This window comes from Lepisosteus platostomus, chromosome 16, assembly GCF_059453375.1.
Source record: "Lepisosteus platostomus isolate fLepPlt1 chromosome 16, fLepPlt1.hap1, whole genome shotgun sequence".
Lineage (NCBI taxonomy): Eukaryota > Metazoa > Chordata > Actinopteri > Semionotiformes > Lepisosteidae > Lepisosteus > Lepisosteus platostomus.
The window spans coordinates 7,383,133-7,527,311 of NC_142626.1; the positions used below are offsets into that span (position 1 = coordinate 7,383,133).

At 41.1% G+C, this 144,179-nt stretch overlaps 1 protein-coding gene and 1 long non-coding RNA gene across 2 annotated transcripts; one reads left to right on the forward strand and one right to left on the reverse strand.

Moving 5' to 3' along the window:
* The first annotated feature begins 21,478 nt into the window (after positions 1–21,478).
* On the forward strand, positions 21,479–69,535 carry LOC148646788 (uncharacterized). Its single transcript, XR_015927526.1, has 3 exons — positions 21,479–21,578; positions 68,466–68,883; positions 69,447–69,535. It is a non-coding gene; the product is annotated as an uncharacterized LOC148646788 (long non-coding RNA).
* Positions 69,536–84,386: 14,851 nt separating this feature from the next.
* Positions 84,387–100,366, reverse strand: LOC148646789 (protein N-terminal asparagine amidohydrolase-like). The gene is made up of 10 exons (XM_088608579.1): positions 100,194–100,366; positions 99,229–99,331; positions 98,127–98,192; positions 92,581–92,683; positions 92,049–92,122; positions 91,459–91,512; positions 91,291–91,344; positions 89,215–89,318; positions 85,997–86,116; positions 84,387–84,733 (listed from the first exon to the last, which is right to left on the reverse strand). The coding sequence occupies exons 1-10, from the start codon at positions 100,275–100,277 to the stop codon at positions 84,551–84,553; spliced, it is 945 nt and encodes a 314-aa protein (XP_088464705.1). The 5' UTR covers positions 100,278–100,366; the 3' UTR covers positions 84,387–84,550.
* Between the last annotated feature and the right edge of the window lie 43,813 nt (positions 100,367–144,179).

Below are 144,179 nucleotides of genomic sequence, written 5' to 3' on the forward strand. Positions count from 1 at the left end.
AACTTACACAGAATGGCAAAAACCCGCCAAGGCATATAAGTACCATAAAGCAGTAAAACCCAAACGAACGCTGTGCGCGACACAACACTAAGCATCAGATTTAACCCCCCTCTCCCCTGGCGTCTCTTACCTGGTTGGACGAGTCTCTGTTCTTCCTGGGGAGGAGTGAAGAGGCCTGCCATCCATGGTGAGGGTGTCCGTGCTCTGTACGAAGGCGGGCTGGTGAAGTAGTGGAGCCTGGATGAGTCCAGCCTGGGTGCCTTTGTGCTCTTCACACCCTTCCAACTGACAGATTATCACCAGGACCTGCTCGTGCCCTTTCAGAGAGTCTGCTTCACGGGGGAACATACCACCCTGCCCCACGCGGGGATTGAGATGTCCAGGAAGTCCGCTGTGAGGGCGGCCCGGCGTGTGAACGACAAAGTATCTGCTGAATCCATTCATCAAGTAAAGATGGAGCTTTCAAAAAGCCTGCAGGGCCTCTGGACTCTTCTTTCCAAAGCACAGTGATCTCTACAGACTGGAGTGCTGTAAGCCCAGGCAGAGCCCCTCCAGAGGTCAGTCTCACTGACAGTCATTCTCACATTTCCCTGGGCATGAAAATAAATCAGAGCAGTGGCTCTCAGCTTTGGGGCTGCAGGAACACAGTCTGCTGGTTTTCATTCCACCTGAACTCCTCCAGTGCGTGTTCATAACATTATTGATATTCTTGCTTGTTCAGACTTTTATCAAACTTCAGCTGTGCAGCATCAGCACACAGATCTTTAGGTGGCCTGTCCTCAACTTGCCGGCTGTTGATTCTGATTAAACAGCTCTTACTTGATGGTGAATTGTAAATTAACAGAAGGGTGGGAGTGATGTGGTATCAGACATGCCTATAGCAGGACTGACCCTATATCTGACCCGCTAATTTTAATGTGGGACACTATTAGAAAAGCACCCACAATTGGAATGACATTATTGAACATGCCCACTTTGGAGCCAGATAAGGTATGAGACACACCAAAAAGAGGATTTTAATTCCGCAGGTCCAATTGGTTACGTCAGGTGCCACAGCGAAACTCTGAAAGAGGTACAGATCTGTAACCTATTACAAATCTCTGTAATGAAAAATGACCTTTTTGGAATTTTGATACAAATCTGTACAAAAACCTCTCTCAGCTCTCCAGGAGCTGATCTGGCTCATAAACCACCAACTGTAGAGCTGCTTCAAATGGACTGCTAATGTGCTGGAGTGCAATAATTACATTCCTGTTACAACACGTACTGTATGTACATTACAACATACAGTACTTTCTATACATGCAACTTTTCAGATACACATAGAGCACATCAAAGGAGCACTGAATTGGAAATTGTCTCTAAAGCGCCGGCTACAGAACATTATTTTTGCTGTGAAAGAAAGAATAGCAGTCATCCAATATTACAGCTGACGTGTTCTCTCTAATTTTGGAGTCTGAAATCAGGATTCAAGTGAAATGGATGGATTGGTGAAATATGGTCATGGTAAAAATGATATACACTATGCAACAGTCTCCAAGTAGTAACCAGAATCCCTTATTTCATATCAGTTTAAGAGCACCATTGCTGTTGGTCAGAATGAGTATCTTACATCACTTAACACTGTTTTCCAGCTTTCATCACCTCACTATCTCATTTCAGTCTTTTAGTTATGTTGAGTCTCAGCAGACGCACATCAAATTGAGACTGTTGAGTGTTAAAGTATGTTTCTCTGTTCTTTTTTACACCTGTACGTGCAGCACAGATACTCTTAAAAAATACCTGGACTGTTTCCTGTCACTCAAATAACTTTCTTTCCATCATGCCTGGACAGTCTAGTTTCAACCTTGAAATTGCCTACTGTGAGCAGCTCCAGCTTAATGATCATTTCCAGGGTCTGCACACAAACCTGGGAGACACATGGAGTTGTCTTCTGCAGATAAAGAATGAAGCATCTAGTTTTATGTAAAGAATCTGCCAAATGCACAAATGTAATAATAAAACTCTTACATTTAAAATTGCATTTTTGTCAATTTCTTGTAGTAGGAGTGTTGTTCTAAGTGCATTGGCTAAACCACAATGGGGACATTTACAGTACATCAAGTTTATTTGTCATTCCAGCCAAATACAAGTATACAGAGGAGCAAGATATCGTTCTCCAGGTCTACAGTGTGAATACAGACTAGAAACTGACAAGAAAATGCTACAGACAATGTTTACAATGTTGACATAGACATTTCTAACAGGGTACAGGGTACATAAAGTGCAATGTGCATTGTGCAATTTACTGTATATGTAAAAACTAATTTTGTAAGACGCCGCTGCAGCAAATTTCTTTAAAAATATACTGAATTCCTGTTTTTTGGAGAATCTGTGGTGGGTTGGGACTGCTCATGAAAAGGAGAAAAAAACACAGTGAAAGAACACAGGGACAGAAATTCCCTCTCAGCTCCTACAGAATGACAAGTAACAAATTCTGAGACAAACAACAGCTTGTTTTTGAACTGCAATCCTATAGTGCACAGAAATAAAAATTTAGATTAAATCATCAGCATCAAAACAGTTGCATCAGATATGATCTAGCCACTAGTACCCTCCTAACAGTGTAAAACTGGTTGTAAGATGTTCACATTTTGTATAATAATTATGATTTAACTCAAACTCCAGTTTGCGGATGATACAACAGTCATCGGACTGATCACAGATGGTGGTCTGCGTACAGGGAGGAGGTTGAAACCCTGGCAGCATGGTGCCAGGAGAACAACTTCTCTCTGAACATCAGAAAGACTAAGGAGATGATTGTGGACTATAGGAAACACCAGGGAGGAGATCACACACCTATCTATATCAATGGGACTGCAGTGGAAAGGGTCAGCAGTTTTATGTTCCTGGGAGTTAACATCTCAGAGGACTTAACCTGGACCCACCACACCAACACCATGGTCAAAACAGCACGGCAGTGCCTATTCTTTCTCCGTAGGCTAAATAAGTTTGGCATGCCGTCACATATCCAGGCCAACTTCTACAGGTGTACTATTGAGAGCATCCTGACTGGTTGCATCACTGCCTGGTATGGGAACTGCTCCGCCCAGGATCGCAAAGTACTGCAGAGGGTGGTAAAGTCAGTGTAGCTCATTACCAAACATCCAGTTAGATATCTTAAGAAGGCCAGGTCTATTCTCAAGGACCCCAGTCATCCCAGTCACAAACTGTTTTCTCTCCTACCATCTGGTAAACGGTACCGAGGCATTCGGTCAAAGTCCAACAGATTACAGAACAGCTTCTACCTCCAGGGAATAAAACTGCTAAACACCAAACCTGCAGCTCCTTTAGCAAATCACCTGTAATGGCTACATGGATATTTTTCATTGTATTCAGCATACTGCACTACTTGTATATATTGCATACACCATGGACACATAGCAGCTCTATTAATATTAAGTTTTATTCAATTTCTATTACATTATTATCTATTATTATGTAACCTTATTTCCGTAACCATAATTTTGTGATTTTTGTGATTCTTGTGATTTTTGTGAGCTCGCAGAAAAGACATTTCATTGCCAGCAACTACTGCTGCACGCTGTATTGTTGTGCATTTCATAAATAAACTTTGATTTGATTTCAATAACTTTGTCATGTACTGTAAGTTGCATTGTAGTGTTGTAATGTTGTAAATAATTGCATCTAGATGAAGGCAGTGTGCAAGAATGCTACTAATACTTTAGTTGATGCACAACATGGATGTCTGTGGATATTACTTCATGGAAATCTTAAATATGTGTGGCACATCAGGACTTTTTCTGTTCATGTATTCTGTTCATGCATGATTAAAAACTACATGCTGTGAAGGAGACATTTCCCATTCTATTTAAAGAGACCCTTTAAAAAATAAAAAAACTTTAAAATTATTTCATAAATGTAAAATTAATTAATGGTACTCAAAATTCAAAAGTATTGTAAATGTTTGTCTCTTGTCTTCATCTCTTTATGTCAGATCCAGCCATCAAAATACAGTATATTATTGCAGCTATAGGTGACAAGAAGCTAGATAGTCCAGATCCTGTGATTTAAGCATTCATAAAATTCACCTTGGTTCACCTCAGTTAATCAAGTTCAAGATCAGATTCTGTTTTCAATTTCTGAACTTGTGATATTTAATTGAAACTTAATGGATTAATTAATTTTCAATTAAACATCAAATTGGTTTCCACAGAGCTGTTCAATTACAATTACTGGGTTCAGATTAATGTACAAGTTTTCTTGAGGGAATATGCATGTGATTAATACAGAATACAACAGCAGTAGTATAAATTAGAAATATAACAACTGTAATGTTCAGTAGAATTCAGACAGCAGCAGAGAGCAAAAGCCCAGCAGAGGCAGTGCTGTGAGTTCAGTGCAGCAACAGTGGGGTATGAGTGGGGGGTGGAGGGTTAAAGGGTGGAGTTTAGGAGTACAATGGCTGTGGCAAATATTTATTTTAATACTGTAAATACTTCCATTTTAAAATAAAATTCAACAAAATTTAATCAACATTAACATTCCACTGTCCAATTACAATAAACATGTCCAAGAATATATAGAGAAATATCTAGAAGCCTTCAACAGGTTACTGTTTCCCTGGGGTATAAAAAGGAGGCAACATACAGGAAACACTCATTGCATTATCACAGTGAAGAGCAGAGAGCTTCTTCAACACTGCAGGGAGATGCTAGTTAATGCCACAGGGTGAGGAAATGGCTGTAAAAAATATCTACTTGTGACAGATAGCCTAAATACCTGTGGATCATGCTGCCTCAGCAAATTAAAACTTGCAACTGTAGAATAATTATAGTGCAAGGATTTTTTATTAAAGCAAAACTTTCCTCTGGAGGCTCTTCAACACCCAACACCAACCTCCACCTTGAATTCCCTGTAAATAACAAAACCACTTCATCACCCTCCAGCAAGTGGAAAGAACAGCCCCTCAGTGTAGCTCCCTCTGTTGTCAACTGGAGGCTACAAGTCCCTGCTCTCTTCTATAGGGAGCTGCTGTCCCCTGGAGGCTGAGAGCAGGCTGTGTGAGAAATTCCTCCTCCTGGGTTGAGATCGTGAGGAGAGCAGGGTTGTAATGATAATGCTCTCCCCACAGTCCCCATCAGAGGGAGATGTTGTACAGAGTGAGACGATGTGATCTCTCCCTGGCCCTCACCTACTGGGGTCTCCTGTTGCTCAATGTATCTTTTAAATTCAGTCAGGGATCAGACAGAAAGCCCCTCTCTCTCATCTTTCTAAAAAAATGTGACTAATGAATGATGCAGAACAGAGGAAAACTATCCATCCATTTTCAAGTCCTACCTCTGCTCACTGCTCAGATCACAATGTCAGGTCTGGCACAGGATTTATATACAGGAGAATAAAGTGCTTTGCATACCAGAGCTACACTATTTTAATTAACAACTACAACAGCTGCTCTTCTCCATTTTCTACAGACACAGAAAGACAATTTGCATAGAAGAGACACTTTGCATTGGCAGCACATGCTTCAGTGCTCTGGGAGTGTTTATAGCCCTGTGAGTTTAACACTTCATGACTGAGAGCTGCCCTTCATGGCAACAGAACCCACAGCAACAATGACCTTCAGCACCATCTTCATCTGGACTCTTCTCATCTTTGTTCAGGGTATAATTTAATACTTGGCTAGTTGTTGTCTTAAACATATTTTTAATTTGTGATGGAAGATATGGCTATTAACATATTATGTACAAGCTTTACAGAAATGTAAAAATAGCTAAAATAAATTAAAGCATTCTAGTTCTTGAATTCCTGCTTTTCCTTTGTTTTTTCTTGTTTTCAGAATCCAGTGGAGAGATTACTGTGACTCAGACTCCAGCAGTGAAATCTGTTCTCTCTGGACAGACAGTCATTGTGAATTGTAAGACCAGTCCTGCAGTACATGGTAATGTATACCTAGCCTGGTACCAACAGAAAGCTGTAGAAGCTCCTAAACTCCTGATCTATCTTGCAACTACCCGTCAGAGTGGGATCCCAGAACGTTTCAGTGGCAGTGGATCTGGGACTGACTTCACTCTGACCATCACTGGAGTCCAGGCTGAAGATGCAGCAGATTATTACTGTCAGAGTTTACATTACCCCAACAGTAACTGGGTGTTCACACAGTGTTACACAGCCGTACAAAAACCTCCCTCAGCAGCACTGTACAGTGACTGCATTGCTGCAGCTGAGACCTACAGTACTGCAGGTGGACTTACATGTTGATTTTAGTACTATAAGAGATCTTTTCACAAAGTTATAGTATTACAGTTACAGTACACCCAGGGAATTGAATCCAGTGCCCCAGCGCTGCCAGGCAGCAATGCCAGAACTCAAGAAATCATTGCTACAAACTGTATTTTTAATCACACTGCTAACAGAATGACATATGAGCTCAATACCAGATTGTAGTGTTTTTGGGGGATTTTTTTTTTATATTTCTTTAAAGTTTTTATCCTCCTCTGTTTAAAGTTGAATACTTCAAAGATACATTGTAAGTGTAAGATTATATCTCTTGGTACTAATGAAACACCACTGGTCTGTTTTAAAGATAGTTGGATTTGGAAAGTTTTTATTTCTTAAACTTTAGAAGAAACTAAAGAAATTCTCCTGCAGTTTAATCAGCTCAGGAACACTGTGATGTCTGGGTCTGGCTGCTAGTACAATGTACCAGTTGTCTCTCCTGTCCTCGCGGGGGCGCTGTGGAGTTGGCTAGTTCTGGTTGCTGTGGAAACGCAGTCACACAGGAAGCTGGCTTCACCTGTGGATCACCACGTCCTCCCCGTCTCCTGGTGAAGCAGGCTGTTTAAGGTCTGACTGAGCTCTGTTTAGGGCTCCAGTATAGAGCTTCAGCTCTGAGCCACTGCCTTGTTCCTGGCTGTGTCTGTGTTTCTCCTTGTACTATCGACCCGATTTGTGTCAACTCTGGCTTTGCATTTTCCTTGAGTTTCACTTAACTGTGTACCTGGACCTCTCTAGTCCTAAACCATCAGATGTTTCCTTGTTCCTTTGATGTGTCTCTCCAGCTCAGAGCTGCAATTGTTTCCTGACTTCAGTTCTGGTCTGTGCTTTGACTGTTTGCTGCTCCTGCCTGCTGCTCACCAGCTGCCCTGTTCCAGCTCTAGGGTTCATCTTATCACTTCAGGCCACTTGTCACGATTGTAATCCCTCCCCCTTAAGGGCGCTCCGGCTCTTTCACATTTTAGTTGATCTTGTGCACCTGCTCCCTGTTCCAGCCCTTCCCTACAAAAGCCAGACACTCACTCTGTTCCTGGCTCTGCATTGGAACACGTAGCCTGGTGGCCCACCTACCACCAAGTTGCCCTATGTCCGCGGCTTGAGGGTATAGGCCTCCTATCGGCGTCCTGAACCAGCCGAGTCCAGGACTTGGAGCGCCTGGTCCTGTTAATCATTTTTATTCCCTGTCCTTCCACCAGATCCTGTTCCGGCTTTTTTGTTTTCATCTCCACCTGGATTTCACGGCTTTTGGACTTTTGGTCTTTGCCCCGGTTTTCTCCCTATGGACTTCCTCGGATTTGTTCGCTTGGACCACAACCCCCCCCCCCCCCCCCCCGAGCACCAGTGCACACTCGTCACGCCCCCCTGTTTGTCTACCAGCCCAGTTCCTTGTCTCCTCCCTGCGTTTGTTTCACTCACTTCCAAATTCTGCTGTCTGCATAGGGTCCTGAAAAACGCTTCATAACACCACTGTTACAGTTCCACCTTAAACAGCCTCATTACACCCATAAGTCTTGTTTCTCTTTGCGTGGATTCCATGTCATAGTTATGGGACCCTCATACAAGTCAGATTTAACCCCCCGCTGCCCCTGCGCAAGAGAGAGGGCCTGCGGAGTGTCCACTACGACAGCTGGACTGAACTCTTCCTGGTCTTCAAGGAACGGTTCTAGGAGAAGGAAGGGATCCGCGGACAAGTCTGTCATGGATTGCCTGTCGATCTTTATTTACTACCCGAGCGAAGCACTCGAGAGCGGGGAAAGGCTGGTCTGGCATCTCACAGCTGGTCGGACGAGTCCCTGTTCTTCCTGGGGAGGAGCGACGAGGCCTGCCAGGAGATGGTGCTGAGCGACTGGGCCGCCATCCATGGCGAGGGCACCTGCGCTCTGTACGAAGGTGGGCTGGTGAAGAAGTGGAGCCTGGATGAGTCCAGCCCGGGTGTCTTTTCACTCTTCACACCCTTCCAGCTGACGGATTATCACCAGGACCTGCTTGTGCCCTTTCAGAGAGTCTGCTTCACGGGGGAGCATACTGCCCTGCCCATGTGTTACGTCCCAGTGTGTGGTCCATGTGTGTTTTGTTGCTATGTTCCACACTTCCTGACCTTGATTGTTCTCCCTCCCCCTTTGGTCCATCATTACACCATTGTTTCCGTATGACGTCATCAACATTCAGCTTCTCGGCCTATCAGAGTGCAGCTTATTTAGTATATAACTTGGAGGTTTTCTGAATGAATGGGCCTTTTGTTTGACTTAGGTCCCGCTTTGTTTTGGTTTTGCTTCGGCTTCGTTTCGCCTCGTGTATGTGTGTGTTTTCGTATAGCTTCGGCTTTTGTTGGTTTGTATTCGTCTCTTTGTACTTTCGTTTGTTTGTGTGTTTATCCTGTATTTATCCATTACCTTGTCCAGACATATCGTATCAACCTCTGTGTTCTTTTTTACTGTGTTATTTGTGTCTACTCTCGTTTGTATTCGTAGTTCACTTGTGTATTTGTGTGAACTTTTGTGTATAGGGTTAGTTTGGGTTGTCGGGTACATTCTACACACGTAGTTGATTTTTGTATTAGTCTCATTAGTTTAGTATGGGTGGTTTTGGGTAGTCAGTGAAGGTTAGCTAGGGTGATTGAAGATGCCAAAGACCAAGTGTTTTGGGTTTTCTTTTGTAGTTAGGTCAGCTTTCCCTCACTTTCTTAGCCAGCTCCATTTTGTTTGTTATTTTCTTTCCTTTGGCACCACTCTAGTTCCCTCTCCCTGTGTGTTATTGTGTCCTATTACGTACCTGTCACTTATTCACCTTAAAATAAATCACTTTTGCACCAACACTTGTTGTCACGCTTCCTAAGTCCCTTACCGGAACCCACCTGTATCCAAAAACTATCCTAAATGTTACACCCCTTTACCCCTAGACACTTGGGGTTGTAACACCATGTGTGGATCGAGACGTGCAGGAAGTCCGCCATGAGGGAGGTCTGGCGTGAGAACGACAAAGCAGCTGCTGAAGCCGTTGCTCATGTGAATCCCCCATTCCAGCTGAAAAACTTCAACTATTATTATTGCCAACTTGCTTCATACATATTGTAAGTTTTGCACCTAAGAACTGGTATGTCTTCCAATATGTTATCACTATTGCACCTTACTCCTCAGATCGTACTCTTGTATATGGTCTGAAATTGTCTATTGTTTTTGTACATTAGCACTGTACTGCAAAATGTGAAATGCACTGTGTCTTATATATAACTGTGATGTCTACATGTTTCTGCACATCTGAACTGTAATGTGAGCACATAGTGTGATTGTGTTTTTGTGTCTCCCCATCTCTTGTATACTGTCCAATGTAAATATTTCAGTAATGTTAATGCTCCTGTGTGCTTTTGGTGTGAGCAGGTTCCAAAAGTGCTAAGGCAAATTCCTGTACCTGATACGTACTGGCAAATAAAAATGATTCTGATTCTGGAGCCTTCTTCAGGTGTGACAATGTACTGTAGATATGTTCATGGAAATCTACAAATATTATAGAGAGGGGCTGAAGACATGCTATTACTAGGCTATTGAATTCTCAAATGCTGTAGTAGTCATTTATAGAGATTGGAGGAGCTACAGTATGTCTCTTTTTTCTATTTTAATATGATTATATCTTGCTTGAAACCAGGGTGATTATTTATTTTAATGTCAGGACAACAATGGAGCATGTTTATCTCCTGGAGATGCTTCAAGGGGAACATCATGGAAAAAAATAAAATAAAACAGGAACTCAACTGGTGCTAAGAAGATCATTTAATCTAAGGATTTAAGAGGGGCATAAACTTCATTTTGAATCACGATGGATAGGAATGATTTTTCAGGCTGCATTTCCAGGTGACAAGACAAGTACTGTATGTATAGAGTAAGTCTGTATTCGTAATGAAGAGGTTCCAATACATGTATTATCATTGAAAACAAAATCACTTTCATGCCAAACTTTAAACGCGTGTTTGTCGCAGTTTCTGTGACAAGTAGAAATGACATGGCTTTCCAAATGCACAGTATGTTATTCTTGTTGTAAAACAATACCTGCAGGGATCATGAACCAGGTTAGATTGTGCTCAGAGTGATACTGTTAATACAAAACAGTAAAGAAAACTAATATTGAGTTGAGCTCTGAATGTCTGAAGCACATTGAGAACCCAGAAATCCTCTGCAGACACCTCCCACATTCAGCCTTTCCCTGTGAGTGTGAAGGGATTTTACAGCTCAGAACCGGGGCTCGTGAACTCAGAGAAGGGTTGTGTAGCTGCACAGGCCCATATTCTCCAACAATTCTCTACTTACAAGAAAACACATATGTTCACTCAGAGATAATAATCTTGCCAGACCTTGGCAGCATATCACTCTTATTGAGGGTTGGTTTCAAAGATACCCTCTCAACTGTAATCTTAAAGTATAATTATTGTACTGCAAGTTTTTTTTTATTGTTATGAGCTGCAGATTCAAATGCTGTTCTTATTTCAATACTTTCAGTGCATCATATACAGAAACTGATGAAACAGAGTGAAACTGGTGAACATCCCGAAACAAAGAAGAGGTGTGAGGCAGCAAGATAGGTTCACAGGTAAGGTATCTCAGTATCAGGCAGACTGGATTCTTAGGAGAGGCTGTATTGATAGGATGAAACAATCTGTTGGACACGCAGGGTGAAATGAAAGAGCAGCACTGTTCTCACTCACTGAGACAAGTGTCACATAAGAGGAGCAGAGCACTGTTTTTTTTGGGGAAAGAGACTCTCAATTCAGTGTTCAGTGCTGCCCTCTAGTGTCAGTAATATGGCAATTACACTGAGACAAGAGTCACATCAGCAAGAAGAGCAGCAGCGTTTGCTAGCAGAGACGGAGACTCTCAATTCAGTTTTCAGTGCTGCCCTCTGTTGACTAATAATACAGTAATCCCTGTGCAGCCCTCTTACAAAAAAATCATCATTATACAGAACAGTACAAGTGTAAGCAATTATAATAATTATTAAAAGCTTTTAGACTACAGTATGCTGACATCAAATGAATTTGAATTTGGATTTACACAGCAAAATGCAGGAAAAGTGCATTTTGATGGGACACAGTATTTGTGCATGTGTACAGAGACAGGGTGATGCCAAACAAAAACTTTTTGAAAAAGACAAATTCCAGGACGGCACACAACCCGTATTACAGCTTGCACACGGCTGGCGTTCCGTTTACTGTTTCCAGCGATAACACTTGGCATAAGTCTTACTATCAAGTCAAGTGAATGTATTGCGTTCAATGTTTAAAGAGGAGGCAATGTACAACCTATGTACGGGACATGTTTCTGCAGCTTCACATCAAGAAGAACATACTGAAAGTTTGGAAAGCCGTGACGTCTCTTCTCACAGAAACGGTGAAAACGATAAGCGTTTAACCTGGGAATGCTTACTTACGGAAGCGCATTGCTGCCACTAAAGAAAACAAAATCCTCGATAAGGAATTTTCTCGTACAAGATAGTAATTCTCGCGTACTCTATGTGATCATGCGACAGCACGATCGCCATATACTGTAATACCTCTATCGCTCCGTGCGGACTTACAGTTTTAAGCAGTGGAGCTGATTGCACGTGTAACTGTTCATAACGGAGCCATCATTGCTTTGATCTCTAAATCCCACACACCTGGTCCTAATGCTTATATTGATTCTGTTCATATTTGCTCACAATTGCAAGACTTCATTATGACTAAACCCCAGCCGGAAGTAAATCCGTACTAATTCTGTAGCGCCTGACATTGACACGATCATTAAACCGAAAGTGCCAGCCAAGCTCTAAGCGGTAGCTTTTATATGCGTTCAGTGAACAACACCACAGGTTGTGTATACACTGAAGTAATCATTGCTATCTTGTAATCTCGTAGAAAGGGCGATTATTTTACCCTTGGTGGCAGCAATGCGCTTCCGTATTTACTGACACGACGTTGTACTTCATGTATACAAAAGACAGAACACGTGTTACTTTATTTTTTTTCCCCGAAAAGAGGAGAGTGGAAATATTCTGCTGTTGTTTAAGTCAATGCTACTTTGCAGGGGACTAGGACAGCCACTGGCCAGTGCCGCTGACCATTCTGAACGGGTGTACACCCTAGATAGGCTGTCGGAGTCCCTGTAAATAGTTATCCCGGTTTTCCGGGCCCTTCTATATCTGTACCCACTTATCACTCTATACCACGTACTGTACGCGAAATGACCCCAGTGTGTTCTACCCTGTTTCTCTCTTTATTCCCTTTCTCTGTTGCTGGTGCTGAGCCGGACGCACGTCCAACTATAAAGCGCTGTGGTTTTAAATGAGCCCGAGTTCCTGTCTCCAACCTCGCTGACCCCGTCTCGTTACAATATGCAGTACAGTGCAATTTACAGTATTGTAACGCAACGGGGGCTCAGGTGGGCGCCCTTGCCGCATTAGGTCGGCCCCCCACCGTCGGGGCCTCGAACCCGGGACTCCCGCATCACTCAGCAGGGACCCAGCCCGGTGAGCTAAAGAGAGATCTCTCCACAGCCCACGGGCTGTGGTCCTGCTATTACTGGGAAGGGCGGTGAGGTCACCTGCTCTGGTAAGCCGGCTCTTACACAGTACCTGTCGGCCGTAAGCGTTACAGTATTAATATAGTAGGCACCATTGTCCACAAATTAACTTGTGTAAACGCAATACATGCCTCTTATATATGAGATACTTTTCTGCAATGCTATCTTGTATAAATGAGATATTTTATAATAATAAGCCTCCGTACGCTTCCGTGCTCCACTGTCGGCATTTCTGTTGTATTTTACTTTGTCTTTGTGCAATCACAATATTTTCCTGCTAATTGAACAAGAAATCCAATGACACATATTACTTTTAAAGTAAATCTTTATTTCTTTATCTAAATGCAAAACTGTAAAGGTTTATTTATCCCAGAACTCCCTGTGGATTGTAATGTATGTGATGTGAGTCTTAGTTGTGTAAAATAAGGTACTGTATATACTGCATCTGAAATACAAGTGAACAGACTGAAGACTCTCCTTCAATTCTCCTACCATTTCCTGCCACTGCTGGTAACTCTGCTGAGTCACTTCCAGCACAAAGAATAGCAGTTGGTTACCTCAGCTTCAAAACTTCATTAATCTTAATACAGCCTGGAAGAGTCATACACAATCTGAAGTGCTCCAATTTTTTTCCAAGAATAATAGCTTTTTTCTACCCAGTGAGTGCAGTAAAATATTATCGCTACAGTACTGTACTGTATGTGTAATTACAGCAAGTAAAATACTTGGTAGGATGTCTAAGTCCTCATTTTACATTACTAATACCTCAGTTTCCTGGGAAAGCAGAGATATTATAATTTCCATATTCTATTAAATAAAAACACTTTCTGAAAGATCACGTACTGTATGTATCCACAGTATTTTGAACATTTTTCTGCTTTGTGTTCATCTTTCACTCTTTGCCACAAATTATCCTAGATTAGTTCCTCTGACTTCAGCACATCTCTTTTGTTCTGCTGTGATCGGTACAGACAGATTCAACAGACAGGCTGTAAGTAATCTTTTTCATAGAGATTATTCCCAAACTACCACAAGATCCATCTGTCACAAGATACTGTACAAACATTAAGTAGTTACATTCCTTAGAGAAAGCATAAAGACAATTAGAGCATTACAAGCTGACAGGAACAAGGAAAAACGCATTGATTAAAAAAATACCCTGCTAACTAAATAACGCTGATATAATAAAAAAGCTGCAACTTTGTATAAAATCATTGTTGCTGAATTATGATTTATAATGTAATTGGCTATAAAAAAATATCTGCTTCAACCTACTGTAAATACCTGCGGTGTCAATGTTGTCAATAGGGACATGTGAGAATAACTGCTCGGACCCTGTGCGGTGATGAGAGAGTAGTTTGAATGAGTTTGGCGTCCAAATCCCAGGAGCGAAAGGAAGAATACGAGGTCTGGGTAGGAAGGCTGGGTCGGGTTTCCAGAGTGTCAGGTAAACAGTATCCAAATCCAAAAGACGCTAGACAGAGACGAAGTCGAAGCCAGAAATTGAACAGGGTCGGGTATCCAGAAGTCAGGTCAGAAAGGTATCCAAATCCAAAAGACACAAGACGGAGACGAAGTCGAAGCCAAAGATTGAACGGGGCCGGATATCCAGAAGTCAGGTCAGAAAGGTATGTGCACAAGAGAAAGTCAAAAGTAGAGCTCAACAGTGAGCGGGGACTGAGAGGAGTGAGAGGGTATAAATAGGAAAAGGTGTGAGAAGTGATAATAGCTTAACTAGTGCGCAGGTGTTGACGGGGAGAGGTGCACGCGGGAATACGGTTTGTGACATGCGGATCATGCGGCCTTGGCACATTAAAATTGCAATTGCAGAATAATTACAGTGCAAGGAGTTTTTAATAAAGCAAAACTTTCCTCTGGAGGCTCTTCAAAACCCAACACCAACCTCCATCTTGAATTTTCTGTATATAACGAAACCACTTCAGTGTGAAAGTGTGAATTCTACCCTCCAGCAAGTGGAAAGTACAGCCCCCTCAGCGTAGCCTCCCTTTGCTGTCGACTGAAGGCTACAAGTCCCTGCTCTCTTCTACAGGGAGCTGCTGTCCCCTGGAGGCTGAGAGCAGGCTGTGTGAGAAATTCATCCTCCCGGGTTGAGATCGTGAGGAGAGCAGGGTTGTAATGATAATGCTCTCCCCACAGTCCCCAGCAGAGGGAGATGTTGTAAAGAGTGAGATGATGTGATCTCTCCCTGGCCCTCACCTACTGGGGTCTCCTGTTGCTCAATGTCTCTCTTAAATTCAGTCAGGGATCAAACAGAAAGCCCCTCTATCTCATATTTCAAAAAAAATGTGACTAATGAATGATGCAGAACAGAGGAAAACTATCCGTCTATTTTCAAGTCCTACCTCTGCTCACTGCTCAGATCACAATGGCCGCTCTGGCACAGGATTTATATACAGGAGAAGAAAGTGCTTTGCATACCACAGCCACACTGTTTTAATTAACAACTACAGCAGCTGCTCTTCTCCATTTTCTACAGACACAGAAAGACAATTTGCATAGAAGAGACACTTTGCATTGGCACCACATGCTTCAGTGCTCTAGGAGTGTTTATAGTCCTGTGAGTTTAACACTTCATGACTGAGAGCTGCCCTTCATGGCAACAGAACCCACAGCAACAATGACCTTCATCACCATCTTCATCTGGACTCTTCTCATCTTTGTTCAAGGTATAATTTAATACTTGGTTAGTTGTTGTCTTAAACATATTTTTATTTGTGATGGAAGATATGGCTATTAACATATTATGTTCAAGTTTTACAGAAATGTAAAAATAGCTAAAATAAATTAAAGCATTCTAGTTCTTGAATTCCTGCATTTCCTGTGTTTTATCTTGTTTTCAGAATCCAGTGGACAGATTACTGTGACTCAGACTCCAGCAGTGAAAACTGTTCTCCCTGGACAGACAGTCACTGTGAGCTGTAAAACCAGTCCTGCAGTATATGGTAATAACCACCTAGCCTGGTACCAACAGAAAGCTGGAGAAGCTCCTAAACTCCTGATCTATTATGCATCTTCCCGTTATACTGGGATCCCAGAGCGTTTCACTGGCAGTGGATCTGGGACTGACTTCACTCTGACCATCACAGGAGTCCAAGCTGAAGATGCAGCAGATTATTACTGTCAGAGTTTACACTACCCCAACAGTAACTGGGTGTTCACACAGTGTTACACAGCCGTACAAAAACCTCCCTCAGCAGCAATGTACAGTGACTGCACTGCTGCAGCTGAGACCTACAGCACTGCAGGTGCACTTACATGTTTATTTTAGTACTCTAAGAGATCTTTTCACAAAGTTACAGTATTCAAAGAACTGTGATTAATTTTTTCTCATTTGAATCAGTTTGACTGTGCGGCAGGAGAGAGAGATATTGATTATATCTGCCATCTCTGATATTCAAGGGGTTTTATTTTCCTGCACCTGTTGTGTTTGAAATACAAAACATAAATACAGGAAGAGAAAGAAAAACAAAAGTAACACATATATCCAGAATACAATATGATGCTTCATTACTTGAATTAATCACAAAGGGTGCAAAAGGCAGGATACACTCTGGATGTGAAGCCAGTCCATTGCAGGGCAGACAGACAAAAACACACCCACTCACAGTGGGGTCAATTTCCTCAGTAGGCAGTGATTCTACCAGCATGTCTTCGGACTGTGGGAGGAGACCAGTGCACCTGGACAAATCCCACCAAACACAGGGAGAACATGCAAACTCCACACAGTTAGCACCCGGGGAATTGAATCCAGTGCCCCAGTGCTGCCAGGCAGCAATGCCAGAACTCAAGAAATCATTCCTACAAACTGTATTTTTAATCACACTGCTCACAGAATGACACGTGAGCTCAATACCAGACTGTAGAGCTTTTTTTTTTTTTTGGAAAAAAACGTTTTGAAAAACCCTATTTTTTATATTTCTTTAAAGTCTTTATCCTCCTCTGTTTACAGTTGAATACTTCAAAGATACATTGTAAGTGTAAGATTATATCTCCTGGTAGTAATGAAACACCACTGGTCTGTTTTAGAGTTAGTTGGATTGGGATAGTTTTTATTTCTTAAACTTTAGAAGAAACTAAAGAAATCTGCAGTTTTATCAGCTCAGGAACACTGTGGTGTCTGGGTCTGGCTGTTAGTACAGTGTACCAGTTTTCTCTGCTGACCTCGCGGGGGCGCTGTGGAGCTGGCAGTTCTATCAGTCAGCTGGCTGCCATAGTAATGCAGTCAGACAGGAAGCATCACCTGTGGATCAGCACATTCTCCCCGTCTCCTGGTGAAGCAAGCTGTTTAAGTTCAGAGTGAGCTCTGCTCTGGGCTGTGGTATAGAGCTTCATCTCTGAGCCACTGCCTTGTTCCTGGCTGTATCTGAGTTTCTCCTTGGACTATCGACCAAATTTGTCTCAATTTGAGCTTTGCACTTTCCTTGAGTTTCACTCTGCTGTGTACCTGAACTGCTTCTCAAGACCTTGACTTTCAGATATTTTCTTGTTCCTTTGATGTGTCTCTCCAGCTCCAAGCTGCGATTGTTTCCTAACTTCAGTTCTGGACTGTGCTTTGCCTGTTTGCTGCTCCTGCCTGCTGCTCACCAGCTGACCTGTTCCAGCTCTAGGGTTCATCTTATGACCTACAGACCACTGTTACAGTTCCATCTTTAACAGCCTCATTGCACCCGTGGGTCTTGTTTCTCTGTGCCTGGATTCCATGTCATAGTTATGGGACCCTCATATAAATCAGATTTAACCCTCCTCTCTCCCTGCACAAGGAAGAGACCCTGCGGAGTGTCCACTATGACAGCTGGACTGAACTCTTCCTGCTCTTCAAGGAGCGGTCTGGGAAAAGGATGGGATCCGTGGGGGTAGTCCATCACAGACCGTCGTCGCGGTTTATTTACTACGTTAGCGAAGCACTTGAGAGCGGGGTCGAGCTGGTCTGGCGTCTCACACCTGGTTGGACGAGTCCCTGTTCTTCCTGGGGAGGAGCAACGAGGCCTGCCAGGAGCTGGTGCTGAGTGACCTGGCCGCCATCCACAGCAAGGGTGTCCACGCTCTGTACGAAGGTGGGCTGGTGAAGAATTGGAGCCTAGATGAGTCCAGCCTGGCTGCCTTTGTGCTCTTCACACCCTTCCAACTGATGGATTATCACCAGGACCTGCTCATGCCCTTTCAGAGAGTCTGCTTATTGGGGGAACACACCGCCCTTCTCCATGCGGGGATTAAGATGTCTAGGAAGTCTGCTGTGAGGGCAGCCCGGCATGTGAATGACAAAGCATCTGCTGAAGCCGTTCCATTTATAAAGACGGAGCTTTAAAAAAACCTGCAGGGCCTCTGGGCTCTTCTTTCAAAAGCACAGTGATCTCTAAAGGCTGGAGGTCTGTATGCCCAGGCAGAGCCCCTCCAGAGGTCAGAGTCTCACTGAGAGTCATTCTCACATTTCCCTGGGCATGGAAATAAATCAGAACAGTGGCTCCCAGCCCTGGGGCTACAGAAACACAGTCTGCTTGTTTTCATTCGAGCTGAGTTCTGCTCCTTCAATGTATTTTCATAACTTCATTGATATTCTTGCTTGTTTACACTTTTATCACACTTCAGTTGTGCAGCATCTGCACACGGATCTTTACACAACCTGTTTTCGTCAGCTTTTAATTCTGATTGAACAGTTCCTACTGTTCCTACATGTACAGATCTGAAACCAATTACAAATCCGATGATCTCCAGTATGTATAATTTTTAATATGTAGTTCAGGTGGGTAGCTGCGTCAGGATGCGTAGGCTGCAAAGGAACAAGTAATAGGTTTATTCCATGCTGAAAAAAAGAAGAAAGAGAACACAACATTTCGGCCGTGGAGCCTTCTTCAAGTGTGACACCTGAAGAAGACTCTGTGGCCGAAACGTTGTGTTCTCTTTCTTCTTTTTTTCAGCGTGGAATAAACCTATTACTTGTTAATTTTTAATATGATTGTATTTAGTAAGAAACCAGGATGATACTCTATTTTGCTGCCAGGACCCACAAAGAGCCTGTTCTGTACTGGATTTGAGGAGCTTCAGGGGGATTGCAGTGTTTGGAAAAATAACCTCTTTAAAAGCAGGAAACACAACTGGTGCTACAAGGGAATGTTTGGCTCTCTGACGGTTTTCAGGTTTTGCACAAGGTCAGTGAGTTCTGGAGATGGAAAATTATATTGGCTTAGAAAAGTACTGTACATTCAATGTACTTTTCTCTTTCATAGTTTTCGCAATTTCTTTTTCACAGAAAAGTAAAATCACTTTGGTGCCACCAGAGGGCAAACTCCCCCAGAGTCGATCCCTGAAGTCAGAGATGTTCTGTTCAATGTGCTGCTCCCCAGCCCAACATACTGTACAAAGTGCAGGAATTGAGGAGGGACTTAATCATCGGTGTCACTGAACATTAAGAAGAAGTTAACTGATGTCTTATAATGGCAACTTACATTTTAAGCTTTAATCCTACAGTCCTGCTACAGTATGTCTGAACACACAGAGCCATGTGCTACTTTAACCAGACTCTCCACACTCCACTCCATTCCAGTTGTGTTGAGTGGAATAAGGGCTCAGCTGATTGTGTCTCATCCTCTGCTCCTTATAGGCATACCTTAAAGAACCCACTTAAAACATGCTGGTCACAGTTGTCTGTTTGGATACAGCCTCAAGGAAGATAGGTGGGATAAACTTGATTTGTCCCAGCTACAACCCTTAACTGAATACAGGTTTGTCTGGATATTCAGAATGCTGACAAAAAGAGTCCAACTCCCTTTCATCAATTTAGTTTCATCAATTAAAAATTAACAATTGGTTTGCAAAATCTACTGTAAGATATATACAGTTGTAGGAAGAATATCTCAGGCAGAATTCTTTACTTTAGTGACTCACTGTCTGGGTCTTACAGTACATCTTGGAGAAAAGTTAAGCCCTTATCTGGGCTGTTGCAGTCACGTGCTTGGTAAAGTCCAATTTGCCAAGTTAGTCGGAGATAGAAGTGAAGCCAGTGAGTTTACCAATGAAATGAGTTGGTGGCTATATTTTAAGGTACGAAATCACAGCTGAGGATTGATTAGGATGTTATCAGGTCCATCAGTGAATGATCATGCTGAGGGTGTCTGAATGTCTTTGGCAGAAGGGCAATAGCAAACTGAGGGAGCCAGGTTGCACCAAATATCAATAGGGTATTTCAGAATGGTAATAATAGTATTGATCTAGCGGATACTTTTTTTTTTCTCTTCAGGCAGTATTTGCACAGCTTCTCGTTCAGCTGCTCCGCTTCCTACTGCAGTTTCCATTCTTATTCACTGAGCAACCAGACAGCTCCTGCTCAGCAGCTCCATTGTCTGTCTTACCCCAGAGTGTCACTGCTCTGCCACCTGCCTGTTCCCTCAACTATCAGCCTGCTTTCAGCACAGTATCACCCTGTCTTCCTCATCTCTCACCTGCGTTCCCACCTAACAGCTCCTGCTACCGATTTCCAGGTGTTACAAAGCATCTTTCAGGACCCTATGCAGACAACACAATCCGGAAGGGAGTGAACAGACACGGGGAGGAGACGAGGAACTGGGCTGGTAGATCAACAGGGGGGGCGTGAAGAAGATGCTCCAGGGGGCGTGGTCCAGGCGAACTGTGCAAAAAGGGAGTCCAAAGGTAAGTCCAGTGCAGGCAAAAGCCCAGAGCCGGGTGATCAATCCAAGACGAACGAGACAAAGTTAAAAGCCGGTGCGGGATCCGGCGAGGGGTTGTAGACAGATGAGACAAAGTTAAAACCAGAGCGGGATCCGGCGAAGGGTCAGGGGGAATAAGGGGGAACAGGACCAGGCGCTCCAGATCTCAGACTCGGCTGGTTCGGGACACCTAGGGGGCGAATGTCACCTGAGCCGTGGATGTAGGGCGAGTTGGTGGTCGGCAAGCCTCCGGGCGTATGTCTTCCAGAGCAGAGCCCGGAACCGAGTGAGCGCCTGGCTTTTGCAGGGAGGCTGGAACGGGAAGCAGGTGCATAAAATCAACTAAAATGTGAACGAGCCGGAGCGCCCTTAAGGGGGAGGGATTACAATTGTGATACCAGGACCGAGATTGCAATTTAACATATTGCATACCTACAGGCTCTACGGACTAGAGTAGAATCCAGTTACTTACAACCCATAAATCTGGGGTTCTTCATGTGATTCAATGGCAGGGGGTCTGGAACAGCCTTTACACTGAAAATCACTGGAGTCCAGGCTGAAGATGCAGGAGATTATTACTGTGGGAAGACTGGATTATACTCTGTCCTGCAGAGATGTTGACTCATTAAAAAAGAGTGTGTATGAAGATTCAGAATTAAGATTAAATGACAGAAACAGAAGAAAGCATTTTATAAAAAGATTAGGTATCAAGTGTGGTTAAGGTCAGGTAGTGTGAATTGGGTAGATGACTCTACGGATTAGAGAAGAATCCATATTGCATACAGCTCATCTGTCAGGGTTTCCTGATTGATTCACTGGTGGTGAGTCTGGACCAGTCTTTACACTGATAATCACTGTAGACCAGGCTGTTCTCTCAGCTCAGGCCTTTTCTGTCTGTGACAGGATTTGTATACAGGAAGGAACTTTGCATACCTGGGCCGCCTCACTGCTCTAAACACTTTAAGACTCACAGTGTGGATCAGTCACTGTTCAGCCCTTTCAGAGTCACTGACACACAGGACAATGATGCCACTGATTCTACTGCTGGGGACACTGGGACTCTTCGCTCAAGGTGAGGATTAAAACCAATACTTCTCTAATTCTATTATTTTTATTTTGTTTTCATTAATACTTCTTAAAGAAAATACTTCTCTAATTTTATTATATTTATTTTATTAACATTAATTTCACAACATTAACCTTTAAAAGTTAAAGTTTAAAGAACTGAATAAATTTAGAATACATCTAAACTTTAAAGAACTTCAATAGAAGTGTAGCAAATGTGTTTTCAGAGGCAAATATATTTACAAATTTGTAAAAAGAAGTGTGTATTATAATTAATTATTGGCTTGGTGTTGACTTTAATATATTTTATGATTTGTGGACTATATAGCTGTTAGCATATTATGTAAACAAGCTTTACAAAAAAGAGTAAAATAGCTAAAAGAAATTAAATCCCTGTGTTTTGTCTTGTTTACAGAATCCAGTGGACAGGTTACTGTGACTCAGACTCCAGCAGCGAAATCTGTTCTCTCTGGACAGACAGTCACTGTGAGCTGTAAGACCAGTCCTGCAGTGTATGGTAATAACCGCCTAGCCTGGTACCAACAGAAAGCTGGAGAAGCTCCTAAACTCCTGATTTATTATGCAACTACCCGTTATACTGGGATCCCAGAGCGTTTCAGTGGCAGTGGATCTGGGACTGACTTCACTCTGACCATCACAGGAGTCCAAGCTGAAGATGTAGCAGATTATTACTGTCAGAGTAACCACTACATCAACAGTAAAGATCTGTCCACACAGTGTTTCACAGTCATACAAAAACCTCCTTCAGCAGGACTGCACAGCGACTGTACTGTTGCAGCTGGGACCTACTGCAGGTGCACTTAAAAGTTTATTTTGCTTTTACAAAAGATCATTTAATTCAGTCATACTATTAAAATAACTGTGATTATTCTATTTCTCATTTAAATAATTTTAAGAGTGAAGATGTGGGGCAGATAGATACACAAACACAAACACTCACACCAAGGTCCATAGCAGCTGGGGCACTGTGGAGTTGGATAGTTTTACCAGTCTGGCCAGTTGCTGTGGAAATGCAGTCAGATAGGCAGCTGGGTTCACCTGTGGATAACCATGTCTTGCTGAACTTTAGTCTTTAAAAACAAAGTTTGTACACCGTTTGATTTCCTGGTTCTGGCCCAAGGTAGACAGGTGAGAGAACTTGGTTTGTCCCAGCTACAACTTATTTTTGAATATATTCGGACATCCAACATGTCGACAAAAGAAAGAGTCCAACTGTCTTAGACAGCAAACATAGACAGCAAACATAACAGTTGGTTCATGAACACAAGATTTCTTCTGTTGCAGAAAGAATATCTTGGACACAATTCTGTACATCACAGCTGGTGATTGGCTGAGATGCTGTCAGGTTAGGTTCTGGTACCACCCTAGAGTTCTCCCATTGATGGATCTTCCTCTAGGTGATGAACAGTGACCTTGGACCTTATGATCATGTCTAGATGACTCTCTGCTAGACATCCAGCCACCTTTGGCAAACATCCATCATGGAGAGTACTGGGTCATCACTGTCCTGAGAAAGACAAACTCATCTCCCTCACTTCCCCACACACAAAAAGCACCAGGTCACTCTGTGGCTGAGATCACAGCATGAGAGCCATATGGAGCTAAAGACAGGGGCCTCTTCAGCTACATTCCTGTGCCCTTTCTGCTTGCTCAAGGCACACAAAGATTATTAGAAAAGTGTTAGAATGCTTCTGGTACTCCTCTTTCAATGTAAAAAGAACATGATGATCAACAGGAGACAAATTAAACAGGTATTACGATAAAAATTAAAATATTAAAATCATCAGACTGTGCTGTCAGAAACATTGTTTGAGGAGATTACAAAGTAAGATGGACCTTTTATTAAAAATAATTACTATGACTTCAGATGCGAGACACTGGTATTTATAGAATATCTGGTGAGTGGAAGGGTATTCAGAAACTAGTATTTTGTAGCAAAAACAAAAACAAAAATAAAAAGTTAATAAAAGTTTGGTAGTAAGGGATTTTCCAATAGAATCTGCTAATTAACTGTCAGAAAAATATTATTTAACTGGTTGAGACTGACATAATCGACAAGGTTGACAACAACACTTTATAGCTGATATATATATATTATGAGATATGATATAATTAGAGTTAATGTATGTGATATATATTAACTCTGATGTTACTACGTCTTATCTTGGTAGTCCTGAGTGAATGATCAAACTTTTCTATCAGCAGATCATTTCACAAATATATTCTATTAAGACTGATAGTTTATTATACATGTTTTTGGTGTTGCATCAATAAGTTGTACACCATGTATGTTATGCTGCAGCCACTATTAAGCCCTGCAGTGAAATGACAGGTTGAGCCCCAAGCGCAGGACTGCAGGGATCTTTGGGAGATCAGAGAGATGAGATGGAGGTGAGGCAGAGAGCAGGAAGCAGAGAGCAAGAGATGAGTGGGCTGACTGGGCTGGGAGCGAGTGAAGGCTGCAGTCTGCAGACTGGAAACTGTCTGTGCAGAAGGTGGGGAGACCAGTGCAAGAGGAGCTGTGTGGAAAGTAGACAGCAGGGTCACTGGGGAGAGATTGGCGAGAATAAACAGAGGAATAGCAGGTTCTGTAGCAAGGCCAGTGGAGGACTGTGCTGGCAAGAGGACCTCCAGGGTAAGGTCAGTCTCTGCTGGATCAGTGCTTTCAGAATGTTTACAGAAAAAGCTTGTTTTAATTAGAGATAGGCCTGCCTTAAATACCCCACTTAGAACATTCTGGTCACAGTTGTCTGTCTGGGTACAGCCACAAGGAAGACAGGTGGGATAAACTTGGTTTGCCCCAGGTACAGTGCTTAACTGAATGTGTTTAGATATTCTGAATGCAACTTTATTCAGAGTCCAACTTTCACAGTTCCAATGATCAGTTAAAATTAACAATTGGTTCATGAAAAAGAAGATTTAGTTTGTTGCAGTAAGAATTTATTGGGCAGAATTCAGTTCTTCACCGACTCACTCTTTGGGTCTGGCATGTTGGAAAAAAGGTAAACCCTGATTTGGACTGCTTGCAGTCACCTGGTGGGTAAAGTCAGAATTGCCAAGTTAGTTGGAGAGAGAAGAGGAGCAAGTGAGTTTACCAATGAAATGAGCTGGATGCTAACTGTTAAGATACAAAATCACAGCTGAGGATTGATTAGGATGTTATCAGGTCCATCACTGAATGATCATGCTGAGGGTGTCTTGGGCAGAAGGGCAATAGCAAACTGAGCGGACCCAGGATGTAATAGAGCTCTAATGTCAGAGTACTGATCTAGCGGTATATGCACTACATATTATATACACATAACAACAGACCCAACCCTTGCAGATTGCACCTGTTCTCCCATATCAGCTTTTCTAACTGTCTGTGATAGGATTTGCTTACAGGAAGGAGCTAGTAATGCAACAGAAATAAAATAAAATAGTAGAAAGTAACCAAACACTTGCATATTGCACCTGTTCTCCTAGCTCAGGCCTTTTCTAACTGTCTGTGACAGGATTTGTATACAGGAAGAAGCTTTGCATACCTGTGCCGCCTCACTGCTCCAAACACTTTAAGACTCACAGTGTGGATCAGTCACTGTTCAGCCCTTTCAGAGTCACTGACACACACAGGACAATGATGCCACTGATTCTAGTGCTGGGGACACTGGGGCTCTTTGCTCAAGGTCAGGATTAAAGAAAATACTTCTCTAATTTTATTATATTTATTTTATTAACATTAATTTACCTTTAAAAGTTAAAGTTTAAAGATTGAATAAATTTAGAATAAGTAAAAAATATTAACAACATTTTTAACATTAATTTCCCAATATTAACCTAATATTAACCTCAGTTTTAAAGATCTTAGAATAAAATTAGAACAAACCTCAAATTTAAAGAACATCAATAGAAATGTAGCAAATGTATTTTCTAGGGCAAATATATATAATACAAATGTTTGTAAAAAGTATTGGTTCTCTATTTTAATTTTATTAACATTAATTTTACAATATTAACAAAAGTGTGAAAGAATAAATTTAGAATAAATCTACAATTTAAAGAACTTCAATAGAAATGTTACCAATGTGTATATAATAATAATAATTGCTTACACTTATGTAGCACTTTTCTAGACACTCCACTCAAAGCGCTTTACAGGTAATGGGGACTCCCCTCCACCACCACCAGTGTGCAACCGCACCTGGATGACGCGATGGCAGCCATAGTGAGCCAGAACACTCACCACACATCAGCTATTAGTGGGGAGGAGAGCAGAGTAAATTTAGCCAATTCGGGGATTATTAGGAAGCCATGACTGGTAAGGGCCAATGGGAAATTTAGCCAGGACCCCTACTCTTCGAGAAACGCCCTGGGATTTTTAATGACCACAGAGAGTCAGCACCTCAGTTTTACATCTCAGCCATAGGACGGCGCCAGTTTACAGTCTAGTGTCCCCATCACTATACTGGGGCATTAGGACTGACATGGACCACAGTGTGAGCGCCCCCTGCTGGCCCCACTAACACCTCTTCCAGAAGCAACCTTAGTTTTTCCCAGGAGGTCTCCTATCCAGGTACTGACCAGGCTCATACCTGCTTAGCTTCAGTGGGTTGCCAGTTGTGAGTTGCAGGCTGATATGGCTGCTGGAGTATATATTTATATATTTATAAAAAGCATGTATTAATAATTCTTGTTGCTTTTTCACTTCCAGTGTCCAGTGGGCAGATTGTTCTGACTCAGTCTCCAGCTCAGTCTGTTCTCCCAGGAAGCTCTGTCTCCATCAGCTGTAGAGCCAGTCAGCAACTACCTGCACTTGTACCTGCAGAAACCTGGTCAGGCTCCACAGCTCCTGGTTTATGTTGCAACAAACTGTCAGTCTGGGGTTCCTGATCAATTCACAGGCACTGGTTCTGGAACAGCCTTTACACATATAATCACTGGAGTCCAGGCTTACGATGCAGGAGATTATTACAGTGGTCAGAATGACTATAGTTATCCATTCACACTGTGATACAAGTCTGTACAAAAACCTCACTCAGCTCCACAGGAGCTGCTCTGGCTCATCAACAGCAACCACTGAGGACTGAGGCTGAGAACAACTGCAGAACTGCTACAATCACACTGAACAGAGCTGGGTTTGTACATCATTTATAAACGTTGTGTAATAAATACACAGAAATAATGTTTAGATGTATTTAGGTATTAAGCTTAATAGGCTATGAAAGTGAAAATTACAAATAAAATAATGTTAATTAACATTATAGATAATAAATATAATAAAATCAATAAAAAATGTTTTGTTTGGAAACCACACCTCCGGCACACTAACTCTGAACACTAAGGTCCCCCAGGGGTGTGTGCTAAGTCCATTGCTCTACTCCCTCTATACCCACGACTGTAAGGCCAAACACAACACCAACTCCATCGTCAAGTTCGCCGATGACACCACAGCTGTAGGTCTGATCACAGACAATGATGAGAGGGCCTACAGGGAGGAGGTCAATCTCCTTACAACGTGGTGTGATGACAACAACCTCACCCTCAATGTCAGCAATACCAAGGAGCTGATCGTTGATTTCAGGAAACTGCAAACCGGACATGCCCCTATCCACATCAACGGGACTGAAGTGGAGAGGGTCAGTAACTTTAAATTCCTTGGCATCCATATCACTGAGGACCTCACATGGTCTCTCAACTCTACCTGTCAGATCAAAAAAGCTCAACAGCGCCTGTACTTCCTAAGACGGTTGAAGGCTAAGATATGTCCCCAGATCCTCACTAGCTTTTACAGATGCACTACAGAAAGCACACTGACAGACTGCATCACAGTGTGGTATGGCAACTGCAGTACTGCTGACCGCAAAGCCCTACAGCGGGTGGTGAAAACTGCCTAGTCCATCACTGGGGTTGCCCTCCCATCTATACAGGACTTTTATGACAGATGGTGCTTGAGGAAAGCTCTAAGCATCATCAAAGACCCCACACACCCCAGCTACAGACTTTATGATCTGCTACCATCTGGAAAACGGTACCGGAGCATTCGGGCTTGGACTACCAGACTCGGAGACAGTTTTTACCTCCGCACTATCAAACTGTTAAACTCCCAGCCTCTCTCACTCTCATCTATGATCTGAACCTCACAGTGCCTTCTCTCTTACCAAAAACCCAAACACACATTGAAAATCTACCTCTACCATACATGTCAAAAGCTCACTCCCCATAATTTCTATCCCTTTATTTCATTCTGTTGATGCATATTTTTGCACATAACCTGTTACCTTTTTGCTGTTTTGCACATTGCCTGTTGTTGTTTTTTTGCACATTGCCTGTTGTTGTTTTTGCACATTGCCTGTTTTTGTTTTTGCACATTGCCTGTTGTTGTTTTTTGCACACTGCCTGTTGTCTCTGTCTTTCTTTTGTTATACAATTGTTTTGTTGTTGTTGTTGTTTTTGTTTTTGTTTTTTTCTTTGTACTACTTATGTCCGAGAGCTAGCTAAATAACATTTCGTTATACCATATACCTGTATATGAGTATAATGACAATAAACTTGAACTTGAACTTGAACTTGAATAATAAACATCACAGAAACCACTAAATGACGGATATTCAATGGGATGTTTAAGTAAAGGCAATCGATGGTAGATCAGTCAGGCTGTGAGTTCGGCCGGTTCGGAAAGTCCCCCTGGCTCAGGCCGTCTCTCGCAGGACAGAACCCTGCGTGGTGTCGGGCAGCTGGATAGATGAGTCTGTTTCATACCGGCAAGGAAGAAGCAGCGTCAGGCAGGACACCAATGATGACGAAGACCAGTTTTCGCCGCGGGCACGGAGCCCCTGGATTGGAGCACGCTGCTCAGAGAGGCGCCTTCAATGCGAACGACTGTCTCCGAGGCGGTTCCCCCTGGAAAGTGAGTCATGTTGCTCATGGTGTTGAACACGGAAACAGAGTGAAGTCACAGAGGGTGCTTCTCGCTAGTTGCGACTTGCTTTCCCAAAAGTTAAAAACCACAGCACTCGATTCGCTCACGAACTAAGGACTCGAGTGTTGATCAATGATTTCTAGTGGAACTTGATGGACGAGTCTGTTTTAAAATGGCGAAGAAGGAACAGCAGCCAGCAAAAGGCGTGTCGGATTATCTTCAATAACAGAACGTATAATCATCACCTTTTCTAGTAGGAGTATTTTTTTCTTTGCTGTACAGATGCAGCCATTCAAAGTGCGCGGTACAGACACGTACCGCAGGTAATTGGCTGCGGTATCGCGTATCATGACGCAAGATGACGCGGTACGTGATTGGTTGACCGACAGGGGCACTCGTGGTCCGTTGGTCTGTCGTAGAAAGACTTACTGTAAACGTCTTTACTGTGCCCGTTGTAGATATTGAATTTTACCACTGAAGGGAAATCTTAGTAGCTGAGCATAAAAAGAATAGGAGCATACTGTAACGCGTGTGAAGGCTATAAACGATATTAATTTTGGAACATAAACATACAGTATATAGCTGGTCTTGGTACTTTAAAGAAAAAAAATACACACCAGTATTCCATTTCTCCCTAAACATTTTAAGCTTCGAAGTCTTTAACTAACGTGATACCGGAGTTAACAAGCATAATTCAATTCAAGGTGTTTTATTTGCATGACAGATGGGTACAAGCAGTGTTGGGTATGTATATTATAACGCCTACGGCCGACAGGCACTGTGTAAGAGCCGGCGTACCAGAGCAGCGCACCGAGGGAGCGTCTGCATTTATAACTTAGTTTTTAAAATTAGTCAAGCAATATGAAGCATCTCCTTTTACTTTTAAGTCCCTTAAATACATTGAGCACAGCTTTCTCACCACTTAAGATTGCTTTTGATACCATCCTTACACAAAGCAGAAGGGAAATCTTCTGCCCCTTATGCAAAACCAAACCCTCCTCCCATCCCAGTTTACCCTCTTTATCATCCTCAAAATCTACCACGATTTTCAACTTAAAGCATTACTGCTTACTGGGTTTTTGAGGGGGTGGTGTCTTTCGCTGGAAATCTCGCCTGCTTCCACTACTCAACCCCCTCTCTGCCGGAGTGCTGGCTGTGACGAATTAAACCGGTTTCACAGGTATTCAAAGTAGGAAGTACAGTGTTAAGTGGTAGCTGGGCTACTCCCTCAATAGAATCGCTTTAACATGCTAATGTGTTGGTTTAACAGTACGCTGGGCAAACGTTCCGAGGTCAAATTCTTCCAGCACAGGGGTACCTTTAAAGCGGAGACGACGGCACCGAAATTTTTTGGCGCGCCTTCTCTTTAAAGCCCTGGCCAAATATGAAGACAGTACGTACAGTTATAATTCAAACGGAATTAAAAACTACACATCCCAGTTACCATGGTGGTGCTTGTGATCATTGCGTTTAACCAACGAAACAGGGCGAAAAATCAGTCACATGACTTTGGGGCAGAGTTTCGAAAGCTTAACCTATCAGCAACAAAGCGAAATTTACACGATAGGCTACCTCAAACTGTCAGTTACACGACTGTGTATGTCGCTTAAGCCACTCCTATTTGGCATTTTAGTTATGGAGGCGAGAAGACGCCCCCCCCCCTCTGGGTGTCTGATTTGCCGACATCTTTAACTGTTCAGTGTCCGATCCGGAGTAGATACGCGTACGAAATAAAGCTAATCCCAACTACAAAACATATTTTTGTGGTAAGAGGGCGCAAAACATCAGTATTTACTGCTATTAATTACTGTACGATTTATAGTTGAAATCTGAGCCTAGATATAAAGTTAGATATAAAGTTAAAATCTCGACAAAGCAATGTAGGAAATACAGAGAAAATAAATCCTTTCTGACATCTAAAATCAGTTTCGATCAAGGTCTCTAAAACGAAAAAGAAAAAGAGGATTTTCGGAGGGCAATTACACTGTGTTTATATAGAATAACTGATTTATAATCTAATTCACTATCTTTTGTTTCTTGTCCTACAAACTGTTATTATTGATCACCGAATTATTGTACTTGACATGACTTCACTCAGCCTTTCCTGAACGTCTATGACAGGCAGAGAGAGTGTTGTTTCTGGTGCGATCTTTTGCAGCTGACATTTCACTGTTTTAAACGAACAAGAAATTAGATTGCTCATAAATCACTTATTCTATATAAATACAGCGTAATTGCCCTCCGAAAATCCTCTTTTTCTTGTTTGTTTTAGAGACCTTGATTGAAACTGATTATATAATTATACGAATTACACAATTATAATTATATCTTATTAATTTCTTGAGATACGCGATTCTTTTAATACAGTCTTTGCTGTGCTCTTGAGGATCCTTGTGATATTTCGAGCTCTGGTTGAATGATAAGTGTCGCAGTTTAAATCATTTTCGTAGTTAGAAATTATGGAACGCTCTGTTAAAAGCAAGGGAGTTTTTATGTCCGTTGCAGTTCTTTTGCAACATGAATATAATTATACCATTATTAATTTCTTGAAATACGCGATTCCATATTATATTCCCTTTTAATCAAATTCTAAAAGTATGCTTGTTGACTCCGGTATCACGTTAGTTAAAGACTTCGATGCTTAAAATGTTTAGGGAGAAATGGAATACTGGTGTGTATGTTTTCTTTAAAGTACCGAGACCAGCCATATACTGTATGTTTAAGTTCCAAAATTAATATCGTTTATGGACTTCACACGCGTTGCAGTATGCTCCTATTCTTTTTATGCTCAGGCACTAAGATTTCCCTTCTGCTTTATGTAAGGATGGTATCAAAAGCAATCTTAAGTGGTGAGAAAGCTGTGCTCAATGTATTTAAGGGACTTAAAAGTAAAAGGAGATGCTTCATATTGCTTGACTAATTTTAAAAACTAAGTTATAAATGCAGACGCTCCCTCGGTGCGCTGCTCTGGTGCGCCGGCTCTTACACAGTGCCTGTCGGCCGTAGGCGTTATAATATACATACCCAACACTGCTTGTACCCATCTGTCATGCAAATAAAACACCTTGAACTGAATTGAATTGAGGGGGGGAATACTAAAGCCAATACTGGCTCAATACCCTCAATGGGCTTTGACGTGCAAATGCGTTGGTTTAACAGTCCGGGTGTGGCAAGCTTCCAATGTCAACTCGACTCGATTGGAAGACAATGAACGTATTTTAGCCCTAAATTAATTAATGGCAAACATGGTTTACATAAAATACATTTTTCCAAGAAAGTTTATAATAATACGATCTATAGTTGAAATCTGAGCCTACTGTAAATATAAAGGAAAAGCATTTTCAGAGAGCAATCACGCTGTGTTTATGTAGAAAAAGCGATTAGGTTTATGAGCAATCTAATTACCTATTTGCTTAAAACGCTTTATAAAATAAAGTTTATGTAGAGATGAATGATCAGTGTCGCAGTTTAAATAATTTTTGTAGGAGGGCTTGGACAGATTCCAAGTGCATTTTTGCAATTTACGTTGCATTGTCCAATGTTCTGTTGTAATACAGGCTAGAATACAGTTACAGTAGTCTAAGCTTTATCAGCCTATTTAAAATAATTTTTTTGAATCCCCGGCGGAACACACTCCATAGGAATCAGCGCTTTTATACAGTATATCGCCTTTAAACACATATATTTAAACACGCGTTTACGATTTAAATCAAAACGCGATTCAAATCAATATAAATGTATATTTTGTAACGCATAGGTGACTATTCATTGTTATTAAAAAGACTTAAATTCGATCATGTCGTGATATTTAGAAATATAAATTTGTTTGGTGCGAGTGAGGTTTTATTTAATCTCTGACCAAGGGAAACGTTTCATTTTTTCAAAGAAATGTTTGTTAAAAAATAAAATCATAGTTCCCTGGGATTCAATCACAGACCATGTGACATGGGAGTCAGGAAACTAACACACAGCGCCACCGGATTTAATAACGCAAAAAAAACACTATAAAATAATGTGACTAGGCACAGAAAAAGTTTACAGCACAGTACAATAATAAATGCTGACCATGACTTTAGAAGCATAAATTACCTTACACTCAATTTAAACACAAGCTGTCTTTCTGTATGAACCTCTAAGCTGGTTCATACAGAAAATGTAGAAATGTATGTTTATGTTCCAAAAATAATATCGTTTATGGCCTTCACACGCGTTACAGTATGCTCCTATTCTTTTTATGCTCAGCTACTAAGATTTCCCTTCAGTGGTAAAATTAGATATGAATATTCAATACTTAAAAGGGCACAGTTAAGACATTAAATAAACATATATTTACTGTATACAGTACAGTTTGCATACGGTAATATGTTTATGTTCCTAAATCAATCTCTTTTATGAGCATGTGAAAGGCATGGTGAATCACTGTACTTTGCATGATTGGAAACAAATGCGTGATTGCGAAATGCAGTGGTGTTACTTTTACAAAGACGGTCAATGAAAAAAAGAATGTTGACCAGGGCAATACTTTGAGTTTACACTTACAGCTTGTCCAAGGTCATTCATTATTAATACTATTAGTAATATCTTCGTTAAAGACTGATGGCCACAGCTCAAACATGAGAGGTTGAGCTTTATTAGCTCCACCTTGCGGAAATTCGGGATACTATTATTTTGCTTGTCGTATTATAGGAGAATTTACGGTAACTAGCGGTATTTACCGGTAACTGGCGGTATTTACCGGTAGCTTGCGGTAGACTGCGTACAGCGTACCGGAAAATAATGCGGCATCGCTCGCGCATTTTGAATGGCTGCATCTGTAAGTGCGTCGCACACGCCAGAGCTTGAGAAATTAGAACACATGTATACAGCGAACAAATAGAGACCAAAAACTCCAACTCACTGGAAAAATAGAAAACAAAGTATCAGGCACCTGTAAAACAATAACTCCTCAAACATAAAACTTAAAAATATATCAAAGAAAATTTGAAGACTGTTTCCTAGTGACGGAGGCGTCATGACTGACAGATGTCAGTTTTTCAGGGTGGGAACATGAGGTCACAGACTCGGATCGGGAAACATGGGATCTCCACACATGTGCACTCACATACCATTTACACAAACTCCTGTCCTTCCCCTCAAGTCACAGGAGTTAGCAATGTCCTTGACATTTCCTAACTCTCCCAGACAAGTTCCAACTATCCCAGCATGCTCTCCAAGAGCTGACATCACCAGCCCCACTGCTTGTCTGCTCAGTGCCCAACACTGCCAGATGAGGGCACTACAGACATATTCTTCAGATTTCGGATCGTTACTGTACTGTGATCCTTTTTGAGTTGTATTCATTTCCTCCCTTTCTAGCAACTGAAAGTTTCAATATCCAGTAAATATTGCTGCAATTGAACCCGTGCGTTCCCCAGTTTCCACTGAAGGTGTTGTGTGATTCCTACTCTCCCGGGTGTAATTCCTCTGTCTCTCTATATTTACTGTATATCTTTGTGTATTGTACATTATTCTTTCTGGTGTGACAATAATGGACGTGCTCTAGTTGAAGTAGCAGTACTGCAAATAAGATATGGAGTTAACCCGTGGTGAGCACACAGCTCCGAGCTAAACTAGTGTGCTACTTTAAAAACCAATTGCAACAAACTTGACCGCTGAAATTAGTCCACAGCACAGTACTAAACTTGTTGCAACAAATCCAAAATAACACCTGTTGCCCTCTAGGGGTTATTGAAATAAGGGACTAAATTAAAACATCTCTTCATGTGGTTTGAGCAGTAATAGTACTTAGCAGCATACTAAGTGGAACACTGGATCACATTAGAGCAAAAACATGAATATACTGTAGAACTTTCCTGGCTGACATTGGACAGGATTGATACTTCTTCTTAATTCTTAATATTTAAAAAAAAATTAAATCATGTTTACCAAACAATGTTTTCCCTGGTCACTATTAGTTTGAAAGGATATTTCCCATAGTGGCATTCTTTTCTCCTCAAAAACAGTATGCGGTTGGGTGAATATTACAATGCTCTGCCAGAATTACATAAACACATACTGGAAATCTGTCTATTACAATTAAACAATACTGGCTTCCTTTACAGCAAGGAAATGGCACTTTGAATCCAATTGGAATTTATTCATATGGACCCTAAACCATGTCCATTGTCCCTTTTTTGACCCCAATAGGCTTTGAGTTATGTTTTGAACATATTAAACACTGTCGACATAATGCATTAATGCATCCATATCTTTATCAATAGATGGATACCATACAAATCCAAATGTATTTCTTATTAAACAACAAAAATATTAATATATTTCAGTTGGACTGGTAATTGTTCTTACTTTGCAAAAGAGTAATTGAGTAGTAATACATCTAAAATTATTTGATTTCAATTTGAGTGTTTTTAAAGTAAACCTAGAGAGCAATATGTGTGATTGAATGTTTCTAATGTAATCAGTTTAGAGGTGTAAATTATAAGACAATACTAAGTGTTCCCTCACCTTTACACAATTGGTGAATCACAAAATGGTGGAATTAAATCCATTTTAAGAAAAAGATAATTGGCAGAGAAGGAGGTTTTAGTGGTCCAGTAACAAAAGCTCTGAAACTCAGAGCTGGGGACTGGGGTGATGCCCATTACAAATCTCAGTCAGCTTCTTAAGAGAAGGACTTCATGGAGTTCTGTCTCCTCTGAGCTCTGGCAGACAACTAAGTAAATGGGCATAGAGTAAGTTCAAACACATGTATTGCTATTGTCTGAGCACCCAGAGCCAAGTGCTGCTTTAACCAGACTCTCCACAGTCCACTCCATTCCAGCTGTGTTGAGTGGAATAAGGGCTCAGGTGATTGTGTCTCATCCTCTGCTCCTTATAAAGCTGCTCTCTGTCTAGTCCTGCTGTCCTGGGATAGCAGTTAATGTGTTTATGCTCAAGTGCAAGTAGACAAGTGTGATTCGAACCGACAGATGAAGTTTTCAGAGGCTGAACCCACAAGTGCTTTTTTATTTAAAATCCAGCTGAAATGTGCATCATGTAAAGGCACAAACAGTACTTTAGAGTCTGCTGGGTCAGGTCCTGTTGTAAATAACTGCAACCAGAATCTGAGTAGGACGGAACTTTAAAGATCACTTCGAAGTGTTTCTCAAACTGAAACATCTTGATAAACTGATTTTCATCTGTTCTGATACCCACAACCTGGTGAATCTGATTTGCACCCAACAGCATTTTCGTATGGGTGCAATCCTTTTTCATCAATTTATACACACAGCGTGCAAAATATTAATGCAAAGCTATTACTTATTCTCTGTGTAATTTAAATCAATGAGGTTTGATTTTTTCTTTGAATTATTTTACTGTATAGAACGGATTTACATCTGCTTCATGCAGTACCGTATGTATTCCTGACCACCATCACAAATTCTGAGACTTTCGTCATTTACTGTAGGACTTTACAAAAGGGTTTGAAATGTCATTTAAGATGTCCTTGGCATTCAGCTGCCCTGGGTGTTGTAAGAACTGCCTAGACCCTATGCAGGTACAAGTACCAACAGACTAGGAACTAGAGTAATAACCAGAAGACTATACTGAACGCACAGACAAAGTCCAATGACAGGCCAAATTCAGAAACCAGGAAGGCAATCTGAGGGACAAATAGGAGAAAAGGTATTGAAATGTAAACACAGAGGCACCAGGAGAAAACTACTGTGTGAAAGAAAAAAAAAAGGACAATGAGCTGAAACCGGACAAGGGTTAGGAACAAGCCTGAATATTATGAATATTATTTTCACATACACTCGTGCATGCGCACCAACTAACACACTGCTGGCCATGACATAGAGGAGCAGGGATGTTACTTTTCATGATGTGTGCATCTACTGTACTCCCTACTAGTATTCCATAGTGTTGTCGGGTTACAGAGACTGGAATTATGGATAATCTAGGTCTCTATGACTTCTGGAATGCTTACATTCACACATTTGTGATATTATGAAATGATATGTAGTTGTGTTATTTTATTGTTCGCAAACATTTATTTTGCAAAAGCATGAGATAGCACAGTAATACTTCTCCAAAGTGTCAACAAGCATGGAAGGTCACAGATATCTACACATCGTGATTTTGAGCCACTGATAGAATATGTCTCCTTCCTTTTTCTCTTACAAGCAATTGATTTTTGTTGCTTTTTACCACTTTATTCAAATGCATCCATTTGCTCAGACACCTAACAAATCATGTTCAGATTGGTGATAATTCACTTAAATCATACTGTAACGACCGCAGGCTTCGGTACAGAAAGGAGCAGGCGTAGGACTCTGGGAATGGGGTTGAACAACACATTTATCAAGCAGATCCGGAGAAAGGTACACACACAGGGACAGGGGTTACAGCGCTGCAGCTACACTAACACACACACACAAAGGGAAGAGACTGTCTTCCAGCCTCCTTCCTACTATATACAGTCCCATAGTCCCGCCCCCAGGTGCTGGTCTCAGCCTGCCTAAAACGCCCTGCGTGGCGCTACAATACACACATTTCTATGGTAAATGCATTTCTTCACAAAATTATTCTTTACTATGCACACCTTATATACATAATAAAGAAATATTAATTTAATGGTCTTGGGGAAAAAAGTACTAGGAATATACAGCATGAGACGTTACTCATATCATATCATCTTAGGATACACAGGACGTCTTTGTTAAGACATGTAGGAGTTTTGTGAATTTACTGGGCCAATTTATTAATTGTAATAGTAACTTACATTGTGGTTCTTTTGGCTATTAGGAATCAATCATCAGAATAATCACTGATACACACACACAGGTTCAAATACAAAACATATATTTATTAATACATAGAATTGTGCATGTAAAACATATAACAGTCTGCCTGGATACAGATGGCAGATCTTATTGTGAGGGTTACCAAGATACCGAAGATATCACAATCACAAAGATATACAAAAGAAGGAAATCCAGCAGAAATCGAGAGCACTGCTGGTACCAGGACCATTGTTGGGGTGCTGTAGTGGGGAGCCAGGCACTACCAAAAAATGTTCCTTGGGCTCAACCATATTTTTACTGGCCAGGAGTTTATGCAGATCTTCCTTTTCCCCGCCCATTAATAAAGATATCTTGTACTGCACTTGTATCAGCATTTAATAAATTAACATTAACAGGTTAAAAATAAGTCTTAGTTTCTCCTCCAGATTGCTGCAGCCTCTTCATTGGAGACTCTGGTCTGTTTTCTGACACTACATTAGCTCCAGAGACACTGTGGGGCCACTGCTTTAAGAGCTCAGGGAGCTGTTGGCCTTTTGAGGAGAAATGGTGTAAATAAAGGTGTCTCGGTAAACAAACAGGATCAGTTTATAATGTACTAAAATAGTAGGAATTTGACCCATTTTAATAAAAACATAACTGGCAGAGAAGGAGGCTTCAGTGGTCCAGTAATAAAAGCTCTGAAACTCAGAGCTGGGGACTGGGGTGATGCCCCTTAAAAATCTCAATCAGCGATTAAGATTGAAGAGAAAGCAGGAGACACAGAAGTTCCCTGGGATTTGCGCTGGGAATCAATGGTATTGAAAATCTGTGATATCAAAAAAAAGAACAATGTCACAGTTACTTTAATAATAAACTTCACAGAAACCGCTAAATGACGGATATTCAATGGAACGTTTATTTAAAGGCAATCGATGGTAGATCAGTCAGGCTGTGAGCTCGGCAGGTTCGGAAAGTCCACCTGGCTCAGGCCGTCTCTCGCAGGATAGAACCCTGCGTGGTGTCGGGCAGCTGGATGGACGAGTCTGTTTTAAACTGGCAAGGAAGGAGCAGCCTCAGGCAGGACACCAATGTTTCCGAGGCGGTTCCCCCTGGAAAGTGAGTCGTTGCTCATAGTGTTGAACACGGAAACAGAGTAATGTCACAGAGGGAACGGGCGGCTACTTCTGTTTGCGCTTCTCGCTAATTGAGTGTTTGCACTCGCTTTCGGAAAAGTTTAGAAACCACCGCACTCGATTCGCTCTTGAACCAAGGACCCGAGCAGCGATCATTGTTTTTCAGTTCAATTCGTTTGGAATTTAGTATCTTTTTCGTATGTTCTTCGTAGATTAATGGAACACTCTTTAGTATTTTTTTATTAACGGGATGCTCATTGTTTTTTATTTTTTTCTTTATGGAGGAATTTTGTGCGCATTTGTAGTTGAAAAGACATATTCTTCTGATTTTTTTTCCCGGAAGGATTTGGGATCACTTACTGTACTATGATTCTGTTTCAGGTGGTGATGAAGAAGGTTTGTTGTGTTCATTTACTCCGTTTCTCGCACTTGGGAAGTTGAAATCTCAAATAAATATTGATGTGATCGAACACAAGTGTTGAGGACTTTGTTACTGAAGGTATTCTGTGTTTCCTACTCTCCCGGGTGTAATTCCCCTTTCTCTCCATAATTACAGTGTATCTTTGAGTTTTCAGAGAAAACGAAAGCTTGTAGACTGTGCTCCCACTGGCGCGGGTAACGCATTTCATTCCTCTCTTCCTCTCGCTGTCTTGGCCTGCCCCTGGATTCAAAAGAGTCCCGCTTACTCCCTCAGTAGGATTGTCCTTTAGTCTGATCTACACGAATACTTCTGAACTAAGGCGTGCAACTAGGGGCCATAGCTAAACGATCAGATTTGAAAAACCAAGAGGCTGTAAAATATGTCAGTTTTCAAGTGTTATCCCCAACATCTTCAATCGACTGTGTTAAAATGCGTGAGGAATGACGTGTCCTGATGTATATCGTGTTCTGGAGACCAAACACAGTGGGTTTCAATGTCATTGTATCCACCACAGTTATTTAACACTGGTAAAGCGTGGTCTGACAGACTCAACAAAAGAGAAGGCGCACCAGACTTTTAATTACATTTCACATGTGTTAGACCAGTCCACCATTCATTGCGATTTCACACACCCACCGAAGAGCAATCCCATTCTGTAACTCTGACCTGGGCACACAACACCCCAGGGTCGCTGAAGGCTCTCACACACCACAAGCCTGAGCTTAAATAAGAACGGTTTCATTGTGCAGTTGGAAATATGTCCTTTAGCATTTTAATGCAATGTTTGGTGGAGTCGTTCTTGGAGCAGTTCATGGAATTCCCATTCACCTTTCTCCACCCTCGTATCTTGTAGCACAACCTCTAAAACCAGCGCTCAGCGACACCTCAATTGCACTATAAATTGCACCACCTGTAATATATTTGCAGATATTGAGGCATTCACTTGGTGACTGTCCCTTTTATGATGTGACTGTGAGAAAACTCCTGTTGATGCCTAATAAAATAACAGAAATATGTCTCAGTCAACTATTCAGGTTGGAATAAAATCCAGAAGACACTGTGCCGTTCAGGAACTGAGTGTGAGGCCCTTGCTTTAAGAGCTCAGGGAGCTGTTGGCCTTTTGAGGAGAAATGGTGTAAATAAAGGTGTCTCGCTAAACAGAATCAGTTTGTAGTGTACTGAAATACGTGGAATTCAATCCATTTGAATAAAAAACATAACTGACAGAGAATTGGGCATCAGCGGGCCTGTAATTAAAGTTCCAAAACTCAGAGCTTGTACAGGGATGATGCCCGTTAGAAATCTCAAACAGCGATTCAGACTGAAGAGATACCAGGAGACACAGAAGTTCCCTGGGATCTGTGCTGGGAATTGTTAGTATTGAAAATTATTGACTTCTATAAAAAAGAACAATTTTACAGTTACTTCAATAGTTAATTTTAATAATAACCTCCGGCACACTAACTCTGAACATTGGGGTCCCCCAGGGGTGTGTGCTTAGTCCATTGCTCTACTCCCTCTATACCCACGACTGTAAGGCAAAACACAACACCAACTCCATCATCAAGTTTGCCGATGACACCACAGTTGTAGGTCTGATCACAGACAATGATGAGAGGGCCTACAAGGAGGAGGTCAATCTCCTTACAACGTGGTGGGATGACAACAACCTAACCCTCAACATCAGCAAAACCAAGGAGCTGATCGTTGATTTCAGGAAACAGAAAACCGGACATGCCCCTATCCACATCAACGGGACTGAAGTGGAAAGGGTCAGTAACTTTAAATTCCTTGGCGTCCATATCACCGAGGACCTCACATGGTCTCTCAACACCACCTGTCTGATCAAGAAAGCGCAACAGCGCCTGTACTTCCTAAGACGGTTGAAGAAGGCTTAGATATGTCCCCAGATCCTCACTAACTTTTACAGTTTTACTACAGAAAGCACACTGACAGGTTGCATCACAGTGTGGTATGGCAACTGCTGATTGCTGACCACAAAGCCCTACAGCGGGTGGTGAAAACTGCCCAGTCAATCACTGGGGTTGCCCTCCCATCTATACAGGACATTTATGACAGAGGGTGCTTGAGGAAACCTCTAAACATCATCAAAGACCCCACACACCCCAGCTACAGACTTTATGATCTGCTACCATCTGGAAAATGTTACCGGAGCATTCAGGCCCGGACTACCAGACTCAGAGACAGTTTTTACCCCCGCACTATCAAACTATTAAACTCCCAGCCTCTCTCACTCTCACCTCACCTCTCACCTATGATCTGAACCTCACAGTGCCTTCTTTCTTACCAAAAACCCAAACACACATTGTAAATCTACCTCTACCATACATGTCAAAAGCTCACTCCCCATAATTTCTATCCCTTTATTTCATTCTGTTGATGCATATTTTTGCACGTAACCTGTTATTTTGCTGTATTGCACATTGCCTGTTGTTGTTTTTGCACATTGCCTGTTGTTTTTTTGCACATTGCCTGTTGTCTCTGTCTTTCTTTTGTTATACATTTGTATTGTTGTTGTTGTTTTTGTTTTTGTTTTTTTCTTTGTACTACTTATGTCCGAGAGCTAGCTAAATAGCATTTCCTTATACCATATACCTGTATGTGCGTATAATGACAATAAACTTGAAGTTGAACAATAAACTTCACAGAAACCACTAAATGACAGATTTTCAATGAGATGTTTATGTAAAGGCAACCAATGGTACATAAGTCAGGCTGTGAGTTAGGTCGGTTCGGAAAGTCCCGCTGGCTCGGGTCGTTTCTCGCAGGACAGAAGCCTGCGTGGTGTTGGGCAGCTGGATAGATGAGTCTGTTTCATACCGGCAAGGAAGGAGCAGCGTCAGGCAGGACACCAATGATGACGAAGACCGGTTTCAATAATTGGCAGAGATAAATCCCAGCCGCTATCACTCGGATCAGAGGCCACAAAACGCGTTTTGCTCCCTCGAGAAAATCACAGCCCCTCTGTGACCAAGAGCGCCCATGAGCCTGGGTGATTGGCTCAGCCGCGGGCACGACGCCCCTGGATTGGAGCGCGTTGCTCAGAAAGGCGCCTTCTATGTGAACGACTGTCTCTGAGGCAGTTCCCCCTGGAAAGTGAGTCATGTTGCTCATGGTGTTGAACACGAGAATAGAGTGAAGTCACAGAGGGAACGGGCGGCTACTGCTGTCTGCGCTTCTCGCTAATTGAGTATTTGCACTTGCTTTCCGAAAAGTTAAAAACCACAGCACTCGATTCGCTCTCGAACTGAGGACTCAAGTGTTGATCAATGATTTCTAGTGGAACTAGATGGATGAGCCTGCTTTAAAATGGCGAAGAAGGAACTGCAGCCAGCAAAGGGCGTGTCGAATTGTCTTCAACAATAGAATGTTTAAGCATCAGCGTTTTTAGTAGGAGTATTTTTCTTTACTGGAAAAGCTTCGTACTCACTAGAGCTCGAGGAATGAGAACACATGTATCAGCGCACAAGTCAAAACCAAAAACTCCCACTCACTGGAAAAGTAAAAAACAAAGCATCAGGCACATGTGAAAACATCACTCCTCTAACAAAAAACATAAAGATACATCAAAAAAAATTTTAAAGACTGTTTTCAAGTGACGGAGGGGTCATGACTGACAGATGTCAGTTATCTCAGGGTGGCAACATGAGGTCACAGACTCGGATCGGGAAACATGGGATCTCCACACATGTGTACTCACATACCATTTACACAAACTCCTGTCCTTCCCCTCAAGTCACAGGAGTTAGCAATGTCCTTGACATTTCCTAACTCTCCCAGACAAGTTCCAACTATCCCAGCATGCTCTCCAAGAGCTGACATCACCAGCCCCACTGCTTGTCTGCTCAGTGCCCAACACTGCCTGATGAGGGCACTACAGACATATTCTTCAGATTTCGGATCGTTACTGTACTGTGATCCTTTTTGAGATGTATTCATTTCCTCCCTTTCTAGCAACTGAAAGTTTCAATATCCAGTAAATATTGCTGCAATTGAACCCGTGCGTTCCCCAGTTTCCACTGAAGGTGTTGTGTGATTCCTACTCTCCCGGGTGTAATTCCTCTGTCTCTCTATATTTACTGTATATCTTTGTGTATTGTACATTATTCTTTCTGGTGTGACAATAATGGACGTGCTCTAGTTGAAGTAGCAGTACTGCAAATAAGATATGGAGTTAACCCATGGTGAGCACACAGCTGCGAGCTAAACTAGTACGCTACTTTAAAAACCAATTGCAACAAACTTGACCGCTGAAATTAGTCCACAGCACAGTACTAAACTTGTTGCAACAAATCCAAAATAACACCTGTTGCCCTCTAGGGGTTACTGAAATAAGGGACTAAAGTAAACCATCTCTTCACATGGTTTGAGCAGTAATAGTACTTAGCAGCGTACTAAGAGGAACACTGGATCACATTAGAGCAAAAACATGAATATACTGTAGAACATTCCTGGCTGACATTGGACAGGATTGATACTTCTGCTTAATTCTTAATATTTTAAAGAAAAATTAAATCATGTTTACCAAACAATGTTTTCCCTGGTCACTATTAGTTTGAAAGGACATTTCCCATAGTGGAATTCTTTTCTCCTGGAAAACAGTATGCGGTTGGGTGAATATTACAATGCTCTGCCAGAATTACATAAACACATACTGGAAATCTGTCTATTACAATTAAACAATACTGGCTTCCTTTACAGCAAGGAAATGGCACTTTGAATCCAATTGGAATTTATTCATATGGACCCTAAACCATGTCCATTGTCCCTTTTTTGACCCCAATAGGCTTTGAGTTATGTTTTGAACATATTAATCATTGTCGACATAATGCATTAATGCATCCATATCTTTATCAATAGATGGATACCATACAAATCCAAATGTATTTCTTATTAAACAACAAAAATATTAATATATTTCAGTTGGACTGGTAATTGTTATTACTTTGCAAAAGAGTAATTGAGTAGTAATACATCTAAAGTTATTTGATTTCAATTTGAGTGTTTCTAAAGTGAACCTAGAGAGCAATATGTGTGATTGAATGTTTCTAATGTAATCAGTTTAGAGGTGTAAATTATAAGAAAATACTAAGTCAGACCTTAGAAGTGACCAGTTCTGCCCACTTTCAAAACTCGTTCATTACTTTCAACAGCTAGTTAGGAGGAATGAGTGTTTTGTGACATGAGTTCCGAGATGGCACAAGGAAACTGTTGAGAGGTGGTAGTTACAGTGGCTGAACCACTAGGGGTCGCAGGGAGCCCATCACTCATGTAAGGCTGACAGTAGTATGCAGTTCTCTCAGCTGGGTGAGGTCAGCAGGGCCCTACTGATGAAGCTCTCTGATCTGTAATAATGACAGATGAAGTATTAATTGATGGTGTATTGCAGAGTTTTAAATATAACTGTATATATGCATGCTTCAGACTTTGTAAGTGTTGCTTTAACCAGACTCTCCACACTCCACTGCATTCCAGCTGTGTTGAGTAGAATAAGTTAATCTGATTCCCAGGAGATTTAAGACATGTGTTTATATTTCCCTCACCATTACACAATTGGTGAATCACAAAATGGTGGAATTAAATCCATTTTAAGAAAAAGATAATTGGTAGAGAAGGAGGTTTCAGTGGTCCAGGAACAAAAGCCCTGAAACTCAGAGCTGGGGACTGGGGTGATGCCCATTACAAATCTCAGTCAGCTTCTTAAGAAAAGGACTTCATAGAGTTCTGTCTCCTCTGAGCTCTGGCAGAAAACTAAGTAAATGGGCATAGAGTAAGTTCAAACACATTTATTGCTATTGTCTGAGCACCGAGAGCCAAGTGCTGCTTTAACCAGACTCTCCACAGTCTACTCCATTCCAGCTGTGTTGAGTGGAATAAGGGCTCAGCTGATTGTGTCTCATCCTCTGCTCCTTATAAAGCTGCTCTCTGTCTAGTCCTGCTGTCCTGGGATAGCAGTTAATGTGTTTATGCTCAAGTGCAAGTAGACAAGTGTCAACGGCAACGGCAGGTCCCGTTGTAAATAACTGCAACCAGAATCTGAGTAGGACGGAACTTTAAAGATCACTTCAAAGTGTTTCTCATAAACTGAAACATCTTGATAAACTGATTTTCATCTGTTCTGATACCCACAACCTGGTGAATCTGATTTCACCCAACAGCATTTTCGTATGGGTGCAATCCTTTTTCATCAATTTATACACACAGCGTGCAAAATATTAACGCAAAGCTATTATTTATTCTCTGTGTAATTTAAATCAATGAGGTTTGATTTTTTCTTTGAATTATTTACTGTATAGAACAGATTTACATCTGCTTCATGCAGTACCATATGTATTCCTGACCACCATCACAAATTCTGAGACTTTCGTCATTTACTGTAGGACTTTACAAAAGGGTTTGAAATGTCATTTAAGATGTCCTTGGCATTCAGCTGCCCTGGGTGTTGTAAGAACTGCCTAGACCCTATGCAGGCACAAGTACCAACAGACTAGGAACTAGAGTAATAACCAGAAGACTATACTGAACGCACAGACAAAGTCCAATGACAGGCCAAATTCAGAAACCAGGAAGGCAATCTGAGGGACAAATAGAAGAAAAGGTATTGAAATGTAAACACAGAGGCACCAGGGGAAAACTACTGTATGAAAGAAAAAAGAAAAGGACAATGAGCTGAAACCGGACAAGGGTTAGGAACAAGCCTGAATATTATGAATATTATTTTCACATACACTCGTGCATGCGCACCAACTAACACACTGCTGGCCATGACATAGAGGAGCAGGGATGTTACTTTTCATGATGTGTGCATCTACTGTACTCCCTACTAGTATTCCATAGTGTTGTCGGGTTGCAGAGACTGGAATTATGGATAATCTAGGACTCTATGACTTCTGGAATGCTTACATTCACACACTTGTGATATTATGAAATGATATGTAGCTGTGTTATTTTATTGTTCGCAAACATTTATTTTGCAAAAGCATGAGATAGCACAGTAATACTTCTCCAAAGTGTCAACAAGCATGGAAGGTCACAGATATCTACACATCGTGATTTTGAGCCACTTATAGAATATGTCTCCTTCCTTTTTCTCTTACAAGCAATTGTTTTTTGTTGCTTTTTACCACTTTATTCAAATGCATCCATTTGCTCAGACACCTAACAAATCATGTTCAGATTGGTGATAATTCACTTTAATCATACTGTAACGACCGCAGGCTTAGGTACAGAAAGGAGCAGGCGTAGGACTCTGGGAATGGGGTTGAACAACACATTTATTAAGCAGAACCGGAGAAAGGTACACACACAGGGACAGGAGTTACAGCGCTGCAGCTACACTAACACACACACACAAAGGGAAGAGACTGTCTTCCAGCCTCCTTCCCACTATATACAGTCCCATAGTCCCGCCCCCAGGTGCTGGTCTCAGCCTGCCTAAAACGCCCTGCGTGGCGCTACAATACACACATTTCTATGGTAAATGCATTTCTTCACAAAATTATTCTTTCACATATTATGCACACCTTACATACATAATAAAGAAATATTAATTTAATGGTCTTGGGGAAAAAAGCACTAGGAATATACAGTATGAACCGTTACTCATATCATATCATCTTAGGATACACAGGACGTCTTTGTTAAGACATGTAGGAGTTTTGTGAATTTACTGGGACAATTTATTAATTGTAATAGAAAATTACATTGTGGTTATTTTGGCTATTAGGAATCAATCATCAGAATAATCAGTGATACACACACACAGGTTCAAACACACAACATATATTTATTAATACATAGAATTGTGCATGTAAAACATATAACAGTCTGCCTGGATACCAAGATACTGAGGGTTACCAAGATACCGAAGATATCACAATCACAAAGATATACAAAAGAAGGAAATCCCACAGAAATCGAGAGCACTGCTGGTACCAGAACCATTGTTGGGGTGCTGTAGTGGGGAGCCAAGCACTACCAAAAAATGTTCCTTGGGCTCAGCCATATTTTTACTGGCCAGGAGTTTATGCAGATCTTCCTTTTTCCCACCCATTAATAAAGATATCTTGTACTGCACTTGTATCAACATTTAATAAATTAACATTAACAGGTTAAAAATAAGTCTTAGTTTCTCCTCCAGATTGCTGCAGCCTCTTCATTGGAGACCCTGGTCTGTTTTCTGACACTACATTAGCTCCAGAGTCACTGTGGGGCCACTGCTTTAAGAGCTCAGGGAGCTGTTGGCCTTTTGAGGAGAAATGGTGTAAATAAAGGTGTCTGGTAAAAACAACCAGGATCAGTTTATAATGTACTAAAATAGTAGGAATTTGACCCATTTTAATAAAAACATAACTGGCAGAGAAGGAGGCTTCAGTGGTCCAGTAATAAAAGCTCTGAAACTCAGAGCTGGGGACTGGGGTGATGCCCCTTAAAAATCTCAATCAGCGATTAAGATTGAAGAGAAACAAGGAGACACAGAAGTTCCCTGGGATCTGCGCTGGGAATCTCTAGTATTGAAAATCTGTGATATCAAAAAAAGAACAATGTCACAGTTACTTTAATAATAAACTTCACAGAAACCACTAAATGACGGATATTCAATGGAACGTTTATTTAAAGGCAATCGATGGTACATCAGTCAGGCTGTGAGCTCGGCAGGTTCGGAAAGTCCCGCTGGCTCAGGTCGTTTCTCGCAGGACAGAACCTGCGTGGTGTCGGGCAGCTGGATGGACGAGTCTGTTTTAAACTGGCAAGGAAGGAGCAGCCACAGGCAGGACACCGATGTCTCCGAGGCGGTTCCCCCTGGAAAGTGAGTCGTTGCTCATAGTGTTGAACACGGAAACAGAGTAAAGTCACAGAGGGAACGGGTGGCTACTTCTGTCTGCGCTTCTCGCTAATTGAGTATTTGCACTCGCTTTCGGAAAAGTTTAGAAACCACCGCACTCGATTCGCTCTCGAACCAAGGACCCGAGCAGCGATCATTGTTTTTCAGTTCAATTCGTTTGGAATTTAGTATCTTTTTCGTATGTTCTTTAGATTAATGGTACAATCTTTAGTATTTTTTTATTAACGGGATGCTCATTGTTTTTTTTTTCTTTATGGAGGAATTTTGTGCGCATTTGTAGTTGAAAAGACGTATTCTTCTGATTTTTTTTCCGGAGGGATTTGGGATCACTTACTGTACTATGATTCTGTTTCAGGTGGTGATGAAGAAGGTTTGTTGTATACATTTACTCCGTTTCTAGCACTTGGAAAGTTGAAATCTCAAATAAATATTGATGTAATCGAACACAAGTGTTGAGGACTTTGTTACTGAAGGTATTCTGTGTTTCCTACTCTCCCGGGTGTAATTCCCCTTTCTCTCCATAATTACTGTGTATCTTTGAGTTTTCCGAGAAAACGAAAGCTTGTAGAATGTGCTCCCACTGGCGCGGGTGACGCATTTCATTCCTCTCTTCCTCTCGCTGCCTTGGCCTGCCCCTGGATTCAAAAGAGTCCCGCTTACTCCCTCACAAGGATTGTCCTTTAGTCTGATCTACACGAATACTTCTGAACTAAGGCGTGCAACTAGGGGCCATAGCTAAACGATCAGATTTGAAAAACCAAGAAGCTGTAAAATACGTCAGTTTTCAAGTGTTATCCCCAACATCTTCAATCGTCTGTGTTAAAATGCGTGAGGAATGACGTGTCCTGATGTATATCGTGTTCTGGAGACCAAACACAGTGGGTTTGAATGTCATTGTATCAACCACAGTTGTTTAACACTGGTAAAGCGTGGTCTGACACATTGTGGAGTTGGAAATATGTCCTTTAGCATTTTACTGCCATGTTTTGTGGAGTCGTTCTTTGAGCAGTTCATGGAATTCCCATTCACCTTTCTCCACCCTCGTTTCTTGTAGCACAGCCTCTAAAACCAGCGCTCAGCGCCACCTCAATTGCACTATAAATTGCACCACCTGTAATATATTTGCAGATATTGAGGCAATCAGTTGGTGACTGTCCCTTCTAGGACGTGACTGTCAGAAAACTTCTATTGATGCCTAATAAAATAACAGAAATATGTCTCAGTCAACTATTCAGGTTGGAATAAAATCCAGAAGACACTGTGCCCTTCAGGAACTGAGTGTGAGCCCCCTGCTTTAAGAGCTCAGGGAGCTGTTGGCCTTTTGAGGAGAAATGGTGTAAATAAAGGTGTCTCGCTAAACAGAATCAGTTTATAGTGTACTGAAATAGGTGGAATTCAATCCATTTGAATAAAATATAACTGACAGAGAATTGGGCATCAGCGGGCCTGTAATTAAAGTTCCAAAACACAGAGCTTGTACAGGGATGATGCCTGTTAGAAATCTCAAACGGCGATTCAGACTGAAGAGAAACCAGGAGACACAGAATTTCCATGGGATCTGTGCTGGGAATTTTTTGGTACTGACAATTATTGACTTTGATAAAAAAATAACAATTTCACAGTTACTTTAATAATAAACTTCACAGAAACCACTAAATGACGGATATTCAATGGGATGTTTAAGTAAAGGCAATCGATAGTACATCAGTCAGGCTGTGAGTTCGGCTGGTTCGGAAAGTCCCGCTGGCTCAGGTCGTCTCTCGCAGGACAGAACCCTGCGTGTGGTGTCAGGCAGTTGGATGGACGAGTCTGTTTCATACTAGCAAGGAAGGAGCAGCCGCAGGCAGGACGCCAATGATGACGAGGACCGGTTTCACACGTTCCCAGAGATAAATCCCAGCCGCTATCACTCGGGTCAGTGACCACAAAACGCGTACTGCCCACTCGAGAAAATCACAGTCCCTCTGTGACCAAGAGCGCGCATGAGCCTGGGCGATTGGCTCAGCCGCGGGCACAGCGCTCCTGGACTGGAGCGCGCTGCTCAGAGAGGCGCCTTCAATGCGAACGACTGTCTCCGAGGCGTTTCCCCCTGGAAGGTGAGTCATGTTTCTCATGGTGTTGAACACGGAAACAGAGTGAAGTCACAGAGGGAACGGGCGGCACCGGGGTAAAGTTAGCTTGAAGTTCAATAACGATTTTAGCACGCCTGTAGCGTTTTCACGAAACCTCTTAGAGTTGCGAGAACACTTGCTTTGTCTATAAAATACATTGTGAATGCTTTCTGAGCCTTCACTTTTTTGTTTTTATGACTTTTTTTTGACCAAGCACGAATATTCTTTTGTCCATATCTTCACAATGGAAGCACAGAACGCCTTCAAACCAAATGCATTATAAAGACCAAGATATTTCCACAGCCTCTACATCAAACTATCTGTGAGATAATTATCTTTTTTTAAACCTCCGGTTTTTCGTCAATGCATAATTACGCACTAACTGGAACCCGGGGGACCGCTGTGTACACATGTTCACAACGTGAGAAATACTGTTCAATACGGCTTCGTGCGAAAAACCCATATATGACCATAGGAAGCAGAACAGCGCAGTCTCCAATTACCCAGACTGTAAGCACGGGAATAAAGCTTTGTTTGATTTCTGAAACCCTTCCCTTACGTCCTGTTTTCATTCAGGTAAGGGTCAACTATATTGACAATACTACTGACAGCAGGAAGATTCAAATATTCTTTACTCAGCAGCTTATTAAAAACAGCTCCCATGATGTTCAAACTAACTTTTTCAATTGCTTTTCAATAGCTTTTTCATCTATACACACACAAACGGATGTAACCAAGACACTCAGAACCAACCTGAACTCATAGAAAAACAAGAATGCCCCCGAGACACCTGCACCCCCCTCCTGGACCACTCTGGTATCAACATCCCCAAACCCATCCATACCAGCTAACAAGACTCAGAATTGGTGCAACCCTCCAACCTGGACCAAGAGTAGGATGGAACAAGAACCTGCACCACACTACGTAAGAATGGAGTGGAAAAGAGAGAGGAGAGGAAGAGTGTGAGAGAGGAAGAAGAGAGTGGAAAAGAGAGAGGAGAGGAAGAGTGTGAGAGAGGAAGAAGAGAGTGGAAAAGAGAGAGAGGAGAGAGAGAGTTCAATCAAACTTTATTGACAGAAAAAGAAACAAAAGTATTAATCAAGAGTCTTAAAACCCCATTTTAAGAATTAAGAAAATAAAATCATAATTGGAATAATACTCTTTCATTATTTACAGTCCTGCACAGGACATTTCCAAAACACCAAAGCTTTTCAAACGTTCCGAGGTCATTATGAGATTTATAAAACAATAATTCTAACGATATTTTTTGTACAACCCACCCCAGACACGAAAATAACGTAGTTGAAGGCAAGGCCAAGGTTGGTGAAGAGCTGGATCAGTATGGCAAACATGGGCGACAGACGGGGGCAGGCGCTGTAGCAGTGGAACACCGTCTCCCTCTGAGCGCAGAAGGGACAGGCGTCAGACACCGCCGTGTCCAGAACTGACACAAATGAGTTGATCCCCAGGATGGTGTGCAGGACCCTCCATTGCAGATCACCAGCCCTCTTATTGAGGGGAAATCTGTAGAGGCTACCCCAGGCAGGCCGGCTGTCATCCGGCACTCCCAGACAAGCCCTCCAGGGAGTATCAGGGAGCGCGGACAGCTGGGCCTGGTGTCTAGATGTTACGACTAGTCTGTACAGACATTTCCCCCCAACACCAGCTAGAGACCTCTCCTCTGAAGCAAGGGGCTCAAGGAGAGATCCTGTCGGTCCGGGACTGAGCGCAGGAGACACTAGCAGACCAGGGAAAGGAGGCTGTGTGGTTGGAAGGCAATGGTCCTCAAACAGACCCTGGACCAGCAGCATCTCCTCAAGAGGCAGAGCAGAGCGAAGCTGACTAAGAAACCTGTCTACACACCGCCGCGAGTGTAGTCCCAGCACGTCACACACCCACTCCACGCTGCGCCAGCAGCCCTGATCCACGTCCAGTAGGTGGTGGAGCTGTGTGATGTTGGCGCGGACCAGTCTGCTGGTAATGTCCAAGGAGCGGCCCGGTTCTATGTCCATTCGTGGATTGTGTATTAACGGTTCTCTGAGTGTCCAGTATAGACTAGGCCGCTCCTCTTCTCTCTGTACGCGCAGATGCCGCCAGGCCTCCAGGAGACTGCACTGGAAAGGCGGCAGTGGAGACAGGTCAACCCTGCTGGTGTCCATCAGGAAGAGCACACAGTCGAGCCTGAGGTGTCCTGCTCGACGCAGCAGGGTGAAGGTCAGCTCCCTCCAGGACAGCGAGGCCGGGCCGAACAGCAGCTTCTGCACTGCCTGCAAGAAAAAGGCGTCCACCCAGCTCCGGATGTCAATGAGTCCTTGTCCTCCGTCCTCTCTGGGCAGATAGAGGACGCCCCCTCCGCAGCCAGTGCAGTCCGTCCCAGAAGAAGTCGAGGAGCGTGGCCTGTAGCTCCTCGACCAGTCCGGCTGGTGGCTCCAGGCACACCAGGCGATGCCACAACATCGAAGCCACCAGGGTGTTGACAATCAGAACCCAGCCTCTGTAGGATATCTGGGGGAGCAGCCAGCGCCAGCGGTCCAGACGACCTTTCACTTTTTCGAGGAGCCCCTCCCAGTTCTTTTTCACGCTGGCCTCATCTCCCAGGTGCACCCCCAGGTATTTGAGTCCCCCTCTGGTCCAGCTGAGCCTCTCTGGCAAGACTGGGGGACCCATCTCACTCCACTCCCCCAGGAGTAGGGCGCTACTCTTGGCCCAGTTTACTTTGGCTGATGATAGCTGCTGGAAATCACTCAAAGTTGTCTGTAGCGCCCTGATATCCTGTTCTCCTCCAACCATGACCATGATGTCAGCCCGGGATGGACAGGCCCCTGATGACCCGGCGCAGCTGATGTAGCAGAGGCTCAATGGCAAGGGAGTAGAGCATTCCTGAGAGTGCACAGCCCTGCCTGACTCCCCTCCGCACTGGAAATGGAGCACTCAGCCCTCCGTTGACCTTAAGCACACTGAAGATGTCACTGTACAGCACCTGAATCATGGCAACAAAGACGGGGCTGAACCCGAAGGACCTCATGGTCCTCCACAAATACTGATGTTCAACCATATCAAAGGCCTTTTCCTGGTCTAACGAAATGAGACCAGTATCTAAACCCAATAGTCTGGAGGTGGCCAAAACATCTCGAATCAGAAATATGTTATCAAAGATTGACCTTCCGGGCACGCAGTACGATTGGTCTGAGTGCACCACGGACCCCAGCACCACTCTCAGCCTGTTGGCCAGAGCCTTGGACAGGATTTTATGATCCACACACAGCAGGGCAACAGGTCTCCAGTTCTTAATGTCACACAGGTCCCCTTTCTTAGGTAGCAGGGTGACAACAGCTCTCCTGCAGCTAAGTGGCAGGTCCCCCTGCTCCAGACTTTCCACATATACATCGAGCAGGTCAGGTCCCAGCACAGCCCAGAAGGTACGATAGAATTCGGCTGGCAGGCCATCGAGGCCAGGGGTCTTGCCATTGCTCAAGCCACTGAGTGCAGTGGAGAGCTCCTCCAGGGAGAGAGGCCTCTCCAGCCCTGCCCTCTCCTCTTCGGGGACCTGTGGAAGGTCTTCAAGGAACCTGTGTGTGCGGACTGAGTCCTCACTAGCCTCGCTGGAGAAGAGCTCTTTGTAGAACTGCATGGTCCTCTCCTGGATCTGCCGGGCCTCGTGCAGCTCCTGTCCTGTCTCCGAGCGCAGGCAGTGGATTTGCCGGCTCTGGCCTGGTTTCTTCTCTATCTCTACAGGGCGTCTACCTGTGATGCACTCTGAACCCTAGAATTTATTAGAGCTCCTTGTACTTTTGTGTCCGGAAGGCCAATGAGTGATTCTTTTTGGGTGTGGAGGTCATCAATTAGCCTCCTGTCTGTACAACACTCCAGAGCCTGATGGAGCTCCAGAATGTCTCTCTCCAGAGCCTTCATGGACTCACGGATACCTCTCGTGACACTTCCAGTGTACTGCTGGCAGAACTGGCGAATCTGCACCTTGCCAATATCCCACCACTGCCTCAGGGAGACAAAGTGGGCTTTCTGACTCCTCCACTGCTGCCAGAAGAACACGAGGCAGTCACAGAAGTGAGCATCGTCAAGCAGTTGGGTATTAAAGTGCCAGTAGGCACTGCAGGACCTCGCTGATGGCACAACAACTGTGCAGACAGTGAGACAGTGGTCCGACAGGCCCACTGGACAGATGGAGCACTGCTTGACGATGCTGTAATGATGTTTATGGCAGTAGAATCAGTCTAGCCTGGCCAGAGAGAGGGTATTCCCCCTGACCTTGGCCCAGGTGTACTGCCTCGTGTCCCCATGACATCTCCTCCAGATGTCAATGAGGTCAGACTGGATGAGGATCCTGCGCAGCTCCCTGGCCGACGGGCCATGTGGCTCTGCGTGATTCGTGTCCAGTGTGCTGCTCTCTGTGCAGTTAAAATCACCCCCCAGGAAGACCAGCTCTTCAGGCTGGCAGGTCGCCAGTGCAGTCTCAAGCTCCCCGAAGAAGGTGACCCTCTCCCCGCCGTCGGTGGGTGCATAAACATTAATAAAAAAGGTTTTCTTCCCGAGAACTACTCGCACGAGTAGCAGGTGACCCTTCACCACCTCCTGGACAGCGACAGAGAGGGGCTTGAACCCCACAGAGAACAGCACTGCGACCCCCGCGCTCACAGGGGACCCGTGACTGTACACGATGTCCCCCTGCCACTCCCGCTGTCAGGCGACGATGTTGGAGCTGTCGGTGTGGGTCTCCTGCAGGCTCTTTTCTTTGATAATCTCCAACACCGCAGCTCGCTTCAAAGCCCTCCGGCACCCATTGGTGTTCAAACTCCCTATTCTAATGTCGCCCATGTTTGCGGAAAAGAAAAAAAGAAAGAACATAAAACACGAAAATGTGATGTGACGTGAGAGACAGGACTCATTCGTGCTGAGGTTCGTTCCACGGTCCTGCCCCCATCTTACCTAATAGGATCTTCAGACGCCATCTCTCCTGATCGCTGAAGTCATTCGCACCCGAGCCCCTCTTCGGATGACACGTCGCGAAGAGGACAAAGAGCTCTGTCTCGGGGGAAAAAGTCCTCAACCACAGTTCCCCTCTTACCTTTAGTCTTCTCTAAGAAATCCCTGCTACTCTGGAAACTGTAGCCTCCTCTGCAGCTCTGCCGGGCCGAGGAGCCCGAGGCAAGAGAGGAGTCGGTGAAGCCGCCCTCGTTGTCGCTCCCGGACTCCGAGGAGCTCCGGGCGGCGAGGACACTCCAGCGCGTCCTCACTCTCCCGATGTCGGAGTCACTCGCGGCCCCCGGGCTCCACCGTGCCCTCCGTGCTGTGGTTTTTCTGCACCGCCCTCTGCACAGATTTTTTTCCGGCCCAGTGGTCAGACAGCAGTACACGTGACCCCCGGCCCAGTGGACAGACAGCTCTAGAAGTGACCCCCGGCCCAGTGGACAGACAGCTGTACACGTGCGCTTTCTCCGCGGCGTCTTAAAACCATCATCTATTTTTCCAGATGATAATTCATTTCCTCCCCACACTGTTTCTACAGTTTTCGCTGGCGCTTGAGACGCGTTTTCCTCCGTCGGTGTCACTGCATTCTCTCTCTCTCTCTCTCTCTCTCTCTCTCTCTCTCTCTCTCTCTCTCTCTCTCTCTCTCTCTCTCTCTCTCTCTCTCTCTCTCTCTCTCTCTCTCTCTCTCTCTCTCTCTCTCTCTCTCTCTCTCTCTCTCTCTCTCTCTCTCTCTCTCTTGAGCATCGGGGCTCTGCTGCTCCCCTGCTCCGCCAGCGCTCATCTCTTGCTCTCCGGTGTGGGGGGCTCCCTGCTCTTCTGAGGGCTGCGGTGGTCCACTCTTTACTGTCTGTTCTCCTGCTTGGGACACCACCGGCTCGGGCTCACCTGCTCCCTCCAGCGATCTCCTCTCCTGCACCCCGGCCGTGGGCTCTGACTCCCCGCTGCCTCCCTGCACTGCTCCGCTCCCCGCTGCCTGACGCTGTCTGCTGGGCTCCTGTGCGCCCTGGGGCTGAGGCTCCCTGCCCGTCTCGTCCTCCACCTCCGGGCAGTTCTTCACCACATGCCCCTCGCTCCCGCACCCTAAGCACTTCATTGATTCCGAAGTCACGAATATAACGTAGTCACAGCTGTCAATCCGAAATTTAAGGGCCACATTGATCTCTTCTGTGGGGTTTTTTAAGATGATGTACACTTGTCTCCGGAAAAAGATGACGTGCTTCAGCTGCGGTGCCCTGCAGCCCAGAGGGACCCTCTTGATCGAAGAGACCACCTGTCCATACCGGAGAGGGTGATCTTTCGAGCCGGGGCCGCGAGAGGCAGTAACGGGGTGAAGGTGCCGTCCAGGACGACCCCCTTCTCCACCAGGGTGTTTGCCAGATCAGTAGATTGCAGGAAAATGACTATACCTCCACTCATGGGGGAAGCAGACCTGATGTTCCTGTAACCCACGACCTCCCCGACTGTAAGAACGCACATCTCCAGCGGACAGAACTCCGCAGGGGAGATTTTCACACCATGGTGTCGAGTTAATTTCTCAAAGGAGAGGTCTGGGGGGTCAGAGCCTCCAGAACCGGCCATAATGTGAAAATGAACTCCGGTTTTCCCCAAAAAAGACAGAAAAACACAAAACCAGTGAAGAAACACCGCCACATGATTCAAACACACCGAAGCTCCACCCACTCACTCAGTCTCGTGAGAAACACACAGAGAGAGAGGGGTGAATACAGAGAAAGAAGAGAGTGGAATAGAGAGAGATAGGAGAGGAAGAGTGTGAGAGAGGAAGAAGAGAGTGGAAAAGAGAGGAGAGGAAGAGTGTGAGAGAGGAAGAATAGAGTGGGAAAGAGAGAGAGGAGAGGAAGAGTGTGAGAGAGGAAGAAAAGAGTGGAAAAGAGGAGAGGAGAGAGTAGAGGAAGAGTGTGAGAGAGGAAGACCAGAGTGGAATAGAGAGAGGAAGAATAGAGTGGGAAAGAGAGAGGAGAGGAAGAGTGTGAGAGGAAGAATAGAGTGGGAAAGAGAGTAGAGGAAGAGTGTGAGAGAGGAAGAATAGAGTGGGAAAGAGAGAGAAGAGAGGAAGAGTGTGAGAGAGGAAGAACAGAGTGGAAAAGAGAGGAGAGAGGAGAGGAAGAGTGTGAGAGAGGAAGTATGTGGAATATAAAGTCTCACAGTACCCCAAGGAAATTAGGGCGATTGGCTGCACCTGGGGGACACCAGCCCCCTAAATGAGCACTTGGTGTAAGAGGTTGTCTGAGAAGACCCTCACTGTCACGAATGACCCGCTGAGCAAATTGTGCGAGGGAGAAGGTGCGCTGATTGATGGAATGTCGTGGTTGGCTGATTGGCAGGAGCATTCTCGTTTAGCAGATGTGCTCGGGGCTGGAGTGTGATTAGCATGAGTGGGCTTCCATGTGAGAATGTGGTGGGATGAAGGCATGACACTCACAGTTGCCCTGGACAATGAGTGTATAAGATCTAAGGGGGAGATTGTATTAAAATCAATTATCTAAAGGTTATCCAAAACAGCTTTGTATCGTTCTCACTCCCAGGTTCTGTTTCTGCCTGAGAACATGAAATAGGAGCACAGACGGCTGATCTGATTGACTGAAAGGCGGACGAGGAGTAGAGTGATAGGTATCGTTGATGGTAGTGTAACAGTGGTTGAGTGTTATTGCCTGTAGTGGGGCAGGAGACTGCCTTCCTGGACAGCAGATCTGACCCTCCCTGTATAAGTTCCCTTCAGGTTCATGTTGGAGACAAGTGACACACAGGGGCTCAGTGGGAGAGGTGGACATTTTCTTAAGAATGAACAGAGATGCCAGTAACAGCAGGATAAGCAGGGGTGGATTAAAGAACAGACTAGCATAGGCTGTAGCCTAGGGGTCCTGGATTGATCAGGGGCCCCCGACTGGCCAGAGTATTTTTTTAAATGGACCTGTGGGCCCCCATTGGTCCATAAAAGTGTTGAATAATTTGTGAACCAATGATTGGTTAGATGCAATGGTTTCGCAGTTCAAATTCATTTTGTCAGATTCATCAGTTAACCTCTAGATCAAGTTTACGGTAGCTAGTGTTGTAACAGAAAGAATAGGGTTCTGGATCCCGAGATGAAGTTAAACAACAAAACCGAAATATTGTTCCAAGTGCTGGTACAACCTTTAGGTTGATATATCCTTTCCTTTCCGCTTCTGACGTCACTCGTTATTATGGTAAAGGGGGGAGGTCACGTGTTTGGCCAGTTTACAGCTTTTTGGCCAAATGGTCAGGGAGTCCCCAGGGAGTTTCCTAGCTCTCCTAGCTCGCATCTGGAATCCTTATCAGTTCTCCCTTTCCTGCCATAAACTCCTGTTGCTTAGAAGTCTACTCTTCAAGCAGAAAGGACTTAATTTAACCCCCATCTTTACTTGTACTTCACTAGCCTCAAAATGTGCGATAGAAAATATGATAGTGGGGTGCAAAGACGAAAAGCACGTGTGAGCAGGGTCTACTTAGAAAGATCCCCAGATTGACCAGTTATTTCAAGTTTGCTGAGCCGGACCCCGATCCTGAGTTTACGGCTAACGTTACAGCCAGTGCTACAACAACCGCGGTTGAAAAGTTAGCTGCAGCGAGCCTGGGCACAGTCTACATCAATGCCAATCATGAGGACAAGCCAGCTCCCACAACGGAATCACAGGAACATGAGTCAGAGGCAGAGACATCTGAAACACCACCACCATCTCCATATGATCAACGAGCCATATCCGAGCCGCCGCAATGGCTGTTGCACCTGCTGCCATGGAGCTAACAGCTCCTGCTTCGTCTAGGTCAGACCCAGCACGCTGGGTTAGGTTGGGCCCAAAATCGTGTCAAAACCAAGACATGGATGTTGCAGCATCAGAAAGACAACATAAACACCAAAAGAGGTATTTCTCTAAAACCCTCTTCAAAAGAAAACTCGGAAATGGCGAGTGTGTGTCAAGAGAATGGCTGCTGTGTTCCCCTTCGAAAGGCGCAGTGTTTTGTTTTCGAATGTAAATTATTTGAGGACGCCGATAATCAGTCCGGACTGACCGTAGGCTATAGCGACTGGAAAAATGCCGCCGCACGCTTGGCTGAACAAGTGTTGGAGAGCCATAAAAAGGCTATGGTTACATACGTTATGCGCTGTGCTGATAATGGTCAAATTGTCATGAATCGCTCTCACGCAGGCAAGCACTCCTGCATTCCCACGAAATGTGCATGCACCAATCTGCCCTCTATTTAAACCCTCACCAGACCCCCTTTCAGTGCTCACGATTGAGATTTTCTCCCTGAGGTTCGTTTCTACTTTCTCATTTTGCAATTCTACTGTTTGACTCCTGGATCTTGACCCTACGCCTTTGCCTCCCAACTTCGTACCTCCCCCCCGTACTACGCTCTCCTGGATATTGGACCCTGCTTTTCTTCCTCAACTTCTTCCTGATTCTATACTGACGCTTCTACACCGCCATCCTGGATCCTGACCCCTGCCTGTTTCCTCGATTACGCCTTCACCTTCTGATTCAACACCGACGCTTCTACAACGCCTTCCTGGATTCTGAACCCTGCCTGCTTCCTTGACTACGCCTTCGCCTTCTGATTCAACACTGATGCTTCTATAACGCCTACCCGGATTTTGGACTCTGCTATTACTACGCCTTCGTCTAGCGGTTATCCTTCCGAAGAGCACCGCATAGGATCCCAATCCACCACAGTCATCCCCGGCGTGACACAAATAGATTCAGAACTAAAAAGACAGTTTGACAATGAATATGAGTATTGTCCTAACATCTTGAAAAGCATGGTTGCAGTGGTGAAGTTTTTAGCAGAGCGAGGGCTGCCTTTTAGGGGATGCAGCGAAACATTCGGGCACCCCGACAACGGGAACTTTATGGGTGTCTTCGAAGTTATCACCGAGTTTGATCCCTTCTTGGAAGCCCATTTAGAAAAATATCTAATCCTCGATGCAGTGTATTGATTGATTTGAATCTATTGGCTGCAATGGACTTGCACGAGTTGGGAGTGCCCTGCTGTTCTTGAAATAATGCGCTCAAACAGGGTGGTCATTGGTCTCTGCTGTGCCAATCTTGTTGTTGTGTTTCTTCGGTTTCAAAGTAAGCGTGTGCATGATTTCTGTTGTCATCTCGCGGACTGGCTGTGAATCTGATTTATTGGTTGCATTGCTGTACTTAAACTACAGGCTTTTGTAGTGTGTGTGTATTTGGGCTCCCTGTGTACATGTGTTTTCCCTGCGTGTGCAGCCTTACATTCCGTTTGAATAGGCGGTAGCAGCTCATACTCCGAACGCATCACTGAATTATTACAATATTTTCTCTCACTTTCTTCTGGTAATATGATGGGGGGGGGTTACACAACGTGTAGCCTAGGGGCGTCTGATCACCTTAATCTGCCACTGATCCCACCTTATTGCAGTGTTAGTGAATCAGACACGGACTTTGCTTTAAACCTGTGCAGATACATACTTTCACAGGTTCACACAGTGATACACACAATTACAGGCAAAACACTCAGGTTAAATGTTGCGAGTGAAAACAGACACCTGCAAATCAGAGATTTGTTTGTGTGTTTCGTCAAAACTCTAACAATGTGACAGATCTAGCGACCCACCTTTATTTTAAATTATTCTTATTAACTTTGCAGTGTTTCTGAATATCTCAGCAGTGAGAGCACTGCACTGCTGTGCAGCTGTCTGTAGAGGAATTCTATCAAGGCTTTTTAGTCTCCAGTGATGTTATAACCTGTTATCAATGTAGGCCTGTTTCCTCAGTCATCATGCTGTCTGGAACAACACCTGTGGCTCCAGCCCATCACACTATCACACTTAAAAAGCTCTTGCAATGCCCACAAGAGGGCACTCATTGACAACATCAATATATCAGTATCACTGAGCTGCTCCATTCCTGTGTCTACCTGGCCTGAGTGGGTATCAGTCTTCTTCCTCTTCTCTCCAGCTCTGTCAGGCTTATCTCCCTGTCTATTCCCCTCTCACACCAGGTGTATTTTATCTTCATATACTTGTACTTTTCAAAACTACCCACTTTTCACACAACATTATAGGGCAGTAATGAAAAGGTTAACTTTGGTTATCTTTACCTGTACTCGTGAATGAAGAAATGGGACACTTTTACATCCCTGATTTCTTCTGAAAAATATTATATTTGCACAAAGTCTATACATTTGTCAAATAACACTTTGCACAATGACTATGCAATGAGAAATGCATTACAATGAGAAGCAATAGAATTATTAATATCGCATCTGTATTGGCATAATATGGGAACATTTAGGTGGTCAGACGAGGCTCAAGACAGAGAAGGAATTAAACTACAATGAATTTAGGATATATGGAAACCACATTAATTGAAAGGAGACTTGGACATCTTTGACTGTTCATGGATTTTTTTTCTGGTTTGAATCGCACCTGTGGAAGGACTCAGAGTGTGTCCTCTCTCTTTTTGCATCTTCTAAATGCTTTTTTGAAACTTTAAAAAATAAATTAATTAATTTAATCCCTTTTTCAAATTATGGGCAACTATATTTCTTGGGGAAATATTTTAACACAGAGACGACAGAAGGACAGTGCTGGAGATCTGGAGTGGGTCCTCCCTTGTCTTTAAAGTCTTTTGTATGTCTGCTGTTGTGGTCACAACTTGTGGCTCACTCATCTCACCAGTCCAGTAGCAGCTACACTTGTTATGTTAGAGTGCTCCTCCTCTCCGGGGTCTCTTCGATCACACAGGGGTAGGAGGAAGGATTGTAACACCTGTAAAAACCCTTTGACTACACCCTGTCCGACACTGCGGAGAATAAAGACAGCACTGAGTCACTCAACGTGTTTTTCTAGGGCTGAGGGAAGAAAATACAAATAAATTATCACAATAACCACAGAAAAACAGAGTTATTACCTCATGATGATTAACGATTATCATTCTATGTCATTTGAAAACATTTCGGTGTTAGACTTTATTGATATTCCATCCATCCATTTTCTAGTCATGGTCACGAGGGAGCCAGAGTCTATCCCAGCCAGCAAACAGCACAGGGCAGGATACACCCTGTACACTACGTGACAGCAGTCCACCACACGGTAGACACAGAAACAAACATGGTCATTGTCAAACCACTTTCCCAGAAGCCAATAAGCCTTGTATGTGCTTTAGACTGTGGGCTGAAACTAAAGCACCAGGAGAAAACCCACTGGAACCAGGTGAAATCATATAAACACCATGCAGAGAGCACTACAGGAATTCAACCCAGTGCTCAAGTGCTGTGAGGCAGCGATAGCAGCCACTGTGTGATCTGTTTTTATCTGCAATAAGAGAAAAGCAATCTGTGGTGCAGACTGAACTTTCACTCTGCAAACAGATTATAACTCTTTTTGTCATGCAATTTAGATATGTATAAAAAAAGGTTATTTTCATACTTCAGAAAAACCTATCTGCTATAATAACAGTCTATGGTTTACTGACCAAGGAACACAATTTGCATAGAACAGACACTTTGCATTGGCAGCCCATGCTTCAGTGCTCTGAGAGTGTTTATAGCCCTGTGAGTTTAACACTTCATGACAGAGAGCTGCTCTTCATGGCAACAGTACCCACAGCAACAGTGAGCTTCATCACCATCTTCATCTGGACACTCATCGTCTGCACTCAGGGTAAGATATTATTTCATTATTTATTTTTATTTTTTGGGGGAAGATATAATTGAAGTATAATACATTGAACATTGCAAAAATATAATGTTGCCAATGAAAACAAACAATATAAATATAATAATGTTTTTATTATTTTCAGAATCCAGAGGACAGATTACTGTGACTCAGACTCCATCAGTGAAATCTGTAACTCCAGGACAGACAATTACTGTGAGCTGTAAGACCAGCACAGCAGTATACAGCTGCTATTCAAGCAATGACTGCCTATCCTGGTACCAACAGAAACCTGGAGAAGCTCCTAAACTCCTGATCTATTATGCAACTAACCGTCAGACTGGGATCCCAGAGCGTTTCAGTGGCAGTGGATCTGGGACTGACTTCACTCTGACCATCACAGGAGTCCAGGCTGAAGATGCAGCAGATTATTACTGTCAGAGTTTCCACTACATCAACAGTAAATATCTGTTCATACAGTGTTACAAAGCCGTACAAAAACCTCCCTCAGCAGGACTGCACAGCAACTGCACTGCTGCAGCTGTGACCTACCGAGATGGAGACAGATGAACAGAACAGAGTTTACTGTATGAAGCAGTTAAACTGAGACAAAAGCTGAACTTCATTAATGATATTAGTTAAGATATAACTTTATTTGCCATACAAAAGAGTGGAAATTTGTCTTTGGCATCACCATACAAAACTAAAAAAGGCAATACTCAACATAAAATAAATACAGGTGGGTAGCTGTGTCAGCATGCGTAGGCTGCAAAGGAACAAGTAATAGGTTTATTCCATGCTGAAAAAAAGAAGAACGTTTCGGCCGTGGAGCCTTCTTCAGGTGTGTTTTTTTTTAAGCAAGGAATAAACCTATAAATTAAATACACATTCAATACAAACAATAGTCCTAGGCATGCAAAAATATGTATTGTATACAGTACACACATCTTGCTCTGCCCATACTGCACTACCATTACACATATTCCCATAGCTCCACACAGGAAACAGTCACGTAGCTGGGTTTAATATACCTCAGGGAACAAAGGATTTCTTGTAGACATTTTTCTTGACCACAGGCTTTCTAAACCACCTCCCCGAAGGCAGCTCTTGGAAAAGGGAATGAAGAGATTGGGAGGGGTCATCAAGGATAAGTTGAACTTTCTTATGAACTGCAATGTAATATAGCCATATTGGGGTGTAATACCAGGTCTCTGGATCTCCCTTGTGCTTTGCTTGTTTCCCCGTTTCTACCTTGTCTGGATCCTCTCCTGTGCTACAGACCTTCTCATTTCACCTGACTATACTCTTTTTGTGTGTGCACATTGCTTCTTATCCTTGAAATCCCATTTGCATGACCACAGTATGGCCACAGGACTGTTTCTCTGGCTGCTGAATGTTTCCCACCTGCTTGCAGTTTACTGCCTGTTCGCCTGTCTGCCCTCCTGCTCACTCGTCTGCCTGCCTGCATGTAGGATTCATCACCAGCCCAGACCACTGTGCTCCTTTCAGCTCAGTTATTACAGTACATACAGTAGGTTGCAGGTCTTTACTGGATTTGCGCTGAGGGATAACATAAATAGGTCCATTCATCTTAGCAAAATTAGTTAACGATCCACACTTGTCAAGCCTCTCCATCACTTTTCTATTGGATTCAAGTTGTCACGATCATAAGTCCCTCCTCTTAAGGGTGCTCCGGCTCTTTCTTGTTTGTCTTGATTTTTTGCACCTGCCTCCTGTCTCAGCCTTTTCCTTTAAAAGCCAGATGCTCCTATCAATCCAGGCTCAGCTCTGGAAGATGGACGCCCAGAAGCCCACCTACCAGCGAGTCCAGGAGAGGCTCAACGGCATCGGCTTCACAATGGCGTTCTGACCATCTGGGTCCGGGGCTGGGAGCGCCTGGCCCCGTTACCCCTTTTTATCCCCCCGACCCTTCACCGGATCCTGCTCCGGCTTTTAACTTCTGTCTTGGATGGATTACCCGGCTCTGGACTTTTGCCTGCTCTGGATTTACCTACAGACTCCCTTTGGACTTGTTTGCCTTGGACCATGCCCCCCTGTTCTTCTTCCAGCCCCGATCCTAGTCTGCTTTCCCTGTGTTTGTTTCACTCCCCTCCAGATTCTGCCATCTGCACAGGGTCCTGAAAAAATACATACAAAAAATATACTTGGTGATACAAGTCTGGGCTTTGACTGGGACTGGAACACTCAAGGACATTCAGTTTCTTCTTGTCAGACCTCTTCAGTGTTGCTTTGGCCTTGTGCTATGGATCATTATTCACAACAGAGAGTGAATTTTCTACCCATTGTTTAGATTAGTAGTCAAACATGTGTAGTGTGCTCTCACGAGGCACCAGTTCTGTAGGGTTTGGGCATTTACTGGGACAATTATTAATTGTAGCAGTAAATCACAAAATGATTCTTTTAATGGCTTTAGAATCCAACCTTGCGATATAACTCAAACAACGCACACACACAGGTACTAATACACAAGGATACATTTATTAATACATAGAATATGCATGTAAACCTAACAGATCTTATCGTGAGGGTTATCAGAATACAAAAGGTATATATTCAATCAGTCACGAAGAGTTACACATATCAAGAGGACATACGTTCAGTATATCATTCATTTAGACCGTTTCATAAATGAACTTGGTTATAACTTCTACATTAGATACTCAAAACCAGTACATAACTCTTAGGAATTAAATTGATATCAACTGGTTGGGATAACAATTGAAATGCAGTGAAGTTGAATACTCATCCAATCTCTGGGGATTCAAATCTCCTGCAGGCACAAAGAAACAGTTGCAGGCTTGTTGCTGTCCAATACGCGCTCCTGGCTAGGTGCCAGGCTGTGCTGTGCGGCTTGCGATGGTGTGCTGCTGATGCTCACTGACCGGCTAGTTAGTGTTGGCTTTAACTAGCACAGTTTGTGCACAGGAGAAAAGATGACTGTGGGTCACAGCAGGTCAGGAAGAGGACCGGTTCGTTCCTGATGAAGAGCTAGTTCTGAATAGTGATTCAGCTGTCCACAGCTCCGACCTGTTCACGAGGACTGCTGCTGGTGCTAACCTCGGGTGGATCCTCTGGTTACTCTCTGGCAACCCCCGCTCTAGACTCTTAGAACAAAGGAAAGTTCTGGCACTCGGACACACTGGCCGTTCCGTGGTTGTCCAGGCTGAGCTCAGGATGGTCAGGAGGCGCGCTGCGAGAATGTCCTGCCCTTGGGAGCCTTCTGCTCCTGGGCCGTCCTGCCCTGGAATTGTCTTGCACCCCTGGAATTCTCCTTAGAGATTCCCCTACTCCAGGCTCTCTGTGTTGCCTGTTTTTACCTGGAGGAACTTCAGCTCGTTCAGTGGCTGAAAGTTTTATGGGTATCAGAGACCCACGTGGGTTACTCGGCCCTACCAGGCACTGATTGGTTGATCAAGGTGAGATATGAGTCACTTACTCCTGACACTTAGGAATGCAGTCCAGATGTCCATCTGGCACTCCCTAGATAGCTAGGCGCCAATGGATGACCATTGATCATGATAGCCAGGCTTAGCTAAGTGCATCCCCATTTGGGAGCTGTCCCTTATCAAAAGAAAGCATCTTTAAATCAACTTGCATGAATAGCTTCTCTGTGGCTAGACCACAGAGATGAAGAGAGAAGAGAGAGGCCTCATTTGGGAAAGCACAGCAACACTTAATTCTGTCTTATTAACAAGCATTGCCGCTACACATGTTTTGCTGTAGGATTTGCCAGTACTTTGCGTCATTCATTATATCACATGTACTGAAGATTTGGAGTTAATCTGCAAAACCCCTTCTATTCATGATACCTCAAAGAGGATCTGCTACTGCTGTATACAGTATATGCTGTATGAATTGTTGTGTTTTCGGCAAAAGGATAATTGGTCACTCCAGTGTGACAAAAGAATATTTTAATAAGGTCAAAGTCAGAAATACATCATCGAACTACACCAAAATTATATCAAATACATATGGTTAGGATGGTTTGTGAATGTGTTAGTCGGATGGAATGTGTTATTGGCTTTATGTTGTATTTGTATTGCATGTATTTAATTGTATGAGCTCACCAAACCAAATTCTATGCAACTAGTTGTTATGGCAATAACGTTTTAAACTTGAACTTGAACTACACTATCTGTTATGGTCTAACTTGCAGGATCAATCAGTCCACTTACTCAGCATTCATACTCTTGGAGATAAGTAAATATGGAGTTACTATTGTTTGTGCAATTTCATATCATTGGATACTGTGGTAAAAGTGTCATGGGTCTTTAATAACCAACAGCTCAAGAATTTGACTGAACACCTGTAAACGGGTTGTGGTTCTGGAATAACTCTGGTCCTGCGTCGACAGCGGTCTCAGATCCATACCAACTTGAGTGAGAGCCAGAGGAGCAGCTCAGGGATCTTTCATCTAATTATTTCGAGTTTTAAAAGAAATGTGACAAGCCAAGCTCGTACTGGTCTTGAGAAGGAAAAGAGAAGATCTGTTTTCTTCATGTGAAAAAGAAAATTACTCCTGCATCTGAAGGACAGAGCTGAGGTTCTGTACTGAATGCCGAAGCAGATGAATGAGAATCTTTTATTGCTGCCCATATCAAGAGGGTGCTTTTCGTTAAGGCAGAATTCCAACATGGCTCTCAGAGCCCTGGGGATTGAGTGCAGTTCATGGTCCACTAGTGACCTCTAGTGGAGACTAGCAGGACTTCAGGTGAAAAAAAGGACCGCTGTATCGCGGCACCTCAAACTGGGCAGCTAATGAATTCCTGATACAGAGGAAGGTCTGCAGACTCCTGCTCTACAAGCACCACTTACAGAAACACAATCATATTATTGTTTTCCCATTGTAGTCCTGACCAGGACCAGCCTTTCTTAGGTTCAGAGGTCGCAAGCTTAGGCAAACATTTTGTTGATATTTAAGAAAGATATTTATTGCACAAATCTGAACTGGACATTTCTGAACACAAAGTGTTTACTTGAAACAACGTCCTTAATTAATTAATTTATTCTATCTGAGCTCATTACTGAATCTGAATATACAGTTCTCTTTTTTCCTGATATATGGTACTAAACTCAATACAATGTCTTTCAGACAAACAGGTTATTCCCCCACATCCCTTCTTAACAGGAGTCAATTATCCAGGTGGACAATATTCCCAGGTCTCCATCACACCTGAGGTGCCATTGAGGACATTAATTCAGCCTTTTTACTGTTACTCTACTGTTTCTCCATCAAAGCATCTTTATACAGTAATACTAGAATTTGTTATAAAATGTGAATTGAAACTTAAAGTACTGGTATATTTGTAACTATGTTTTTTCAGTATTCAATTTACAATATAAGGATCAAGCTGTAATAAAATCAGTTGTGTTTTTTAGCATGTTAGAGATTAGTAACCCATCTTTGACTGGGAACAGAGCAAAACATTAACATTTTTCATTATTCTAGTGGACCAGTTAGTAAATTGATATAGTTAATTATTTACACAGTAAAAGCAAATAAGTGAAATAAGAGAAATAAATGTTTTATCCTTCATAGATTAGAAACCCATCTTTGACTGGGATAAACAGAGCAAAACATGACACACTGACACAAAACCCTAACAAGCCCCATCTGTTTTCACAGCTCAGATCACATCTAACTGTCTGTGACAGGATTTGTATACAGGAAGGAGCTTTGCATACCTGTGCCGCCTCACTGCTCTGAACACTTTAAGACTCACAGTGTGGATCATTCACTGTTCAGCCCTTTCAGAGTCACTGACACACACAGGACAATGATGCCACTGATTCTACTGCTGGGGACACTGGGGCTCTTTGCTCAAGGTGAGGATAAAATATAATTCTTACATTCTGTGGTTCTGTGATTCATTCTGAATATTGTGATAGAATAAAACTTACTGATAAATGAATGAAAATTATAGCAATTGTTTTCTCAAGCAAAATAATACATAATGATCAATTATTAATAATCTTTTATCTATAACTACTGTATTCCCTCTCTAGGGTCCAGTGGGCAGATTGTTCTGACTCAGTCTCCAGCTCAGACTGTTCTCCCAGGAAGCTCTGTCTCTATCAGCTGTACAGGCAGTCAGTCTATTAGCAACTACCTGCACTGGTACCTGCAGAAACCTGGTCAGGCTCCACAGCTCCTGGTTTATTATGCAACAAACCGTCAGTCTGGGGTTCCTGATCGATTCACTGGCAGTTATTCTGGGGCAGTCTTCACACTGAAAATCACAGGAGTCCAGGCTGAAGATGCAGGAGATTATTACTGTCAGCAGAGTAACAGCTTCCCTCTCACACAGTGATACATGTCTGTACAAAAACCTCCCTCAGCTCTACAGGAGCTGCTCTGGCTCATCAGCAGGTCTGAGAGTAAGAAGAACAGCTGAGCTGCTACAGGAGAACTGAACAACACTGGGTTTGTACATAATGTACAAATCTACAGCATATTATATTTGAATATATTTGAAAGTACTGTAGATATTTGTTATTTTACATTTTTACACATAAAATTCTAATGTATCTAAGTTAATAGATATGGCAGCATTGTGGCATAGTGGTTACTATTGTGCCTAGCAGTGCTGGTGCCCTGGGTTCAATTCTGAATCTGGTGTGGAGTTTGTATGTGCTGGTGCTGGAGGAAATGTGATGAGATTACTTCAAGGCTTCTTTGGCATTTTTAAGTTTCATGGTTATACTACAATAAGTTCTTATGCCATACACTCTGCCGAGATTAAACAAATTACAGCACAGATTAGCGATGGTTTGAAAAGGGTTTTAAGTCATAAAAAAGGGCTGGAGAACACCAAAGACACACACAAGGTGTATCCCTCTGGTGCTCTGAATCCCAGCAGTTTTGCAGGACGTTTTATAGTCTAAGTACAGCTCTGGCCAGCCTCTGTTATTAAATCAGACTCTTTTCTATTCCTCACTCCTTTCTCTCGGGCTGTCTGGGGTACTTTTCTTTCCCTCTTCTTCCAGCTCCCCAGCAGATCCTTTTTATTCCTTCCTAGGGAACCAGGCATCCTGATTCTGTTCTGATGCCTGGAGATCCTCACTCCATTAGCCTGAGTATTCCTAGTTTTGTGGCTCTGACGGGGACCTCTCCCTGCAGCTGTGCTGACCCAGGGCTCTGAGAGTTTGGCAGTGACTGAGATCTGTGTAGTAGTTTACATTGTAGAAATACATATCTGTGCTTCGAAAATATCAAATTGATTTTTGATACACATCTCAACTTAGAGAGAGGAGTGGGGTTAAATCTATCAGTTGTTGGGAGGAATTGCTCACATGGGAGAGTTGAAATATATTTATTTTCACCTCCTGAGTCCAGATCCTGTTAGACTGTGTTTCTGTGTTTCTCTGACAAACCAGGTACACTGCCTCATGAACCCTGGTGGTGTCAGTTCAATCTCTTTGTGGCCTTTCGCTTGTTTAGTTCCTTCTGCAGTGTTTAAGCTTCTCATTCAGTATCTGAAATGTGCGACTGGTACCACACATGTAGTTTGACTGCAGGAGTGATTCCAGGATGCTTCACATGTCATGGAAACTGTAGATGAGTAGTTTAAAAAAATAGGTTTTAGATTTTAAATGTAGACTGTATCTAAATACTGTAATCCTTTCTACCTACAGTAGTCAATCAGTGCAAACTGTATTCATACCTCCACTACACCATTAAAACTCTTACTTTCATTTTTTGTAAATAAATGTAATCATTGACTACAATGTAATACACTACAGTATATCTATATAGAGTAAATATACATACAGGAAATAGATCAATGTATAATACTAAATCTGATACTTATCAGTATATAACCCATAAAATCAGAAATGTGATCTTTGTGTGGATCTGAAGTTTATTTTGTATCAATATTTTTTGACTAAGATGAACCACAGTGTGAGAGAAGAGAAGCCAAAGTACTGAAAGAAGCTGACAGTGTTTTTCTAGTTTTCAACAGTGATCTCTACTGAAATTACTGAAAAACTGCATTACATTTTATAATCTCACCTGATGTTGCCTGATAGGCAGCACTAACCAAAACAATAAGCAAAATATCTAACTATCACATGTCATTAGAATACAACAAGATCACTGAGTGCCATCAGGTAACATGAACTACAGTACATCTGCAGGAAAACATGAGGTAAACTGAGTCCTCAGGTTTGTTGACAAAAGGAACTCCTGGAATATTCCTGCTATGAAGATGTGTTTGTTAATAATGAGACAGAACCAGGTTCCAGCATACATTTCTTCACAGACCTCAGTGCACAAATGTGTTCACAGCTCAGCTTGGTTAATTAACTAAAGAAGACACTTTGCATTGGCAACACATGATTCAGTGCTCTGGGAGTGTTTATAGCCCTATGAGTTTAACACTTCATGACCGAGAGCTGTCCTTCATTGCAAAAGAACCCACAACAACAATTACTTTTATCAGTGTTTTCATATATACAAATATGACACAAATAAATTAAAACAAGAAGATTTGTAATCTGACAGGGCCCATATACAGCCCATCCCACAGCCTGCAAGCATTAGGCAGAAATCCTGACTCTGGAATCTGGTAACTTATTTTTAAGGTTTTATTTAATACTTTCTGTTTTAAAAAATATTCAAATAATCAATTCCTCACAAAGGTCATATTTAATGGGAAATCGACATAATCAAAATTACACCTTTGTTCTCAATCATGTCCCCTTTATTTTGAGAAACCCTGTACACTTGGTAGAGGGGCTGGTAGATGGAGACTGAGCTGTTCAGTTACAACAGTGGTTCTCAAACTTTTTTGACCAAGTACCACACCTGGTCAAACAAAAGCTTCCAAGTACCACCTACAAGTCATCTTCTCATAGTAACCCCAGAAATTCTCAATGTCCAATATGAGCGTACGTGTGCACACACTCACATAGACTTATAATAAATATGATGATGATGAACTTTATTTGATATAGTGCCTTTAAAGGTGCCTTCTCAAAGTGCTTTACAGAAAAAAAAAACAGGAACAACAACAAATAAAAATAAACAATAAAAAAGGACCATTTCAGCGAGAGGGGTGAGCCTGTTTAGTCCAGCAAAGCAGATGAGAAGCCATTTTTCAAACCTTGATACAATTCACAACAGAGTCTAACAGATTTTAAATCATCAGGCATTTTCTTGACAGCAAAGGTCTCACGGTGGATGTTGCAATGCGTCCATTCATTTCTGGCGCAACCTCTCTAATTCGTGCAGGTACACTGCTGTTTTGGCTTGTCATTTCTCTAGCACTGTCTGTACAAACTCCAATGCATTTTATCCAGTCGATGCCATTCTCTTTGATAAATTCATTCAGAAGCTGAAATATGTACTCTCCTGTAGTTCTTGTTGGTAGCGGCTTACAGAACAGAAAGTCCTCATGGGACAGGCCCTCAAACTCGTATCTAACGTAAACGAGCAAATTGGCCAAACTGACTACAGACTCATCTAATTGCATTGAAAAACATCTACTCATCTTAACGCGCTCTATCAGCGTACTTTTTATATCATCCGCCATTTCAATAATTCTATGAGTGACTGTGTCTTTCAGAGGGGGCAGCATGTCGAGCTGTTTAGCAGCTTTTTCTCCACACATAATATGTGTCAGCTCTTTTGCCAACGGTTAATAAAGTTCTTCAAAAATAGTGTGGGGCTTACCTGCTTTAGCAATCTGCAAGCTTGCATTTTTCCCCATTTCCGTTTAGATTACCAGCGTTTGTAGCACACATTTCTATGCTTTCCTGTGTTTACAACATTGGCATTGTTCTAAAATCATGTAAATTCTCCTACCTCCCTATTTGCTGGAGATAGCTTTTTTTAAATACAATTGATCACTTACGTCCGTAGCACGCATTCTTGTAGAATGGTATAGAATTACATTGTAGCTCTGTGTCCACTCAAGTATTAGCGTGCGCTGTATCGTAGTGCAGTACGTGGGCTGCATATTAGACAAGTATTAAAATAGAAAATATGAAAACCCATCCCAATTTTTCAGCGCAAACAACAAAGTTCCAGGGTCATATGGCGTACCAGCTGGTGGCGCTCCGCGTACCACTCCTGGTAAGCGAATCACAGTTTGAGAACCGCTGAGTTACAAGCTTGGAGATGTCCAGTCTGGGTTCTGATCAACACACAGTACAGGAACAAATATGCTAAAGCGAGAAACATGAGCTCAGAATGGCTGTAAGTTGGAGCAACTTCCTCATTTTTAAACTAGAAACAGAAAAAAACAAAATAGCTTTTCTCTCAGCAGTGTTCTCAATGAAAGATAGGCAACAGTCTTTCAGGGCCTGTTACAGGGGTAAAGGGGTCTTTGTACCCTTCAAGGTGTCTGGTGGTGCAGTCTGTCAGCTACAAAACTGCATTTAAGACTCATCATCCATGACATATTATGACATATATTAAAATTGTGTTAAAATAAATAAAATTAGCATTCTTGTTTTTTGTAAATATTGTTAGAGGCTGAGGTTGTCTACAGTGGAGGTATCTAAGAATCTAGATAAAGTGTGTAACACCTGGCAGTGTAAACATTTCCAGCTTCAAAGCAGGGGGGATGTTTGCTGAGAAGTAGAGAGTCCAGATTATGTGATCAAAGCAGCCATACACCTTAATTAAGTTCTGAGTAAATGAGTAAACTGTCAATCAAAAGTCCAGAATGACACCATATTATTCGATCAAGAGAAGGACAGAAAAGATGAAAAGGTTAAAACAGGACACCAGAAGAAAGAGAACAGGAGCAGAAAGAACTTGAAACTTGTACCAGGAATCAGACACTATTTCAAGATCATCTGAAAAGTCCTGATTCAAGCTCAGTATTTGAATCTTGCTAGGAGAGCTTACTATTCTGTGGCTTTTAGGAAACTTGGAGTTCCTGAGTGAAAAGTCCCTCAGTTTAAAACTGCCTCTCCTGCTTATCTGGTGCATTTTAGAATAGAGAGATGGGCATTTATTCTGTGGCATCTGGGTGTGCAGGGAGAGATCTAAGTGTAAGCTGTATTCTATTTAGTTTAAAAGGCAGTTTATCTCTCCTTTGGCCTCTGTTGGCATTATTAAAGAGCCAGGTATTCAGTAGCAGTTTGGGATGTAGACCTAGTCTGTATACTTGTAAATACAGCAACGTGTATGTTGTTTGTTTATGATGTGTGTAGTGTACAGTTTGTATTGTCATTGTTAATATTTATTTAACTCAGTGTGCCTAAATTGTTACTGTTCTCATCAAAACAGAGAACAAAGAATTAATTAATGTAACTAATCATACCAACCACTCTGGTTAATTCTTTAGGAAATCCTTATAAGCTCGGGGTTATGATTATTTATTTTACTTATTGCTTTATTCGTTCACTCAATTCCTTTTATTCACCATATTTCAAATCCCCACCACTTGTAACAATACTCTATTTTTAAGTCCGGACACCCACAGAGCATGTTGCTCTGCAGGATTTAAGATGCTTCAAGGGGGAATGCAGTTAAAGGGAAAATAGAATGGGGTGTTATTCAGAGTTTGCACAAGATCAGTGAGTTCTAGAGGTGGAAACTTGTATTGTTTACACCTCCAATATACCTGCTGTACATTTACTAAAACAAATAAAGCTCTTCAAAACAAGTTTTGCTTTCCCAAGCTCTTTCTGAAAGGGTTCTTCACCTGTTAGCCAGCCCTGTCATTCTTTAAGGACACCATCCCTTTGTCCAGTGTGTGACAGTAAAATGTAACAGCTTCCGTTGAAATATTGTGTCCAGAACATGTTGAATGAAGCCAGATGGGCTGCTGACATTATTCACAGTGAAAACAGAAAACACAGGAGATGAATCAGGACTGTCTGAAAATTCAGGACCCCAAAAAGGTCTTAGATTATCAAATATTCAATGTCAAGATCTACAATTGGATGAAGGCTGGATATGGGGAAAGAATGGGAGTGGAAAGAGCTTTATTGAGAACAGGAGAAAACTCTTTGCACACAGAAGTGTAGGTGTGTGGAACAAGCTGTCACAGCTGCAATGTTCAAGGCGATTCTATTCAAGAATATTCAGGATAAGCTTTTTGAATAATCAAAAATCAGTAATTTATTTAGTTGTCACTATTAAGACAGCCTATTGATCCTGTCAAACATTTTACTGCAGCAATCTAGATGAAGTGCAGGCTGAAAGGGCACAACAACAGAAGTCTAGCTGAGATTTCATCCCACAGCCTTCCAATTAGCTAACTGTAACTGTAACTGAGAAAGCAAAATAAACCACTAGCCTACTCATTAGTAATCTCTCTTGTGTCTCTGAGCAGCTTGTACCTTCTTTGATCACTTACCAAAGCAGTCAAGACGAGCATAAGCACCATTTTGAAACACAATGTATAGGAATAGTTTTTCAAGCTGCATTTTTAGGTGAAAATATTTTTTTTAAAGAAAATTTGTAGAGAGGAGGTTCCGGGAAATGTATTTTCAGAGAAAATGAAATCACTTTGGTGCCACCAGAGGGCACACTCCCTAAATGTCTCTAGTTGAAATCAGCGATTTCATGTTCAATCTCTGGCTCTCCAGCTCCACCCACAAAGTGCTGGACTTGAAGAGGGACTTAATCACCTGTGTCACTGAACATTAAGAAGTGAAGAAGTTAAGTGATGTCTTATAATGGCAACTTAGATTTTGAGCTTTAATCCTTCAGTCCTACTGTGAGCACACAGAGCCAAGTGCTGCTTTAACCAGACTCACCACACGCCACTCCATTCCAGCTGTGTTGAGTGGAATAAGTTAACAGTGGGTTCAGGTCTTACACAAGTTTGAAACATGCATTTTTAAAACCATTTAAAGTATATTTAAGTATATTTTTGTCTGAATTGTGTAGTGCGAGTCAAAATGACGTGCGCCGTATAGCTACACCATTGAGTGTCTCATTGGCGTGTTGGGAATACTGGTACACAGTGATGCTATTGTTGAGGATTTTTTTCTCTCTCGCATTTTCTCTCACTCTCTCTCAAATTCCCTTTACAGTAATCATAACTGATGCTTACTAATATTTTATGTATGTTCGTGAATACACATCTGTGTGAAATGTGTTTTTATTTTATAAGTTAAAGTATTGAAGCTTACTAATATTTTATGTATTTTATGTATGTTAATGTACTGTATACATATCTGTGTAAACTGTGTTTTTATTTTATACATGTTACAAGTTGATGTATTGAAGGTACAGTATTTAGCGTATGCCACGTCCCATGATTCGCATCTATAGGGTGTAAGCAGAGCCAGACTTACGCATGCGGAATTCAACTATAGCATTTACAGGACCATAATTTTAAATAGGAAACATTTGTTTAAAAATACACAAAAGTTACAGTACACGTGGGTTTCGGGAACCTTCACGTAAATTGAGAACCCTGTGTAAAACTACATGACTTGCATTAATTGCAAAGGGTGCAAGGCAGGATACACTCTGGAAGAGATGCCAGTCAGTTGCTAGGCAGATGGACACAAAAAGACACACAAACACTCACATTGGGGTCAAATATCGCAGCAGCCAGTTATTCTAGCAATGTATTTGGACTGTGAGAGGAGACTAGAGCATCTGGTGGGAAACCCATATGAACACGGGGAGAACATTTTGCACAAGCAAAATACGGAAATAAAAAGGTAATAAAAGTTTGGAAGTAAGGGATATTCCAATGGAATGTGCTAATTAACATAGTATGATAAAAACATTGAAAATGCATCAATGATATCATAATGAACAATTGGATTGCTCTGATTGAAAATGATTTTAAAAACTATCTCTATTAGCACAATTAGCACAGCAGAAGCAATCTTCACATATAGAATCATACAGTGTGTCTAGATACCTGGATGCTCTTCAATTACTTCACGGTCAGAATGGATGTATTCCACACCTGGAATAGAGGGACAGACAGAACACTAAAGAGAAGGAACTAAAGTTAAAAAGACACAGCACTCCACAACACTTGCCAATCATCATATAGTAATAGTCATATGAATCGCCACACAATTGGCAGTCATTTCCCTAAAGACCTATTAAAACCCACCTGAGATGTGGTCCCAAAGCTTCTGGTCTGCATCTGAAATAACAAGTGGAACATCCTGGAAGATTCCCAACCACAAAATTAAATCTTTGCAATGTCCTACAAAACAGATCGACCTTTGGGAAGTTCAGGCGCAAAAAATATATATATATATGAATGCCAAAATTTGTCTTGACACGTTTGATAGTTCATGATAGTGAAAGCATATTTACTTTTATGTGAGAATAAATGTGATTTATTCTTTTTTTGTGATTTATTCAGCTTTTATATTCAAATAACGTTATGAGATATGAGAACATTAGAGTTAACATATGTGAAATATATTAACTCTGATGTTATTGTCTTATCTTGGCAATCCCTGAGGGAATGATCAATCTTTCCTATCACAGCAGATCATTTTACAAATATATTCTATTAAGACTGATAGTTTAATATACATGTTCTGGTGTTGTATCAATAAGTTGTATATCATGTAAGCTATTAAGCCCTGCAGTGAAATGACAGGTTGAGCCCCGAGCCCAGGACTGCAGGGATCTTTGGGAGATCATAGAGATGAGATGGAGGTGAGGCAGCGAGCAGGAAGCAGAGAGCGAGAGATGTGTGGGCTGACTAGGCTGGGAGCGAGTGAAGGCTGCAGTCTGCAGACTGGGACCTATCTGTGGAGAAGGTGGGGAGACCAGCACGCGAGGAGTTGTGTGGAAAGTAGACAGCAGGGTCACTAAGGACAGTTTGCCAGGAATAAACAGACAGAGGAATAGCAGGTTCTGAAGGAAGGCCAGTGGAGGACTGGGATCCCCAAGTGCTGGCAAGAGGCCTTCTGGGGGAAGGTGAGTCTCTGTTGGATCAATGCTTTCAGAATGTTTAGAGAAAAGGCTGTTGTTTTTAAGAGGTGTATATGCAGAGTCTAAATGTGGTAGAGGTCTAACATCAGAGTACTGATCTAGCAGTACATGCACTACATATTATATACACTGTAGCGGCGAGGCTTATTAATAAGAAAGAATTAAGTGTTCTGAGCTTCCCAAATGAGGCCCCATTTCTCTGTTCATCTCTGTGGTGCAGCCACAGAGAAACTATTCATGCAGGCTGATTTAAGGTTTCTTTTGATAAGGTTTCCTAGGACAGCTCCCAAAGGGGGATGCACTTAGCTAAGCCTGGCTATCATGATCAATGGTCATCCATTGGCGCCTATCTGTCTAGGGAGTGCCAGATGGACATCTGGACTGCATTCCTAAGTGTCAGGAGTAAGTGACTCATATCTCACCTTGATCAACCAATCAGGGACTGGTAGGGCCGAGTAACCCACGTGGGACTCTGATGCCCATGGAACTTTCAGCCAATCAACGAGCTGAAGTTCCTCCAGGTAAAAACAGGCAACACAGAGAGCCTGAGAGATTCAGAAGGGAGATTCGAGATTCAGAAGGGATTCAGTAGGATTCTAAAGGGAATTCAAAGGAGAATTCCAGGGCAGGACGGCCCAGGAGCAGAAAGCTCCCAAGGGCAGGACATTCTCGCAGTGCGCCTCCTGACCATCCTGAGACTCAGCCCGGACAACCACGGAACGGCCAGTGTGTCCGAGTGCCAGAACTTTCCTTTGTTCTAAGAGTCTAGAGCAGGGGTTGCCAGAGAGTAACCAGAGGATCCACCCGAGGTTAGCACCAGCAGCAGGCCTCGTGAACAGGTCGGAGCTGTGGACAGCTGAATCACTATTCAGAACTAGCTCTTCATCAGGAACGAACCGGTCCTCTTCCTGACTTGCTGGGACCCACAGTCATCTTTTCTCCTGTGCACAAACTGTGCTAGTTAAAGCCAACACTAACTAGCCGGTCAGTGAGCATCAGCAGCGCACCGTCGCAAGCCGCACAGCACAGCCTGGCACGGAGCCAGAGAGCGCGGATTGAACAGCAACAGCCTGCAACTGTTTCTTTGTGCCCGCAGGAGATCTGAATCCCCAAAGATTGGATGAGTATTCAACTTCAATGCATTACAGCTCGAGAATTCAATTGTTATCCAAACCAGTTGATATCAATTTAATTCCTAAGAGTTATGTACTTGTTTGAGTATCTAATGTAGAAGTTATAACCAAGTTCATTTATGAAACGGTCTTAATGAATGATATACTGAACGTATGTCCTCTTGATATATGTAACTCTTTGTAACTGACTGAATATATACCTTTTGTATTCTGATAACCCTCTCGATAAGATCTGTTAGGTTTTATATGCATATTCTATGTATTAATAAATGTATCCTCGTGTATTAGTACCTGTGTGTGTGCGTTGTTTGAGTTATGTCGCATGGTTGGACTCTAAAGCCATCAAAAGAATCAACTTTGTGATTTACTGCTAAAATTAATAATTGTCTCAGTAAATGCCCAAACCCTACAGAACTGGTGCCTTCAGAGAGCCACTATGATTACATATTTGGCGTCCCTGAGCCGGTTTTCTTACACTGGAATCCAGGGTGTCCAGCGAAACGGGAGTCATGTCCCTATTGTAAAACTGCAGATCTGACTGGATTAGAGACAAATAATTTGTCCTGAGGGCACTGAGGAGGTGCCGTCTGTCCTACCAAGGCTCGTCGAACAATTACCTCAATGTCCCATCTTACAGCTGCCAGAAACTTACCAGAAGGGATGATGGGTTCAGGAATCAATTCGGCCTCAGGAGGGTCGTGGATCCGTGAGAGTGCGTCTGCTTTGATGTTCTTAGAACCTGGAGTGTAGGTGATAAAGAAATTAAACCTGGTAAAATAAAGGGACCACCTAGCCTGGCGAGGACAAAGACGTTTGGCCGATTGCAGATACTCCAGGTTTTTGTGATCAGTGTAAATTAAAAATCGGTGATGAGCACCCTCTAGCCAGTGCCTCCAGTCCTCCAATGCCAGCTTAATGGCCAAGCGCTCACGGTTACCAACGTCATAGTTCATCTGTGCAGGGGATAATTTCTTAGAGAAGAAGGCACAGGGGTGAAGAATCTGTTTTTCTCCATGACGTTGGGAGAGAACAGCACCCACACCATGGCCAGAAGCATCCACTTCGACCACAAAAGGCAAAGTAGGATCAGGGTGTTTTAGGATGGGGGCTGTTGTGAATAGGTGTTTCAGGCGCTGAAATGCTTCTTCTGCGTGAGGGGTCCATTTACCTTGTCTTGGTCCTTTTCGAGTTAAAGAGGTTATTGGAGTGACCACCGAGCTGAAGTTTCGAATAAACTTCCTGTAAAAGTTAGCAAAACAGAAAAATTGTATGTGTTTGAGATTCTTGGGTGTGGGCCAATCAGTAATCGCAGAGACTTTACTCGAATCCATTTCGACCCCCTCTGGAGAGATGACGTAACCTAAAAAATGAATCTTTGAAGCATGGAAGGTGCACTTTTCCAGTTTATTCTTAATGAGCCGGGAGAGTACTTCTCTGACATGGAGAACATGATCCTGTAAGGAATTAGAAAAAATTAGAATGTCATCTAAATAAAACAAGACAAATCTTTGTAGGAGATCACGAAAAATGTCATTAATAAAAGACTGAAACACTGCTGGGGCATTAACCAAACCAAAAGGCATGACCAAATATTCGTAATGTCCATGGGTTGTCATGAATGCCGTCTTCCACTCATCCCCTTCCCGAATGCGGATTAGATTATAGGCCCCTCGTAAATCCAGTTTGGTGAAGATCTTGGCCCCATGCACAGACTCAAGTGCTGCTGGAATTAGAGGCAAAGGGTACCGATTCTTGATTGTGATCTCGTTGAGGCCACGATAGTCGATGCAGGGACGGAGCCCACCATCCTTCTTTTCCACAAAAAAAAAACTGGCACATGCAGGTGACGTGGATGGACGTATAAGTCCAGTCTTCAGAGAATCTTGTATGTAAACTTTCAGGGCCTCAGATTCAGAATTGGAGAGCGAAAAAATACGACCTTTAGGAGGGATAGTACCTGGCAAAAGGTCAATGGCACAATCATATGGTCGATGAGGTGGGAGGGCCAAGGCCTCCTGCTCATTAAATGCTTCCTGTAGATCAGAATATTGAGGGGGTATGGTAGGAGCACCGGAAGGAGACGTCGCCGTGAGTGCAATTCTTACGGGTAGATGACAGCAATTTCTAATACATGTGGGTCCCCAAGCTAAAATTCCTTTACGGGACCAAGAAATGTTAGGGTCATGCTGTTGTAGCCAAGGAAAGCCTAGTACAAGGGGATGTGTTGGGGTCTCAAGGAGATAAAACCAGATGTCTTCCACATGGGTGGCGCCAATCTGCAAGCTTATTATTTCAGTTTGCCACCTAATAAGTCCTGGAGATACTGGGAAGCCATCAATAGATTGAACACGAAGAGGTGGAGTCACCAGGGTCAAGGGTAAGTTCCAAGTTCGAGCGATGGAGGCGTCTATAAAGTTTTCTGCCGCCCTGAGTCAATAAAAGCAAGAGAGGTTTCCTTTTATTACCCCAGAATAGTGTAGATAGAATAGAAAATCCTGAGGAAAACAGGGGGGATTGAGTTATCTCACTCATCTTAGGATCTTGAGAAGGTGGGCGGCGCCTCAAGGATGAGTATGAAGCAGGGCAGGCCGCTTTACAGTGTCCTAATTTCCCACAGTACATGCAGCGACCCTCTCGTTGGCGTCTCTCTCGTTCTTCAGGGGTTAACCGGGTGCAGGCTATTTCCATAGGTTGTTCTGAGTCTAAAGTTCTGGTAGGTGACGGCCGAGGAGCCTCTAGTATTGGTGTCCGAGATCTTTCAGTACTCCTTTGACGAATTTTGAGTTCTAATTCCAACACCTGGGAAATTACTTCCTCCAAGGTTCTGCCCAATTGCGGCATATTTGCCAGGTGGTCCTTTATTTCTTCAAGTCCTTGACGGAAAAGAAAAATAAGGACCTCATCATCCCAGTGAGTCTCCGCTGCTGCTACTCGAAAATCTATAGCATAATCTTGTGCAGACCGGCGGCCCTGGTGGATGGAGAAGTGGCGGAAAGCGGAGTCTTGACCAACTAAGGGACGACAAAAAAAACCCTTAAATTTTCCTAAAAAGAGATCATAATCCTGAACTTCAGGAGCCCCGCGATCTAGCAGGGCAGTAGCCCATTCCAAAGCGCGGCCGGTTAACAGTGAAACTATGAAGGCGATCTTGTCCTGAGGAGAAAAAAAAGTTTCCGGATGGAGCCTGAAAACCAGCGCACACTGTGCTGAGAAGCCCCGACATTTCGTAGGGTTGCCGTCAAACCTGTCAGGTGGAGTTAGTGGAAGAGGTCGAGGGGCAGGTGTAGGAGCAGGCGGGGGCGGAGCCGAAGCGGCAGCTCCAGCGTTGCTTCTTCGATTGCTGGTGGGCGGCATTGCCGACAGGTGCGCGGAAATCTGTTGGACGGAAGCCTGTAGCTGGAGTAAGGCTTGCCAGTGCTGATCCAAAACCGAGCGAATCTCCTCTTGCTCCGCTGGGTCCATGTTATGGCTCAGTATTCTGTTACGGATTCGATAAGAGAAACCGAAACCAGTGAATGAACCCACTTGCAGGAGCTGACAAAGCCTAGCCGTGATCCAAAGAAAGCCGTAGTCTAAGGAACGAGCCGAGAGTCCAGGGGAAGCCAGAGATCCAAAAGGGAACGAGTTACCGAAGCCAAAGCGTGATCCGAAACTGTAGACAATAAAGCAATCCGATAGTCCAGGGGAAGCCAGAGATCCAAAACAGAGCGTGAGTAACGAAGCCAAGCCGTGATCCGAAAAGCCGTAGTCAGAAGGGGAAAAAACCGTAAACCGAAAGCCAAGAAGGACACAAGGTCAACCAGGAAGCTCGAAAGGAAAACCAATACTGAGCAAGGAGGTAGGGAAAGACAGGTGTTTAAGTAGGATGAGACGGGGATGTGGTGGTGAATAGGAAAACTGATAGGTAACTGATGGGATAAGGCTACGCCTACTTCTGCCTCTTCCGTTGCTGGAAGGCAGAGATCGTAACAGTAAGCCCCTAAGAGGTACAGGTAGTTGAGTTTGCTTTAATGGAACAAACCTCCAAACCACCCTAGCAGGTGCCCAACACAGGTGTTGTGGTTCATCAGGGGGTCTGGGAACAGGAACCGGTGTTATTGTAACACTGCTGCTGGGAAGCTGGATCATGACTGACAGTGTACTCTGAATGCTGTACTCTTACATCAAGATGTACTCCGGGTAGCATGAATGAGTCAAAGGTAGCATGTCAAAAGAAAGGAAGTTACTTCTTCCCAAATATCTGCCTACAGAGGTATCAGATACTGACAGTGAACTTCCTGATGTGTAATTCCTAGACTGAGATAATGTCTCCTACCTTGTTTATACATACTCCATATGTTGTTCATAATGTTTGTATCCAATGCTGGTTCCGGTATGAATTCTCAAAGAGTAATGTGGACATTTAAGGTTAATGTTCTAATGACAAGGGACATCACTTAACTCTGTTTCGTTTTGAAGGCAACAACGCCTCAGGACCTCGTGACCTTCAAAAAGGGGGGATATGTAGCGGCAATGCTTGTTAATAAGACAGAATTAAGTGTTGCTGTGCTTTCCCAAATGAGGCCCCATCTCTCTCTTCACCACAGAGAAACTATTCATGCAGGCTGATTTAAAGATGTTTTCTTTTGATAAGGGACAGCTCCCAAATGGGGATGCACTTAGGTAAGCCTGGCTATCATGATCAATGGTCATCCATTGGCGCCTATCTGTCTAGGGAGTGCCAGATGGACATCTGGACTGCATTCCTAGGTGTCAGGAGTAAGTGACTCATATCTCACCTTGATCAACCAATCAGGGACTGGTAGGGCCGAGTAACCCATGTGGGACTCTGATGCCCATTAAACTTTCAGCCAATGAACAAGCTGAAGTTCCTCCAGGTAAAAACAGGCAACAGAGAGCCTGGAGAAGGAGAACTAGTAGGACTATTCCAGTAGGAGAATTCTAAGGAGAATTCCAGGGGTGTGAGACAATTCCAGGGCAGGACGGCCCAGGAGCAGAAGGCTCCCAAGGGCAGGACATTCTCGCAGCGCGCCTCCTGACTATCCTGAGACTCAGCCCGGACAACCACGGAACGGCCAGTGTGTCAGAGTGCCAGAACTTTCCTTTGTTCTAAGAGTCTAGAGCGGAGGTTGCCACGAGTAACTAGAGGATCCACCTGAGGTTAGCATCAGCAGCAAGCCTCATGAACAGGTCGGAACTGTGGACAGCTGAATCACTATTCAGAACTAGCGCTTCATCAGGAACGAACTGGTCCTCTTCCTGACTTGCTGGGACCCACAGTCATCTTTTCTCCTGTGCACAAACTTTGCTAGTTAAAGCCAACACTAACTAGCCGGTCAGTGAGCATCAGCAGCGCACCATCGCAAGCCGCACAGCACAGCCTGGCATGGAGCCAGAGAGCCCACAGGAGATCTGAACCCCCAAAGAATGGATGAGTATTCAACTTCACTGCATTACAGCTCGAGAATTCAATTGTTATCCCAACCAGTTGATATCAATTTAATTCCTAAGAGTTATGTACTTGTTTTGAGTATCCAATGTAGAAGTTATAACCAAGTTCATTTACGAAACGGTCTAAATATGAATATGAATGGTCTGAATGAATATATACCTTTTGTATTCTGAGAACCCTCACAATAAGATCTGTAAGGTTTATATGCATATTTTATGTATTAATAAATGTATCCTCGTGTATTAGTACCCGTGTGTGTGTGCGTTGTTTGAGTTATATTGCATGGTTGGATTCTAAGGCCATCAAAAGAATCATTTTGTGATTTACGGCTACAATTAATAATTGTCCCAATAAATGTCCAAACCCTACAGAACTGGTGCCTCGTGAGAGCACACTACACCATCAATAAGCAATCATTATCAAGAAGCCATCAATTAGTTTTTCATAATTAAAACAAGTTATTTTCAAAATCCTCTTTATTTTTGTAAATGTAGCAGGAAAGAAATCAACATTCTTTTTATTTTTTGTGATCAAAGCATTAAGTGATCTGACCCATCTCTCTTTGAATTTTAGTAACATTCTTTTAGTTGAGGGACTTGGGAAGTAAATGCAGTCGTGTCACTTATTTTCTTTTATAATCTGTTATTTTGTTAGTGCATGGAATCCATTTTCCATGGTTCATTATATATCCAGTAGGAACACTGGGTATTATTTGTAGCTTCAAATGGTCTGCAAGATACTTGTACTGCTCCTTTATCATTTGGACGAATTCTGGCCTTTCAACAAGAGGTGAGGTTGAAAAAGCCTGTAGAAAATATGAAAACAGAATGAATGGCATGTACATTATATTATATCATAATATTCTGATTATGGTCATATTATGGTTGTATTGATATGTCAAGTCCTTTACTTAACTGGTTCTGTTCTTTACACCTCTGCTTCTATTGTATTTAGTACAGTAGTATTTGTCAATACATATAAAACATTTTCAGACAAATAATATTACTGACACCTGTCTGTGAAATACTGTAGCTGCAGAGCCTGACTTGCTTATTTTGTAGACAATCCCAAGCTTAAATCATTTATCCACACATCTAATCAGTCAGTCAAATCACATGTAGTTCATGTGATTAACTCAGCAGATGATTAAAGAAACCCATTGTTTTCCTTTTATACTCAAGCCTTTCCTGCTATTTTGATAGCCGTTAACTCCTTAGAGGGGTTAATAAATGTATGGCCTGATGAGCTGGAATTTCAAAACAAATAATTTTAGTCTTCTGTAGTTGAATGCAAATTATTGACAAAACTGGTATTGCATCAAAAACTTACAGATATTCAACTTCTTTACCTGTCTTTATATGACAGGAAAGCAGACCCCTGAGATCAGTAACCATTTTATTTGGTACACTTTGAACTCTTTCTACTACTATAAGTTAAGTCTGATTAGTGCATAGTAAGATTTAATCATAACATGCATAAGTTTAAATTTCACTTTGTATGCTATAATTTATTTTTAACTCATTCCTTTATAGTCTTTAATAGAATCATCTAAATAAACATTGAGATCCCTTTTGAGCATATCTTCGTGAAACTGTAAATTTCCCAAGTGAAATGTACTGTATAATATTTGTTCACACTACCAAAGTGGACCTATTTCTGTGAAATAGGTCCACACCTGAAGAAGGCTCCACGGCCGAAACGTGTTCTCTTTCTTCTTTTTTTCAGCATGGAATAAACCTATTACCTATTTCTGTGAAGCTGTTTCCTACTACTTTGATATTTCAGAATGATTGTTATTGAAGTCATTGTTATAGAACAAAATAAGGATAATACTTATACCTTCTTTAATATTTTCAGAAGGGATACTTGTAATCAAAGATTAAAAAATGAATACCTTATTGTTTTTAAACCACATTTCTACTGCCAAACATACACAGAAATAGTATTTCTGAGTTTATTTTATGTATATATGACAAAGATTAAAAGTGTGTGAGGACACATGTAGAAATCAAATCTAGATGTCAGACTTGGCATCATATGTAAACAGATATCAACAGATCAAATGTACCCTTCGTATCTCCTCATCTGTCAAATCACGGCTGTCATCGTCAGTCTTCAAAATATTTTCAAATAAGTTGTAAGGTCCAACCATCAGCATGTTTTTCTCAGTGTCGTACACTCTACGCATCTACAGAATAAACATAAAAAAAATTCCAACTTATTCTTCTGGAACTACAAGTAAATGCAAAGCACTGGTACAAGCCTTTCTGTCAAGGCCACTATCTTACTGTAAAAGTCTGATGATTTCTACTGATTCCAATGAAATAGTCTTTATTGTAGCTACTTAAATCATTATATTTTACAATGTATTTTATCAAGATATACAAAATCTCTATAAATACATGTTCAATCAATATGAATACAACTTTTGCTGATGAATATAAATAACAGTTGCACCTATATATACAGTGCCTTGCGAAAGTATTCGGCCCCCTTGAACTTTTCAACCTTTTGCCACATTTCAGGCTTCAAACATAAAGATATAAATTTTTTATTTTATGTGAAGAATCACCAACAAGTGGGACACAATTGTGAAGTGGAACGAAATCTATTGGATTTTTTAAACTTTTTTAACTAATAAAAAAATGAAAAGTGGGGCGTGCAAAATTATTCGGCCCCCTTGCGTTAATACTTTGTAGAGCCACCTTTTGCTGCGATTACAGCTGCAAGTCGCTTGGGGTATGTCTCTATCAGTTTTGCACATCGAGAGACTGAAATTCTTGCCCATTCTTCCTTGCAAAACAGCTCGAGCTCAGTGAGGTTGGATGGAGAGCGTTTGTGAACAGCAGTTTTCAGCTCTTTCCACAGATTCTCGATTGGATTCAGGTCTGGACTTTGACTTGGCCATTCAAACACCTGGATACGTTTATTTGTGAACCATTCCTTTGTAGATTTTGCTGTATGTTTGGGATCATTGTCTTGTTGGAAGATAAATCTCCGTCCCAGTTTCAGGTCTTTTGCAGACTCCAACAGGTTTTCATCCAGAATGGTCCTGTATTTGGCTGCATCCATCTTCCCCTCAATTTTAACCATCTTCCCTGTCCCTGCTGAAGAAAAGCAGGCCCAAACCATGATGCTGCCACCACCATGTTTGACAGTGGGGATGGTGTGTTGAGGGTGATGAGCTGTGTTGCTTTTACGCCAAACATATCGTTTTGCATTGTGGCCAAAAAGTTCGATTTTGGTTTCATCTGACCAGAGCACCTTCTTCCACTTGTTTGGGGTGTCTCCCAGGTGGCTTGTGGCAAACTTTAGACGAGACTTTTTATGGATATCTTTGAGAAATGGCTTTCTTCTTGCCACTCTTCCATAAAGGCCAGATTTGTGCAGTGTAAGACTGATTGTTGTCCTATGGACAGACTCTCCCACCTCAGCTGTAGTTCTCTGCAGTTCATCCAGAGTGATCATGGGCCTCTTGGCTGCATCTCTGATCAGTCTTCTCCTTGTCTGAGCTGAAAGTTTAGAGGGACGGCCAGGTCTTGATAGATTTGCAGTGGTCTGATACTCCTTCCATTTCAAGATGATCGCTTGCACAGTGCTCCTTGGGATGTTTGAAGCTTGGGAAATCTTTTTGTATCCAAATCCGGCTTTAAACTTCTCCACAACAGTATTACGGACCTGCCTGGTGTGTTCCTTGGTCTTCATGATGCTCTCTGCGCTTTCAACAGAACCTTGAGACTATCACAGAGCAGGTGCATTTATACAGAGACTTGATTACACACAGGTGGATTCTGTTTATCACCATCAGTCATTTAGGACAACATTGGATCATTCAGAGATCCTCGCTGAACTTCTGGAGTGAGTTTGCTGCACTGAAAGTAAAGGGGCCGAATAATTTTGCACGCCCCACTTTTCATTTTTTTATTAGTTAAAAAAGTTTCAAAAATCCAATAGATTTCGTTCCACTTCACAATTGTGTCCCACTTGTTGGTGATTCTTCACATAAAATAAAAAATTTATATCTTTATGTTTGAAGCCTGAAATGTGGCAAAAGGTTGAAAAGTTCAAGGGGGCCGAATACTTTCGCAAGGCACTGTATATAGATGTGCATTTTTTAATACCAAAAAACTTTTAACTTAAAACATTAAAGCCTTTTTCTACACAGACATATGCGCATGTTACCAATAGGCTTTAGGTGATATTTAAGTAAGCCTCAAATGAGCAAAAAATTAATATAGATGGTGTTCTCCTCTTTCTTAAACAATGTTTGATCCACATAAATAAATTTATAAATCATCTGTACTCATTGCATTTTAGAACAGTATAATGTTACTAAAACATTTTCTGCAAAGGTTGTTGGAAAACAAAGTTTTATTTATTAACTGCCCCAATAGTTTCTAAAGTGCCCCAACATTGTCCAAACTTCTATTCATACAAATATAATACCACATATTAAGAATACAAACTTTTAAAATCAGTGTTAGAGGACAAAGACTGTTCAATGATACAGGCTGCTGACCAGTGTAAGATATAGCTTTGCCCAGCGTAAGACAATGCCTGTACATAATGACTGGTGAATCATAGTCAGGATCCAGACTGTAAATCAAAGCCAATCACACAAAACACGCATTTAGATGGCAAAAATAATTTCCAAAAATTTGGAAGTCCTACAATCTGTTTTAATTTAGGTTTCAAAATTAACTGATTTTTCGGTATCTGTATCCAACAAGTCAACTCAGGTGCATCTTCAAATCAATTTTGTTTCCTGTTTCTGAGCTGCCATTGAGACCATCCTATAGCCAAAAAAGATGGAGACAATACTTCCCACTGCACTACTATCTATGGTGGTATTTTTTGTGAAAAATCTTCATTAATTTTGAAAAAGAAGACCACATTTAATATCTGTAAATCTGCAATTTCCTCCAAGTTCATTTAAAATCTTATTTGCATTTCAGCACACAGTGATTTTGAAATAAAAAAACACCAATGTCATACTCTAATGGAAACAAATGATAAGTCTTCAGACTATATAAAAGGGGTATTCTGAAAACACTGACACTTTCCTTTAAGGATATTGCCTGAGTTGATCATTTCTAGTAACCAGTGGTCAACATGACCCACTGTACTATACGCTCACAATATCCTCCGGTATTTTTAAACACAATGCTTTTCTACGTGCATTGTGATTCTGTGTTTCAGAATGTGTGGGGGCCGCAAAGTGTTGCTGCTTCTTTTTGAGCAGCTTCTGAGATCACCCAGACTGTACTATGACACGGCTTTTTATACCATCTTGTCGACTGTCAGTCTTGCTCCTCTCAGAGTGGCATCAGGGCCCTTATCAGGAAATGTAGCTGGATAGATGTGAAAAGAGTTACCATCCATCTTCACACCTAGAAAGAGGATAGATGTAAAGGAAAAATAGACATTATTTAAATCGATTGGTGATGAGAGCTGCAATTATTTCTTGTAGGCAGATGTCAATAAAGGTAAGACGCAAAGTGATTTTTTCCTTGTCGTTGAGTCATTTTCACACTGTGTGACCTTAATTTCCTAAATTTTCCCCTTGGTTTGGTTCTTCTGCCTTATTTTTGTCACAGGGTGAAAAATAATGGGTGTGGGACAAAAGATGCCTGGGGCTGATTGGTCATAAGTGGTCATTGAATGGGCAGTGTCGCCCTAAGTGTTAATGCAATGCCTTGGTCTCTGAACTTCCCACCTTGTTCTCTGAACTTCTTACCCTGACCAAAGGTCCACATAGCACAGATGCCAGGTAATTACCACACACTTTGGTGGGGTGGGGTTTCAAGGCAGCTTTGACTGTGCCTGTTACCTGAAGGGGGTTCTGGACCAGGGTGTAAATTCACAATGTATGTAAACCTCCCCATCTTGTTCAGCCAGTTCCTCAATGAGGCCTGAGCAGTTAGCTCTGCCTCTACCCAAGACATCACAGACACACTTCCAATCCCTCTGAGGATGAATCCAATCCCTCTAGGGATGTTCACCGTGGCGTAAGGAGACACAGGCAGGTTCCGGAGAGAAGCAGTGACAGACTGATCATTTGGGTCATTTGTTCTGGTAACTGGAACCCTTGACTGCTCTATGAGTGAGTCATTTCATGTGCTCTTTGCATTGGGTGTGTAGTTATAGGAATGACTGTGTTATGTTTATGTGATGGGAAGATCAGAATACTGTAATAAAATATGATATTTTAGATGATTACTGTCTTGTCTGGTCTGTGGATGTACTAGTAGTTCTGAGAGATAAAAAGAACCTGCAGCCGGGAGGAAAAGTTTCCTGACACCCATTATAATTGCTAGGTGTTGTACATTGGATTAAAAGCAAACAGTAGTTCTGGATAAACTGTTACCCCATACATGACATTTTAATGTGCCAAGAAAGCCTGGCTATTATCTAAAGCAAATATGAGGTGATTTCCTGAGATCTTTCACTCAGTTCTCCTTTTTAGTGGCTGGAATCAGAACAAAACTCAAGACAATCTTGTCTTTCAATTATCAGGCATTATACAGATACTCATACTCAAAGTGTCATACTGTAGCTTTTTTTTAGAAAAAAATAGCTGCAGCCAGGGGACTGGCTGAAGCCCAAGCGAATAACTTCGGGCATGTCTGGAAATAAAGAGAGAGAGAAAATGTGGGCAGACAGGTAATGTGGTGTAAAGGGCTAAAGTAATAGACTGCCTGAAAGTAAGCAAGAGGGAATGAGGTAAAAATGAGAGAGGAATGTCATAAAAATGGATGAGGCTCCCATTGGGGAAAAAGATGGAACTGCTGGAAGATGGGATACCACTGGTCAAACAAATGGTGAACTGCCTTTGGAGAATCCAGAGAGCACTGGCAGAAAAAAAGAAAAAAATGATTTCCACTGTATCAGTGGTCCAGTAGGAGTATTTTTTTTTTCAGGAGAAAAGTGAAGCATTGGCATGCACAGACACATAGAATGGAATGAGCTGCCTTAAATAAGCAGTTTGTTAAACTGATGAAGACCTGCTTTGATGGCTGGAATGTGGCTGGAATGTGACTGACAGGTTCCTTGGCCTTGTGTGCACATGCTCAGTAGTTGGTTGTGGGCTCGTGCAAGTGCTGGGGTTGCCATTGACAACGGTGGGATGAAAGTTAGTCCCAGTCCAAGCTTGACAGTGTCTTCTTACCTTATATGTACTGTTCAAGAATTCTGAAAGTAATTGTGCAGTTTGTTATAACATTTAGGCAATTTTGACATATCCTTCCTTCGCATATTCAATTCTGTTTCTCCTCATTTAATGCTGAATAATAATTTGATTATGCTCTTTCTGCATGTCTTTTGAGTCTGTATTCATAGCTTTAAATGCATAATTGGTCTTACCTACACCATATACCACTGGCCAGTGATTCCCCTGTCTGTTAACATCATTCATCTCTAGAAAAAAAAAGGAAAATATAAGCCTGGAGCCACCTTGTGGGAGACTGAGAAACCAATCCACATGTTCCTTATGAAAAACTTTACACATGGTTTCTGGGTCTGCAGCATTACCTGACACACAGGCCAGCTGAAGTTCAATTTGGCAGTCTTGCTTCATAAATTCACCTGCAATTACACCAATGAGAAAGGAAGGATACCTGTAAGAAAGTCTGTTAAAATGTGTATTCTGCCTCTATGAGTCTGTGTGTGCCCTGTGATGGACTGGCGTCCTGACCAGGGTGTACCCCATCTTGTGCGAATTGCTGGCTGTAAGGGTCTGTAAGCCTGCATTGTGTGAAGCAAATAGTAAATGGATTGATTGATAGTTTTATTTCTGTTTTTGTTTGTGCACCTTCGAACCATCCACTCCACTAATCCTGTTTTTAGATCTGTGAGATATGTGGATCATGAAATTAATCTCTGAAGATAAGCAAGCCATCACAATGTTTTAATTAAAAAAAACATGCACCTTTGATTTCCTGTAGTTTTGCTATGCTTATAGGAACAATTTATAACTTTATGTTCTGGTCTGAAATTCCAAAGTAAAATTTATAATAGAGACCAGGACTTTATACATAACATCAAAGTTTATGATCTGATAAGATTCTAATTTGAATTACACTGTTACAGCCTGTAACAACTGTTAAGCCAATTTCACTCACGAAGCAGTTTCATGGTGTTGTCATGGGAAATCCCCTTCTTATCAAAGAATCCCCCAACCATGTAGAGATCCAGCCTGTTGTTAAAAAAAAAAAATTCTTTAAAGTCGGCCACCAGTTGTAAAATTGTGAAGCATGGTTTCAGCAGAGGGTGGCACAATGGTTAGCATTGCTGGCTTGTATTGCTGGGGCCCTGCATTGAGTTCTGGACCTGGGTGCTATCTGTGTGAGTTTCTATGCTCTCCCTGTGTTTGTGTGGGTTTCCTTCTGGTGTGAGCTCGTCTGTCTGTGTTTGTGTACTCTGTGATGGACTGGTGTCCTGTCCAGGTTGTATCCTGACTACTACATTGATGGATGGATACTTTCATCAGATCTCTCTAACTAAGCAAGACCTGGAGTATAATAGTCAGCACCAAGAAATTTACTTTCTGCATGTATGCTACTCCTGAGCTACACATAATATTACAGTTACTGTTTAGTCTTAGAATATTGATGTGTAGGACTATTATAAGGATTGTTATTTGTAATTACATACTGTGAGAAATCCTTGCATTGTTTTTTCATCTCTTCAACCAATGCTTTCACTCCAACACCCACTTTGGAGCCATCAATGTGAGCCAAGCTGACCTTGCCAGTGCCTGAAAAAGAGCAGAGCAATAAGCTAGTAGTAAATGTTGGCATTGTGAAATGTCCAGTGTGAAAAAAACTATTATATTATTTTATCTATCAGAGGGACAGAGTATTGTGAGTTATTGAAGCAAAATATATAGCTTGATGCTGATAATGTTTTGTTTTTTACCCATATGAAGTTGGGTTGTGTGAGATATAGCATTGCTGAACAATTACCTGTAAAGCAGAAAGAATATCCCAGAAAGGTTTTGATAGGAAAACTTACAACAGTAAAATATGCACAGTGGTGTGCAGGATGGTAAACGTGACTCCTGACTAAATAATCAAGAACACTACTACATATGTGTGACAGCTGAACTGTTTTTTGCTGAAGAGTGTTCAGCTTGGCAATTTAGCAACATATTTATTGTTTTGTATAAAATAACAAATTCTTGCTTGTGTATAAGTAAATCTGAGCAAGTAATCAAAAAATCTAAGGACACTATGAAGACTATAAATGAGAGGAAACCATTCATCTCCTGTTTAGTTGCAAGTAGCTAATTGATCTCATTCTTATGTTTAGTATAAACTCTTCGTATAACAAAGTGTCCCTGTTTTCAGGAAATGGCTAGATTAGATTCTTGGACCAGTTACAGATGCAGCCATTCTAAATGGGTGAGGTATTTCGCGGCATACCCCGGTGGGCGTGTCGCAGTATTACGAGGTATCACGCAGTTAACGTGGTGTCACGTGGTTAACTATCCAGCGTCGCCTTGTAAAACCGCCAGGGGGAGCTTAACCTCTCATGTACAGCATTTGAGCCTTTAATTTTGAACTGTGTATTACAGCATGTTAATCATCAGTCATTAAAATGTTGGTATATTTTATGAAAGCAAGATTACACAGTTGGACAAAAGTACACAACCTACCTTTATCAGAAATATTTATGCATCAAAGCCTTTACCGAAGATATTACTAATAGTATTAATAATGGATAACTTTGGACAAGCTGTATACTCAAAGTATAATTTCTTTAGCACATTTGTACAAGCACTTGGAATCTGTCCAAGCCATACTTTGTCAGGCATTTTGTTTTACTTCAACGGGCATAAAAACTTCCTTGCTTTTAACAGGGCGTTTCATAATTTCTAACTACGAAAATGATTTAAAATGCGACACCTATCATGAAAAGAAAAAAATACACACCAGTATTCCATTTCTCCCTAAACATTGTAAGCTTCGAAGTTTTTAACTAACGTGATACCGGAGTCAACAAGCATACTTTTAGAATTTGATTAAAAGGGGATATAATATGGAATTGCGTATCTCAAGAATTTAATAACGGTATGATTATATCCGTGTACTGCGGCAGGGCTGTGTAGGGCTGTTTCGCCTGCCTGTTTATGCGAGCTGTCTTGTAGCCTACTGGTCTAGGTGCGTGACTACCAACTGGCAGGTTGTGTGTTCGAATCCAGCTGGTGCTGGACCTTCCAGTTTTATTTATTTATTTTTTAATCGCGTAACATAAACATATTACCGTATGCAAACTGTACTGTATACAATATGTATATGTATATTTAATGTCTTAACTGTGCCCGTTTAAGTATTGAATATTCATATCTAATTTTACCACTGAAGGGAAATATTAACATAAACATACAATATATGGCTGGTCTCGGTACTTTAAAGAAAAAAATACACACCAGTATTCCATTTCTCCCTAAACATTGTAAGCTTCGAATGAAACCACTAAATAAAGACATAAATATAGAAATCTTAAGATTTGTTTTATTTAATGTTGGTAGCAGGATGAACTGTCAGAGTGTATATTTTGTCGCAAAGTTGCTACAAGATGTTAACAGTGAAAAAGGTATTTAGAAATGAGTTATTTCAAGATGAAAAAGAAAACATACACGAAACATGGTTTCATTACGACCAGAATCGGTCTTGAGATATTTTTAACTTGATTTACAGTATTTGAGAGGTATGTCTTAACACCGATACTACAGTGCTTAAGTACTGCTCACGTATATGTTATTAGGTTTATATTATGCATTTCATACGGTCAAATTACTTTTGAGCAACTAATAAGAAGCGCGAAACGGTATGCGTTTTAGTTTCGTTTTGTGCTGGAACCCGTGGATTGATTAGAGATATCAAGTACATACAAGTCATTTTTTAAATGTTGTAGTTCGTCTTGAAAAAATGTTACGAGTACATCATCTATCAACAATTACACAGGTTCTGTTTCCATATTGCTGATTTTGGTTAGGTATTATCAAATCCAGTGGCGCTGTGTGTTACTTTACTGAGTCCCATGTCACATGGTCTGTGATTGAAACCTGTAAAACTGGTTTAATTCGTCACAGCCAGCACTCTTCAGGTGTGAGGGTCTTCTGCTCAGAATGAAACGCTAAAATGTTTGTGTATATTCTAATGGTAGTGGGGGCAGGGTGTGTGGGAACAGGTTTGGTTGAAATTGCATTGGAGATCTATGTTCTTCACACCTGAAACATTTTCTCTGAAAGGATTTTCTTCGCAGTTTAACCGATCTTGTTACAGCATGTTACAGTTTACTATTATTAACCATATTAATTTTAAGTGCTTAATGTAAAATCTTGTAAAAATATATTTTCATTGTTCAAATATACATTTATATACATTAAGTCTGACTATCATATAATAAGTTAAATACAAAACTAAAGAAAAAATAGGGTTAAATATAATTCAAAATATTTTGCTAACAATGTTAACTGTTTATGAATAATAAAATGTATTAACTAAGGAGTAGGATGGCACAGTTGTTAGTATGTTTTTTGTTTTGTTTCTTTTTCATAAATACAACAGTAGTACCTGATGTCTCAGTGGCTTTCAAAATTAAATTATGCATGCAAACCTGTGAACTAGAAAGATAACTAAGATTTTAATACTAATTAAATGACCGCGGGCACTTTCCACCCCCTCTACATTCTCAGAGTAGAACAGACTAACCTTCTAATGAAAGACGGTCCACCCCCCACGGACAGGAAAAGTGCCCACAGGCACTTAAACTTAATATGGTCAGTAACAGTGAACAGTAACATGGTAAGAAGGAGCACGTACAAACGTTTTCGAAATAACCACATGTAAGACTCTGATGCTTAAAATGTTTAGGGAGAAAGTGGAATACTGGTGTGTATTTTTTCTTTAAACTACCAATACCAGCCATATACAGTCTGTAACGTAGGGATTTCTATATGTCTTTATTTAGTGGTTACATTAGTGACAAAGGCTAAACTTTTAGCTTCAGAAACGTGTACATATCTCCCCTTTTTATAAAACGACTTGGTTGAAAACTGTTCCAGAGCCACTGTTGTTTCATCAGTGAAAAGTACATCATGAAATGCCTCTCCCTGTTCAATCCACTGGAAAAAAGAAAAGGAGCATAAAGCTTCTGATGGTCATAAACGATATTCATTTAGGAGCAGCATCAGAGGTATGTTTTTAACTGCACTGCATTGGAGAGAATACCATAGTGTGTTTTTTTTTTTTACTCCCTGGCGGAAACTGGCTTCCAGAAGAATCAGTATGGCTCAGAGATTAAATAAAACTTCACAGACATTAACGAAGAGCATAACGCGTGTACTGTATGCACTGCAAGTACAACCCAACTCTCTGCAGGAGTGCTGGCTGTGACGAATTGAACCGGTTTCACGGGTATTTTCAAAGTAGGAGGCGAGATTTCCAGCGAAAGACACCCCCCCCCCCCAAAAAAAACCCAGTAAATACAGTACTTACTAGTTAAAGGCTAGGCTCCCGACTACGGCGAAAGGAACCCTTCTTTCATTAGAAGACAATGAACATATTTTAGCCCTGAATGAATTAATAGCAAACATGGTTTACATAAAATACATTTTTCCAAGAAAGTTTAGCCTTTGTCACTAATGAAACCACTAAATAAAGACATAAATATAAAAATCTTAAGATTTTTAAAATACATGACTTTGCTAAAATTTATTTGAAAATAAAAACAATTACAACCGCCAGGGGAGAGAGAGAACAGGGGAGGGATGTTGGTTTTGCATAAGGGGCGGGGCTATGTTTGGGTATGTTTGGGAATGTGTAGTTACATGTTCTGGCTGTTTGTGAATTATCGTTGTTGAGTATGGAGTGTTGAGGTATTGATTTTGTGTAATGCTTTATGGATTTTGTTTATGATAAACAGGATAAACTGGGATGGGAGGAAGGTTTGGTTTTGCATAAGGGGCGGGATTATGATAATTGGAGGACTTTGCGAGAGTAAAATGGTTTGATTATTTGATTTTGTATTGTGGTTGTTATCTATGTTTTTGGTTGGTATTATGTTTATATGGTTGTTTTTGTTGGTTGGTTGTTATTATGGTTATTAATAATACGATCTATAGTTGAAATCTGAGCCTAAATAAAAAGAAAAAGCAAGTGATTAGGTTTATGAGCAATCTAATTACTTATTTGTTTAAAAAGCTATATAAAATAAAGTTTATTATTAATTTGCTGGACAGAGCGGTGAACATTATTATGCATAAGACAAAGATAACGATCCTGATCAGTTTAGAAATCTGTGTACGCTGTAAGGTTTTTACTTCTTAAACTTTTAAAATACCAATTTTGAATAGAAAGAAATCCTCTTCCTGGTACAGTATTTATAGCAAACCAGCATGTCTTTTTTCTCCAATCAGAGGGGTGTCAGATGGTGTCAGCCAATCACCATTCTGCGTTGGGTAGCAACGGGTGACTGTTCTCAGGCGGAAGATGTAAACAGCTTAATGTTCGTGTTAAATAATTTTTTTAAATTAAAATTCATTCTATACAGCAATCGCATATTAGGGTACCGTTTCATAAAACTTTCATGCTTAAAATGTTTAGGGAGAAATGGAAGACTGGTGTGTATTTTTTCTTTAAACTACCAAGACCAGCCATACACAGTACAGTTTACATACATACAGTAATGTTTATGTTCCTAAATTAATATCGTTTATGACCTTCAGATGCATTATGCTCCTCTTCTTTTTATGCTCAGCTACTAAAATTTCCCTTTAGTGGTAAAATCCATATAAATATTCAAAACTAAGCGGATTAAAATGTGCACAGTAAAGACATTAAATGATTAAATCTTTGCACTACCAACCAATGCACCACGAGTGCCCCTGTCGGTCATTTTGGCCAGCCAATCAATTGCCCTGCGGTACCCTCCGGTGCCCCGCGGTGGCTTGTGGGTAGGTGACTGTACCGCGGGTTTTTACCGCGCATTTTGAATGGCTGCATCTGTAGGTACTCACTACCAAGCAGGCTAGATTAGCCAAATGTCAGAAAAGTCCTGTCAGAATGTAAAGGAAAGATAATCATTGCTATTTTCTGAAATAGAAAACACTGCTTCCATGTTCTTGTAGAGTTCTTTTTAAAAATAATGTCTTGCTACTTTTACTTGTCTGCTCCAGTTAAGCAGTAACTAACCTGGGCAATGGAGGACAATAATGTGGCAGGTGGTTGCCTCATCACTTCCGATTCTAGTCACAGGTCCTGTAACAGTTGGAAAGAAATGTCACAAAATGTTCTTTGCCCCTCAGTCTTTGTTTGGCTTCTTTTCTCCCTATATGTGTTATGTGCTTTTTGAAAATACTTCACCTTATAGTAAAACAATGATTATCACTATTTGTAATCCATTCAAGATGGATATAAACATGAAAAAATAGCTATTTTTTAGTTTTGTTAACACTTCCTGTCTCCTATAATATTATTAAATTGTCTTTAAAGAACTTGATATATGCTGTTGACTCAGTATAGAAACGAACATTCCCAGATGGTTCAGTTGTACTTTGGGGTCATATTTCAAGGTTGGCATTAAATCTTTTGATGTAACAAAATGTCCACTTTATAAGAAACTTTATTATTTTTCCAAAATATGACCCAGCTACCATATCAGTCCACAGCACAGGTCACTGCTCATGTATTTGAAGTTATTCACAAAATTAAAACATTGAGTAAATTGTAAGTGGTAAGTGATTTCATGTTTTGTCATCTGTTTTTAAATGACATTCATCAATGGATATAAAATCCTTCCCAGCTCCACCCCATCTCAGCTCCTCTTTTTTTCCCCATCTCCATCTTTTCAACTCTTTCCCATCATCTTAAACTGTAAAATCTGTAGTCAACTCTCTTGCAATGGGGCTATACAGTATGTATTTGCTTTCCTTTATGATCATCTAACTTTAGTTGTACTTGTGTTTTTGTTCTACATTATTTATTTTGCTTAAGCCCTCATGAGATCCCCCTGTTTTGAGAGATTCTGACACTTTTTCATAAAAGACAATAAACAAATCATCATAAAAAGTCATTATTTTGTTATGTTTTGTAATTTCCTTTATATTACAAAGCACAACAACTCAATATAACTCAACAGAAGTGGTGCAATTAAGAATACCTAAGGAACAATATAAAACTTCTTTGAAAACACAACAACAAAGGCTACCTCTTTCCCAACAAACTGCAGATTCATGGAATGTAAACTCATATGGAAAAAACGTTTTTTAATATAAAATATATTTCAGGATTCTACCTTTACTAAGGTCAATCGTTGCATATTCTCTCTGAGAAACATAAAGCAGATCATTTGGTTGCTCTTTCACTTCAGGTTGCTGCTTGAATTTTTCAGCTTCAGGCTGTAACACAAAATTATTGTCACTGCATGGAAAATCCAGCTTTTGTATAAAATGATTTTGAATGACTTTTAAAATACCCAGAGACAGTTTGAGACTGCTTCAAAGTTTTGTGAATCACTCCGCAAATGCCAAAGTTTCCAAACTGCTGAAAAAAGCATGACGGCAGACAGCAGAAAGACAGCAGAAAGTCTTCCTTTACCTCTGTTTCTATACATGGATTACACTTCAAACAGATTAGTTTGATACATAATAGTCTGCATTGCCAGCACTGTTTTGTAACTGTGCTTCATGCATGCCTCACGCTTATCAATACTGTGATTGATGTAACTATATTGTTTATCTATTAAATACATACAATACTATACAAGCAGTCATTTCAAAATTCACTCAGCTGTCAGCGGTCAGTTTTTAATGCAGATACTCTGTCATCAAATTAAATTACATAAATGAAATGCTCATATGTATACAATTTATAAGCACAAATTGTCCAATACTTCTTTTAAGACTATACTTAAATATTGATTGGAACCACTGATTGGGTGGCAATCTCATGAATGTGAACACAGCATAATTTCCAAGATATTTTAAAATGTAGTATACTGGATAAACAGAGTCTATATGCATTTATTAAGCATTTGATTAATTATGAATAATATATGAATAGTAAAGTATTCTAGCATGGAAAACAAAAATAGTACATGTATTCAATTCCAGAGCTTTGACAGAAAGTTAAATGTTTTACGTTTCTTCCTATACAATGCCATGTATGCTGTAAAAGGTTCCAATATGCATGTTTTATTTTACTTTTATGTTGCGATAATTTATTTTTTTGCAAGATATATAAAAAAGCATTGTAAAGTACCTGTAAATCTTCTCCATATTTTGCCCAGAATTCTTCAATAGTTTCAAAATCCTCAACCAACTTCTGTTTCACAGACAGGGGCATGGTGCTGATTTGGACTGTTACTGTAAGTGAATCAGTGATCGTTGATTATATGGTGACTTAGAACACAAATCTTCATTTTTATACAGGAGGACATGACCTGCTGACCTGCTGACTTGCTTAATCCATGCTGGGTATATTTTTTAAGTTTCTTAGAATTTACTTAACTTCCTTGTTAGGTAGTTGTGTAATTCACTAAACGTTTCAGCACACCCAAAGCAAAACTAGTCATTTCTAGTTCTGATTTTATTTCTTCTTAGCTGACCTACATAAAATAAGTGTTTTAATGTTTTTATAAACATATATATTTACATTCGTTACCTATAGAGTATTAGGGTGCATTTAAATACATTTTAATGTATTTAAATATTAATAGATTTTATATTTTAAATATATTGTCCTTGTTACCAACAACAGAATATTTAAATGAAAATAAATCAATATTAAAAAATGTGGGAGGTCAATATATTAAATGTATACTATGCTGCAGCTTAAGAAAGATAAGAAAATTAGATGAAACCAGCATAAGGACGTTTGGTAATAAGCTTTGTACTAACTATAGGATTAGCCCTAATTAGTAAGATGGTTTCAACTTTATACTACATAGAATACATAACGTGACACCAGATGGAAACTTTAAATACGCACATCGGAAATATACTTTTTGTTACACAATGAACACTCTCTGCTTTAATAGAGGATATAATAGATAGTAATAAAGCTTTTTAGGCAACAAGCACCTTTGTTGTATTTTTTGCAATAGTTGTAGCAGTTGTGTGGTACTGTAAAGCCATTTTTCCTAAAGTGCAACAAAATAAAATCAGCCAGCAACTTCATTGCATAATTGTGGCACCATCAATATAGATAGATGATCCTAAAAAAACAGGAAATTATCTGTACATCACTTGATAAGGAAAAAGGAGTTTCAGTTTCACCGAAATTCAATCCAAGCTTCATTAATCCCCTAGAGAAGTTGTCTCTTAAGAAAACTGCTTTTTCCTGCTCGGGGTCATACTGACACAAAGCCCTTCCAGTTAGTACAGAGCACACCCTGTACAGGACACACTCACACACAACAACATAAAGATATTTCAGAGACTTGGGGTGTGTGGAACATGGTACAAATCCACATGAACTTGGGGAGACCATTCAAATCACACACACAGAGGGCCCCACTCTGGAATCAAACACAGAACAGCTACGCAGACTTTCACTTTCACTGTGCTGTGGTTTCCCGACTGAATTACTGTAAATTATTACCAAATTTAAATCAGTGTTACCTTCCCTGTTTTGTTTAAGGTATTGTCAGTTGTAAATGACTCAGTAGCTGAAAATGGCTCAGTGGCTAAACCTTTCTGACTTGCTTAATCCATGCTGGGTATTTTTTTTAAGTTTCTTAGAATTTACTTTACTTCCTTGTTAGGTAGTTGTGTAATTCACTAAACGTTTCAGCACACCCAAAGCAAAACTAGTCATTTCTAGTTCTGATTTTGTTTCTTCTTAGCTGACCTACATAAAATAAGTGTTTTAATGTTTTTATAAACATATATATTTACATTCGTTACCTATAGAGTATTAGGGTGCATTTAAATACATTTTAATGTATTTAAATATTAATAGATTTTATATTTTAAATATATTGTCCTTGTTACCAACAACAGAATATTTAAATGAAAATAAATCAATATTAAAAAATGTGGGAGGTCAATATATTAAATGTATACTATGCTGCAGCTTAAGAAAGATAAGAAAATTAGATGAAACCAGCATAAGGACGTTTGGTAATAAGCTTTGTACTAACTATAGGATTAGCCCTAATTAGTAAGATGGTTTCAACTTTATACTGCATAGAATACATAACGTGACAGCAGATGGAAACTTTAAATACGCATATCGGAAATACACTTTTTGTTACACAATGAACACTCTCTGCTTTAATAGAGGATATAATAGATAGTAATAAAGCTTTTTAGGCAACAAGCACCTTTGTTGTATTTTTTGCAATAGTTGTAGCAGTTGTGTGGTACTGTAAAGCCATTTTTCCTAAAGTGCAACAAAATAAAATCAGCCAGCAACTTCATTGCATAATTGTGGCACCATCAATATAGATAGATGATCCTAAAAAAACAGGAAATTATCTGTACATCACTTGATAAGGAAAAAGGAGTTTCAGTTTCACCGAAATTCAATCCAAGCTTCATTAATCCCCTAGAGAAGTTGTCTCTTAAGAAAACTGCTTTTTCCTGCTCGGGGTCATACTGACACAAAGCCCTTCCAGTTAGTACAGAGCACACCCTGTACAGGACACACTCACACACAACAACATAAAGATATTTCAGAGACTTGGGGTGTGTGGAACATGGTACAAATCCACATGAACTTGGGGAGACCATTCAAATCACACACACAGAGGGCCCCACTCTGGAATCAAACACAGAACAGCTACGCAGACTTTCACTTTCACTGTGCTGTGGTTTCCCGACTGAATTACTGTAAATTATTACCAAATTTAAATCAGTGTTACCTTCCCTGTTTTGTTTAAGGTATTGTCAGTTGTAAATGACTCAGTAGCTGAAAATAGCTCAGTGGCTAAACCTTTTTATACAGATACCATCAAACAGGCTTACAACAAGTCCAGAAACTCTTACAGCATTCAGATCTGTTACATATCATATTTTAAACATGTGATTTTAGTTCTGAAATACAGTACCTTAAATATGCAATTTTGTTTTCCTGTTTTTTTCCATTTTTTCCTGTTTTTAAATGTAAGAATACAAGGACACTATGTTACAAAGTTATTAGTTAGTTATCAGTTGAACACATTAATAATAAGTTTTAAGCAAAAAGTATTTTATAGTCTCCACATCAAACACAAAGAGAACTAAAATTATATCTGACCTTTTGTGACCTACAGCAACTTTTACATTTTCATCTTAGTACATTTAGTAATGTACTAAATAGCCATTACATTAAACTAAAACTGTTTGATTTAAAATCAAGTTTTATAGAACATGATGAGATTCTGTAATGATTTGTTGACAAAATGTTGAAATGCAATATGTTTTTGTCCTTAATTAGTCTATAATATAATTCTTGTAGCAAATTAAGTCTGAGAGGAATAATCTTTACCCATTACATTGTCTGATACTGAGGATAATTTGTAAAAATATTGCTACAGTTATTGGAAGGGACTATTGTGTTGTTGAAGACTTTAGAGATAATGGTCACTATCAAGTTAATATCAGCATTTGCAGTTCATGGAAGCTTCAAAGTAAGAAAAAAAAATTGATGTTTTCAGACCTCTTGAAAGTCTGAGACACATTAATCAAAATGTGTCTGGTTTCCCTTGGTTAATTATATTCTGGGCAAATGATTAGTAACACAGTATTCCAGTAACACAGGATAAAAAGACACGGAGAAAATAAAGAAAGGATGGCCAAAAAGACACAACACAAGACAGTGCCAGGCATGAGTGGAAGAAGCGGTGTGAAGAACCCTATGCAGGTCGGGTAGCGAACAAGTCCAGTAGGGCAAGGCGAAGTTGGAGTGGGTATGTAGGAAGTGTCATTATCCAGGGGGCTGTTATCCAGGGTGCGAACAAATCCAAAGGGCAAGACGAAGACGGAGTCGGGTTGGCAATCAGTGTCGTATCCAGGAGGCTTGAAGAAAGGGATCGCAAAGGTTTCGGATGGTAAGAGCTTAGGAAAACAGTAAACTGTTTAACACAAAGTGGTGAAGTGAAGGTTGAGGAGGTTTAAATAACAAATGCGGTGAGAAGCAAGAGACGTGATAGGATGATTAGCTTGTGCGTTGTAGTTTTTTGGGAATTGGATTGGGCTGTTGTCTAAATGACAGGGGTCGTGGGAATGCACTGGCATTTATCAGAATTATGTGATTGATTATGTGAGAGAGTGACAAAGAGGTCCTTGTCCAGATCAACCAAAGACCAGATCATGTACTTGAATCTTGTCAAGAGAGCTTGACATTCTCTTGTTTTTTACTCTCTGATTTCCAGTAATGAGAAATCTTAGGTGAAAAACTGTCTCTCCTGATTAATGGATGTATTTTTAGAATAAGTAGATAGGTTTCCATACCTCTTCAGGTTCCCTTATTCACTTTCTAGCATACAGATTTATAGAGAAAGATGTTTAACTAAAGGTCATATTTTGCTTAGTTTAGACAGTAGGTTAATCTCTCTTGTTGGTTTATGTAGGTGTTATATAGGATTTTTATACACTGTACCTCGTTACAGTCTGGGATTTTCTGATTGGTCAGGATATAGGCCTCTGAGACTCCTTGCTTCATGTTTAATGTTGTGTTGTTTAATGTGTGCATGTGTCTGTTTGTCATTGTTAATAAATAGTGGTTATATATACTGTAGCATGCCTGTTTTATTACTGTTTTGCCAAAGCTGTGACAGAGAACAAAGAACTCAGTGACTACTTACACCAACAACTTGTGGCACAAACCCTCATTCATCTCATTTTCAAAATGTGCGGAATTCCAAAAGTGATTGACAGTGAACAAGTTGGACACTTCTCAAGCAACATTGTAAAGCTTTAGTTATCACACAGAATCTTCAGATTTCACATTGTCCAAAGACTTTAGGAGTAGTGTAGCATAGCAATCTAACACTGAAGACATTTTGAAAATGTGGTGGATAAGAGTTTGTAGGGTCTGCAGGGGAAAGTCTCAACCCACTTTGTAAACTTACACAAAATGCACAAAAATATAGCGAAGGCTTTGGCTTTTTTCTGCTAGAGGTCCAAAAATAATCAATGTGTGTTCATTCATGGACATTCAGGTGGAGCTGACAGTTCAAGTTTAGATTTCAGTGTGTGTTAAAGGTTTAACCTGTGCTTACACAAGAGAAAAGGCACTTTTTACATTATTCCATTATTGCATATTGCACATTTGTCAACCTCAGAAGATTTTTTTTTTAGAATTGTGTTCATCTTGGTAATTCTTTCTGACATGAGCATGAATGGAAAAGAATGGAAACCTCACCACATCTCAAGAGTACATTAGCCCACATATTCTGAAGTAAAATAATGTTAGAGTGGATGATTGTCAGTAGATCTAAAATTATTCTTAACACAGAGAGGAAGAAGAGTACATACTGTAAAACATAAACAGCATAGATTTCAACAGGTTCATAAGTCATCTGACTAGCTTCTAACAATGCTGCTCATTCATCAAACCGAGGATATCTTTTGAAATAAAGGAAGGGATTCCTGAAATAAAGTACCAGGTAGGCAATCTGAGGAGAAATAAAATGCCTGAAGCACGAGACAGGAAACAAGAAGTAACCAGGAGTAACGTGCAAAGAATAGTAAGAAAAATAACAAGGATTGAACTGAACAGGAGAAGGATGTAAGGTAAATAGCAGAATACTCAAAACAGGGAAAAAGAACAGTAAGTAAAAGTCCTGAGCTCTAAGCAGAGGTAATCAATATTGAGCACTGCAAGGTCTCAGAGCAGAGTTTATATACTGTTGGCTTGAAATGGAGAGCCATGTACCTCTAGGTACACTAATCTGGGACTGGCTACAGTTGTCTTTATGGTCTGTGCCTTCGCTGCACAGCTGGGCAGCCAGTGCCTGAGGCACCCTCTAGTGGTGAGATTTTGGAACGATAACATACTGTAAGTTAATCAGTAAGTTGACTTTAATCAGAAGAAGAAATACATCAAACCATAAAGTAAGCATGCCTGTGTATTTACATATGTAGCCTGAATCATCAATATACACTTTAGGAATATTAGATCATGGTTCAAAAGGGAAAAGTGTAATGTATAGGTCAGTGTCTGGAAGTGGGCACTCATGTGGTTGATCAGGTTAATGCAAGATCTGAGGCAACAAAATAGTACCGTTACAATCAATGTCCAAACCACATTGTGTCAAAAGTAAAGTCCGGTGTGAAAACCTCTATGAAGAGAGTATTCATGGGCTTTAGTAGAAGGTTTAAAGTTGAGAGTACTGCATGTAACTTGTAAGTCATACTACCGAATACTGGGGTATGCATGCTCATTTCCTGCTCACAAGTAAATCTGCATGCCTGCATCTTTAAATAATAAGGTGTTTGTTATTCCTTTTAGCTTCTCAAAGCACAGAAGAACTGTGAACCTCTTTGTCAAGGAGAGATAAGATTTGCACAGACACAGCCATTAAAGCATTTAGCCATGAACAAAGTAGGTGTGGTGATTCTCAAGTCTAGAGAAAATGTCCCCTGCTCTGGAGAGAAACTCACAAATGTGGGGTCATTACTTAGAAAGGAATGCAAGAAAGACCTTTTGATATGCATCCATTTTAAGAATCTGGGCGCCTGCAATGGCTATGTTTTTTTATGTGGGACAACCAAAGGTGTGTCGGCGCTGTGGTGCTCTGGGACACCTGGCATCGTCCTGCACTGTGAAATGCTGCAAGACCTGTGGCAAACAGGGACATTTAGCCTCTGACTTGTCAATGCTGCCAAAGTGCAATTTATGTGGCTCGGAAGGACACGTTTTTAAGAACTGCCCTCACGCCTACGCCAATAAACTCAAAATGAGAAAAGATGAGGCAGTGCTTGTTTCAGCCAAACCGGCCCGAAAAGCCAAAGCAAACAACAAGTCAAACATAGAACCCTTGTTGGACAAAGACTCTCAGCCTCCAGCCAGGATCAGTCCTGCTGTGGCTCCGGGGCCAGTGGAAGAGAAATCCACTACGCCCCCACAACCGGAGACTGCACCAGACAAGCACGAGGGTTTGAAAACCCCCGAGAACAGCGAGGACCCCTCCCCCACTCCTGCTCCTCAGAACGAGGGCCAGTGTGGGGCCCCCCGGTGGAGCGGGTCCAGCGAGGATACCAAGGATTCAGCGGAGCTGCTTTTCTCAGACTCTGCAAGTGCTACAGATGCCCTCCTCTCCTCCATCCAGTCCATCACGGAGGATCTGCAGCAGCTGGTGGGTAAGGGGGAAGAGGAGACTGGTGCATCGGCTGCACCCCTTTCCCCTCAGTGCTCCCAGGAGCTGGACTTGAGGAAAAGGAAAAATGACTCTGTTTTCTCCCCGAGCGAGGAGGAAGGAGAGCATGGCGATGGGGACAGCTGGAACCCCTCCACCCCTCCCTTTACCCCCTTCCTTGAAATGGACTCCGTGAATGCTTTTACTGCTGCCACCCTGATGAAGGCTCATTCAGAGGATGGCTGGCAGGAAATTGGTAAGAAGAAAAAGAAAAAGAAGAAGGTAACAGGTGAGACAGAAGAGAAATGTGTTTTGTAAAGACTGGTTCCACTTTCTTATGTAATATGGCTCTAAACATAATTTCTCTTAACACCAGAGGTATCAATGACAGAGTTAAATGCCAGTCTGTCTTTGATTACCTCCAGCAGAGAGAGGGAGATGTGTTGATGTTGCAGGAGTGTGCTTTAGCCTATCAAGAGAGGTATAAAAGCTTTGAAGATAGGTGGGATAAAGGGCCTTCTGTTTGGTCAGGGGGCAATAACAACAGAGCCTCTGGCGTGGCCATTCTTTCCAAAGGATGGGCATTCAAATTGAAAAGTATTCAGAGGGTCATAGATGGCAGGTTGCTGTGTGTGGATGTGGAATGGGGGACTGTTAACCTGCGGCTAATCAATGTGTATTGTCCTACTGACGTGGGAGGAAGGGTGGAGCTACTCAAGGCACTCTCTCCCCTATTGTTATGTAGCACAGACGTGATAGTGGGAGGGGATTTCAATTGTATCTTAGAGCACACAAGACAGGCAGTCTAGCTCTCTGATAAAATTGGATTCCAGCTCACTGGCCCTGCAAAACTTAGTTCAAGACTTTAAACTCTCAGACACATATAGATGTATATATCCCACAACAGCAGGATATACATGGTCAGGGAGGAATAGCAGCTCCAGAATTGACTATTGCTTTGTCTCAGAGAGAGTGAAAGTTGTTGGGGTCACTCTTCAGCCTGTCTTCTTCTCAGATCATCAGGCTTTAGGGTGTAGAGTGGAACTCCAGGGCGGGACTGTCTTTGGCCAAGGCCTCTGGAAACTCAACACAAAGCTGCTAGAGAACGACGGGGTAGTATCCCGCTACAAGGAGAAACTATCACAGTGGCTGTCCTTGCAGTGTCTGTACGGGTCAGTAGGAGAGTGGTGGGAGGAGGTGAAGGTGAGGACAAAGGCCTTTTTCATGGCTGAGGGAAGGAAGGCTGCTGCCAGACGGAGAGGAGTGCTAGCCAGGAAACAGAGGCAGCTGCAGCGTCTCTACACGATGAAGCACAGTGGCTTCGATGTGCTCGAGGATATCACCCTTTTAAAAAAGGACATCCGGAGCATAGCCGAAGAAAGTAGTCGAGGAGTGCTGTTAAGAAGCAGAGTGCAGTTCTTGGAAGAAAATGAGAAGTGTACTCGCTTCTTTTTCAGGAAAGTGGTAGGCTCCAAGTCTGTCATGGTAAGTGTAGTTGATGAGGAGGGACGAGAGAGAACAGAGCCGAGTGCTATCCTCTCCTGCACCGAGGCCTTCTACTCAAGACTGTACAGCTCTACAGAGGTAAAGGATGAAGAAATTCATTTTTTTACCTCAAAGCTAGAAAACGTTTTGAGTGAAGAAGATAGGGAAGTACTTGAGAGGGATTTGACAGTAGAAGAGCTGAGACAGGCTATGGAGAGCTTACAGGAGGGGAAAACTCCGGGTGCTGACGGGCTCCCTAAAGAATTTTATTGCACCTTTTGGGATCTGCTTCAGGATCCGCTACTGCTCCTATTCGAGGAAAGCTATAAGACAGAATTGCTGCCTGACTCCTTAAGAGAAGGCACTATCTCTCTCTTGTTTAAGAAAGGAGCAAAGAATGACATAAAGAACTGGAGACCCCTCAGCCTGTTAGGCGTGGACACTAAGATCCTGTCCAAAGCCCTTTTCCTGCGCCTACAAAATGTAGTGGCCTCACTGGTAGGGAAAGAACGGACTTGTGGAATAGCAGGACGCCTGATGAGCGACAACCTGGCCTTGTTGAGGGATGTCTGTCTGTACTCAGAGGATCGCTCCCTCCCTCTGTGCATTTTAGGTGTAGACCTAGAAAAGGCCTTTGACCGCCTAAACCGGCAGTATTTAACATCGGTACTTGAGCACATGAAGTTTGGCCCCATCACGAGAAAGTGGATTAACCTGCTGTACACAGGTAGCAACAGCAGAGTAATGGTTAATGGCAATAGATCACGCCCCTTTGAAGTCTGTTCAGGGATGAGGCAGGGCTGCTCATTATCCCCCTTGTTATTCGTTTTGGCTATGGAGCCTTGCGCCAGGATCAGGCCATTAATGGGATACCAGTGCCTGGAAGTGGGGGAGGAGAGGTAAAGACATCTCTATACATGGATGACGTCACCCTGCTCCTCTCTGACAATGCCTCAATTAGCAGAGCTCTGCAGTGCTGTGATAGGTTCTCTTTGGCTTCCTCTGCAAAAATTAACAAATCTATGAGTGAGATTTTTTATCTGAACTGGAGGGAGCCAAAAGAAGGACATGATCTCAGGCTGCAAGAGAAGAGAATTAAGGTTCTGGGGGTGTATTTTGGAGAAGAGATGGGAACAGTAAATTGGCAGAACAAATTGCCAATCTTAAACAAAAAACTGATGCAATGGAAGGACCGAGACCTCACCATGACAGGGAAGGTGCTGGTCATCAAAGCCGAGCTCTTGCCTGTCTTGAATTTTCTGGCTTCTACCTTCCCAATCCCACACCGTGTTGCGGCGGTGCTGAGGAGATTGATGTTTCAATTTCTATGGGGTGGGAAGCAGGAAAGCCTCAGAAGGGAAATAATGTACAGGCCACTACCCTCAGGGGGGAAGTCTGTCCCAGATATTGCTACGAAGCTGCTGTGCATTTTCCTGGCCTCTGTGCTGAGAGGCTTTGCAACAGCACCTGCAGCGCGTACCTGGACTTATTTTTCCAGGCTCTGGGTAGGTAGGGAGGTGTTCAGAGTGTGGGGTGTCAGACCCAAGCTGGACGTCCCACTCTCTGACACATGCCCTGCAATTTATGGGACAGTTAAAAGTTTTCTAAGATCTCACCCAATTGGCCATATTCCCCTCCGAGATGTCAGCGTCCAAAAACTGGAAGATTTCGTTGCACCCCAGAACAATAGGCAGACCCCTGTGGGCATTTTAACATCAGCCCAAACAAGGAAGGTGTGGAAACACACATCCTCTAAATTTCTGTGCAACATTCACAGAGATTTAGCCTGGAGTGTCGTCCACCAGTGCTTACCGGTACGAACTTTCTTGTACCGTAGGGGCCTCACCCCCAGCCCTCGCTGCGTTAGGGTGGGCTGCGGCGAGGAGGAGACTGTGACCCATCTCCTGTGGTCCTGCTTTTTTGCTAAGGCCTTCTGGGCACAGTTTGAAGATTGGTTGCAGGCTCTCTCGCCCCAATTTACCCTGACCGCTGCTTTCGTCATATACGGCATCTCTCCTGTCAAACTTCCTTCTGACGTGTTTGACAGGATCTGGGCCGTGGTGAACAGTGGGAAAGACGCCCTGTGGAGAGTGAGGAACATGGGGCTGTTCAAAGGCATTGAGGTCCCAGTCAAGGCAGCAGGTAGCCTGGCCCTGTTCATCACCCGAGAGAACTATTACCTCAGAGATCTGTGGAGAGAAGGGAGGGAGGAAGCAGAAAATCTGTGGGAAATAGAGAGCATAGGTCAATATCTCAAGAAACGGTGAAAAACATTATCATGTTTAAGTAAAGAATGTGATTTGCACCAGAAAAAAAGAAAATTCTTGCTATGTAACTGTTACCGTGTCAAAATGTAATGAGATGTGATCATATATACTGTTTTAAATATGTATATTAATGTAAAGCTTTCTGATTTGTGATGTCCTGTATTTTTTTGTGAAAAGAAAATAAAGTTCTTAAAAATCGAAATCGTACATGCCTTAAAATCATGTATAGTACAGGTTGAGAATCCCTTATCTGAAATTCCTGGGACTGGAAGTGTTACGGATTTTGGATTTTTTCGGATTTCGGAATATTTTTATATTTGCATCTATAAAATGGGACAGCTTGGGGATGGGATCCAAGTCTAAACACAATATTCATTTACATTTAATAATATAGCTTATACATATAAAGTTGGATTTTTTTCCCTTAATAATAAAAACCTTCATTTAAACCTTCATTTTGTGTTTACTTGTGTTATCTTTGTCAAATATTTCAATTTGTTTGATGATCTGAAATATTTCAGTGTGACAAACATGCAAAAATCAGGAAGAGGACAAACACTTTTTCACACCACTGTACCCTGAATGTAGTTTTATATACATTTTTTAAACATAATACCATCAGAAAGGTAAGATATCAGTCTCCACCTACAATGTCATGTTTTAATTTAAAGGTTACAGCATACGTACGCCATTTGTATTTTATTTTTTACTATACAGGTATTAAGTTTTATGTAAGGTATAAAATTAAAGCATTGAATATGATTACAGTTAAATAAAATGAAATTACACTCATACATGGAGGTGAAATTCAGATCTCACGTAAAAATAACGTTTTGTACTTACTGTACAAAAAAACAAAACCAAACATGATGATCACTGCTTACAAACTTGAAGATAAATGCAGTCCCAGACATTTAAACTACATCAGGTCCGAGAAACTTGAGGGAGAGGGTACGTCATCGATGACATCACTGTGAGCTGGAGAGTTTCGGATTTTGGAGGTTTTCGGATTTTGGAATTTCAAATAAAGGATTTTTAACCTGTATACAGATGCAGCCATTCAAAACGAGCGGGGTATGCTGCGGTACAATGCGGTGGGCGTATCATATCAAAACGCGATAAAACGCTTTATAGTATGCAAATTACATTATGTTAATAGTATCCAGAATCAGCTTGTAAAACCGCCAGGTGGAGCTAATAAAGCTTAACCCCTCATGGACAATTTTTTTTTTTCTAATTACAGAATATAGTTCTATAGTATTTAGACTTTATTCGTTTTTATTTTTCAGTATGTTAAATATTAAATTAATTTAAATAAAGATATTAGAACTATTTTAAAAAAACAAAATGACTGTTTTTTGGATATATAAAAAATTGTTTATTATTATAGCTGTGGTGACCGTCATGTGCTTCTTTTAGGTTTACATCCTCATTAAAAGAATTTATATTTTGTCTTCATGCAAGTTTCAGTAACAAGTAATCAGGAAGCAATTTTACTATATTATTTATTTACGTAATTTGTATTGTACCAAAGCGTACCTCCGTCACAATGCCCTACATTACAAGCCCTGAGCATTTTAATTGTCTATTGCAACAGCATCGACAGCAAAATGAAGTTAAAACAAACATGTTAAAATGTTTCCAAAATAACTGTCGCAGGATGGGGGCCACTGAGGCAGTCAAAGGGTGGGGATCGGTTGGGCTATGTTGATTAGTGTTGCAGGATATGGGCCGTTGAGGCAGTAAAAGGCTGGGTGATTAGGTTATGTTGATTTCCAGGGTGGTGTCAATGTTGCCTCTCACTCAGGGGGGCGACTGCAGTTGTCCCAATGAATACCGTCTAGCAGGAACAATTAGGTATCGAGACTTGGAGGTGTGAGGAGTCGCAGAGCCAGTTTAGCCAGACAAATGGAGGAGGAGAGAGAGCCGGAGAGTGAACAATGAACTGAAAGGGTCCCATGACACCTAGCTCGGCACCCCCACAGTCCTCAGACAACACCAGCTTCCTCCTGGAAAAATACTGGGCAAACCTGATTCTGCCAGGGACTGTGGAAAATCCCCTGAAAGGGATTGGCTAAGCAGAGGGATAAAAAAACCCGAGACAGGACAGAGGGGGCTCAGAACTCCCACTGGACCCTGGAGACAACACAGGCAGCGCCGGGGAAGCTGCAGAGTGCGAGACCATGGAGGCAAGGACCTATTAATCCAGGAATTGACAACTACGGGAGACATTGGCATTGTAACAAAGGTACTGTACAGAGACTTTTTAATACCTGAAGGCAAAGGACAAAGAACCCGGCCCAGCTAAAGGATACAAACTAAGCGGAATTAGAGTACGGCTCGTGGGAGGATTTCTAGTGTAACCTGAACAGAGATCGGGAAATTGAACTGGGTGATACCCTTCTCATTAAAGTGGTTGTTCGTCTCCAGGCCATCAACGACTTTCACATTAAGAAGAAATGTGGTAGTGGTCTCCCTTCAGTACTTTACAGAAGAAAAGACTGCTGTCCCTCTGGATTTCATTGTGCCCCTTTGAACTATTTTCTTGTTGTTGTGGATGTTCCTTTTTTATGCTTCTTAGAATAGTAGATTGTGTTGATGTATGTAGAAAATAAAAAGGGCACTTATACAATACAAATGCTTGTCACTGGTCTGTGTGTGCATTGGTGATTCTGGGAGATAAACAGAACCTGTGGTAACGTAGAGGGGACCTAGCACCCCGTTTGTATTGCTAGGTTGCATAGTCGTACATGAGGCAGGAACATTCCTCGCCCATAGGGTTTACCTTACTGTGACATAACCACAAGTGAATGAGTTCAATAATTTGTTTTAGATGTGTTCAAAGAGAGTGAAATCCCCTACCATGACCAGCTAAATAAATTTATCCAAAAATTAACAATGTTAATGACACTCAGAAACCTATTGGCACATAAATTAATATAATCAATGATGCTCAGAAACATATTGGCACCAATACTTTGAAAATTAAGAAGCTTCTATTTCAGAAATGTCATGATTGTTACACGAGAGAGACATTTGACATAATTTGTTAGGTATGATTCAGCAGAAAAAAAGTTTTATCAAATAAGTAGCTGCATCAGCATGGCTAGGAGGTTCCTCTGGACTATTCCGGTTCACTCAGATGACATCTTGTACCTCCAGCAAACTTATTTACTGCATCTCTTGGCGAAACAGGAAGGAGTCTGGGAAACTGCTTTAGGGAACATATCAGGGATGTGAGGATCAAAGGTCTCTCCAAGCCCATAGTTTCTTATTTCACCTATAACGACCATGATCATATTGATCTTTCTGTCTGAATTCTCAAATAGTGGAATCTGAACTCCTATTGTAGAAAGACATCCAAAACCAAAATTATCCTGAAACTACGATCACACCTGCCCCCTTCTCTCAGTGACAGACTCCTTTCATTCTGATTCTCCCTATTCATTTGCAGGTTTTGACTTTTCATCACCTGAGTGTCGATTCCACTTCCACTTCCACTTCTCTCCTGCTCCCGCCTCCCCTCCACTCCTGGCTTTCGCTCTCCCAGGCTTTATCAGCTGCTGACTTTACTCTCTTTCTCACACCCGAAGAAGGCTCCACAGCCAAAAACATTGTGTTTCTTTTCTTCTCTTTTCAGCATGGAATAAACCTATACTTATTCCAAAAAAAGTTTATTTTCTATTTGTGGCACCCTTTGCAATAGCTGGATACTTAAAGCTTCCAAATAGTTTTATCATACTGTCCAGGAGGCAGATGGGGCCATCTCCCTGATATCTGATACTCCTCAGTACCTCTGTGGGCTTAAGTGATCATGAATGTAAAGTGATTATTTAATATAGTCTGATATATAAAATTGGGTATATGCAATTTTTATGTGTATACAGCATTTAGTTTTAAATACAAATTTTAATGCCAAAGTGTACATTTTCAGATAGTAAAATTTAAAATCGAATTTTTCATTTTCATACTTCTGTTTTCTTCCTAGTAATTAATATAATTTTATCAGTTCTAAATTGTATTATAGAAAACAAATGCAAAGTAGGAAAAAGCAGAAGAATATGCATGTATATATCATGCATGAATTCCAGCAATTCAGCATGCAAAAAATAAACTCTTTAAAGGGAACCAGAGGGACATGATCAGATTTCCTCTGACTCAACAAAAAAGATCTATACTGCACAGATTTGCCACTTTTCTCACACCCTCTTTCATGGACGGCTTTGCACACTGATCAATTCAATCTAACTGTACCACTCTCTCCTACTGTTCTATGCATCCAATCTAAACTAACACTGCCCACCTTTTCACCACCAAAAATAATTCTTTCCCAGACAGAAAGTGTAACATTTGCCTGATGTGCCAAGCCATCAATTAAATTCAATCCACAGAACAACTCATTGATAACTCCGATCCTAGCCTTGTCTGTTTCACTGAGCAGTGAAATCCATCTACAATTTCAGGCAAGATATCAGTTCTATACTGCGCCAGAATTTCATTACCTTTTTTTTCTGTACTTGCCCTGTCGCCAATTAGATTTGTAATTTTGCCGAAAATTTCCTTCTCAGAACGTGTTGCATCCGAACCCTTGCTTCCACTGTTAACAACATCTTGCACCATCTCTCTAACTGTGTCAAACATGAACTGAGCTGAACCTGATGCCTGCTTTCTGAGTCCTAAATGCATTCTGCTACCATCCTGGAAAGAAATCCCTGCAGTTCCATTTTTATGACCATATTTAGTGGTCCCATCTGTGGCAAGGGTTAAATTACTTTCTAGCAACAGTTTTTCTTTCAGATGTTGCAAAGAAACTTGCCTCGCTTCTAACACAATATATTTACAAAAACATTCCCTGGTAATCTATTTACCTAAATACCTGAATACCTACCAATTTATCAAAAACTAGTCTGACTATCTGAGAAGCCTTTCATGCACTAACGCCCATGTTTGCTACTAAATCCATATAAGCCTCTCTTACAGCATCATTATACTTGCCTTTTTCATACATGCTAATATTGTGACTCACTATCCTGTCTATCTGTTTTCAAGCCTTCATATTCTCCCTGCCAGAACTGTACCTCCTCATTCAGGTCCCTCACCCTATGTGCTAAATCTGCTTCAGAATCACATTTCCTTTTATAATACACAACCTTCTGCGATTCCTTTTTTTGTATATCTAAGATTTTCCAACTGTTCTTGCAATTCATCAATACTCTTCTCTAGCTGTGCCTTTTCCTTCTCTGACTCACTTTTCTCCTGTTCATTCAAATGACTACCTGCTAACTTTTTGCTCAAGTGTCCGAATTTTACTATCCCTGCGTCTAAGCCTTTTATTCACATTCCTAACACTTCCATGTCCTAACTCTTCATTTGCCTTGCTTAATTTATTTGAGAGAGCTTGAATTTCATTTTCAGCCTTATAAAGTATGAGTCCTCTCTTTTATTTCTTGTCTAACCTAGCTCTTTCAACATCCAGCTTCCTGCATTCTTCCATTAATCTATGCACATTTATAACTGTGCTCCTAATTCACTAACTACTTCATTAGTGCACTTTACATCACTTAATTCACTCGTTCCTGATCTTACATCACAAGCAGAGCTAATGCTAGCTGTTTGCTGTGCATCTTCTGCAGCTGAAATTTCACTGCTCTCCTTTCTTACTAGGGGCAGAGCAAAGATCTGGCTGTCAAAATCTTCCCTTTCAATTTTTCTTAAGCGGGATTTCATATTGCTGATCCTCTGTACATAGAAACTAATCACTCGCTGAAAATATTATTTTTCCTGTTCATTTCTTAAACCTAGGTCGAAATTATGATTGAAGATATCAAAAAGCATCTGTTTCCTATTTGAGTTTTGGGCTCCGGAAAATTTGTAGATCTCCATCATCGCTCTGTTCGTCAAGATTTGAACATCTAGTTTTTGTATTCGTTCAAATTTTAACTTTGCATCTATCCCTAATTCCTCGAAGTAGCTACTGATGTATTGCTTCCCCTTACCACCACGGCACACAAGCGTTTTCTCCGGATTCATTTTTTTTTCTTTCTCAGTGTCTCTCTCATTCGCTGCGGCTCGGCACCAGAACGGTTAAAGATGGTGTCAAGTCAGGCACATGGGGGCGGGGGGGCGTCTTCCCTCCTCCATAACTAAAATGCCAAATAGGATTGGTTTAAGCGACATACACAGTCATGTAACTGACAGTTTGAGGTAGCCTCTCGTTTAGATTCCGCTTTGTTACTGATAGGTTAAGCTTTCAAAACTCAGCCCTAAAGTCACGTGACTAATGTTTCCCCCTGTTTCATTGGTTAAACGCAATTATCACAAGAACCACCATGGTAACTGGGATGTGTAGTTTTTAATCAGTTTAAATTATAACTGTACGTACTGTCTTCGTATTTGTCCAGGGCTTTAAAGAGAGGGCGTGCCAAAAATTTTTGGTGCCGTCGTCTCCGCTTTAAAGGTACCCCCGTTGCGGAAGAATTTGACCTCGGAACGTTTGACCAGTGTATTAATATACAGTAAATTAAGAAGAGTTGCAAATTTATCATCAAATGTATTTGTTTGTTCTTCACTGTCCCCTGTCTCTGCCATCAACTGACCCTGGACCCTGTTCCTGTCAACAATTTCATCGAGCTCATCAAAAACAGGAAAGGGGCAAAAATGAGTGCGACAGACCAAGGCTACCCTGAAAATACTTCATGGTTTAACAATCTTCCTCAGGTCCTCTGTCGGGAGAAGATTGATGGGGCAAAGAAATGGAGCATTGAGTGGAGTGGAGAAGAGATCTGGATTGGGGTTTCCTATGGAAGCATCCAAAGGAAAGGAGATGGTTCCACAAGCCAGCTGGGAAAAAATGTGAATTCCTGGGCTTTGCACTGCACTCAGTCAGTTTTTGAGGTCCTCCACAACAAGGAACAAATCCCCACTGGTCAGCACTCATTTCCTAGGATAGGAGTAGAAATCAATATGGATGGGGGAAAGCTGGCTTTTTATGGCATCAAAGATGAAAGGATCCTTCTCCATACTTTCTATTGTACCTTCACTGAGTCTGTCTATGGCGCTTTCTTTCATGGAGACAAGGCTGAGATTAAATTAATTGCCTGAGTCTTCTTTGCTTTCAGCATTTTTGCTGTTTAATCTTAAATGGAGCTTCACTAAAATTGCAAATAAAATGTTCTGAAATTCAGTTTTGCCTTTCATTTTTCTCTTCACCAACAACACCCATTATTTTCACATGGTTTACCTACATAGAAATTGTAATAAACTATTCTAATACTTTATTGATAACAGTAACCAGAATCCATTATGGACTGTCTGTATTTACTGCCCACAGTAAAACATCTCTAATTCAATCTTTTTTTATATATTTTATGAATTAATGCATTTTAATTTAATTAATGTATTAATTGTCTTAAGAAAACTGTTGAATCACTCTTCCAAAAACTTAAGGCAAGATACACAACAAATTACCAGCTTTATGGAATATATGAGAATTATATTAAATTCATATTCTGCTTTTATGCTAAAAGCAGCAAAGCAGTTTCAGAAAGAAAACACATTGAAAAAACATAGTGTAAGGTGGGTTCAGGCATGATAGCAGCTCTGGCCTGAACTACATTCCTCAGGAATGTCCTGCCACCCTCAGTCACCTCACCAGGTGGAGGAAGATGAAGGTGTTTTAAAATGAGGAGGCTGAGACTTCCTGGTATGCTGATGGCAGAAGAGAAAAACAAGAGAAAATGTCATGTGTGGGAAAAGAGAGACCATACAGAAGAACCAGAACCGTACTTTATACTTCAAATATATGGAAACTCTTTGAATAACCCATTGTTATATGACAAATATAATGTAGAATATCCTTATATTTGTCTCACATTTTCGCCACGTGTTTAAAATATATGTCTCACAATATACTGTATCCTTCCATCCTTTTTCTAAATGCTTCATCCTATACAGGTTAGTAGTGAAGCAGGATACACCAGTCCATCAAAGGGCAAAAGCACACAGACTCACACATACGCACACCACAATCCCTTCTCACAGAAACCAGTTAACCTACTACTATGTGTTTGGACAGAGTACCGAGAGACAACCCATGCAAACACATGGGGAACTTACAGACCCTAGGTCTGGAATTGACTCCACAGCCCCAATGCTGCAAGGCAGCATCACTAATCACTAACCACTGCAACATTATAGTTTATTTCTATAATTGTAAGGACATTTATAATAGCGATTCCTAAAACACAGATGAAGAATATAAAACAGTGAGCTTATTGTCAGTTTGGCTGCAGTTTCACTGGACATGAGCTGTTTTTTAACTAAAATATGTGCGCATAACAAGCAACAGAACATGTATTGTATGATGCAAGCTGGCACTTGTTTGAGCAAGTGGGTTCAGATGCAATGCTTGAGATGTACTGTACATACACTGGTGGTGCCAGAAAGCACTAGCAGCTAAATGTGAGGAACCAGCTGCTGGAAGACATACAGAGCTGTTAGAGCTGTAGCAGGAAGAAGATGATGCAGAGGTAGAACAGGAACCACTCGCTGATGCATGTAGGCAAGCAGAGCGTTGTTTTCTTGGTCTTCTGGTTTTCAGCTGTGCCATATGAGTATGTTGTGACAGCGTCTTCATTATGTTTATACTGGTTGCCATGGTGAGTTGCTTGGAGGGAGGCAAGAAGAGATCCGTTGGTTAGCAGGTAGCTGTACTGGAAGTGGATGCCTTTACTGATTACTTGGATATCAGTGAAAGGAAGGCTGAATGGTGCAGGGAAACTTCTCTCTTGCTGCCTATGCCCGTGCGCTCAGGTGAATGTGGATCCCATGATCCAGTACAAACTGGCTCTGTGTGCTCACACCAGCTGGGAAGAGTGGGAATCAGGGACCAGGGTTCCTGCTGTGCACAGGGAAAAGAAGGATCGGGAAGGGGGGGAGGGGGTCAAAATAACATGTACAGAGTACATAGGTGCAGTAGGTTGGACATTTGACTAGAAATGGGAAGAAAAGAGGGAAGGAGGGAGAATAGAGAAGGAAGAGAGAAGAGGAGAAAAACTGCCATGGGGGCAGCTACACCAAGAGACCTGAAAGAAAAACACAGACAGTGTGGTGTTCACTGATCTGTTTTCTTTTGAGAAAAAGCATTGAGACTGAGGGGTGAGAGAGACTCTGGTCCTGGATGAATGCAATGAAGGTGAAGTCAACACAGCACTGTACATATCTGTCTGTGACAAAGTGAGACAGAGTGCTGAGAAGATGCGACCCAACAAGAAAAATGTGGAAGTCTCGGGTGCAAAACTTATATACACAGGAGAGTGGAGGTGTGAAAGATTGGGATATAAAACTTTCCTCCCAAATTTCTATTATAACCTTTTTAGCATTCCATTAAGTAGGATAAAATATGCATGTTTGTGTAATAAGTTCTTATTTGCAACTTAAAGACTGCTCTGTTCGGTAGCACTTTACAATAAGGTTGCAATATTAAGGGTTTATAAATGCTCTATTAATAATGAACTGACAAAGATTCATAGTTTATTGAAAATAAATAAAGTATTAATTAAGGATTAACAAAGGGGTTCTTAGGCCTTTATTTCCTGTGATTTTCAAGCTTTGTAAATGGATCTAACACAAACTAATACTTTATAGAGAGTGAACAACACATTAACAGATGTCAATTTTTGTTTTGCTAAACATGAATTCTCTGCTCTGTGGAAGAGCAACACAAGCTATCTCTGGCACACCTACTGTGATTGCTTTATAGAACACCCTTTGAAGAAATCCTCAGCTTACTCAACAACAGTAAAAGATCACAATTGAAGGTATACTAGATATTAATGGTAAACATAGATGGGTTGAAGAGAGTGTGTAAGCAGCTCCAGGCTGTTGACTCCTTTCATCCAGGACAGTGATAGAATTCCGGTATGTTCTTTTATGAATGTGCTGTTACAGCATTCTGTTCTTATAACCATCAACCACATTCAGGCTAAACTTTATGAGCAACCTTCCCATTTACTAACCCCACATTGGGTTGATATATAGTATTAACAGGCATTTGTAAAGGCTTTATAAGCCTTTTAAACGTTCTTTGCAGCACCTCATGTAAAGTGTGAACCTATTCATGCTTATTAATGCAAAATCATGTTGCAATTAACTATTAATAGACATCAGTTCACACACTGTCACACACTCGTACAACCCCCCCCCCTCCCCACCAGCACCTCAGCAGGACTGCACAGTGACTGTACTGCTACAGCTTGGACATACTGCAGGTGCTGAGGGTGAAGGCAAAGACACAGGACACTGCCTGTAAAGGAGCTCAGCTGCACACAAACACACTGAACTTCAATAATAAAATAAAACATAAACTTCTTCTGACACTGAAGTAAAAGATGATGAAAACCAAACCATCTGATTTACTGTAATGCTAATTAATACATTTTTACATGTTAAAGATTAGAAGTAAACATGCTTCAGTTGTATCTCTTACTTTAATTAAATTCAAGCATTTTAAAAAGTAGTTTAAAACTATTTAAACCATTTTTTACAGCTTTTAAAGTTACGCAATGTTTGAGTTAGGCAGGAACACAATGAAGTAAGATACAAGATGTGAAAAGGGTTAACTTAAGTCCGTTCTGCTTGAAGATTAAACTTCTAAGCAACAGGAGTTTATGGCAGGAAAGGGAGAACTGATAAGGGTTCCAGATGCCAGCCATGAAACCCCAGAGGGTAACTTAAATCCCTGACCATTTGGCCAAAAAGTTGTAAACTGGCCAGACATCGTGACCTCCCCCCTTTACCATAATAACGAGTGACATCAGAAGCATCAGGAAAACCCTATATAAACTAAAAGTTTGTACCGGCACTTTGAACAATACTTTGGTTTTGTTGTTTCTTGCGGGAAACAAGACTTCAGTTCTATTGTTCCTTGCATGCAATAAACTCACCTGTTTAACTTAATCTCGGGATCCAGAACCTTATTCTTTCTGTTACAACAACATAATTGTATCTTATTTTTTATTTTTTAAAAAACCAAAAACAATCATTTGCCCATCGTGTTGATAGGCTATTCACCGATTACTGCAATTGTAAAAAAAAATAACCATTCTCCCCTTCCTTGTTTTTCCATTAAGAAAATCTTATTTTAAGATAATAATATAATCGTATATTAATCTTATATTAAGAAAAAGCTTATATTGTGTACTTCATAAAAAGTGAATTCAACATATTTACAATTTGTTGAAAATAAAAATGTAAAGTTCTCTAAAGCTTTCCCAGTCAAGAGGTGACTCAGTTTCAGGTGTGAAGAATTCAGATCCCCATTCAACTGCAGCCTAATCCTTTCCCCACACACCCTTTCCCCGATACACAAAGAAATGCTTAAACACAAAACCATCATGTGTCGATTTAAATGTCCTTCTTTCAGTTGAATATGCATGATTAGCAACACAGGGTCATTGTTATTGCATTATTCCATTTCAGCTCAAATCAGTTCTGTATTTTAACCTTTGTTCATCTCAGGGTACCAGTGGAGCCCCACTTTCCACTTTTCTGTCTGGGGAAGAATGCTTTTTGCCATGTACTTTATCTGTGTCTCTGAAGGGGTGCAAACTGTGGAATAGAAGGGAGCCAGAAAGGGTGTTTTATAGACTGGACCTCAGCTTTCAATTAATTTCCTTGAACAATTATCATCTAACTACCCAATTCCTGTTCCTCATACCTGTCCACAAGGTGGCTAGTCTGGCTACAGTAGTGCTAAGAGTAACTAATTCAGGATTTTTTTCATATAGGCTGAATTGAATTAACCTGAAAAGTGATTTGAAGATTACTCTGGTGTCACAAAGGATTTTAAAAATGTTTCAAATACAAACATTAAATGTGTTTTCAGAGTAATGAAACTATTGTATAAAAACTTTAAAAATTAATAACACAGGACTAACCATAGTAATGCAATTATGCAATAGACCGCAATCAAAACTAAAAACCTAACACTTGTTTTCAAAAACTTTGAGCAACAAAATCAAAACACACAACAACAACCTACAGTATATATCATAAGAAATTAAACAACATCTGTTCAAAAGGCTATACAGATGCAGCCATTCAAAATGCGTGGGGTACAGCGCGGTACCCTGCGGTGGGCGTGTCGCATCATAACACAGTATCATGCAGTATCATGCAGTATCACGCAGTGTAACGCATCATTTGACGTCATACAGGAAAGTATCTGGAATCACCTTGTAAAACCGCCAGGAGGAGCCAATAAAGCTTAACCTCTCATGTACGGCATTTGAGCTTTTAAATTTAAACTGTGTATTACAGCATGTTATTCATCAGTCATTAAAAAGTTGGTATATTTTATGAAAGCAAGATTGCTCAGTTGGGCAAAAGTACACAACCTACCTTTATCATAAATCTTTTAATTATGCAGAAATATTTAATGCATCAAAGCCTTTACCGAAGATATTACTTATAGTATTAATAATGAATGACTTTGGACAAGCTGTAAACTCAAATTATTGCCCTGGTCTTTCTAACTGTCATTTTAAACTAAAAGACTTTATTTTTTTTCATTGACAAACACCACAGCATTTCATTGATCTAACAAACGAGGACAGGACATTAGCTAGCCAATATGATAAAGGAATAAATTACTTTTTTTGTTCATTTCTTTAGCACATTTGTACAAGCACTTGGAAAATGTCCAATCCCTACTTTGTCAGGCATTTTCTTTTACTATAACAAACATAAAAACTCCCTTGCTTTTAACAGAGCGTTTCATAATTTCTAACAACGAAAATTATTTAAACTGCGACACTTATCATTCAACCAGAGCTCAAAATATCACAAGGATCCTCAAGAGCACAACAAAGACTGTATTAAAAGATACTTGTACCAGATACATGAGAATCCAAGCTTTTTTATCTACGCTTTCTTATCTATGCTAAGAAGTAGCCTTTAAAATTTATAACACAGTAAAAAGTCAAATTTCTGGGGTGTCCGTATTCCAGAGATTATGGTACCGCTTCAGAAGGGTGTCAGCCAGTCAGATTCCAGGACCGGAATTATCTGTTTTAGAATTGAGAATATAATATACTGTATAATCACGTATCTAAATAAATTAATAATGATATTAATTTAAGGATCTAAATATCTAAATCTATGTATCTATATAGCTGGTAGTATTACTGTATTTCACTTTCTTTGTAAACACGTTTTGTTAACACCCGAATCACAGGTGGATTCTGTTTTTTGGTCTGTTATGGTCTGTAGCTCAAATCCTGCTTTACTAAAAATTAGACACAAGAAGAGTATTATTGGACAATATTGTGAGGCTCTGGTGGAATTTATCTGTAAACTGAAGAGTTATAGAGGAGACAGGTTGTGTATCGCTTCTTTTGACACGTAAAAAAACATTCCAATGTTAATGCGACACGGAAGATAATGTGGTGTATTGGTCGTTAGTGAAAAGATTTAATCATTTAATCTATTTACTGTGCACATTTTAAAGCACTTAGTATTGAATATTTATATGGAATTTTACCACTAAAGGGAAATTTTAGTAGCTAAGCATAAAACACAGAGGAGCATAACGAAGGTCATAAAGGTCATAAACGATGTTAATTTAGGAACATAAACATATTATGTAAACTGTCTGTTGCTGGTATTGGTATTTTAAAGAAAAAAATACACACCAATACTCAATTTCTCCCTAAACATTTTAAGCACTAAAGTCTTACATGTGGTTGACCTTCCGACCATATTAGTGTAATATCTGTTGCTGTTTCAGTGCCTGTCACATGACTTGCCTCGATGGTGTCACGACTGTATATGCATGAGGTCAGGTGTTCAAATCCAGCAATTGCTATGAGTTTTCTTTTAACAGAAACACTTCTTTGAAAAACTAAAATAGCAAATATTATGGACACTACAGTACATTGACATTTTTTATATTTCAAAATAACACATGTTCGTACTGTATGTACAGTACACAACGGTACCGCGATTGAACTGTAAGGTGCAAATCCACCCGAGCCCAAAAGCCCAACATATTAATGTGCATTCGCCTGGCGCTGCACGGTTTTCATCCCTCTCTGCAGGAGTGCTGGCTGTGATGAATTAAACCGGTTTCACAGGTATTTTCAAAGTAGAAGGGGGCGAGATTTCCATCAAAAGACACCCCCCCCCTCCAAAACACCTTTTTTTGCTTACAGTAGTAGTACTTAAGTACAGTACAGTAAGTGCTTACTGTACAGTACTTACTTACGGTAGTACTTCTAGCATTAAGAAAGCTAGGTGTTAGCATAAACTATTAGTAATCAATAATATTAAATTTAGCACTGTAATAAATTGTGCTAATAATAAATTCAATTCTACTCTGAGAATGTAGAGGGGAGGAAGAATGCCCGTGGTCTTTTCACTGATAAACTTGTGTCAAGCTGTCAACCAAAACCAGCTGTCAAAAAAACGTTTTTTTTTTAAAAAAAGTCAATTGTGTGTCCATAATATTGCTATTTTGATATTGCTTATTGCTATTGTTACTGAGTCTCTGTGTCTACAGTACATTGTTGGTGAACCAACCAGTTTCACAGGTATTTTCAACCCCCAGCCACTGTTGTTTCATTGGTTGTTATCCTGTAAAACGCTTTGAGGAGCCACCTTTAAAGGCGCTATATAAAATAAAGTTTTTTATTATTATTATTATGAATATTGATCATATTTGTCCTCCCAGAACTTGTACATTGTTGTTATTGTTGTTGTTATCCTGTAAAGCGCTTTGAGAAGCATACTGTCCAGCTTGTAAGGTGCATTCTCTTGTAAGGGGGTACCTTTAAAGCGGAGACAAAGAAAATAAAGTTTATTATTAATTTGCTAGACAGAGAGGTGAACATTATTATGCAGAAGACAAAGATAACGATTTCCGTTGCACTGCCAGATTGTGAATCAATAAAAATATTTAATTAAACACAGGTTTGCGATTTAAATGGAAATGGGGGTGACAGGAACTCTTAATCTAAATAAAAATAAAATAAATAAAACAGATTTTGATAGTTAATAACCACTTTTTATGTGCGAAACATTTTTCTTCCTCCTGATCAGCTTAGAAATCTGTGTACGCTGTAAAGGTTTTTACTTCCTAATTAAACTTTTAAAATACGCATTTCGAATAGAAGCAGCATATGCTGTTTTCATGTAGAACAGATCAGCAAGTTTTTTTTTTCCCCAGTCAGAGGGGTGTCAGATGGTGTCAGCCAATCACCATTCTGAAGCCTACCGTAATCTCTGGTATAGGGACACCCCAGAATTCTGTCGCATTTTCATTTTAGGAAATTATGAAATGCTCAGTTAAAAGCAAGGGAGATTGTCCGTTATAGTGGACATAAAAACAAGAGTTTGCTGCGGCGTTATTGGAAACCCAATTTTAATACAAATCGCCTGCATTATATCCTAGAAGACACAGACCGGCGCCAGACAGGGGGAATGCCCGGAGCATTAAAGGGATTGGACAGTTTCCAAGTGCTTGTACAATCGATGGAAATGTTCAAATAAATGTGCAAAAGAAATAAAAAAATAATTTATTCCTTTATCATATAGGCTAGCTAATGTCCTCTCTTTGCTAGTTTCCTGTGGCTGTGTTTCTGCGTTGCGTAGCAATGAGTGACTATATTCTCAGGCGGAGGAACGTAAACAGCTTAATTTTCATGTTAAATACATTTTTTAAATTAAAATTCATTCTATACAGCAATATGGCACTCGAAGCCTGTGCTATATCGTGGATATAGTCACAGTTAAAAGGGTTGACGACCCCTGCATCACGTAGGGCCTAACAACACCTTTGAACCTTGACTATATCCACGCTATAGCATGGACCTCGTGCCTTATTGCTTGAATAATTAAATTCTGTTAACTCACTTAACTTTGAATGTTTTGTGATATTTAGGAATGCCAACCAATTCAATATAGTGTCGATAATATTTATTATCAGTAATAATATCAGTAGCAGTTTGAAATTATTTGTTGTTATTAATAAATGACTTAGCTTCGAACATGTTGTGATATTCAGAAATATAAAAAATGTCAATATAGTATCCATAATATACGCTATTTTAGTTTTTCAAAGAAATGTTTGTTAAAAGAAAACTCATGGTGATATCAGGGATTGAACTACAGACCTCAAGACATATAAGGCAGACACTTAAGTCATCACACCACAAACACAGCCACATGGAAAGCACTGAAACAGCCATAGACATATCAATGGAAAGTCTTATTCTACTGTTTCTGCAACAGTACATAAATATAATTATATTGTTATTAATTTGTTTAGATACGCGATTCCATATTATATTCCCTGTTAATAAAATTCTAAAAGTATGCTTTTGTTTACGCTCGATAATGAGTGAATTCACAGAAAAGGTTAAAACACTGTCACTTTTCACAAAGTATATAAACTTAATATGGTCAGAAGGAGCAAGTAAAAACGTTTCCAAAATAACCACATGTAAGACTTTGATGCTTAAAAGGTTTAGGGAGAAAGTGGAATACTGGTGTGTATTTTTTCTTTAAAATACCAATAACAGCCATGTACAGTTTACATGATATGTTTATGTTCCTAAATTAATATAGTTTATGAGCATGTGAAAGGCATGGTGAATCGAAGATTCTCAAAACTTACTTTGTATGATTGGAAACGAATGCGTGATCGGAGCAACAAAATGCTGTGGTGTTACTTTTTGTCAATAAAAAAAATAAGTCTTTTCGTTTACAAAGACAGTTACAAAGAATGTGGACCAGGGTAATACTTTAAGTTTACAGCTTGTCCAAGGTCATTCATTATTACTACTATTAGTAATATATTTGGTAAAGATTTTGATGCATAAAATATTTCTGCATAATTAAAAGTATTTATGATAAAGGTGGTAGGTTGTGTACTTTTGTCCAACTGAGCAATCTTGCTTTAATAAAATATACCAACTTTTTAATGTATAATGATTAACATGCTGTAATACACAGTTTAAATTTAAAACAAAGAGTATACAACTTAAATTCTTAATTGAATAAAGATTGTCCCTCAGCAGTGATCGGGATTTGAAACCAGGTGTTTTCTGGTGACAGCTCAAATGCTGTATATGAGAGGTTAAGCTTTATTAGCTCCACCTAGCAGTTTTACAAGGTGATTCTGCATACTATGAACATTATTTAATTTGCATGTGGTAAAATGCAGTATGGTGCAAAAGGATGCGTTAAGACGTGTTTTGATGCGATACGCCCACCGCGTTGTACCGCAGCGTACCCCACATGTTTTGAATGGCTGCATCTGTACCACACCTGAGAGACTAATGAGAAACACTTTTCACTATACTATGCACCCGTGTATGTATAATGACAAATAAAGTTGAATTGAATTTCCACTGTACCATAAAACGTGAATGTACTTGTGTCTTATTTATACTCTAGTTTCCAATGTTCTGCACATCTGTAGTGTACTGTAAGCACATATGTATTGTGGCTGTGTTTTTGTGTCTTTTGTATATTCTCCAATGTAATTATGTTAGTAATGTTAATGCTCCTTTTGCACCTGTATGATTTTTGTGTTGAGCAATTACCAAATGTGCCAAGGCAAATTCTTGTAACTGATAAGATCTGGTGAACAAAAGTGATTCTGATTCTTATTTTCTCCAGATGTGCCTATGTCCCTCTGCCAGACATCCAGGTGCTAGCAGTCAACATCCATCTTATGGGAGAATTGATAATGGATCTGCATTGTCCCAGGAAAGATCCTTATCCAAAAGATAAAATTGTCTCCCTCACTTGTGCTCACGCAAAGACCTCTAGGTCATACTGTGGCTGAACACAGAGAAGGGCCTCTTTCACTACATTCCTGTGACAGGAACTGAGGCCCTGTGCTAGAACTTCCTGAAATTTCCTGAGATTGACATCCTACTGCAGGTGTGCTCAAAAGGTATTACCTGTAACAGTTAATGGTAAGAAACAAAATACTTATATTTGTGAAAATTACTTCAGATTTCATACAGGTTACCACAGATACAGTTTGTGACTTCACCTGTTCCTCCAAAACTGCATCAGACAGGCTTCCTCCTCTTGTCATTCTGTTTTGAGAAAGGAAAGTGAGGATTATTTGAAATATTATGTTTCTTTAGATAAATGGATATCAAGATCCAGTTTTGAAGGGGTTTCTTTGTGTGTAGGAAAATAATTAGAATTATATGTATATATCACTATTAGAGTATTTATGAAAATATTGAGAATGTAAATGGAACCTTAGCCTTTCATGGCCTTTCAACTCTGGGCTGTATCTCAAGTGAGATGCAGAAATGATCCAAATCAATGTTCGTCAGAAAAACAATATTTCACAACTTGCAAGTTTATGCTCACACCCATTTTCCAGGTAACCAGAAAAGAAAAGGTGTCTGAGATTGACATCCAACTTAATAGATGAAATTAAAAACATTTTTAATGTTTCCAGGGCTAAATTATAGCTTTTTTTTAAAATCCTACAAAGCACTGATTCACTTAGAGTTAGCTGCACCTCATACTCTCTGAAGTGTACTAGCCAAATGTGCCACTGATCCAGGCACATTACAATAACTGTCTGTTTGGTATAGTCTTCCACGGAGGGAAAATAGACATTGTTTAAACATAGAACATAATGGATAAATATTTCTAATGAAAATAATAACAAAACATATATACTTTTTATATTTTATATACAATATGGCCAGTGTTGTTCCAGAATCATCCCAGTGAGATAAACACACTCTGTCCTACGTATCACACTGCTGCTTTAAAATTATTCTTGATTGATTCCCAATGCAACCATGTTCCCTTTTGCTCTTTCATCTATCAAATAAAAAAGCAATACCTGTAGGTCTGGGGGTTGAAATTACAACAGTCTGTTTGGGCCAGGCACCCAAAGATTTTTAGAAATACTTAATATCACTTAATTCTAAGTCAAATAAAAGGCCTTGACCGTACAATTATTACACCTTGGAAATTGGCACGGGGAAGCTTAGGTGGTGCTGATCCAGTCCGGACCAGACTTGAGGCAGAGGGGAAGCCGAAAAGGAAACAGAAGACTCTGAATTGAATGGATACAGGATTCTCTTCCTCCCACGGGCCTCTATGCATGATGGGCAGAGCAGGAGAAGCTGCTTTCTGTAAGATCACAGGAGAGAGGAAAGGCCTGAAGAAAGATACAAGATGTTAACTATATGTCCTTTCTGCATGAAGATTAGACTTCTAAGCAACAAGGGTTTATGGCAGGAAAGGGGATTAACTGATAAGGATTCCAGATGCGAGCTAGGAGAGCTAGGGAACCCCCTGGAGACTAATCCCTGACCATTTGGCCAAAAAGCTGTAAACTGGTCAAACACGTGACCTCCCCCCTTTACCATAATAACAAATGATATCAGAGCAGTAAGGAAGGACTATATAAACCTAAAGTTTGTACCAGCACTTTGAACAATTTTGGCGTAGTCAGCAGATGCTCCAGAAGGCGCAGAACTTCCCATCGGCAGGAGAGACGGTCAGCGCGCACATTACTAAGAGGTAAGGACTCCTCTTTTTAAAAAAAAAGTCCACACTCTCTCCCTGTGAGAATTGCCTGAGATGACAGAGTAAACGTGTGTTCCTGGATACCTCTGGCCCAGGGAAGACACAAGTGTATGTAATGGGTGGTTTGCTATAAGCCCAGAAGTTGGTCTGGCAGGCGGGGATCTGCGGTATTGTGTTCAGGCATTCGAAACTGGTGTATGCCTTAATTGCACGTGGAGTTTTCGAACGGGTTTGGACCTTTACCGGGAAGCTCAGGACTGGTGTGGGCCTTAATTGCGCCCTGAGTTCTGAGGCTCAGGACTGGTGTGTGCCTTTATTGCACCCGGAGTTCTGAGGCTCAGGATCGGTGTGGGCCTTAATTGCTCCCGGGGTTCTGGAGCTTTAGTGGTACTTTAAATGCACGTATAATCCAGGACTGGTTTGGCCTTAATTGCGCGCAGGGGTCCTGAGATTAGCTACACCTTGATCGTGCACAGATTGGCGTGGTGTGGTTTTTTGTTTTAAAGGGAACAGGAGAGAAGTAGAAGATGATATATGTATGTTTCTGGTGTTTTTCTTGTTTGTGAATACATATACACGCACAACACTAAACACACCTCATAATGAAAGAGCAAAGCACTAAGTAGCAGGATTTAAAGGACGCTGAGATCCGAGAATAGCCCTGATTGAGCTCAGTGCTTAAGTCCACCCAGGGGCAAAAGCAGCGATGCTGGCGTTCTGGGGATGGTGAATTACTGATCAAGGAAGGGAGTTCTCGAGGTCTTGTTCCTTGCCTGTGAACAGTGCTGTGAGTCCTCTCTAAAGTCTCTGAGAGGCATTTCGATCTGGAGGTAACAGACGCCCTTAGCTGAATGAGTGCAGGAATGCACAGAATTTCCAAAGTGAAAGCATCCCCCTACTGTATGAGCTGTTACCTCACACACGACAAAGTAACTCTTAAAGAGACCGAACATGTGTGCGAACTGATGGTCTGAGAAAGTAGTGTAAGGGTCTGTTTATATATCAGAAAAGTGTAAGTTGACGGAAAAGAAGGAAAAATATGGGAAAAGCTGAGTTTGTCAGAGGGGCGAAGTTTGGGGCGAAACGCCTGTAAAGAAAGCATATGAGTATTGGCAAAAGCACAAGGATGTAGCTGCCACCCTGGTGCGCGGCCGGCATCAGTGGTGGCAGATACATGAGGGAAAAAAAAGAAAGAGTAATTGGAATGCGATTACTAAAAAGTGTGTTTACAGGAGAGAAAAAAACGAAAGAAATAAATGAAAAAAAGATACTTTACTTGCTACAAAGAGTATGAGCAAAAGCGAAAAGAGGCTGTACAGGAGGATTGAAGCTGACAGACTGTCAGAGGGTGTTTGGTCTGAGCAGTGATGAAGAAAAATAAACAGACGGATAATACGCAAGTTTTATGAGAAGTTATGCTGTTAAAAGGAAAAAGGATTCATGTAGAAGTGAAACAAAATACAGCGCATTGTAGTACGAAGAGAAAAAATATATTCTTGATGTGTATGTGTGTTTTATGAATTTGTGTGCCGGCATGTATGTGTGTAACTGTGAGTTTCGGTATACTAAATGATGGTGCGAGTGTGTTTAGCCAGCGGGACTGGCTAGAGACATAACTAAAGAGACTTGACGAAAATCAACTTAAAGAGATTGGAAAATATGAGAACGTCTGAAATGTACAGTACAGGTTGACTTAAAAAAGAGTTAGATAAAGTTTTTGTATTTATATACAATTAGTTGTAATAGGTGAACCAAAGTTGAATTTATTTGAATGGCTTGAAACCAGATACTGCAGAAGGATGCAGGTTGAAGGAAGCAGGGACCTGCCCTGTGGTTCAACTGACAGGGAAGAACGGTGAAAAAGTAATCACCCTGCTAAGAGCTCTGTCTGGGGAGAATAAACAGTCTTGTGAGAGATCTGTTTACCTAAAGATTAAATCCTGTAAATCCCTTGTAGCCTCCCTATGTCTGTCCCAGTCCAGTGTGTAAAAGGAGTTAAACCTAAAATGTACTGTTAATGGTGTGTTGGTTTCTCTGTTATGGGATACTGGAGCATTACTGTCATGCTTGTCTCACTTCACAGTGTGCTATAGAGTAATGTATATGGAGAGATGGCAGGAGGCCACAGGAGTATTGGGGTAGCAAGTTTTACTTGCTGAGTACCAGATTTTAACATTCACGTGCACTTATCACGCGAATGTGGGAGGTTTTATTCCAGATCTATTGGGTTGGAATATTATGCATTACAAGTAATGACTATCCAGAACAGGGTATCACGTGCCTTCAACTGACTGTGATCACTCAGTATGTTGATGGTATTCTGAGTGCTTCCCCTGACGAGGAAACCCACAAGTCTGAGTTGCTTCAGGTTTAGAGTGTCTAATAGTAAGCAGTTATGATAAGGCCCTTTTGTGTCTAGCATTGTGTAATTTTAACAGGGCCTGGGTGCAATGTTTTTACAGGGTGAGCACAACAGATCTGCTTAAGGGGGGAGTGCAGTGCAAGGACAAGATTGCCTTGGTTCCAGCAGCAAAAGCCACCTGTAATAATTTGAAACAAGCTCTCTTACAGGTGCTGAGACTGGGGTTTCCTCAGATGGATCAACCATTCCTTTGTATGCAAGTGTGGAAAAAGGGTTCTGGGCAGGTGTGCTGACGCAGGGGCATGGAGGTAGGCACTATTATACCATTACATGCTGTAGCCAAAAGGTGGGGGACCATGAAAATTTAAGAAAATGTAATACTGTTTACTGATTGGTCCTCTCTGGTGCATGAGGGAGAACAGAGAACAGGCTGAGCTGTTACAACAGAATTCGAGGTGCTAACGATCGGAAAAATGCCCCTCCACTGCCTCAGCACAGCAAGTCAGTTTAGAGCACTGATTGGAGATTGTAAAAGGAAAGATGTTAAAGGGTTACTGTATATGTATATAATGTATGTATTTGTTGCATGTAGGCCACGATTCTGGATGGCTATGGAGAAATAGGATTCTCTCACAACGGCAGGGACTCCAGTTAAGAATACTGGATTTGTCTCTGAACTGATTTGTAGTTTTGCAGCTGCCGACCGAAGTAGCTGTAGTTAGGTGTAAATAACACAGTAAATAAATAATTCCAGTAACTCAAGGGAACAACCGTGCAGATGCAGATGCCAGGCGAGTGGCACTGGAGAGCAGGAGTCTGAGACCCCTGTGAAATCTGTATTGGGGAAAAGGGAGAATTCAGGTTGAGGACTCTAATAGATGTGAAAAGAATGTGGGTTTGTATGATGATGGGATGTGGGGCCGTCAGCAAAACAGATGCCCTGCATGCCCTAACAGCCTAATGCCGTTTTGTAGCCAGAAATTCATACTGGCGGATACCCAGGTGTATGACAAAGATGATCCCGTGGTGGGGACTGCCCTGCCCCTTGGATACTGATCTAGGGGCATACTACACTGTGAAGGTGTGCCAGGCCACTAGGGGTGAGGTGGAAGTTACATTGCCCTCATCACCCACAATCTGAAAGACCAACTAAGGAAATATCAACCGAAGAAACACCATGGGTAGATGCTCTACCTGCGGTCCTGTGCAGTTTGCGGGCTGGAGCAAACGGAACTGTGAGACTGAGCCCATTTGAGATCATCACGGGCAGCCAAAGAAACTCCCTGGAGGCCAAGTTTGGCTAACAGACTGTTGAATTTACTAACTCTCTATTACAATATTGTAGGTTTGTTAACTGAAGCGGTGCACGGGGCTCGTGAACAGGTGCTGGATGCTTGGGGACCTCCAGTAGAAGGGAGACACGACCGTATACCTGGCGAGTGGGTGTAGGTGAAGAACAGATACCCTGCCAGACGTTGTCATCCTGCTGGGAGGGACCATGTCAGTGCAACTAATTACTGACTGTGCCATCTGAGTGACAGGATGAGATCGCTGGATCCACACATCGCACTTTCTCCGAGCCAAGGCACCAGAGACTGAGTGAACAGAAAGAAGTATGTTGTTACCGTTTCTGTGTCTGATGCTTCCTAACATGGACTAACAGTGTGCTTGTTAGGCCTGAGGAGCATTACTGGGGATATGGTATCAATACATTCCAGGTGTTGGCATATCTATCAGATATTAATATTGGGTCAATATTAATTGCTTACACTTACATAGCACTTTTTCTGGACACTCCACTCAAAGCGCTTTACAGGCAATGGGGACTCCCCTCCACCACCAGTAGTGTGCAGCATCCACCTGGATGATGCGATGGCAGCCATAGTGCGCCAGAACGCTCACCACACATCAGCTGAGCAGAGTAATGAAGCCAATTCATAGATGGGGATTATTAGGAGGCCATGATTGGTAAGGGCCAATGGGAACTTTGGCCAGGACGCCAGGTATACACCCCTACTCTTTTCAAGAGACAGCCCGGGATTTTTAATGACCACAGAGAGTCAGGACCTCAGTTTTACGTTTCATCCAAAGGATGGCGCCTGTTTACAGTACAGTGTCCCCATCACTATACTGTGGCATTAGGACCCACATGGACTGCAGGGTGAGCACCCCCTGCTGGCCCCACTAACACCTCTTCCAGCAGCAACTTTAGTTTTTCCCAGGAGATCTCCCATCCACGTACTGACCAGGCTCACACCTGCTTAGCTTCAGTGGGTTGCCAGTTGTGAGCTGCAGGGTGATATGGCTGCTGTCCATCAATCTCAACAATATTGCTATTCCAAGATCCTGACGATAGATCTCCACATGGCTGAGGTCTGTGTTTGGGTCCTGGGGTAGGACTTTATTTATTTGTAGGATAAGGATTGTTTTATATGTATAATTGTAACTATCACTTGTACAAAAACATCTTTCACATCTTGTTGTAACCGTGGAACGCACAATGTCATGGTAATGCATACCTGTACATCTGGAAAGGAAAGATCTGCCCTGACATTGTATGTGTAAAAAATAGGCAGTACTGACATATGTTATATTTTATAAGGGAGGAATTAAGAAAGATACAAGATGTTAACTTTAAGTCCTTTCTGAATGAAGATTAGACTTCTAAGCAACAGGGGTTTATGGTAGGAAAGGGGATTAACTGATAAGGATTTCAGATGCGAGCTAGGAGAGCTAGGGAACCCCCTGGAGACTAATCCCTGACCATTTGGCCAAAAAGCTGTAAACTGGTCAAACATGTGACCTCCCCCCTTTACCATAATAACGAATGACGTCAGAGCAGCAAGGAAGGACTATATAAACCTAAAGTTTGTACCGTCACTTTGAACAATACTTCGGTTTTGTTGTTTCTTGTGGGAAACAAGACTTCGACTTTATTGTTCCTTGCATGCAATAAACTCATCTGTTTAACTTCATCTCAGGATCCAGAACCTTTCTGTTACAACAGGCCTTAGTGCCAGAACTGAGGCCCTGTGCTGGAACTTCGATTTCCTGGGGGCAGAACAAAGGAACAGCGTTGCAGAGTCATATAAAAAATTCCGTATTATTTTGCACTGTTCGCCATATTACTTTTGCACTTGTTTTGTGCTGTTTGTATACTTTTCTCTGTGTATTAGCACAGTTTTTCACAATTTTGCACTGGTACCACACTGTTGTTTACACTGTTATTGTTATTGTATTTCTGTCTATTGTCTTGTCTGCTGTTCTATATATATACATACTGCATCTTATGGACTAATGAAAACATTTTTCACTATACTATGCACCCGTGTAAGTATAATGACAAATAAAGGTGAACTGAATTGAATTTACAAGTGAGAAGGGAACTGTCAGTTGGTGCCCATGACAACCAGTGCAGAGAGACTTGTGGATGGAGAAGAGGCTGGCTGCCACTCCAATGATAGCTCGAACCACAGACCAGCAGCCAGAGTGAGCACAACAGTCTTAAATTGAATTAATAAGGATACTTAATAATTCAATCAAGCTATTTAGTAAATTAATAAATCTAGTATTTGTGTAAACCATCCAGTGTGTCGCTTACATGATTGTCTTTCGGGATGGAGATGTCCTGGGAGAGTTCATATTTGAACACTGTCAGCTGCATGTGCACCTTGAATCCAAGGTATAAGTATGAGACACAAGTTTGCTGATGTGAAGATGTAGCAGAGATGCATAATCTAAATAAAAACTTTGTCAGGCACTATATCTTGTTATTATGTTTCTTTAGATAAAAAGATAAAACGATCCAGTTTTGAAGGATTCTCTGTCTGTAACAAATTAATTAGAATTATATATAATTATCTTACAATTAGAGTATCTATGAACAACTGAGAATGTAAGTTAACACACTCCATCCATGGTCTTTCAACTCTGAGCTGTATCTCAAGTGAGATGCAAGAATGTCACAAATGGTCTTCAAGAAAAAAAAACACACATTGCATATTTACCCTCACACCCTTTTTCCAGTTAAGTCGTAACAAATTCTGAGTCACTCCTGGTTAACTGGAAAAAGGAACAAGTTCATTTGAACTCTGAGTCGCAACTCTGGTGAGATGCGGAAATGATCCAAATCAATGTTCTTCAGTAAAACAATATTTCACAACTTGCAAGTTTATGCTCACACCCATTTTCCAGGTAACCAGAAAAGAAAAAGGTATCTGAGATTGACATCCAACTTAATAGATAAAATCAAAATCACCCACGCTTGAATTTCTTAATGTCTTCGGGGTTGAATAAAGCTGTTTTTAAATCCCACAAAGCACTATTGTCTAGTTCCTACTGTAGGTGTGCTCAATAGGTATTACCTGTAACAGTTAATGGCAAGAAACAAAATACTTATATTTGTGAAAATTACTTCATATTTCATACAGGTTACCACAGATACAGTTTGTGCCTTCAGCTGTTTCTCCAAAACTGCATCAGACAGGCTTCCTCCTCTTGTCATTTTGTTTGGAGAAAGGAAAGTGAGGATTATTTGAAATATTATTTTTCTTTAGATAAATGGATAACAAGATCCAGTTTTGAAGGGGTCTCTTTGTGTGTAAGAAAATAATTAGAATTATATGTATATATCACTATTAGAGTCTTTATGAAAACATTGAGAATGTAAATGCAGCCACTTCCATGATCTTTCAACTCTGGTCTGTATCTCAAGTGAGATGCAGAAATGTCAAAATCTATATTCTTCAGAAAAACAATATTTCACAAATTGCAAGTTTATGCTCACACTCTTTTTCCAGTTAATCGGGAAAGAAAATACGTGTTCTGAGATTGATATCCAACTTAATAGATAAAAACAAAATCACTAACACATGCATTTCTAAATGTCTACTGTAAACAGTATGATGGTGGCACTAAACCGGGGACATTAGGATAACCATTTGGGATGGGTACAGTCAAGTTGCTGGGGCTCAACAGGTGAAACTTTGATCTTTCCATTTCTAATTTTCAGCATTGAATTAAACATTGGTCATTCCTTTACTATACAAACACACCAATGTAGGTCTCAGCTCAAATGTCTTCATTCTGTGCTATGTTCATGCTATGACCTAAGTTGACATGGAAAAAGGCTCAGTAGCTGACAAACACAGGGAGGTGAAAACAAATACAGGTGGATATCTAAGATTCAGTATAAAGAAAAGAAGTTTAGCAAAGATCAGGAATACAAAGCAATGTCTGACAAAGCCAATAGAGGTATTAGGGAATACAAAGCTTGAGATACACAGTGATGGAAATCCATAATGTAGCCCAGAACACAATCTGAGTGGTCCTTAAATATCTCCCTGACAAGTGAGAAGGGAATTGTCTCCAGGTGATCTGGGTCTCCTGTCAGGTGACGCCCATGGCAACCAGTGCGGAGAGACTAGTGGATGGAGCAGAGGCTGGCTGCCACTCCAATGATAGCTCGAACCACAGACCAGCAGCCAGAGTGAGTCTTAAGCTGAATTAATAAGGATACTCAATATTTCAATCAAGCTATATAGTAAGTAAGGAAATCTAATATTAGTGTAAACCATCAAGTTTGTCGTTTACATGATTGTCTTTTGGAATGGAGATGACCTGGGAGAGTTCATATTTGAACACTGTCAGATGGATTTGCACCTTGAATCCAAGGTATAAGCATGAAACAAAGCTTGCTGATAAAGATGTAGCAGAGATGCATAATCTATATAATCCCATGTAGCGATACTGCACACCACAATATCATTGAAATAGGCTTCTGACTGTGCCAAGCACTAAATCACGTAGTGTATGCTTTACCTCATCAGCAAAACAGAAATCATTTCAGCTTTCTTTATTTCAATTTCTTTATTTAAATATGAGAAATTCTTCTGTTGTAAACAGAACAGTTGTTAATGTTTCTTCAGCTTTTCTATCTAGTCTGTTGTAGCGGCAAGGCTTATTAAAATACAGGAATTAAGTTTTCTGCGCCCTTGCCAGTGAGGCCCCATCTCTCTCTTCATCTCTGTGGTGCAGCCACAGAGAAACTATTCATGCAGGCTGATTTAAATATGTTTTCTTTTGATAAGGGACAGCTCCCAAATGGGGATGCACTTAGCTAAGCCTGGCTATCATGATCAATGGTCATCCATTGGCGCCTAAAAGTCTGCAAGATTCCAAGGGAGGGCCTCATCCAAGTGGTTTACAACCCCAAGGTCAGAGGGCATGGTTACTCATCATCAGCCAATCATGAACTGGTAGGGCCGAGTAACCCACGTGGGTCTCTGATGCCCATGAAACATTCAGCCAATGAACGAGCTGAAGTTACTCCAGGTAAAAATAGGCAACACAGGACTATCCTTAAAAGAATTCCAGGGGTGCGGAACAATTCCAGGGCAGGACTGCCCGCAGGCCAGAACAGTTGGGAAGCGCAGGACATTCTCGCAGCGTGCCTCCTGACCATCCTCAGACTCAGCCCGGACCAACACGTAACGGCCAGTGTGTCCTAGTGCCAGAACTTTGCTTTGTTCTAAGAGTCGAGAACGGAGGTTGCCAGAGAGTAACCAAAAGATCCACCCGAGGATGGCATCAGCAGCAAGCCTCGTGAACAGGTTGGAACTGTGGACAGCTGAATCAGTATTCAGAAGTAGCGCTTCATCAGGAACGAACCGGTCCTCTTCCTGACCTACTGGGACCCACAGTCACTTTTCTCCTGTGCACAAACTTCGCTAGTTAAAGCCAACACTAACTAGCCGGTCTTCAGAGAGCAGTGCTGCAGGAGTCTCCACCAAGCCGGACAGCACAGCCTGGCACGGAGCCAGAGAGCGCGGATTGGACAGCAACAAGCCTGCAACTGTTTCTTTGCTTGTGTCTGCAGGAGATCTGAATCCCCAGAGATTGGATGAGTATTCAACTTCACTGCATTACAGCTCGAGAATTCAATTGTTATCCCAACCAGTTGATATTAATTTAATTCCTAAGAGTTATGCACTTGTTTTGAGTATCTAATGTAGAAGTTGTAACCAAGTTCAATTACGAAACGGTCTAAATGAATGATATACCGAACGTATGTCCTCTTGGTATGTGTAACTCTTTGTGACTGACTGAATATATATCTTTTGTATTCTGATAACCCTCATGATAAGATATGTTAGGTTTACATGCATATTTTATGTATTAATAAATGTATTCTTGTGTATTAGCACCTGTGTGTGTGCGTTGTTTGAGTTATACCACATGGTTGGATTCTAAGGCCATTAAAAGATTCATTTTGTGATTTACTGCCACAATTAATAATTGTCCCAGTAAATGCCCAAAGCCCTACAGAACTGGTGCCTCGTCAAAGTCATTACACTGTCTAAAATGAGTTACAATCTGCATAATTATATAAGATTTATAAAATTACAATGTTAATGATCTTTAAAATAAATTAAAATTGTCTTTCATTTCAACTCTGAGTCGTAACTCCAGTGAGATGCAGAAATGTTCCAAATCGATGTTCTTCAGAAAAACAATATTGCACAAATTGCAAGTTTATGTTCACACCATTTTTCTAGGTAACCAGGAAGAAGAAATGCGTGTTTGACATCCAACTTAATAGATAAAATCAAAATCACAAAAGCATGACTTCCTTAATGTCTTAGTGGCTGAATAAAAAAATGTTTATTAAAATTTGAGCTTTTGTTTTTTTAAAATACTACAAAGCACTGATTCACTCAGAGTGAACTAGCCGAATGTGCCACTGATGCAGACACATCACAATAACTGTCTGTTAGGTATAGTCCACCTTAGTCCACTACTTGAGGCTCATCAGGTGAACATTTGAGCTTCTCATTTCTGTATTTCAGCACTGAATTAACCTTTATTTGTATAGAACCTGCGGCAATACCATACCCTTGATTATTCAAGCTTGAATACTTCAATCACTCTACTCTGGGTTTAAAGTTATACAGCCGGTGAACAAAAAGGAAATATCAATGCAATGATAGATAATGCAGAATTTCTTGCCAGTATGGGTATTGTATCAACATCTAGCAATAACTTTTTTACATTGAAATTTAAAACTCTTGGCACGTTCAGAGATTTATTTCTAAAAATACAGTTAAACTATGCAATCTGTGTGGTTTATGAATTTTGTTCTGTTACCACACTCTCTTAAGAGATCCAGATTGTAAAATGTAATCACATGTCTGGAAGTTAAAAACAGAACCAATTGTATTTCTGCAAAGGAACAAGTAATAGGTTTATTCCATGCTGAAAAAAAGAAGAAAGAGAACACAACATTTCGGCCATGGAGCAGCTACCCACCTGAACTACAATTGTATTTCTGTTGTCCTGAGAGCATTCTTGACAACTCCACTCCAGAGTGAGTGCTCCAGTGTATCCATACCCTGTGAATGCTTTCCCCAGTCTCTCCTCTACACACCAAGTCTGTTTTTGGAGTACAAACGACCTCATACATTTGTAAGCAGTGTTTGAAACTCCTCTCTGGTGCCTGAGATGCTGGAGGTGTGATTCAAACCTGTGAGGCATTCTAACCCCTTTATATTTCCTCTAATACCAGGCCTCCTCGGTCCCTAACAGCCCCATATTAACACCTCAGCTCCCAGACACCTTCAGACTACAATAGACCCACTTTAACTTGCACTTGGACATGTCCAGGTAAATCTCCTGCCCTGGCAAACTTCAACCAAGGACTCCCATCTGAAGATTATTTAACATACATTCGGGCATGCGCACCAACCAACACACTGCTGGCCATGACAAAGAGGAGCAGGGATGTTACTTTTCATGATGTGTGCATCTGCTGTACTCGCTGTTAGTGTTCCATAGTGTTGTTGGAAATCAGAGTCTGAAATAATGGATAATCAAGGTCTCTAGAACCTTTGAACACTTATACTGTATTCACACACTTGTGTTATTATGAAATTATTTGTAGTTGTGTTATTCAAGTGTTCATAAACATTTATATTGCAAAAAAATGAGATAGCATAGTCATACTTCAACAAAGTGTCAACAAGCATGGAAAGTCACATACTGTATATCTAAATATTGTGAGCCACTTGTAGAATATGTCTCCCTCCTTTTTCTGTTATAAGCAATTGTTTTTGATTTGCTTTTTACCACTTTCTTTATCTGAATGCATCCATTTCATTCAGATTATAGTCCTTACTTACATCATTAGTTGCATCATTATAGACCTTATCCAATGCATACATTTTAGGTACTATCCTGTACTACATGCACTTAACACACAAAAGCATTTAGTACAAAAAAGTTCAAATGTAATAAAAATAAAAAGTGAAACATTAATCTAAGCAGATGTGAGAAAAATAAGAATCTCTGTAATCTTTTACTTGAGCCCAGATCGTAAGAATGATAACAAGCTTGTTTTCATGAACAAAAGGTGGGAATTACTAAATCTTGTACAAACAAAAACTCACATGGAAGGAAACTGTATTCAGTGAGACATTCCCAGTTTTTCCCAGGTGAAGCTGGTACCATTGAATAATAAGCTTTATTCATTTTTATTTAGGTGTATATTAACATTAAACATTTTAAAAACCTAAAGGTAATTCTATTGAATTAATATACAGATGCAGCCATTCAAAGTGCACAGCACAGACATGTACCGGAGGTAATTGGCTACGGCCTCCCGCATCGTGACGTGCGTTGATGCAAAATACCGCGGTACACGATTGGTTGACCGACAGGGGCACTCGTGGTGCGTTGGTCAGTTGTAGAAAGATTTAAATGTCTTTACTGTGCCCGTTTTAGTATTGAATATTTATATGGAATTTTACCACTGAAGGGAAATCTTAGTAGCTGACCATAAAAAGAATAGGAGCATACTGTAACGCGTGTGAAGGCCATAAACGATATTAATTTTGGAACATAAACATACAGTATATGGTTGGTCTCGGTACTTTAAAAACAACATACACACCAGTATTCCAGTTCTCCCTAAACATTTTAAGCATCGAAGTCTTTAACTAACGTGATACCGGAGTCAACAAGCATACTTTTAGAATTTGATTAAAAGGGAATATAGTATGGAATTGCATTTCTAAAGAAATTAATAACGATATAATTTTATTCATGTACCGCAACACAAGAATTGTACACGCTGTACGATATCTGTTGATAATGTTTTGTAGGGCTTTTTCAACACACCTCATGTGACCTTGTTGGTGGTGCCGTGGGTTAGGTTCCGGACTCCCGCGTCACACGCTGGGTGTGCGAATCCCGCTGGAGTCATGACTTCTTCTTTTAACAAACATTTCTTTGAAAAAATAAAACGTTTCCCTGGTTCAGAGATTAAATAAAACTTCACTGGCACCAAACAAATTTATATTTCTAAATATCACAATATGATCGAATTTGTCATTTTAATAACAATGAATAGTCACCTATGCGTTTCAATATAAATATTTATATTGATTTAAATCACGTTTTGATTTAAATCGCAAACGCGTTTAAATATGTATTTTTTTATTCACAACCAGACAAATGCAACATAAATTGATATCTTTGTCTTCTAAATATCTTAATAAACTTTCAGCATAGCTTTCTCCCCGTTTAGATTTCAGATTCAGATTATGAGTGAATAAAAGCTCTCTCGCTCACCCTCCCCCACTCTCTCTCTCAATTCAATTCAATTCAATTCAAGGTGCTTTATTAGCATGACAGATGGGTACAATCAGTGTTGGGTATTTACTTTGTAATCTGTGGTCCTTTTAACTGTTTTTACATCTACTGTATTGCTTTGATATGCCACTTTTAAAGGTGATATATAAAATCAAGGCTTTAACTTGCTTTAACTCCACAAGTCTGAGTTCTTGTGTCTGTCCTATCCGAACCCGAAAGTATTACAATATGTATCTTTATAGCAGGTGGTGTACAACTTTTTAGCATAGATTACACTTTTTACCCTGTATTTAAAAAATAAAAACGATTACAATCTAATCTTTCCACGTTTGATCCCAAGATCCCAAGAAAAATAAATCTAAACGGGGAGAAAGCTATGCTGAAAGTTTATTAAGATACTTAGAAGACAAAGATATCAATTTATGTTGCATTTGTCTGATTGTGAATCAAAAAACACATATATTTAAACACGTGTTTGCGATTTAAATCAAAACGCGATTTAAATCAATATAAATGTTTATATTGTAACGCATAGGTGACTATTCATTGTTATTAAAATGACTTAAATTAGATCATGTTGTGATATTTAGAAATATAAATTTGTTTGGTGCGAGTGAAGTTTTATTTAA

What these genes read in the sequence shown, in the direction of transcription:
- LOC148646789 (XM_088608579.1), bottom strand. Translation starts at nt 100,277, where the DNA reads ATGCCCCTGTCTGTGAAACAGAAGTTGGTTGAGGATTTTGAAACTATT. An exon ending in AATATGGAGAAGATTTACAG is followed by an intron (nt 99,332 to 100,193) that starts GTACTTTACAAT and finishes TTTGTGTTACAG; the next exon opens with CCTGAAGCTGAAAAATTCAA. An exon ending in CAGATGAGGAGATACGAAGG is followed by an intron (nt 84,734 to 85,996) that starts GTACATTTGATC and finishes TATTTTCTACAG; the next exon opens with GCTTTTTCAACCTCACCTCT.